Source organism: Erpetoichthys calabaricus, chromosome 7 (genome assembly GCF_900747795.2).
Source record: "Erpetoichthys calabaricus chromosome 7, fErpCal1.3, whole genome shotgun sequence".
Lineage (NCBI taxonomy): Eukaryota > Metazoa > Chordata > Cladistia > Polypteriformes > Polypteridae > Erpetoichthys > Erpetoichthys calabaricus.
In genome coordinates this window covers 159,293,789-159,433,011 of record NC_041400.2, presented here as the reverse complement: position 1 = coordinate 159,433,011, position 139,223 = coordinate 159,293,789, and the positions used below count along the sequence as shown (strand labels likewise).

At 36.6% G+C, this 139,223-nt stretch overlaps 3 protein-coding genes and 1 long non-coding RNA gene across 4 annotated transcripts in view; 2 read left to right on the top strand and 2 right to left on the bottom strand.

The window, feature by feature from the left end:
• The window catches only part of LOC114654815 (molybdopterin synthase catalytic subunit), a 52,890-nt gene extending 51,904 nt beyond the window's left edge, over positions 1 to 986 (bottom strand). Inside the window, exon 1 of the mRNA XM_028805623.2 lies at positions 967 to 986. Within this exon, the coding sequence (XP_028661456.1) occupies positions 967 to 976 (10 nt within the window). The 5' untranslated portion in view covers positions 977 to 986. The remainder of the gene's footprint in view (positions 1 to 966) is intronic.
• On the bottom strand, positions 987 to 13,061 carry LOC114654816 (molybdopterin synthase sulfur carrier subunit). Its single transcript, XM_028805624.2, has 3 exons — positions 12,949 to 13,061; positions 12,434 to 12,555; positions 987 to 1,113 (listed from the first exon to the last, which is right to left on the bottom strand). Exons 1-3 carry the CDS (start codon positions 12,958 to 12,960, stop codon positions 987 to 989), a joined length of 261 nt encoding a protein of 86 aa, XP_028661457.1. The 5' UTR covers positions 12,961 to 13,061.
• A 6,784-nt stretch (positions 13,062 to 19,845) lies between these two features.
• On the top strand, positions 19,846 to 137,187 carry LOC114654175 (sodium channel protein type 3 subunit alpha-like). The gene is made up of 20 exons (XM_051929478.1): positions 19,846 to 19,943; positions 28,145 to 28,230; positions 33,849 to 33,909; positions 35,138 to 35,282; positions 36,753 to 36,941; positions 39,211 to 39,354; positions 45,294 to 45,479; positions 46,968 to 47,135; positions 50,573 to 50,755; positions 54,935 to 55,205; positions 56,716 to 56,834; positions 60,405 to 60,524; positions 61,425 to 61,595; positions 75,065 to 75,181; positions 82,530 to 82,802; positions 88,384 to 88,437; positions 93,220 to 93,357; positions 95,367 to 95,480; positions 99,126 to 99,396; positions 135,935 to 137,187. Exons 1-20 carry the CDS (start codon positions 19,846 to 19,848, stop codon positions 136,948 to 136,950), a joined length of 3,924 nt encoding a protein of 1,307 aa, XP_051785438.1. The 3' UTR covers positions 136,951 to 137,187.
• LOC127528837 (uncharacterized) lies at positions 55,128 to 60,536 on the top strand. The gene is made up of 3 exons (XR_007935438.1): positions 55,128 to 55,205; positions 56,716 to 56,834; positions 60,405 to 60,536. It is a non-coding gene; the product is annotated as an uncharacterized LOC127528837 (long non-coding RNA).
• Positions 137,188 to 139,223: the final 2,036 nt, after the last annotated feature.

Genomic DNA, 139,223 nt, shown 5'->3' with positions numbered 1-139,223 from the left:
TACAATTAAAATGTTTACTTTGAATAATATTTCAAAAGCCTTAAACAGTCACAGTGAGAAATCCTCAATTAAACTATCCATTTTAATGGCCTCCTTAGATCAGTTTAGTTCCCTTTCCATAAAATGCACAGCAACAGAAAATATCAGCTATGTAAGAGCATAAGTAACCCATATGATCAAGCTCTAGGGTCTCTCCGTAAAAGTCTAAACCAGGCACCTTGTTTTGCAACATGTTACAAAGAATACAGACTTGAAAAATAGACAAAATGCAGCCTTATCTCTTTATTGCTCAGGAAGAATGTGTATTAAGAATGTTTAAAAAGAACTGTCTGAATCATAGTTATTTCTTGAAGAACCAGGGTAAATAAGTATGCAAATGAATATTCAACAAATATACAACAATATAAACACACAACATATTAAACTACCACCCAAATAAACAGAATAATGATTTGACTGGCATTTTTAAAATACTGACTTCATGTGAATTATGTTATCATATGGAAATGTACACAGTAGCCTACACACTTACAAAGAAGAAGACAGCAATGTCATTGTGAAAGAAGGTAATATTTAAATATATGTGTTGACTAGGACTATTGTTTTGATTGCTTTGTGGTTAATCCTAGTAGCATTACAAAATGTACTTTGTATACTTGTAAATAACCGTAACCTACATCTATCATTGTTTTCAATAAAACAATAAATAATTCATTTTACAGGTTTATTATTATTTTGTGCCTAACCTATAAAATTATTTATTTATTTATTTATTTTTATTTTTTTTGAAGAGTACCATGGCTCCCTATAACAAACAAAATCATGCCGCAAGGCATAGAAGAAAAAAAGTTTCACGTCAACCTTCAACTGAATCTGCGGATCTTGCAAAAATTAGGGAGTCAATTCGGCATTACAACTTAAAGCCACCTTCCCCAAAAATGGGCTTTGAGGAAAAACTTGACATACCTGTATACATCTGTGCGGATTTAGCCACCGCTGATAGGAGGGATAACAGCGACCTCGTCACCTGGCTGGAGGAACAACAACTGATCTCCGAGAGTGACGTATTCCTGACGGACAGCCAAGACAACCTGGTCCAGTATGGCAGCAAGTCTGGAGGGATGGTAAGAGATTAGATAACATAAGGGGGAGGAACCAGTAATTCAGATTTCTAGAAATATAATAATTAACATTGTGCATCATAATATTGCTCTGTTTCAGGCACTGGTCAGGTCTTAAACTGACAAACAAACAGTATTACTTCTAGAGATGTGTTTTATTCATGAACAACATGAAACAGTATGCAAAATAGGTATATAATAGAATCAAAACAATGTTTCACAGAGTTAAGGAGAAAAATATAAAAATATGTAAGTAACCCATACTTAATCTTAACTGTAAATAAGCTTTGAATCATTATGGGGTGGCACTATGGTAGTGCTGCCACTGGATACTCCCTGCAGGGAGTTTGCATATTCTCCCTATGGCCAGGTTCTCTAGTTTCCTCCCACAGTTGCTTGTTCCCAGACAATGTTAGGAATTGTATTGTTTTATTTAACATCTTTTATAACTACATTTAATATTACTATACATTTTTGTTCACTACAGATGATCATTTAACAGGCAAAGCTACTATTTCTATAAATGATGATCAGGACCCAAGCAAGGACTATCAGCATCGTAACACAAAAGAATAAAAACAAAAAGGGCTAACAAATGCAGTGGTCTTGTTCATTGGTTCCCAACCTGTGGTCCAAAGCACATTGTCAGATGGTCTAAGGCTGTTTAATCAAATTGGTATTAAAGGAGCACTCCACCCAACAATATTTTTAAAAATGTATGTTCTGGCAGCTGTGAAAAATTTTTTATCTCATGTTTTTCTGGGGAAATTACATATTGAATGTTCAAATTCATCGAGGCCCTGTGGTGACAATGGCAAACAATAAGTAAAACTTCCATTGGGGAAGAAAAAAAAAAATCACATAAATCATGTTGCATAATCCATAAGTCCAACATGTATTCTATCAGGAACTCATAATATTTTAGCAAAAAAATGCACATATTTTAAAAATTTAGAATGGATAACAATTGCAATAAATGGCCTTATGGCTTATAGCAGTGTTTCTTAAACTATGGGGTGCTGCCCAGGAAAAAATGAGGACTGAAAACAATAGTCATCAAAAGACATCCCCAGGGAAGCTCACCGATCAGAGTGTTTTGAGTCAGGCTCTGATGGAGTGCTCCATTCAGCTCCGGTTGCAAAGCTATTGCTTCTGAACCAGAGACGGCGAGTTTACAGCTCACCACCAGCAGGTCACCACAGTGCAAATCTTCAAACTGAGATGCTTTGCGTTGTGAGTTACAGTGGAAAGCCTTTATGTAATATTTTTCGTCTTAAGGTTTTCAGACATATTACTGTTTGTCTAACTGCTCTAAGTAGGGTGCGTTTATTCTAGTATGTGGTCCGTCAAGGTTCCCTCTGGCTTGGAATGAAGTATCATGCATCTCTATATAGTAACTTAATACAGGATGATTTAATGTGCCATATAAGGACACATTTGTATTAAATTAACATGTTATCAGCTATATGCTACATATTCTTTTGTATGTTCATACTGTATAAATCCTTTGTCTAACAAAGGATTGTCAGCACAACTGTTATTACAATGCAAGTGTGATACCTTGTATTATGTGCTCCAAAGGCATCTTTGTTAAATAAATTTCTAACACTTACACAATGCTAGAGTCTGAAGTACCTTTAATTCAAAGAGTATTGAAGTGGACCAGGGATTAGATTTTTTTCCCATCAAAGTTCATAGTAATTCAGTTGTGATGACCCTTCACAAACATGTCTACAAGATTGTGTTTAAGGCTTTCTGTTCTCCAACGCCTATATTCAGCCTGTCTTGCTGTCACAAATGCTGTCCACCCACACTCCATCACGCACTGCACGTCACTGGAGATGTAGAACCTTTGCGGTGACAGGGTGCATGCAACTAGCAGTAGATGAGTTACCACAGAATTACAGGTAAAGGAGTTAAAGATGACTGGATCTGGCAGGATTATTTCTTTGAATAATAAAGAAAAAATAGTTTTCATACATCTTGCCCACATTAACCAATGCAGAAGTCCGGTACTGGCAGCAAAATTGTATGCTGAATACAATTTAGCAACCACGGAAAACTGGTCAGTGACTCATCATGTCTTCACTGGTGTAGTATAAATCTCAAACAGAAGTGAATAGAAGTTTTAAATTAAGTTTACTATGCTTCCCATAGTACTATTTTAAAGGGGTTCAAAAAAAATCTCATTCTACTGGTAGTGCAAAGGACATGTTTATAGTGCCATTGAGAACTGTAAGAACCCCAGATAATATCACAAAGGGTGACACACACTTTATTAAGAGCAGAATATTTAACAATTCAGCACAATGTCAGTCAGTAGGAATAAAAATGTTAAACTAGACTTTATTTATCCTGTAACTCGCAAAATTAAATTTGTTAATAATAATTCAGCTAAGCAACTCAACTTTTTACAGGGTTTAATGAATTGTTAAATTAAGTCCATCCATCCATCCATTTGCCAACCCGCTGAATCCGAACACAGGGTCACGGGGGTCTGCTGGAGCCAATCCCAGCCAACACAGGGCACAAGGCAGGAAACAATCCTGGGCAGGGTGCCAACCCACCGCAGGACACACACAAACACACCCACACACCAAGCACACACTAGGGCCAATTTAGAATCGCCAATCCACCTAACCTGCATGTCTTTGGACTGTGGGAGGAAACCGGAGCGCCCGGAGGAAACCCACGCAGACACGGGGAGAACATGCAAACTCCACACAGGGAGGACCCGGGAAGCGAACCCGGGTCCCCAGATCTCCCAACTGCGAGGCAGCAGCGCTACCCACTGCGCCACCGTGCCGCCCCTAAATTAAGTCTGGGATGCTTATTTAAAAAAAATGTACTACTAACAGTGAAGCTCCATTGAAAAACATTATTAAAAAAATAAATAAAAAGCCATTTAAACAAGTAAATAAATTGAATCAATTAATTAATATTACTGCTTTATTTCTTATCCAACGCCATGAATCAAGCAGCTAAATTATGTAACCATTCATACTGTCCTTTCAAAAATGTACACATCTTCGAGTTGCATTTGTTATAAAGAATGTATTTTTCTCAGCTTTTATAAAGCTTAGTTCTAAACATCTACACTGGCAGTAACATACCTCAGGAATCTACTCCCAGTTTTGAATAATAATTATTGTTTCATTAACATTGTTTGCTTTCCACTTATAGTAATGTTCTTGTGAGACTAAAGAAAGAAAATCATTACCTATTTTTTATTATATGACAACTGTTATTTGTTTATGTACGGCTGTGCTGTCATCATGGTAGTAATCTTCCTTTTGGGCCCCAGTGTGGTACTGATTTTATTATTTGGGTCCTTAGATTAAAAAAGTTTTAGAACCCTTTGTAGCTTAGTTGTATGTGATTGAGCTGTGCTACTTATTGTGGAATGTTTTAGCAATAAGTATTTGTTTGATACTGCTATTTTTTAAAAGCATCTGTTTAAAATGAGTAAGCAGGTTGAATTATTATTACTTTTGAATTACTTGTAATTACAGTACCTCCTTCCTTTTTACTCAAACTGTGTGTGAAACTACATTTTCTACTCTTAGTGCTACAAAAACAAAACACAAAAACACTGTTTGCAAGTAGAACCAGCTTTCTCTTTGGCTTTTACAAAGCCTAATATTGAAAACCTTCTTAATAAAAAAGTTTTCTCTGAGAAAGTCTATTTACAGCTTAAAATGTTAGTAACATTGTCAAAGTGTCTTAACATCTATCTCCAAGTTCATTACCAAATGCCCTAACCAGAAGCCGTGGATTACTGCAGAGGAGGGTGCACTACTGAGGGCCCAGGACTCCAGTTTTAGAGAAGATAACAAGGTGGCCCTGAGAACAGCGACAAATTATCCCAGGCCATCAGACAGCAAAGCATGCACATTCCCAGAGAATCTGCAGCCACTACGAAAGCAGTGGTGACTTACATCACATTTGGCCGGGCATCCAGGCTATCATTAACTGCAGGATAACAACACTGGCCTGTGACACTGATGCCTACGCATGATTTGAGGCACAGAACGACGTGGCGGTGAGCAAGACTACCCCCTGTCCCAATGTGAGGAAAACTCTATGCAGAGTAAACCCACAGAAGGCTGGCAGGATGCTTAGAGAATGCACAGACCTGTAGGTGGGTTGTCCTCAGTGATATCTTCAACATCTCCCTGAGCTACGCCACTGTTCCAACATGCTCCAAGACTACTACCATCATTCCTGCACCACAGAAGTCTTCAGTGTCCTGCCTCAACGATTATCGTTCTATTGCACTCACACCCATCATCATGAAGTGCTTCAAGAGGCTAGTCATGAGGCACATCAAGACCCTGCTACCCCTTCACTGGACCCCTTGCAGTTTGCATTCTGCCCAAACCGTTCAATGGATGATGCCATTGCCACCACCTTCCAATTGTCCCCCTCACACCTCGACAAGAAGGACACATGTGTGTGAATGCTGTTCATAGACTTTAGTTTAGCATTCAACACAGTCATTCCTCAGCACCTGATGGAAAAGCTAAGCCTGCTGGGCCTGAACACAAACCTCTGCACTTAGATCCTTGACTACCCAACTGAGAGACCTTAGTCAAGATTAAAAACAGCATCACATGCATACACCACCACACTGAACACTGGTGCTCCACAGGGCTGTGCGCTTAATCCACTTCTGTTCACTTTACTGATTCAAAACTATTTAGCAATGCACAGCTCAAACCACATCATCAAGTCAGCTGATGACACGACTGTGGTGGTCCTGATCAGCAAGAACGATGAGCCAGCATAGCAAGAGGAGGTGCAGCGATTAATAGATTGGTACAAAGCCAACAACCTGTCTCTGAACGTTGACAAAACGAAGGAGATGGTTGTTAACTTCAGATGAACTAGAAGCAACCACTCTCCGCTGTACAGAGATGGCTCAAGCGTGGAGATTAGTGCTGGGCAGTATGACCAAAATTCTGTATCACGGTATTTTTCAAAATTATACCGGTTTCATAGTATTTGACTGTATTTTTTTCCCATGCATGAGTGGATGTTAACCACATTTCCCACTGCAATTACTGCAGTAGACTGGCTAAGAATAACCTATTCCACTGTCATGATAATTGGACATTGTACAAAAAAAAAATATTTTAATGTGCAGACAAGTATTAATACAGGTTTGCATGGCTCCATAAAGTGATAGTTTTCAAGGGGGTGACACTAATGAAGAGAAGGAATCACATTCCATGACAGATGCAGTCAAAATATAGAGTCTTTTTATTGAACAAATTTTGCAAACAACTTAAACTAAAATTTTTAACAACATATTTTCAACCATCCAAAGAGGCATTTAGACGTAGTAAAATATCCAAAGGTGCTTGTCAAAAGTTGTATTACACTGAACATGTCTTAGAAAAGGAATAAATAGTAAATACTGTTTGTAAACCAACTACACTTTCTGTTAATGTTAACAATCTCTGTCCACTGACATGTTAAAGTGACTTTTTAAACAACTTTACCTAATAAATAATAACAATAAAATAAATAACTTCCAGTAATAATAATATTACTTCAACACTTCAAGCCCAGGTGCATTACACAGTATTCACCAAATAAAAATAAAATAAAACAAGTGCAACTTGGTGATGACATCTTTACCAACTGAACCATCATTTAGGCAAATTGCATTAATATGGACCTTGCTTCAAGCTAAGCTATATACATAAATAATAAAACTGCAACTTGCATTTATAATGCTATGTGTGGTACAGCCCTATGGAATCATATTAAGGCCCCAGTGAAGGAAAAAAAAAACAACTATATGTCGAGAATAAAGTCGACATGTTGACTTTATTCTCGCCGTTTATGTTGAGATTAAAGTCGACATTTCCTTTTTATTCTCATAGTTTATTTTATAATTAAAGTAGAATGTCGGAAACTAAACTTCATCCTAAAATCAATGTTTAATTTACTAGATTTTCTCAAACCCCATCATAAGTTAATGTAGCACATTAAATGCTTTGTGTTGTGTTCCCCAACCCAGTTGTTAATCACTACGCGCTTCTTAAACTGACTTCCTCCGCACTAAGAGGAGGCGCCAGCAGCGATCAGCGCACAGAATCCATTCACTTCATGATATTCCTGCTCTCTGAAAATTTAGAATGCTAAGATACAGTATATACTTGATATCATTTTCAGGATGAAATGCATTAAAGCAGGTATTAAACATGCACGGTAGTAAGGCGGTAGTGCTGCTCCCTCGCAGTAAGGGGTCCCCAGGTGTATGCTCAGTGTTGAGAACTTTATGGCAGGTGTGACGAGGCTCCAAAAAACTGGATGTATGAATGGGTATTGCACAGGTTTAACTTAAATATTGTGTAAATGTTGGGTTTGTGATCTGGTGGTCGGAGACACAAACACAGAATTCAACTGATACTTTTCTGAGCGGGCTTTCTTTATTGCATGCGTGCTGTCTGTCTGACATACCAAACCCTCAGCTCCTATCCTTCCTTTTTCTTTCTCCACCTAACCAATCACCACGCGATAAACGTCTTTGTGAAATTAAAAAGTTATAAACTTAGCCCACAGAGTGTTCAGAACATAAAAAAAAATCTTCGTTATACATGTTTAATTATGCCATCCATTCAGGGTTGCGCTCATCCCAGCAAGCATTGTGTGCGAGGAAGGAGCAAATCCTGAATGCCAGCACATCGCAGGGTGAATAGATAGATAGATTCTTTATTAATCCCAAGGGGAATACGAGCAAAGCATAGACTAGCAGGGTCAATATAGCATAACAAAACCCCACATCCTACATGACCTTGAAAGGAAACTGAAGCACGCCGAGTAAACCCACCAGAAAAACATGCAAATTCAAGGCAGGGTAATAATAATAATAACAATAATTCATTACATTTATATAGCGCTTTTCTCAGTACTCAAAGCGCTATCCACACAGGGAGAAACTGGGAAGTGAACCCACAATCTTCCACAGTCTCCTTATACCCGAGACCCCCTTGCTGCGAGGCAGCAGTGCAACCTCCACGCCACCATGCCCCCACATGATTAATACATGCTTTAATGCATTTCATCATGAAAACTATATCAAGTATTTATCTTAGCATTCTAAATGTTCAGGGAGCAGGAATATCAATGAAGTGAATGTATTCCGTGCGGCGATCGCTGGCGGCGCCTCCTCAGTACAAGAGGAAGTCAGTTTAAGAAGCACATACTGATTTAACATGGCTTGGGGAACACTTAACACAAAGCATTTAATGTGCTATACAACTTATGATGGGGTTTGAGAAAATCTAGTAAATTAAATATTCATTTTACAATGAAGTTTAGTTTACGATGTTCTACTTTAATGACAAATTATGAGAATAAAGTCAACATGTTGACTTTAATCTTGACATAAATGACGAGAATAAAGTAGAAATGTCAAGAATAAAGTCAACATGTCATCACACTATTACACAATACCCAGGTACATTACACTGTATTGAAAAAAAAATAAAACAAGTACAACTTGGCTTGCAGTATTACCCAGTAGTATAGAAACAGCATTCACACATTTCCACATCCGACCTTTTAAAACCAAAGTATCTCCAGGCAACGGACGTGACTCCTTTTTTTCGGCAAAAGTTCTTCTGTGTCATCATGTTCAACTTTATCGTCAGCTACAGTTTCAGTTTCAGAATGTTTGTGGTGTTATAGGTCCACAGCTCTTCAAGCAAAGGCCAGTTTGTTTAAAATAAATAATCACCGCGCTCGCGGCTTAGGAGGGGGCGTGGTGGCTGTAGTGAGCCGCAGGACGATCTGCGGTGTGGGCGTTTCTCACCTAAGTGCACAGGTGAGAGACTGCCCACATCCGTGATTGTTCCTGTGGCTAATGTGCTGCAGCTGCTATGTCCCTCGGCATAAAGGGAAGCGCGAGCCGGTTAGAAGGGAAAAAGTGAAAGAAAGAAAGAAAGACGGAGGTTACGGAAGGAAGGAAGCATGCAAGGAAGGGAGAGAGAGCGAGTGCGCCGGTGCCAGTGAGTGAGTGAGCGAGCGTGTACAGGCTCGCAGCAGCTGAGTAGGCAACCTGGGTGTTAGGCCGACACCCCGGGCGTAGTAGTTGTTGTCGCTCCCGCAGAGTTTTGTATGAAGGACGGGAGTGACTGGAAGGCGGATGATTCTCCACGGATGGCCGCGGGAGTCAGGACTTGGGAATGTGGTGTCCTCCATGTGAGAGCCTTGGCCGTTGGAGGAATTCCCAGGTCACTGTCGGGGGGAGCTGACCGGAGCCAAGGATCGGAAAGGTGACTGACAGTAACAGTAGTAGGCAGAAGGTCAGCTGCATTAAGAGCATCTCGCCTGTTGCAGGGCCCACATGGGAGAAGCAGGTGAGATGCTAACGCTATCAGAAAAGGAAAATCGGGCATGTCATTTGTTGTTTTTTTTTTTAAGACTGCTTCCTGAAGTGCGTTTTAACCTCGTTTTAAAGGAATGTTGTTTTGTATTTTAACCTCCACACGTTTCTTTTAATGGATTATTTATTTAATGAAGACTTTTGAATGCAGTGCTGCACTTTACTTTGAACACTGTGTTGTTTTTGTTGTCTTTTGAATAAAAGCACTTTTGCACATTTGTTACATCATCCCCTTGTTCATTGTTATTGCCTCACTGTCTAGCTCATCAGTGACATTACCGACGGTGTTGGGTTCAAGGGCTCCCAAACAGCCGATGGGAGCATGGAGCTGAACCCGCATTGTCACAATGTTCTCTGTCCATTTTCACAGCGCAATACCTACACTACCGCATGTACTCCATTGCATGCCTATTTAGCGGTGTAGCAGTGACAAATAGCACCCGTGAACAGTTTCCTGCTGCGCCACGTTCCAAACGTTGTTTAGGCAATTTAAACCTGTGTTGCGGTATAAGAAAAATCCATATCATAGCAAAAATAAAAAATGGTTTTCGGTATGAACCGGTATACTGCCCAGCACTAGTGGAGATTGTCAACAGCATCAGAGTTCTTGGTGTTCACCTGGTGGAGAACCTCACTTGGTCTCTCAACATCAGCTCCATAGCCAAGAAAGCCCAGTAATGTCTCTACTTGCGATGAAGGCTGAGGAAAGACCACCACTCACCCTCACCACTTTCTACAAAGGGACAACTGACAGAATCCTGAGCAGCTGCATCACTGTCTGGTTGGGGAATTGCACTGTCCTGGATCACAAGACGCTGCAGCACATAGTGAGGACAGCTGAGAAGAACTTCAGAATCTCTTTTCCCTCCTTCACGGACATGCACACCACACACTGCATCCGTAAAGCCATCCTCATTGTGGAGGACCCAACACATCCCTCACATAAACTATACAAATTCCTGCCATCTGGAAAAAGTACCGAAGCATTCAGGCCTTCACTACCAGAATGTGTAATGGTTTCTTCCCTCAAGCCATAAGACTTCTAAACCTTCAGGAACTAGACCAATAACACACCTACACCTTCCAACTCAACTAGATCATCTTTATATATAATCTTCATTCACTGCCTTATGTGGTGTTCCTGCTGTGTTCAGTAGAGGGCAGTAGTGATGGAGGAGGAGAGGGGGAGGATCGTTGGATTAGGTTGGAGTGTGGTGATTAAAGAGGATTGAACTAAAGGAGACTACGTGCTGTTTGTACTGGCTGAATACACAACACCTTGGTTGTTACTTTTGTTTACAAACACTGTCGATACCACTCTTTGTGTTTAGATCTGGCATCGACACCTGCTTCGTTGTCGAGACTGTGGTTTTTTGTGTTTCTATCGACCGTCGTTGGCAGCACTTCGTCCAAATCGAATGTTCACCCACTTCTTGGAGTCGGCAGTCAGAGTATATAAGTCGGACACACTTCTGTGATTTTCCATCAGTCGGCGTTTGGAGTTCAAGAAAGAAGCATTGGTTCTTCCTTACTCTTTGGATTGCCACAAAGCAACCTGCGAGATTGGAGAAAGGTTGAGAACAGATCATGAGAGGAAACGACAGCATCATGAAAACGAGACGGACTGTGAACGGAGAGATGCAGAAATGCTCCTCCACCACCACATAATTACTATTCGGACAGTGATTCCGAGTAGGCCGTTCCTATCGAATCAATGTCCAAGGGTTTTGTTTTGTAATTTTGTTTCCCTTATAAAAAATCATAATGCTATGCAACGAAGGGCCCAGTTCATGACTGGCAGCCGCGTTTAAACAGGGAGCCCTTCACAGACAACTTTAACACGCGCAACGTAGTTGGGCACACATGGCTAGTGTCTTTAAATTTATTATTATATTTATTTTTATACTGTTAACCTCTGCCTACTTCCAGTGCAGTGTCATGTTTACATATGTTCCTTGTATTAAGATATTGTCACATTTTTGGCTCAACCTGCACTGTTTTCGTTTGTATTACTGCCTTGACTTTGTACTGTCCTGCAATATCTGCACATGATTGCACACAGACACTTTACATTGTAATGCATAGTTTTTTTCTGTAGTCCTCCGTTCTATGTAGCACCATCATTTCACTATGTACTGTACTAACTATATATTTGAAATAACGATTAAAGCTACTTGACTTGATAACCATAGCAATCACTGAAAACTTGCTCCTTTCGTAGCCAGTCACATTGCTGTACAGCCCCCAAAAGGTTTGTCATCTCTGGATGGCTCGTGCATACTGCACATCATACCACAAAAACATGTGACTGCTAATGCCACCTGAGATATGCCAAGATGACAACACAGGTGTCTCTGACTCTGCCCTACAGGACATCAATGCAAAGCAATTCAAAGAGATTTGGATGTTTGTTCTAACTGGAATATAATAATAATAATAATAATTCATTACAAAGAGGCTCATATGTAGCGCAACATTGACAATTACTTGGCAAAATTATATTTTTTCGCCTCTCTTCAATTAGCAGAGGTTACTTGTTCCCACTCATGGTTTTTTCTTTTATTGGTGACTCCCACAGAGAGACCAGCAAAAATAATGTTTTGCAGTCTACATTTACCTCAGCAATACCTGTAGTTCAGGTTCACTGAGGCATCATTTCCTCTTTTCTCCGGTGGTTTGTTGTAAAGACATCATTCAGGGACAAAGCCAAGTACAGTACAAACTGAAAGCACAGTTGTCATTAAAACTATTTATCATTACTGTACTACCTTCAACAGAGTGTGAAAGCAGAAATACGAACAATAAAACGACATAAATACCTGATTGCTACAAAGAAACAATCCAGTTAATATGCTTTGTAGTACAACCATTTTCAGTTTAAACAAATTGATCATTTAATATTTGGAGGACTTGCCTGGGATGTCTGGTGACCAATTCTTCCCAAAGCTGCAATGATTTTATTTCACGAGGAACTGAAATGGTCTCTGACCTCACGCCTGCCAAATCTGCACTTTTGGCAAAATACAGTACTGAAACCTGCATCAAAAAATAGAGGAATTTTCAGTAATTCAACTCTGGACCTTTGTGTGTAAAAAAAGCATTACAGTACACTGTATTTGTAGTATACACAACACACTGTATATAGCATTTAATGTCTGACACTCGCAGCGTAGTGAGCTTTAAACATTGTGTCAAAATATAAATGCTTTCTTCAAGAACGAATGTATTATATTTTAAACAAGCAAACTGCACACTTCTGCACATACATTTCAACTAACTAACTGTAGTCGATTAAAAGCACGCGCCGGTCAGCCAGCCAGGTTAAAAATATTTAAGTTGCATTCATATGATATGCAAACGCTTAACAAACAATTTCATGCAAAATGCAATGCACATGTCGACATTAATGTCTACGCCAAGAGTGTTTACCTCGATATTCATTAATAAAGTTCAGTTATTTAAATGCAGCAGAAAAATAACCCCCTGTCGTCTCTTAAGCTTCTCTCCAGGAGGTTCACGGTACTGACTGCACTTGCGCGCACACTTGCCCGTCTTCTACGCTTCCGCTGTTCGCTAGTGACGTCATCAACTACGCAGAGGCTTTCTGTGGAGCGCTCACAAGCCCTGGTATCTGCGGTCTATTGGCATTGGGATAGCGAAGGGGAACAAGAAATTAGAATTCTTAGGCTGGCATTTCAGTCTCAGAGTGTTTTCAGTGTTTGCTCAGAGTGTGTTAGTATTTTCATCAATATAACAAGCAAAGGGGCGTCACTGCGCGTTGAACAGGAGATCGAGTTGCATGTTTTAACAATGAAGTCAATGAACCCAGTGACCTTTCAGGCAGGGTTGTTTGTTTTAAGTGTATACAACAGAGGTGAACAAACTGGATTTGGAACTGATGAAGAGCTACCGACGTTAAAGCCAGCGAGTAAAGAAGCACATCGAAGGCACACAGTATCTATGTACTGATGGAGTAGAAGATTAGAAAGATGCAAACGGCAGGCTACTTCAGTTCAGCAATAGCCCAGCTAAGCCAGAGTAGACCGGGGCAATTCTAATCAATAGGCTGGCTTTGAAAATGCTGAACCCAAGTTGTAGACAGTAGACCTTCATAGTTGCTCGTTCCATAATGTAGGTATAAAGGAGGTAGGAAAAAGGTTTTAACCACATAAATATTATGTAGAATTAACCTTTTAATTACACATAAATGTTAGGATTTGTGTTGTACACAATTTTCTTTGTGGTCTTATTCTGCATCCAACTAATCCATCCATTATCCAACCCACTATATCCTAACTACAAGGTCATGGGGGTCTGCTGGAGCCAATCCCAGCCAACACAGGGTGCAAGGCAGGAAAAAAACCCTGGGCAGGGTGCCAGCCCACCGCAGGGCGCATACACACACACCCACATACCAAGCACGCACAAGGGACAATTTAGAATATGCACCTAACCTGCATGTCTTTGGACTGTGGGAGGAAACCGGAGTACCCGGAGGAAACCCACACAGACATGGGGAGAACATGCAAACTCCACGCAGGGAGGACCCAGGAAGCAAACCCGGGTCTCCTAACTGTGAGGTAGCAGCGCTACCCACTGCGCCACCGTGCCGCCCACATCCAACTAATCATTTTCTATATTTGCTTTGTCCAATTCAGGCATCAATGGTCCTATCTCAGCACTATATGGCAGAAACCAACAATGTAAAATGTGTCATATCAGTCCATCACAAGCAACAAGCATAGCCCTGTAATTACACTGGGTCAGTTTCACTATTTTACCTAACCTGGGCATTTTTGTAATGTAGCCGGAAAATTAGAATACCTGTAGAAAAATAAAAACATGCATACATAAAGAGAATGTGGAAACTTCACACAGGCAATTGATAGGCTTGGAATGCAACCCCAGGCTCATGGGGTCAGGATTCAGTAGAAAAGCATGCAGTGCTTCTTCTTCTCTATACAATGTATGTTTTATATACAGGTAATACTGTGTGGTTTACAGAGTTGGGTAATATCATCTCATCAACAAACAAGGAGTCTGGGTCGTTAACTCCAGTATGTTTTCATATCAAAAACCCAATGGTAATCTATTGTATAAAACACTCCACAGATTGTTTTCAGATTGGGGGAAAAGTTCCTTTCTCTGGCAATCTAAGACACTGGTAGAGGAGTTGCAACTAGTTGGCAGTCTTTAGTGTTCAAATCTAGGTTAGCATTGTGGATTAGTGTATTCCTCATAGTCAGTTTTATGACTGCCATAACCATTGGTATAATCAATAAACAAAGTTTACTTGGTTAGCTGCCTATTCACTGCTCTTTATTAAACTGTACAGTTGTCTGCAGTTCTGTTGTCTGCCACTGGCCACAGTTACTGGGTTTCATGTGTTGCTGCTGCTCAGGAGATTTGTTTTAGAAAAACAATGAATAAAGAACCTGGCTCATTTCCTTTTATATTTTTTCTTAAATAACTTCTTTACAGTGCTATAATTTAATTTTAAAGACTGTCAGATTGAACAATAGCAGCTTGTATCACACTCAGAATCACTACTCAGCTTCTGACCTTTTGAATGACAGAAGACTTTTGTATACTATGGCACGTTAAATAAAGTCGCCTGAGGCAATGTACATTTTTGTTCCCCTTAACCCCCTTCCTTATATTTATCCTTACTTGGCATGAATCAATGCACTTGCAATATTCATTGCAACACAGGTTTCATATGATAATACTCCCATGGTACAGTTCATCCTCAGAACAATGTGCACACAATAAATAAATATTATTTTTGGAAAGTGTGAAAAAAATTAAAAGGATTAGCTTAAAATCAATAAAACACATAAAATCTACAAATACATTAAAGAAATACAATTATATAAATTCTTCACCACTTCTGTTTGACCCAAAATATATTTTTATTGAGTTTTGCAATTATGAAATTGAATGCAAAATGAAACTCAGCTGTCACTCATTCCTCATGCTTACCTAAATATCTTGGCAGTCCTGCAAGCTAAAGGGTGCCTACCCTTTCTAACTAAACACACATGTTGGCAAAGTGTCACTGACATCTTGATAATGTTCCAGAAATTATGAAAATTTTACAAAGTGACAGTCAATATGCACAATACGATATGTATAAAATCAGAGAAATGAATGCTAGTATCAGTAACTGACATGTAACTTCTTATACATGCGCCATTTTGAGGAGTGTGAATTGCAGTAATGAGATATTTGAAACTTTTAAAATGAAAATCCATCCATTATCCAACCTGCTATATCATAACTACAGAGTCATGGGGGTCTGCTGGAGCCAATCCCAGCGTGCAAGGCAGGAAACAAACCCCGGGCAGGGTGCCAGCCCACTGCAGGGCGCATACACACACACCCACATACCAAGCACGCACAAGGGACAATTTAGAATCACCAATGCACCTAACCTGCATGTCTTTGGATTGTGGGAGGAAACCGGAGTACCCGGAGGAAACCCACGCAGACACGGGGAGAACATGCAAACTCCACGCAGGGAGGACCCGGGAAGCAAACCCGGGTCTCCTGACTGTGAGGCAGCAGTGCTACCACTGCGCCACCCTAATATGAAAATATTTCTTATAATTATATGCTGTATATACAATATAAATATGTATTATATATATCTTACAGTATAAAAATTAGTTACTGGATATGTATGTACAGTATGTCAATGTCAATTTATTTATATAGCACATTTAAAACAACATAGGAATGCTGTGGCCACATATATCTGTGAATGGCTCATACTTGCCTGTCATTTTTTGTATTATTACTTTGTAATGTAAAAAAATACTTTTGTATGAAAATGCAGCTGTGACAAAAGTGTTGCCTTTCACCTTGCCCCACATGCAAACCCTCCAGTGGTCATTATAATGGGCGTTTTTGGTCACTCATCATTCAACAGTATTTCATATTTTAAGCAATCGTAGAAGAAGAGAACAGTGTTTTTTTATAATACTTTATATGAAGAGAATGACAATATTCACAAAAGCTAGTAAAAACAAACAATAGTTTATGACAATTCCATTCAGTTTCTTACAATAATGATATAGTAAGTTTTGAAATCTTCATTATCACCACAAATTTAAATAGAGATTAAGTATAATTTCCTGTGTTTACCCAGGTTAGCTGGTTGTTCCTGAAATCTTTCTCTTCCACTCTATCCTCCTTTAGCATCCTTTGGTTTGAGAACCATTCTCTTGATATCTCTTGACAGCACCCACAACCACGTCTTCTTTGGCTTTCCTCTAGGCCTCATCTCCTGCACTTCCAACTTGGTATACCACTTTAACCATTCATGCTCTACTTAACTTCCACAAGCCCAAACCACCTTAGTCCTTTTTCCCTCAGCACAACATCCATTTGTCTTCATCTTACTGCATACCATTCCTTAGATATATCTATTCATTTTCATCTAATTTCTTTCCAGTTTTGCTTCATATGCTGCCTTTTTTAGCCACATTTCATTCCTATAGAGCATACTATTCCTCACACAGCTTTCGTAAATTATTTTATTCAATGACAGAGAGGCTTTTTTAGAAGTCAGAATGGGAAACAGTTCCCAGATTTTCTTACCTTCACCTCTCACATCGCTATCACTGCTGTGCTAGTACCTTCATCTTCACTCAAGTAACAGAACGTCTCTGCTTTTACTCCAAAAAATGCACCTAGGCCAATAGATTTTAGCATTGGAGGAGCACCACCTTAATGCTTGTAGGTAAAGTCTATCTACCCATTCCCCTGTTTCTGAACAAGGCGCTGGCTCTTTTTAATGCTGGGTGATCATTTTACATGTTTTTTTTTCTCCAGCTTATATCCTTTCTATATATGCATTTTAGTTTCCAAAGATATTGCTTTCTATTTTTGGGACATACTGTATTAATGGTATTTTTTTGTTTTAAAATAACTGCAATACACATGAAATAAGTAAGCACTCAAGTATAATAAGTTTATGTTCTAAGTTATCTCAACAACAGACAATGACTTTATGTAGAGAGGTTACATAATGGCTTTTACAACATTCTAGCAGACAGGTACTTGAACTTGTGAATGCTCCATAGTATATTTAATGCTGAATTTGATATACTGGAGCTTCATTTTCAAAGGATTCATGAACTAAGCTGTTACAGTAATAACTAAATACGTTTATTAGATCTGTTTGTTCCATTACAGAGTCATGAGGAGCTGTAGCCTGTCTGAATTACATCATCAAAGCAAGAATAAAAACAACAAGTTGAATGAGAATCAATAGGAAATGTAGTGAGATTTAGGTTCCAAAGAATAATAGCATTACAATTATTTTATCTGGTTTTAGAAAACAAAATCACTTTTAAGTTTGTATTAGTTATTTTTAGCAAAATCCAACAGAATTCATTTATTTTATCATCCCACCTTTAAAATATGATAACATTCATACTTTTTCCCCAGCTTTTACATATTTTTAAATACATGTTTTTATTCTTGTTGACACACTACTCTGTGCTTTGTTTTTTTCACTTTAAGTTGCTTTTATTCCTAACACACAGAATATTCTGCATGTTTCTGCATATACTGTAATTCAGCATAGTGCTTTATTAAGTGTCACATATTCAGTGTCACTATAGTCATGTTTCTATGTTATAATAACAATGATAACCTAGTTTAATTAGGAGGTTTAAGCCTATTACATAGTATTGGTGTGTATCTGTACAAATTAGTTACTGTGTATTTTTATTTAAATTCTTTTTTTTCCTCTAGACTTACTGCATCATCTCAAAAAGGTTCAAGGATATGTATATGTATCGGTTTAGTCTTAGCAAGTCCCTCTTTCTGCTGCCATACAGTCATCCAGTAAAGAAATATGCTGTTCTAACAATGACTCATCAATATCCTTTTAAATCTTTTTTTTAATAAAAATATTAGCAACCTTAATGGTAATGTCCATTTTTGTCTGTTTTAGTGTGATTTTCTATTACAGTTTATGTGTAATGTAAAATGCAATGAACTCCTAATGTTTTTGCAAGATTTGTCATTGAATATTAGTGAAGTGAACCAGGACAAAATATATACATATATAGTATAAGCAACAAACTTCTTAACTAGAATATCTAGTTTATTATATAAAATATTTGTTGAGAAGTATGTTTGTCTGGTGACACCGTAGCTTGTGTACTGGTTTCATATCTGTAGACTATAAACTCCTGAGTTCAAATTATATCCTAATCACCATCTATATGAAGATTGCAGACTTTTCCTATGCTGCATTTTGTTTGGGTAGTCTAATTTTCCTCCCACTTCCCAAGACCATGTTTCCCAGGTTAACTGACAAATTTGAGGTTTTATTTGGTAGATAAATGAGTGTATACTCCAATAAACTTAAGACATTTGAAGGGATGATTCTTATCTTGTGCCGCTTTTTGCTTTGGTAAGTCATTGAGACACCGTAAAAAGCTAGCACAGAGAATGGCTGGGGTTATAATTTCTTGCACTACTTTTCTAAATGTTTCTACTTTAATTGACCTGTTATCTTTCTCTTATAACTTAATTAAAACCAGTGTGACTTACTAAAAATAGTAATATATGATTTTCCAATTCATCCATTTTCCAATCTGCTCACTGGATTGTAGTGAACTGGAACCTATACATTAGTAAAATGTGCAAGGCATCAGCCATGGAAGGGGTGCTAGTACATATCAAAACAAAATTGTGCCATCACTTACTTATGTCAGTGTCATCAATTCAGAGTCATCAGTTAACCAAATATGAAAGTATTAGGGAAGCAGAATGAAAAACATAGTACAACAAACACAAACTGTTATGAAGCAGCAGTTGACACTTTGTTTAATAAGAACTAACCTATTAAATGAAAGAGAAAATCCTCTTTATTACTGTTTTCAGTCAGTCATTTTTATTGTGTTTGTACTTAGGAACCAAATGTTAAATTACATGTTACATATTTCTTAATTATGTACATTATTTATTCTAGTAGTGCAAAGTCTTTGACAACACATAATCCAATATATATGAACAAGTCAGTCTCATGCATGTGTACATTTTCTTGAATGAAAGACTAATTCCTTGACAAGTGTAACAGCTTTTGATTCTATCATTATTTTTTCAATTTTTATTAATATGTTACTTCTGGCAATGAACAGAAACTTTCTTGTAGCCGAGTAAGTATAATTTATATTTTATTTTCTCATTATCAAACATAACACAAATGACTAATCATTTTGTTCAAGTTAGGAAAAAATATACCTTAAAATAACAAATATTTTTATATTTTCCAGTTATATTTTTACAGTAATTTACTCAGTAGAAATGACCATTAAGATACTGGCTCGAGGATTTGTATTTCATCGTTTTTCATATTTGAGAAATGCATGGAACTGGTTGGATTTTACAGTTATCGTACTTGCGTAAGTAACTTTATGGCATAAGAATACTAAAAGCGTTATAAATATTCAACTAGTTTTTTTTACTAATTTTTATATAAGCATGCTCTACATTATGTTTAACTCTAGCCTGAATAAGTAAAATCAGTCCCAATGGACTATAGTAGTAGCAAATTAAAATTAAAACCACTGTCAGTGCCTGTTTTTTTTATTGCCAGTAATTAAAACTAGTGCAAAACCAGATTATTTGCTTATATACAGTATGGTTCAGTTACAGCACATGGACAAGTATGAAATGAATTGGAAACCTCAGTTAAGTCTGCAGTTTTTGCGTTTTAGTGCAGATTAATTATCATGAACAGAAGCAATAAGTGTGTTTCTAAAAGTGAGCTCACACGTGAGAATGACTGTCTTTTAATTGTTCAGAAGAGGAGTACAATGTTATTTATTGTACCATCAACAGAAAATGAGCCAGAGTTTAGATACTCTGTGTCAGTGAACAATAGCAAAATGGACAAGATGATTGCATTAACACAATTTAATACCTGTATAAATCAATGTAACTCTAACTTTAATCTTTATATATTTATTAGTAGGGTGTTGTAGTGTGTTGGCCATTATGGAGGCAAAGAGAAGTCAAGCAAAATGACAACTTTTATTGGCTAATTGAACTGATTAAAATGTGCAAGCTTTTGAAACAAGAAGAACGGGCCTCAATTGCCTTGAAAGCTTGCACATTGTAATTGGTTCAGTTAGCCAATAAAAGGTGTAATTTTGCTTGACTTCTCATTGCATGGTTATGTATTAAAAGTAAAAAACAAAAGGTTAAAAAAAAGCAATAAGGTTAAAAAAAAAGCAATAAAACTTTTAACTACTGTTAAAACACATTACTTAAAGTTGGCTCATTGATTTTAAATTGTCTCTTTAAAGATATGATGTTATTTTATTATGATTTATTTATTTTAATTGTATTCTTAAATGTTGCTCTTTTATATTACTGTTTTTTTATGCTTTGTGAGGTAATCTTGAGTGTCATGAAAGGCACCATCAGATAAAAAGTATTATTATTAAAGCTTATTATAGAAAAGTTCATATTCATACAAGAACCGGCAGCTTGAACATATCACTAGAGTTTTGAGATGATGGCAGATTAAATTTGCTGTTGTGCTGAGACATTATGTTTGAGGCTGGATTGCCATATCCATGCAGCCTACATGTCCTACTCATATTCATTTAAGCTTTTGTTCTACAGTTTTCTTCAACGGTCCCATGGTATGTTTTCAAATTATTTGGTGTCTGTAAATTGCCCCAGTGTTTGTGTAAGGTTGCACATGTTTACACTGTGTGATAGGATAGTGAGCCACAATGAGACTTTTATTTATAATAATGACACTTATTTTAGGTCATTTGATTTCATATGAATGAAATATATGCTGCCAAAGGAGAATAAAAGGAGATGTGCTCTATTAATGGGTATAACATTTCTCTGCACACTAGAGTAAATTGCTGTAACAGAGTAAAAACAAAGCTCAATTCAGTCTATTTATTACAGTGCCATTCTGATTTGCATGTTCACAGAACAGCACACTTTAAACATATGGCTAGTGGAAAGCTCAAGATCATTTTTACCAAGCAAAAATGAAATGCAATATGTGCTTATACAGGACATAAAGCTGCAAGTTGTTTTTATATGTTTGGCTTTCAAAGCTTTAAAACTTGCAGGGGTCCATGGTCATTAGAAACAGGCAAGTATTTATTAGTCTATCTGAATCAGGTCAAACTGATACCAAACTTTTAAATCTGTATTCTATGGTGAATTATAGACTAGGTTAGTCCTTAATACTTTTCTTACAGTAGATTTCACCTAACAAGAAACCTAATCCCTCCAAAACAGTTGTTCATAGAGCTGTGGGGAAATATGTTGATATGAAAAAAAGAATAATACATTGATTGATGTTAATAAATGGCATTAATTAAAAAACTATTTGGTAAGGCTCACACTTTATTTTCCTTACTTTTCTCTGTAGAAGGAGTCTCTGGCTGTTAGACTTATATCAAGTAAACTGAAATATACTCATTTTAACATACAAGATAATAAAATTTATTGATAACCACAAGGATTACAGAAATGTGATAAATGCATACATACAGAATCAACGTGGAAGTCAGGATTCAAGACAGATGAGCCAGACAACCATTTAACACACAACAAGCTGGCAGTTTATTGGCTATTTAGAGTTCTAATGTAGCATGGCACAGGTAAACAGTTTTATGATACCAGGCCCTAAAAGATGATGTCTGATGTGGGTCACTGAGGATTCTGTTGTGGGTTCAAGTATGGGATTCTTCCTGTGTTGCAGTGCACTATTGTTTTTTGCTGAATGGTCCTTTGTGCGTGGTATGGTGTGATGTTTCCTCCCTTAGCTCATTGTTAGGCTGTTTGCTGTGTTCTCTGCAACTTCACAGGAAAAAGTATTAATGCATTCTGTCACAAAAGTATAGGGGTTGAATACTCCTGCTTAAAGTAATGCTGTTGTCAGACTGGACTAAATCACTCGCACAGAGGTTGACTTGGAAGAGTGGATCTTAGAGTTAGCTCAGGGTGTTCAGTTCCAAGGCTTCATTCAGAGTATTTTCCGAACCAAAGAAACTTTGTAAGTTGTTTTGCTCCACAGATTGTGGGAGGCTTTTGACTCCAAAGAATGTGAATTGTCATCTTACAGCTCCTCAAAAAAGACAGAAGAGATAAATGCACCTAGTTTTGAGGAGGAGATGGTATCCTCCGGTGACTAAATCATGGTCCCTTCCAGTTACAGATCCAGTGCCTGCTTATAGGTTCATTATTTTGTTCATCACATCCAACCAAGATTTACTGCATGGGTGCAAGCCTTAAATGAATGTCCTTTCAGGACCTCTCTATCCAAAGGAGTCTCTACAGAGGTGTCAGCTCAACTCTAATTTGCATACCTTTGTAAAGTTAATAAATACAAATTGCAGAAAAAGAGTGAAAAATAAGTCATTTATTTTCATTCTAAACCCTCTTAATCCATTGTAAGAATCATGAGAACCTGGAGTCTATCATAAAATGCTGGAATGGTGTTAATCATTTAATTTAAAAGCAAAAATGTTGGTCCTTGTTATTACAATATAAGTAACCAATATTGCATCATGTAATGCTTCATTGCTATCGAAGATAATAACAACATAAGAAATTTAACAAACAAGAGGAGACCCTTTTTTCCATCAAGCTTGTTTGTTTACCTAATAGCTAAGGTATTCTAGTATCTCATCCAGATACTTCTTAAGTTTTGTCAAGGTCTGCGTTTCAACTGCATGACTAGCTAGTTTGTTCCAAATTGCCACAACTCTTTGCATAAAGAAGTGCTTCCAAGCTTCAGTCTTAAATTAACTTACCCCGATTTCCACAGGTATCTTCCAAGTACACTCTTAGCCATTTAGCTGAAAGAGTTCTGCTGGATCAAGTTTATTAATGGCTTTCAGAATTTTAAAGACCTGCATTAGATCCCCATGCAGTCTCTTCTTGTCAAGACTAAACTAGTTTAATTCCCTAAGCCTGTCAGAGTAGGATATGTACTTAAGTCCTGGGATGCACCAGTTACTTTCCTCTAAAGAGCTTGCAATGTGTTTTTTTGTAGTGTGGTGACCAGAACTGCACACATTATTCCTGATACCATCTCACTAGTGCATTATACCATTTGAGTTTAATGTCATTTAGTTTGCTACAATTACATTTTTATGATATAACCTAACATTTTGACTTTTTAAACAGTTATTTACATTGGTTTCACAATGAAATTGTTATGTTAACTTAAACCCCTACATCTTTTTCAGAGGTTATTGTCTGAACATAGTAGGACAGTCAGTGGGTCTACATGCACTGAGAAAACCAGGATAAGGTTTGTCAGCAGCCATACCACATGTACTTCAGAACAGGTCATCTACCTGAAGCTAAGCATGTTTGGGCCTGGCCAGTACTTGGATGGGAGACCAACTTGGAAAAGCCTGATATGCTTCTGGAAGAGGTGTTGGTGATACCAGAGGGCACTTACACTGAGGTCTGAATACAGGGACACTGTGCTGTAAAAATGGCACTGTTCTTTGAATTAGACATTTGGTCATTAAAGATAACTGGGCATCCTTCGTAAAGAGTAGGGTGTATCCTGATGTCCTGGCTAAATTGACCTCCATGGCCTAGTCATTCTGGCCCCCTGTCTCTATTTGGTTAACTATCTCTCACTCCTTCACCACCTAACATCTAATATGTGGTGAGCATACTGGTGCAATAATGGCTGCTGTCACGTTATCCAGGTGGATGCTTCACATTAGTGGTGGCCGAAGTGGCTCCCCATTCACTGTGTAAAGTGCTTTGAGTAGTGAGAAAAGCACTATATAAATGTAAAGAATTATTGTTATTATAAGGTGAGCATCCCAGTTAAGGTATAAACCTGATTTCTTAAAAACCTCAGATTATATGCTGCTGGAGTTCTCCTTTGGCACAATGCTCTGGTGTCATTAAACTGTGGAGAAAAAGAGCTAAACATCATCATCAGCCACCATAAATCCAAAACCAAGCATGAAGCCTTTAGACATTTTCTGGGTTTTTATCCAGAACAGGGGTCTCATGCATAACAGCGTGTGTAGAATTCACACTAAAACATGGCGTAAGGACAAAAGCGTAAATGTGAGTACAGTGATCCCTCGCTATATCGCGCTTCGCCTTTCGCGGCTTCACTTTATCGCGGATTTTATATGTAAGCATATTTAAATATATATCGCAGATTTTTTGCTGGTTCGCGGATTTCTGAGGACAATGGGTCTTTTAATTTCTGGTACATGCTTCCTCAGTTGGTTTGCCCAGTTGATTTCATACAAGGGACGCTATTGGCAGATGGCTGAGAAGCTACCCACCTTACTTTTCTCTGTCTCTCTTGCGCTGACTTTCTCTGATCTTGACGTAGGGGGTGTGAGCAGGGGGGCTGTTCGCACACCTAGACGATACGGACACTCGTCTAAAAATGCTGAAAGATTATCTTCACGTTGCTACCTTCTGTGTGCAGCTGCTTCGTGAAGCGACATGTTGCACGGTGCTTTGCATACTTAAAAGCTCAAAGGGCACGTATTGATTTTTCAGTTTGTTTTTCTCTGTCTCTCTCTCTCTCTCTTTCTCCCTGCTCCTGACGGAAGGGGTGTGAGCTGCCGCCTTCAACAGCTTTGTACCGGTGGTGCTTCGCATACTTAAAAGCCAAACAGCCCTATTGATTTGTTTGCTTTTCTCTCTGTTTCTGACAGTCTGTGCTCCTGACGCGCACTCCTTTGAAGAGGAAGATATGTTTGCATTCTTTTAATTGTGAGACAGAACTGTCATCTCTGTCTTGTCATGGAGCACAGTTTAAACTTTTGAAAAAGAGACAAATGTTTGTTTGCAGTGTTTGAATAACGTTCCTGTCTCTCTACAACCTCCTGTGTTTCTGCGCAAATCTGTGACCCAAGCATGACAATATAAAAATAACCATATAAACATATGGTTTCTACTTCACGGATTTTCTTATTTCGCAGGTGGCTCTGGAACGCAACCCCCGCGATGGAGGAGGGATTACTGTATGCACAAAAAAATCCAGATGCACTAATCTGTGTGTTCGCCAGCTTCCTTGTTCTTCCGCTCCATTAATCCTAGTCCGCGTGAAAAGTAACGCACGTGCACGCACCTGCTGTCCCGTCCTGTCTCCTCCCAGAATTACGCCTCTTTGAATCTGTAAATCAATATAAATAGCCCTTACGCTCAGCATTCTGTAAAAAGACAATGGCAAAAGCACAGAGGGAAATAGAAGAATTTCAGCGAATACCAAGTGGAGGCAAGGAAAAAGCACTATTTGTTGGTTTAAACAGTGGTATAAACAACAAAAGGAAGTTGATCGAGTGACATAGAGTGTCGGAGAAACTCGAAAGCTCAAGTTCACAAAGTCGCACAATGCCCGAAATAAAAAAAAAGTTGTCAGATATCAAAGTCGCCGTGAAAGGGCGATTTGTAGCCCACCATCTGAGTGCCATATAAAAGCTTATTAGGGTACAGAGAAAAGAAAAAAATTGGGACACAGTGAGAAAAAAGCTCGAAATGTCAACTTTAATCTTTAAATTTCCATTTCCAATTTTTATGATGTAGTTTATTTTGTCATTAAAGTAGAACATCGTAAACTTCATCTTTAAATTGTTTAATTTACTAGTTTCTCAAATTCCATTGTAACTAAAGTAGCAAATTAAATGCTTTGTTTTGTATGTGTTCTTCTGTGTGCTCTATGTGTGTGAATCACTATGTGCTTCTTAAATGGGCTTTCTCTTCCTCCGACTGGACACAGAATCCATTACATTTCGTGATATTACAGCTCTCTGAATAAATTAAATACTGAGATGTATACTTGATATCATTTTCATGATGATAAGAATTAAAGCATGTTGTTAAACATGGGAACACGGTGGCGCAGTGATAGTGACGAACTGGCGCCCTGTCCAAAGACTGCCTCACGCAAGATGATTGTGGCGCCATACGCGGCCTTCGATGATAAATAATTTATTGCAGCAGTACTGTCTCTTTCAAACGTACTAACCCCCAATTCCTGTCCTTCCTTTTCTTTCTCCAAGTAACCAGTCACCACACAATCAGGTCTGTAATAGATGTTAAGCCATCTGTAAGCTTAGAGCGCAGATTCTTCAAAACTTTTAAGGAACATTGAAATATCTTCGTAGTACATGTTTAATTATTCTATCTCTCTATCCTTCCAGTGTCGCGCCAGCCCCAGCAAGAATACAATGTGAGGCAGGAACAATCCCTGAACTAGCTAGCGCTGCGACACCGTGTCCTCACATGTTTAATTATTAACAATATAGATTATTTAAATGATGTTAACATTTTATCTGTATAATGTAATAAACATATTTTGCTGCATTTCATTTTCCTCATCATATGTAAATACACGCTTTATAATGTCACTCAGGTTGTGCAATATTATAACTGTATCGCAAATTTACAGTGAAATAATTGTACTAATAAGTACAAACAGTTCTACAAGGAGCACTTGATGGACTGATTGAGTGCGTTTATAGTTCTTGGGATGAAACTGTTTCTGAACCGTGATGTCCCTACAGGAAAGGCTCTGAAGCATTTGCCGTTTGAGAGCAGTTCAATAGAATGTGCGCATTTCTGAGGCAGCGTGTGTTTGATGCTGTATACCGATAATTCTCTTTCCGATCAGCTGCTGTACAGCTGTGATTCCACACTCAGATACAGTGGGATAAATAGTCTGAGTGGTGAATTGAGAGGAACAACGCCAAAGCAGCTATGGTATTTGGAATAGTTTGGCCATTCCGTGGACCATTATATTGTTACAGGTTAATTACAATCAGATGCCTTAAACTAATAAAAAATATGCGGTTAATTTCAGTGTATTTGATAAAGCCGCATCAGGGATGTGGATCTAAAAAAGAAAGGGAAACCACACTGAAACAAAAGCACTGCTTTGATGCTGGGTTCCTTTGAGTCAGTTTGCAAAACCGAGTGTAGAACTTGCGTACGTAAGGGATTGAGCTAGCGTGAAAATGTGCCTGGCTTTACGGCAAGTTTAGGTTTTATACATCGTGATTTAAGCATGGAAATGGGAGGACGCAACATTTTTCTGTGTACGCACTGTTTATACATGAGGCCCCAGGTCACTGTGTGTGTAGGCTGTGCATATTTCTGTTGTGTCTGCTTGACAGTTTTCTAAAAATCTTCCTCCCATGTCCCAAAAATGGTGTCTGTTTGGTCCACTGGTAACTCTAAATTGGCACAGTGTGTATGTACATGCAGGAATGTGATTAACTAGCAGTTTGAACCTGATGCCTCTGTGATAGGGTATGTCTCCCCATAGATGGGAGGTTAAATTGAGTACAGTAGATATAGAAAATAAATAGATAGGCAAAATTGTATATAAGTGAGCCAGATTTTGTAGTCATTTTCGATTTTGTGTAGCTTCTGTTTAAATATTTCCACTTAAAAACAGCAATTTGATATTGTCAACATATTATACAAAATATCAAAAATATCATTTTCAGGGGATTTTTCATTTTGAATTTAATGAATGTTGTGAAATATCAAAACTTCTAAAAATATTACTGCTATTGTGAAGATGTTATTCCAGTGGTTTCCGCCATAAATTTATGTTTCTCTTCAGTTACCTGACACTGGCATTTCCTTTCATTCCTGGACTGTCAGCTCTAAGAGCTTTTCGTGCCCTAAAGATGATATCACTTCTACCAGGTAAGTACAGTTAACAATTAAAGTTCAGGTGTTTAGTCTTCAAAAATTTGTTCTTAGTATACATTGGTGAAATGTGTTATTGGTGTATTATTTATTTTGTATGATGCCATTTACAATAAATGCCTTTATTTTGCTATAATGTATATATCTAAGTTAGACACAGCAGATCCTAGATACTGCACCCATATAAATAATTAAAGATAGAAATAAGGTCCCATGTATTGTAGATTTCTACAGTCTTATTTACATTGTTAATAGCCCTAACTTAATTGTACACATGTTAGACATTTTATTGATTTGTCCTTTCCACAGTCAGTTCATCAAATATTGTAGTGTAATAAAAATAAATAGTTAAATAGTTTGTCAATATTCTTCCCTCTATACTTAATAATAGTTGAATTTATTATAGGTATGCATATTCTTCTATTTGGATTTAGTATATAACTCAGGGATGAATGAACCCAGGACCATCTTAACGCATGGGCACGCTGGGCAGTTGCTCGGGTGATCCACGAGCATAGGGGCCCCATGCTAATCTATGTATATTGTGACTTGCTGAGTGGTTGTGTAGGTAGGGATTCCAGTGCACTGTTTTGCCCGGGAGCCTATAATGCTGTTAAGACAGCCCTGAGTGAACCATGGCTTTGCCATGAGTTTGGCGAAATCACAGAAATGTTCAAGAAGTTTGCCAAACTCCACAACATGCATTGAAGTCAATGGGGAAGGCTAACGGAACTAGTTCTGAGTAGATTATAATTGTGCAATGATGTTTTAATTGTCTCTGAGGGCTATGGAAGTGCCTTCCAACTATGCTGGACCAATCAGTAAGTAAACAAAATATAGACCACTGACCATGACATGAAGTTGGGGTTTCGAGTGAGCCATGCAAATAAATCAAATAAGGCATCTCAGGAAGATCAGGGGCTGGATGTAAATGATTGGAGCTTAAGCCCCTGATATGACACCACTGACTAGAACATCTTTTTTGTTTCCTTTGAATCTGTGAAGATGCTTTGCAAATTTTCTTCCATCAAGAAGAAAGAAACATGCTGTAAACAGTAACAAATCTTTCATTATTATTTTACAGGGTGTCCTGTGTTTTATGATGAGGGAGGGCTCCTTTAAAACATTTTTTGAGATTGTAGTTTGCAACATGGCTAATTACACATGCAAATTAGCCATTCATTAATTACTGCAATGTTAGTGCACATGGCTAAGCCAGCACACAGGGATTAGTGTTATATATATGGTGGCAATATTCATTATGGTCATCTAACGTACTCCCCAAATGAAAATACTGCAAGTTTTATTAATTTATTATTTTGTTTATAAAGGCATGCAGGATGGAAATCCGCCTAAAGTACTGATAGGGTTGTGACATTACGCATGCATTAAGCAGAACAGCAAAAATCTTATTTTAAACATGTGTGAAAGTTATGCACATGGCTGCTACACCCCTGTGATATCATGTTGGCCTCACCAAGCATCATGGGGAAAAGGTTTGCCTAAGCCAGTCACATGGCAAATTTAAAGGAAAATATTTAACAAACAAGGTCAGTGGTGAACACAGCATATTCACTGTAAAATATGCTCTGGTGAATTTTCCCGATCAGCATTATATATAATTTATAATTCTTGGCAGCCCAAGTAAACAACAGGAAATAGTAATTTCTGTAATATAATTATTATTTTTTTGCATGTTACTAATTTACTTTATAGATTGTATAACATTATAGTACAAATCATATAACCGTATGTCTTATTTCAATAAAGTCTAGCTTCCCCTAACCTACCTTTAGAGTGCCTGAAATCAGAAGATTTATGAGTGGTCACTAAGTAAACTGAGGCCTCCTAAAAGTCAACAGATGTTCAGAATGTTTAGGTTGTTAAGGAGAGCATTACTAAATGTCTGTCAATTTCTAAAGTTTTTTTTTTGTTATCAATTTTCTTGTACAGGAATTAATATTTTTTCTAATTTTAAGTAAAATAGGACATCCTTTTCCCACTTTGTAAAGGTAGGTGGATTTAAGATAACAGTGTGTTATTTTATTCAAGTGGACCCTTACCTCAACAGTAAGCAGGGCTGGTTCTACCATATAGAGAAACCAGGTGGTCGCCTAGGGTGTCAAAGGTTTTGGGGGCGTAGCAATTTGTCAATCCACTATATACTGGTACCAACATTCGCTCTGGGCGGCACGGTGGCGCAGTGGTAGCACTGCTGCCTCACTGTAAGGAGGCCTGGGTTTACTTCCCGGGTCCTCCCTGCGTGGAGTTTGCATGTGTAATCGCTGTAAGGGGAACAGTGGTGGTATCATTTATTTCATTTATTTTCATCCATCCATCCATCCATTTTCCAACCCGCTGAATCCGAACACAGGGTCACGGGGGTCTGCTGGAGCCAATCCCAGCCAGCACAGGGCACAAGGCACGAACCAATCCTGGGCAGGGTGCCAACCCACCGCAGGACACACACAAACACACCCACACACCAAGCACACACTAGGGCCAATTTAGAATCGCCAATCCACCTAACCTGCATGTCTTTGGACTGTGGGAGGAAACCGGAGCGCCCGGAGGAAACCCACACAGACACGGGGAGAACATGCAAACTCCATGCAGGGAGGACCCGGGAAGCGAACCCGGGTCCCCAGGTCTTCCAACTGCAAGGCAGCAGCGCTACCCACTGCGCCACCGTGCCGCCCATTTATTTTCATTACATTCTTTATTTGTTGTTTGATTACCGGATTGCTTTGTTTTTGTCTCTGTTTGTGAGTGCGTGAGGGTCGGGTCAAGGCTGGATGCGTCTCTGGAATCTCCACCATAAAAATAAATAAATTGCCGTCTTCTCTACGGTGTGAATCTTAGCGGCACCGGACCGCTAAGTTATTCATTTCTTCTTGCTGCTGATTGACTGTGATGCATCTCCATCTGAGTGTTCTTGTTTTTTCTGTTTTGTTCCTCCTAACCCTTAAACTGCTACAACCAGCTATAGTCGTTTCTCAGTGCCATTTGCGAGCATGTAGGTGCTGACTTAAAAGCCTGAACAGCACCTGTCTTTTTTGGCTGATTGCTTTGTTTCTCTCTCCTCCCCCAGACATCTTCTGCTCCTGATGGGAGTTGTTCTCCCCTATGATGTTTGTCTATTCTTTAATCGATAACTAACTGCAAACTGAGCTCGTTTTACTTCTGAAAGAGACATGTTTGTTTGTTTGAAGTGTTTGAATAAAGTTCCTGTCTCTACAATCTCCTGTGTTTCTGTGCAATTCTGTGACCCAAGCGTGACACACTGCAGCCTCACTGTCTCTGGGATTGCGTCAGCGTTTACCTCTGTGTGTTTGCGTGCTGCCAGTTCAAGCGCAGTTGGCTCTGTAATTTACTTAATTTCTTCCATGGCGTCAGTTGAACTTTGTACATATTGTTCCAGTAGTTTTTTAAATAGTTTTTACAGTTCATTAGCAGTGTGTAAAATGATCAGTGTTGCAGTAATTGTGATGCTCTTTGCATGGAAAAAAATGTGTTCTATTACAATTTCACTTTTTCTTTGTGAATTGTGACATTTACTTAAAGTGCAGCAAAAAAGTATTTGGCGTCCAGGGATGCATTAACCCCCAAGTATATGGCAGTTTAAGGGTTAAACCCCCAAGATGCCGTCGAAACGCCCTGCACTTTCTAAGGATTCTGGCAATGAAAACGCGCTTGCATGAACTACAGTATATATTGCGGTAACATCGGTATTTTACATTCTAGCACTGCAGGAGACACAGCAGTACAGTATACAGGTTTACCTTTAAATTCTTTTTTTTAGGTAATGTATTAAGCTGAGTTTGAATTTAAATTAAAGTGTTTTGGGGGAATATTTAGGGTTTAAACTATAAAAATAGGCATTTTTTTAACCACATCCAAAATTCACGGTTTTTCACAATTTGTGGGTGCTCTAGGAACATAACCCCCGTGTATTTTGTGGGTGTACTGTATGTATAGCAATTGTCTTCAAGACTATGTGGTTTGGGTACAACATTTTCACCTTCACTTAGGGCAGGAAAAAAGCTTGAGATAGCCCTGACAGTAAGATACCCCAATAGACTGTTCCTTAAAAATTATGCCCTACTTACAGAAGGTGTCATCCCAACTATTAAAGGGTTGGAATTACTATGAGTACAAAACTCAAACAGTAGTTATGGAAGAGTTTTTATTCCAGAAGTGTCTGAGTGTGGGACAATCCCAAAACATTTGGCCCAGTGAGACAGGTACCTACTGAGTACATTTTGGATAATCAATGTATGCAATATAAAGATTTAATTTAAATTAAGCCATTCTATGCATAAATTGATGGAGAATATATTTTATTTTTGTGACATTATAATTGAAAGCTTCTCAAATTACAGCGCCTTATATTATTTGGTTTAACAGTATAGATTCTACTGTAGATGCTGAAGGTCTTTTGTGGAAAGTCAGCTAGGTTTCTTTTAGCAAAGTCTCTAACTTGCATGTAGTAAAAAAATGTGTTGATGTAAGGCTATATTTCTGGCTTTCCTGTAATAAAACAAATCAAATATTAATATGTTGCAGGGGTCTATCATCTTTGCTGTGATCTTCATTAATGAAGTGCAATTTGTATAGGCATACAATTCAAAACATTGTTACCTCTTTTTGCCGGAATGCTTTCAAAATTTGTTAATCAATTGGCTTAATATAAACCAAATATTGATTATGTTAAAGACTTTTAAAAGTCAAATAAACAGTCCAGCACTGAAAACGAATATGTGATCAAAAATAGTCTCAAGATTTAGTTATTTGATTTTGCATATGCATTATCTTAAGTAAACCATTAATATTATTATTAATGTTATTATCCCTAGGTCTGAGGACGATCATCAGTGCTATTTTCAAATCTGCCAAACTTATGATGGAGGTCCTTTTGCTAATGTTATTTGTACTTCTGGTCATTACACTCTTTGGAATACAGATATTCAAAGGTGTTCTGAGACGCAAGTGTGTGCGAAATCTGGATCCTGATGTCAATGTAACATATGAACAGTGGAGCAGCTTTGTACAAAACAAATGTAATTATTTCCTACTTCTTAATATGCATTTATAAGCTGTAGCAATAAAAATAAATTTATTTCTCCTTTGTTCTTTCCAAAATATGGTTGACAACAAAAGCAAGCAAACATCCTCAATTGTTGATACATCAAACAGAGATATGTCTTTTTTTCTATTTTGATATTCCTGAGACAATTCATTTAGGTAACAACATTGTAAAGCGCCATGGGCTGTCTCCTAATTTTTTGCTTTTACAGAATATATTTAGCATGTGATTGTAGATTCAAGCCCATGGTCCACGGTGCAAGCAGTGGATTGCCAAGGCAGACCAAATCACTTAAAATATTTTAATTTTAATGTGATCAGCAAAATAAAAATGAATGAGTTTATTTTGGAAACGCTTAAAACAAGATGAACAACTTAACTGGCTCAAGGACTACTGCATTTAAACCCTATTTTTTACAAGACGTGTGCTTCAATATACAAACATATTTGACTGGAATTATACTGTTCTCTACTGAAATTTTCTAAGAAAATATGATAATGAGTAATGTAATGACCTTTTCATTTTTTAGCCAACTGGTTAGTACAAGATGACATAGACATTAATGTATGTGGAAATGCAAGCAGCACAGGGTGAGTTCTTCCATTTTTTTCCCTCTAGTTATAAACTGTGCAGAAGGAGAAGCAAAAATCTAATGTTGCTACATGAACTTAAAATCCATATGAGTGACTGAAAATCAGGAATCTTTTCATATTAATTTATACTTAAGAGTATATATATTTTATTTTTTTTTTAAATTATTTAATTGTGGATTTCAAAATATAAGCATGAATTGAAGCAACAGCTGGCACCATTTGTTGAAAACATGCATAGATCAGACATCCTGTACATGAATTTTTGAATCTCCATCCATCCACTATCTGAATCCATTTATTAAAATACCAAGTTTTGAGGAGCAGCACTGGACACAAAGCAAGATCCAGCCTTAGACAGAATGTTAAAACATCACAGGGCACACCAGGAGAATTTAGATGTCAATAAATATTTGACATTAACAAATTCAGGGCAGGACCTAGCTCTGAAAAGGGTAGCAGAGTGCCTAGAGGAAGCTCATACAAACTTGGAGACAGCCTACAAACAACACAGTGGAAGTGACAAGGATGGGAGATAGACAGCTAAGAAATGCACCATGTAGGAGGACCTCATTTTGTAGTATGTGAGGGGTCCGATGCTGCCATCCAGTGGTCTTTTACTCCTATATATTACAAAGCATCATGTGTTAAATGTAGATTATACAAATTAAAACACACAAACATATTAATTTTTATTGCATCTTCAAATGCTTAATTAAACCATATGTTTGTACAGCATTTGAATATTTTTTACAAACCACATCTTTCCAAAAAAACATACAAGTTAGTTTATTTGGCAATTAAAGATTGGACTAGTGTGCCTTTAGGCGTATGCAAGATGCATCCCTGAGATGAACTAGTGCCCTGCCCAGGTCTGTTTCCTGCCTGGCGCTCAGTGCTGCCAGCTTATGCACTGACTTTCATGACTCTGAATAAGACTGAGCAGGTTTAAAAATGTCATGACATATTGTAGCATGTCTCATCTTCCCACAATGCAAAAGATAAATGGCTGTCAGAGGATACATTCTGCCATCTGGTGGTTTTTGGTGGTATTACACAAATGTTACTATTATTCTGGTAAAAATTCCAAAAATTGATATGTAGAATTTAGTATTGTGATTGAAAAGGAAAGCATACGATACAGATATGTACAAGATAATTACTGTATTGACATTCACTGATTCATAGTAGAGTATGGCTTTTACTAATTGTCGTGATTTTTCATTAGGAGGTGTCCTGCCAATTACACCTGCCTTTCAGATGTGGGTCTCAACCCAAACAGTGGGTTTACATCATATGATCATTTTGGATGGGGTTTTGTTACATCTTTTCAGCTTCTCACACTTGATCGCTGGGAAAATTGTTATCATCTGGTAAGAAATTAAGTAAAAAAAAAAAATCAATATCTATCCATCCATCATCCCATTTTCTCTCATTTTCTCAACTCATAACCTGTGATATATTTTTGTCTTGTTATTAAGTTATTAATTAGTATTGAGGATTACATAAGTCAGGGGAGGCTTCACAATGTTTGAAAGACCATTCGAGACATTCGTGTAAACCAGTAGGTTTTACATTGACTGATGGCCATTCCCCTGGCAGGCAGAATTTCTGTCTTATATGTTTCGAAGGAAACTTTCTAAATAAATGTTGAACTGACAGCTGATCTGTCTACTCTGCATCTCATATTTGTGTTTATATAGTCTTTAGCTGAAAGGAGCGTAACCTGTTCTAATCAGAAGGATGTTCCTGATGAGGCCACAAGATTTTAAGCTGATGTGTTATTTTAATCAAAAATACTGTTAATGAAAACATAAATGACCACTATGTGCAATAACCAAGCTAGTCTATATTCAGAAAGTGCTGTAATTTGAGGCAAATATTCATTAGAGGGCTAGAGTTGTAAGGATATTTTCCATTATATGAACATTCTGTACATTTAGCATGTTTGCCCTGGAAAGCATGTTAAATATTTCCAGTTTAGGGAGAAATCAGTGTACTACTGTATGTAATGCATTGGCTCGTTCAAAAAACGCACGTGTCCAGTGAAAAATACAAAACTACTTTTTATTGCACATATTCTTGGCATTAGTATGAAAGACAGTTTGTCTTACCACTCATACAGGAATTAAGTTAAAGCATTTTTGTTTCTTCCCACATCACAAAACATTTACACAGTATGTTTCATTTCCTGGTTAAAGTAAATTGACTTTGTGTGTGAGTGTAATATCGGTTTGCTCTATCTTCTTATCGAGGATTGGATTCCTACCTTTTTCTCACAGCTGCATTGGTAGGCTCCATCAACCAACAACTCTAGAAATGAATCAACTTATTTCAGCAAGTGGATGAATTAATGATTTCATAAGATTGATTTTTTAAAATCTGGATACACTTAGTATTTCTAAGACTGCATACTATAACACATTGTATGTGCAGATTTTGATCATTTTTATTTTGTATATATTTTTGCTTGCAAGCTGTATTTCACTTACATTTTTAATCCTACCATTTGTTTTATTTAGCAAAAACACTTCTACACTTTTACAGAACTCGTTTAATCTATGTTTCTAATGATGAGCACCTGGCAGAAGTCAGTCCCCTGGATGGATCAACAGTCTATGGCAGGAAATGCTCACATACACACCCACACTCAGCAGGTCAAATCAGAGTCTTCAGTTAGCTTAACACACTTGCCTTTGGGGTGTTACAAAAATAATAATAATAATATTGTTGTTTATGTAAACAATTATTATGATAAAGTTTCAAAGTAACATGTATCCAGATGATTAATATATGTATTTTGTGACATTAACTAGAAGTTATTGTTATTTTTTTTATTTCAGATTCTTCGAAGCAGTGGACTTTATTATGTTTTCTTTTTTACTGTGATAGTCATGTTTGCTTCTTATTATATTGTAAATCTGGTGTTGGCTGTGGTGGCATCTTCTTATGAAAAGGAATTCAAGAGGAAAGAAAAAATTAAAAAAGAGCAAGAGGAAATTTTAGAACTGAGAAGACGAAAAGAAAAAATGGTAAACAATAATCTTTACTTTTGTAAAGTTAAACATCCATGTCTCTTTTACTTTTTACTTATCAAAAGCAAACTTAGCTAAAAGGAACATTAGATTCCATGACATTCCGGGACCCTTATGACATGGAGCTTTACAGCAGTGTACTCATGAACTTTGTAGGTGTATGTGACCTGTGTTACTGTATTTATAAGTGCACATGTAGAAAAGAGTTTTAGTCAGCTTACCTGGAAGCCAATGTATTAATTTAATGTCTAAAGTCAAATTATGATACTTCCAGCTTCTATTCAGATTTCCTACTCTTGCGTTTAGAAATAATAAATAATCTATGAATGAATAAGCAAGCATTACAATACTTAGTTCTGTTTGATTTTAATAAATCAACTGCCATTTTTCTACATATTAAAATGTCACTTTTATAATATCCCTAGTTTAGATAATGTAGAAATGTGATCACTAAGGTTTAAATTAGTATGATTTGTCTAAAGTATAGTTCAAGACAATTTTGAATTGTGAGTACTTCCTTGTTATTTGCTGGTTTACTACATATTAAAAGAATTAAAAGATTTATAGACACATAATTTTCATTCATCCACTATTTTACCTCACGAAAGCTCTTGTTTAATGATGTAATGGTATCATGCAAAGTTAATGTTATTCTGAATTACATGTTCTAATGGCAATATGTAAATAGAAAAGAAATTGATCCCAGTTCTATATCCAAGGGACTTACTATTTAACTGTATACAAAAATGAAGTACTACTATCATCAGATTTCCTCACATAGTGAAAGTGATTTAATAGATACGAAGTAAATCATTTGTCAAGTTAACTAAAGTCTCACGTCTTTGTAGTAAAATGTTGTGGTTAAAAATATCAAAAGCAAAACTTAAATCTAATTTTAAAGACTCAAGTTATATTTATTGTTCAAGGGTAAGGCATTTTAAAAGGACGCCAGACAAAACTGAGACTAAACATAATAATGTTACATCACCCTGAATGCTTTGCTTTCCTTAGTATTTGAGACTACCCAACCCTAGCACAAGATTTCAGATTGAATGATATGTAAACCATGGCCGTCTGCTCAACTATAAGGAAAGGCAGAAGAGTGTATCGAGGACACTCTCCACCAGAAGTAAAAAAGAAGGGATTAATGAATGAGAGAAATAAACTAAGCTCTCTGTGTTCTATTAGCTTACAGTTTTTTCCCCTAATACTGAAATATCCCCTTCTCAAACCTTTCACATTCCCAGTATTTCTCAGTCTCTTGGCACTGTGGATGTGACACTGACATCTTAATGATTTTGGCATGTTTTATTTCAGAGGATATTATAATGTACAACACAACAAGAAACAAGATAAGGCAAAAGCCAGAACACAAAATCTGTTTTTTTTTTTCAGACATGATTTGAGTAGCAAGAATACAAATTATTTTAAAATTTTTCAAAGTAACTTAAAAGTTGAACCTGAACTGTATATTTGCTGAAATTCAATTTGACAAAAATTTCCCTGGGCAAATCTTTTGGAAATGTTCAAAGAACCAACAGAATGTCAGTGCAAAATAAAATACTGTAATTTTATCATTAGCCTTTCCAGGGCCGCTGCTGGCCAAATGGGTGCCCTAAGCAGAAATTTACTTTTGTGCCCCCTCCCCCAAATATTACGGAAGTAAAAATAAAATAATAAAAAAAACACCTAAACTATAGAGGCCAAAATAGAACTTTATTCAAATAAGGTGTGCTTAGCCTACTCTGCGTTCACAGTAAAATGCAATATATACGCTTATATTTTTGTTTATTTGTATATGTATATTATTAATATTAATTTATTATTATAATATATAAAAACGATTTTTTTGAGCAGCTGGGATGGTGCCCCCTGGGAGTTGGTGCCCTACGCAGACTGCGTACTCTGCGTATAGGGAGCGGCGGTACTGAGCCTTTCTTGCCAGAGCATAGCAATAAAAAACATAAGACCCTTTTGGTTGTGTGCACCATCTTTAAGCACTCCCTGATTATAGTACAGTGTACTATGCTGGTTTCAAGATGGATGAGTGGTTATTTACACATTTTTACAATTTTCACACCTATGTTGATGAGAAGTGGCAAAGACACCTTTTAGTTTACTGTCAAAACTGTAATCACAATAGCTTTAACAGGAAATGTTGTGCTTTTCGAATTAAAGGACAAATAGTTTTGCCTTTACTGTCATTTATAACTAAGAATATATACATTTTAATTATTTTGTTAAAAATGTGTTTTTTGCTTGGCAGAAAAAGAAAAACAACACCCTTAATCCAAAAGAACGATTCCGTCAATATGGACGTCAGATGACTAGAGGATTTTCAATGGAATCTGTTCTTACATGGGCAACTGAGCTTTCTCATTATAGTGCAGGTAAACAACTGAGAAATATAGTATTGTGTAATTTTTACATGATAGCTTTACATTATGATCTAATAGAGTATAATAGTGAAAAAAATTATCCATGCACAGTTTGGCTTACAATGTATTATGTGGCACCAAATCCTCTTTGAAAGTTGATTTTGCTGCGGTGGGTTGGCACCCTGCCCGGGATTGGTTCCTGCCTTGTGCCCTGTGTTGGCTGGGATTGGCTCCAGCAGACCCCCGTGACCCTGTGTTCGGATTCAGTGGGTTGGAAAATGGATGGATGGATGGAAGTTCCTTTTAGGTTTACTAAGATTTTACTATAAACACAATAATAACCCTCAGTGCTACAATAAAGTAAGTAGCAAATCAGCAAAAGAGTTTTCTGAATTTCAGAATTCCTAAACATCTGAAAAAGCACAACAAAATACAAATCATTAAAATACAGTAATTCCTTCCAGGACTTGACACTATAAAGATTAGTTGATCAGTATGGATCTGCTTTCTGAATAACGGCAATCTTGCCTGGGTCAAATATGATTAACAAATATGCAGAAAGATGTTAATGCCATTGTTGGTGTTATGACTAATAGTTACCTACAGAATTCATGAAATACATAATTGGCAACTGAATTTGGAATGGCAGCAATGTTACAGAATGATTATAAGCATCATTTCAATGGAATCTGTTCTTACATGGGCAACTGAGCTTTCTCATTATAGTGCAGGTAAACAACTGAGAAATATAGTATTGTGTAATTTTTACATGATAGCTTTACATTATGATCTAATACAGTATAATAGTGAAAAAAATTATCCATGCACAGTTTGGCTTACAATGTATTATGTGGGGCGGCACGGTGGCGCAGTGGGTAGCGCTGCTGCCTCGCAGTTCGGTGACCTGAGGATCTGGGTTCGCTTCCCGGGTCCTCCCTGCGTGGAGTTTGCATGTTCTCCCCGTGTCTGCGTGGGTTTCCTCCGGGCGCTCCGGTTTCCTCCCACAGTCCAAAGACATGCAGGTTAGGTGGATTGGCGATTCTAAATTGGCCCTAGTGTGTGCTTGGTGTGTTTGTGTGTGTCCTGCGGTGGGTTGGCACCCTGCCCGGGATTGGTTCCTGCCTTGTGCCCTGTGTTGGCTGGGATTGGCTCCAGCAGACCCCCGTGACCCTGTGTTCGGATTCAGCGGGTTAGATAATGGATGGATGGATGGAAGTTGATTTTGTAAGTCAGTCAACTCTAATTTCCTTTTTTAGATTGAAAATACAAAACAAGCATAACATATATATTGTGCATTACAGTACAAAATCATTGAAAGCCCATAACATAAGATTGTCAAACCCACTTTAATTCAATTCAAGGTTACAAAGGGCCAGAGCCTATTCCAGCAGCACTAGTGTCATAGTTAGTTATTTTACAGTACACCAAAAATACATTTTTTTGGCAAATTGCTTTGTTTTTTTATTTCCAGTATTTCCATATTCAAGTAAATCTTCATATTTTTTTTATGTTTAATGATGTCAATAGCATCCGATCTTTACATTAAATAAAGTGATTTTATTAGTAGGAACGTGTGCTACAATGGATAGGCACCCCATCTAGTACGAGCCCCTGATGAAAGCTATTAGGTCTGATTCCTTTTCCTTGTAAGCTTGTAAAGAAAAAAATAGGTTCTGAAATTAATAAAATAATTAATTAATTTTTTTGCACTTTTTTGAACTTTTTTTTTTTTTTTTTTTTGCACTTTTTTGAACTTCCAATGCACTTTATATAGCACACCATTTTGGATTTTATTGTGAGTGCTAAAATTAATGAATAGCCGTATTTCTTTCAGATGACGAAGAACAAACTGAAAAAAATCCAAAATTTTTGGAGACTTTGAAAACCAGACTCCATGAAAAGCTCTGCTCTTGGACATGTTGTGCACCCTACTTGAAGATGCAGGAAAAATTGAAGAAAATAATGACACATTCACTATGTGAAGGATGTATTATATGTTGCATCTTTCTCAATACCATCCTGCTGGCAATTGATTACTACAAAGCTCCTTATTCTAATTTCCTGAATCAAGGAAACACGGTATGTTTGTTATTATTATTATTATTATACATTTTTTAGCAATGCTTATTTTCTGTATTATTAGCAAAAAGGAACAGCATACCTGTTCCAGCTATGTCTTAAGGGAGTGCCCAAGTAATAGCTTTTTAAAGATAAAAATCAACATTCATATCATTTTACATGAAAATGTTTTTATGCCAATTGAATAAATGCAAATATCAGATAGTGAACAAATATACAATATACTTGTATACATATGAAACATGATTTATATTCTGTGCCAGATATACAGAAACTTGGTACTGCCTAGGAAATGGAAGTTAAAGTTAATCAGAGTTCTACTTTGTTTCGTATTTTATATGACGATAAAAATAAATCAGAATGTAAGTCAGCTATCACTATATAATGGTTACAGTGATATTTATAATGGTATATGCTAAGCAAACCTTGCAGTCCCGACCAGGGGGTTTAAACAAAATGGATAAAAGGCTGGGCTTATGCAGTGTAAATTCTTTAACATACTATAAATAAACAACATTTAAAATTTTTTTTTTTAAATATATACTTTTTGTTATTAATTACTCCCCCTTCTAGTATAGTGACCTTTGTGTGATGCTCCAATGCCTAAGTAAACCTCAGAGGTATGTTATCTGGAAATATACAGTCCTATTAGGGTTACTCGTGCCAAATTGGTCTAAGAAGGTAGATCAGACAAATAACCATTCATAAACAATCTCACAGCTGCTCCAGGTTAATCAAAAAGAATCTAACTTGGGAAAAAATTAAAAAGGACCCTTTCCTAATGCCAGACCTGGGAATGGAGTTTGCTGGAATCTACTTATTGCTTGGGTGACCCATGTAGTCCAGTTGAGCCCAACTTAAAAAATGTGTCGAGCTTCCACTTGGGATCAACTTTTTCAAGACACAATGTGAGGGTTGGGTTCAGTGCTGGTTGGTGACAGGCAAGATTGAAACTGATCCAGGGATGCTAGAGCATGGCAATGAGGACATAGAGTGTATCATCTGTGGTGGTATGGGAAGTGGAACTCATGCAGGAGGTTGAAAAATACTAGCTAGATATACATAAACTCATCCTTAAGTACAACATTTGTTTTAAAACCACTTTTTTTGAGAAAGAGTGCTTTTTCTTGTTCTTTCACCCCTGGAGTTTGTGAAGATACAAAGTTTTGGTGGGGTGCTGTATACTAACAGTTTTCTTTTTTCATATGTATCTCATTGTTTTTTTTACTGTATTATTATTATTATTATTTAACATTTTATAGGAAAATAAGTTTATGGAGGAGTTGCATATTCAATCTAATTGTACCATACAATGACAATAAATTAATTCAATTCAGTTCAATAGAAGAGAGTGCAATGGATATGACTGGCTTCTAAGTTGATTTAGATTTTCAAGAGCTATCCTCTTGGAGCTTTGCACTGCTAGAATACTAGGACATTTCAGATTGACTTCAAGTTTTATTGTTTGATTATAAGGCCTTGCTTGGTGTCACCCCATAATACATCTGCGATCTCCTTCATCCCCTATCAGGAACAAGAGTTTTGAGGTCATCTGCTCAATTACTCTTTGTAATTCCTAGCTAAAGTTTAAGGGTAACAGGACTTTTTCAATTATTGCTCCAAGACTTCGGAATGATCTGCCACTCCATATCAGATCTTCTCTTTCTATTGAGGTTTTTAAGACTTGGTTAAAAACCCCACTTTTTCTCTTCTGCCTTTTATGGTGGGTGAGGTCCTCGGGAGTGGGAGAATAGATATTCAGTAGTTTTTACCACCTGTTTTATTAACCTAGTTGTTTTATAGTAGCCTTATTTATTTCTTTGGTACATCTTGTGCTTTATAAATAAATGATTGATTGATTGATTGATTGATATCATCTTTATGATGAAATGCATTCAAGTATATATATATTACATTTTACAAATAAATTACATTCTTTTAAATAATGTATACTGTTAATAATTAAACATGTGGGGGCATGTTGGCGCAGTGGTAGCAATGAGTTGGCACCCCATCCTGGGATTGTTCCTGCCTTGCGCTTTACACTTGCTGGAACTGGCACTCCCTTGATGGATGGATGGATGGATGGATGGAATAATTAGACATGTATAACGAAGATTTTTGTTTTCCTTACAGGTTTAGAAGAATCAGCATTCTAAGCTTGCAGCTGATTTTTCATTTATTACATATGCTTATTGTGCAGTTATTGGTTACGTGAAAAAAGAAAACAGAAGGATAGGAATTCGGGGTTAGTAGGTTTAGACAGACACAGTACTGCTGTAACAAATTATTCCATCCAGGGTAACATACGTCACAGCAGGCATCTGTGCCACTGTGCTCCCACATGTTTAATACATGCTTTAATGCATTTCTTCATGAAGATGATATCATGTATACATCTTAGTATTCTAAAATGTTACTTAGAGCTGTAATATCACAAATGTAATGTATTCTGTGTGGCAATCACTGCCTGTATGCTCCTGTTGGCGTAAGAGAAAGCCCGTTTAAGAAGCATGTAGCAATTGGGTCGTGGATCACATAAAATATGAAGCATTTAACATGCTACTGTAGTTATGATGGAATTTGAAAACCTCTAGTAAATTAAACATCGATTTTAAGATGAAGCTCACAAAGTTCTACTTTAATAACGAAATAAAATAAAAGACTAAAGTGGAAATTTTGAGATTAAAGTCGACATTTTGACTTTAATTTTGACATTGACCTTTTTTTCTTCACTGTATTCCTATTTTTTCTTTTCTGTAGCCCTAATATGTTCACTCAGATACTTGTCTTTTCACGTCAACTTTGACATATGAGCACATCTTTTTAGAAATTCTTCTGTTTTACACATGCTTTTACCATTGTCTTTTGACAGAACACTGAATGGAAGGGGTTGTTTATATTTTTTTTGCATATTTAAATGTGTAAAATTCTGGGAGGATTCAGGGTGGGGCTGTAGGCACACGCATGCACATTAAAATTCACGTTGATTGGGATTTATAATGGGGAAGTGCATGGAACTTAGCTTACACACAGTTTTATGCATCTGAATTTTTTTGTGCGAACACACATTTCTGTTTTTGTCCATATGCCATGTTTTAATGCAAATTCTACTCACAGCATTATACATAAGGCTGTTTCTGCCTCCTCAGTTTTTGCCATCCCCTCAAGTTTAGTGTCATCTGTGAATTTCAAAAGTTTATTAACTATACCAGAAACAATGTTATTAATATAAATCTGAAAAAGTAATGGTCCAAGGACAGACCCCTAAGGGACTGCACTGATGAAGGACCTTGCTCCATGTAGAGCACTCTCCTTTTATTTGCAGTGCCAGGTATTTTGGCCATAATATATAAAGTTGAAGGTGTATTTCTGAAGTTGTATGACAAATCCACTGTATTGAATTTGTTTCCACCAATTTTTTTCATGGATTCCCCATTTGTGTAGGGGAACACCACAGGCTATGTTTCATTCTAAAATCTTTCTCCTTTAGGAAACCTTATTTAAAGACTGCCCATATGCTTTATTAGGGAGGTGTCACTACGAGGCATTTTTAAGAGTTAGCATTGGTATGCAAATTTCTTCCCCACGGTGAGTTTAATGAGTGAAATTTTAGTTTGGAGCCAAAATTTTCCCGTTAGGAAGTTTATTTAATGACTGTGCCTGTACCTTATTACTTCCTGGGCTGTGCAAGGTACCCTAGTTAGTAGATACACACACTTTATATTTTCACTACAGATTCTTTACAGCTGCAACCATTAGGAAATTTGACTGCCATGCTTTCTGCATTGCATATTTCTAAAAATATTTGTATTACCTATTGTGTCTCAATATGTACTTTTTGTACTGAATATGTACTTTTTGTCTGTTTTTATGTTTCTTTGAAATGCAGGTGCTGACAGCAATTTTTGCCATTGAAGCTTTCTTGAAGATTCTGGCATTTAACCTGTTGCCCTACCTAAGCAATGGATGGAATGCCTTTGACTTCATTATTGTTATGCTTAGCTTCGTGGACTGGGGGCTTACTGCTGCAAATTTCAAATCATTTGATATCAGTGTCATACGATCCTTCAGGATGGTAATGCTTTCTAAGTTACTCCAACAGAAATATAAATGTACTGGACTGATAATTACTGACTACAACGTCAGGGGTCTCTATTTTTTATTTTCTGAAATGAATTTTCATAACAGCTGAGAACAGTACCTTGCCTCAGTTGCTGTTCTTGACTGTGAGCTGACAGGAGATATGGAACATGAACACTTCTTCTTTGCTGTCTTATATGTAATGTTAGTAATTCCTTTTGCCTTGCTGTACTCTGGCACTCTATATTCATCTTCCTTCCTTGTTTCTTCTAAAAAAAACTTGCACAGTTAACCGGAGCATTTCATGCTACCTCCTCTCACATAGTGTAATAAAATGCCTTCCTTATCTTACAAAGCCTGACAGCTTCTGTGTCTGTTACTCTGTCTTCATATAAGTCTGCGGACATTGGGCCATTGGTTACAACTAGAAAGCTTGTTTCTGTATCAAAAATGGCTGCTAAGAAAAACTGATTATTTGCTGTGGAGAAAGTGACTTTTAGATATAACAGCACCTAAATAAGGCAAAGATATTTTTTTACATTTCACTACTGTCATATTATATGACTGATTTGACCGCCTTGAAGAGGAACATCATACAGCCAGTAGGTCCAAAAAAGATTTCTATTCTAGTATCGAAAGAGCTATAGGTTTTGTACTATAGAAATAGCTATCTTTCAAAATAGCTTTCAGTTTCCAAACCAGTGGGTGATTGCAGTAGTTGGGAGATTATATCTTTCTTAATTAAAATTACACCAGTCTTGGAAATTAAACAGTTTCCATATGTCAGGGTTAAAAAAGAGGCAAGGATACCTGGTGGAGATGCAGGAAAAAGCATCCATTGAAGATGCAGGAAGGACAGTGGAGAGTGCACATACCCCAACCCGGTAACTGTTGGTTAAAAATAGGCCAGCGACCTGGCAAGGTTGCCAGAGACTGTTAAAGGGAGACCTTCCCAGGAGTTTTGTCAGGTTAGGCCTGACCTGGAGGTAATTCAGGGGAGACTGGAAGTGACCTTGAAAGCAGTCTGGGTATAAAAGAGGACAGTGGCCATTGCTTCAGTGAAGCTGAAATTGGGGGGAGTGTGGTGTAAGGGTTCATTTGGCAGGAGCAAGGAGAGAACAAGAGGTGTAAGAAGGGAGAAAGTTAGACAATGTAGACAGGGGAAGATGTAAAGGGTCTTTTTATTTTTGCTTTACTGCCTCATTTTGTTCCGTTTTGCCTCCAAAGTTTTGTAACCTTCTTTATTCTGTTGTAATAAAGCCTTTGTTCCCTTATAGTTTTAGTTTATTTGCCATTCTTTGGGTTTGGTTTGTCCAAAATAACACGCTATCTAAGCATATATATATTACATTATTTAATCACTTATTATGAAATATTGCTATGCATAATTTTATTGTTAGTATGTGTCAGCATCATCAGTTATGTTTATAAATGATTTATAAATGATAGACATTAATATCACTTTATGTTCTTTTTATTACAGCTTAGAGTCTTCAAACTTGCAAAAAGTTGGAAGACTCTTAATGTTCTTATCACAGTTATATTTGCATCTCTGAAGGAAATGGGAAACCTAACAGTGATAGTTGTCATTGTGATTTATATTTTTGCTGTGATAGGAATGCAGTTGGTTGGTAAAGATTACTTAAATAAGGTACAGTAAACCAGATTTTTTTTTAATCTGTGTTCTTTTAAAATATAAAATAGATATCTATATCTGTAGTGCTTGTCAAGCTGTTTGGGCATATAGGGTGACAAATTATAATAGGTGCATTACCAAAATGTCATTTTAAACAAATCAGACATTTTCTTTTAATACGACTAATTAGAACCTCTTTGTAGCATGGTAACATATCACAATTTTAATACATTTCTTATTTTAAGTTGTTTCTAGTAATATTTTTTATTCTTAGAGAAGGTGAAAACTTAGAGAAATGTTTCTGTTAGAACATTAGAACAATCTAGATGAGAACAGGCCATTCAGTCCAACAAAGCTCGCCAGTTCTATCCACTTATTTCTTCCAAAAAAACATCAAGTCAAGTTTTGAAAGTCCCTAAAGTCTTAAGTTTTTACAAGACAGTGTACCTAAATTAATAAAAAGAAAACAACTTTAAAGATTAATAGGATAGCTTTTTAAAAACATCCATGAATAAAAAGAAAATAACTTTGAAAATAAATAGGTTAGCTTCTTAAAAACATCCATAAAAATAAAACATTATACTGATGTGTTTCTGTCCTGCTTACAAATATTTTAAAATCACTACATAAATAGACTGAGCTCTGCAAAGATGTTTCATCACCATTTACAGACCTTTACATGGTTAATTGATAGCCAACTATTGATAATTGAAACCACCCAAAATTCCTTTAATAAAGAACCTTTAATAAAGAAGCCTTTGCCCCCTGCTTGCTTCGCTTGCAAACCCCTGGGCCTGTATGCTATGCGCTAGCCTCTTTGCAGTCCTGTCGCTCGTGTATGAGGATGCGGTTGTACAATTTAAACAGATTTTTATTTTCATGGGAATTGTTACATATGCATAATAGAACTATTTTACATTACAGCGAGTAATTAACCATATTAAAAAAGAGTAAAACGTAATAATTTGAAAGTAAATTATGTTACATGTTGCGTTAGAGTTATTTGTTGATAATATGATTTTGTTCTGTTTGGCTTTGAAATTAACACACAAGTACATTTTAAACTTACACTTTTACTGTAAAACAATTTTTGAATTAAATTTTCGTCAATATCGCTTTGAATTTTGATTCTGTGTTTGAACTTTCATCGTGACAATACAACGTATAACTGACTGTGATTGAATTTCGTTTCTTTCTCTCTATTAAATAAAACGACTTTTTCGAATGTTTGGCTCTTGGATTTGTTAATTGTCTTTGCAAAAGCTATTCTAATGGGAAACTGTTAACGTTTTAATACAAATGGCATATCAAGATCTCCTTTGTTGTATAATGTTATCCGCAGAAGATGTACTACATTACCTTTTTTGGATACATCCCTCTTTCTACAGTAATTCGTGCAGTGGAAGACCGGATGGTATTAACAGGTGTAGTTATTCTTCGGGATATTGTAAGTTGATGTTTTCATCTTATGCATGATCACCACCAACTGTTTCAGCATTGTCTATTGATATGCATTTAACCAATTTGCCGTGTAACTGATCTACATTTTTGGCGTTAATTCATTTGACTTCATCGTGTCTCGCTGCTAGGATTGCCCGTGTACTTATTTCTTCTGTTGATAACCCTTTGGGATGAAATTTTTCAATAGGATTTGGACATAATACGTCTTCTTTAATTGGAAACTTAAAGTGAGGAAAACATTAAAATTTATAAGAGCTGAGAGAGCAGAAAATGTGTCTGTCAAAAGCATTCACATGAATGAGAGGTGAGATTACTGTGTTTGTTGCAAATGATTGAGAGGAGGGCATGACTTGGAAAAATCTCATGGCCAAGATCTCAACTCGCGGGACTTGAAAAAATCTTCCAAAAAGTCTCATCTCGTCTTCCAAAAAGTTTCGTCTCGTCGCAAAATTATTTTATTATAATAGAGAGATTTATGTGATTGCTGTTTTTATATACGTGAAAATGAAACATTTAACATGCGTAATAAATATTTTGAATATTCAGTACCTTTATGAAAAAATAAATGGTACATTAAACAACTTAATTTCTTTGTAGAGTCTCATATTGTCATTTTCTTTTAATTAGTCCTCTGTACAGATTCTGTTTTTCCACTCTTATATTTATTAACATATCAATAGTGCTGTTGGGAAAATTGTGGAATCCTGAGACCTTAAATTAGATTAAGCGGGTTTGAGAATGTAGGCATTTTTTCTTAAATAATGCTCATTTATTTTTTTTAGAAATCTTTCCAAGTGTATATTTCTTAAGGGTCATGCTTCATTCCTTTGATTATGAAAAACTGTAAATTTGAACATTGTATTTCACTGATGTCTTTGATTTGTTCTGGCAATGTACAGGAGTTTAAATTATTGAATTTTTTATATTTTTTATTTTAAACATGTCTATACAAAGTGAGTTAACTCATGCAGATGATATTAAAAATGATTGATGGTTATTACTCTGTATGTGTCATTCACACACATTATAATGCTTTTTCTTCACTAAAGCAATACATTTTCATTGTTGAACTCAACAATTCATATTTTCTTTCTGCAACTTGTTACAGCAAGTTTAATTTCTCAATTTTCCTGAGCCAGACTAATCAAGAAAAGGTCATAATCTGTGTACCTTAGAAGAACTGTAGGAAAGTATTGAGCCTCTTTGCAGAAAAGACTGAAATAGAGAATGCTTGTGGCACTCAAGAGAGTGAATATTGTATTGATTTTTTTTTGCTTTTTTTCTATATTCTTTCTTTTTTTGCTTCCAATTTCTGTATGTTTTTGGTGAATGAATCATGCATTAGGAATGAGGACTTTTTGACTAGTCCTCATACTTTACATACAATCACATAACATAACATTCTAAGGCCCACTTATTCCAATTGAGATCAATGGAGCGGCATTGCGTTTGAGGCTCAGGCTTCTACTGCTGTTTTCAACTTAGTCGTTGAAGAGAATCCAAATTGATTTGCTTCTCTAAATAAATCTTCTACAATTGTTTCTGAAGCTCAGAATTTTTAATTGTCCATTTTGCAGCAAACACAACACATCATTTTTAACTGAATAATGACTCATTAAATTGTATCACTCCATCACTTAATTTATCCACATCAAAAATTAAACAATCTGAAAAGTTCTAGGACACAAAATGAATTGATATTTTAGTAGACAATTAGTTAGTTGGTTAAAAATGATAGCTTGTTCTACTTTGCTTAATTACATTAAGTTTGAGTTAGTTGATTATGAAAATTCAATTAGAGATGAATGGTGTAACAGGAAGGGAATTTTGCGAAAATCTTGGTTGCCCCTGTAGTTCTTTAAATATTGTAGACCCTTGAGAAAAAAATTTACAACTGTTTTCAAGTGTGCTTTTAATAGACTTGTGTATGTATCATTTCATTTGGTAAAGCCTGATATTTACTACATTTTTTTTACAATGTGCTAATGTAGGCTGCCTTTCCTGATAATCAAGTCCCTCGTTGGAATTTTACGAGTTTCTACAAATCATTCCTGATGGTTTTTCGAGTTATTTGTGGCGAGTGGGTAGAGCCCCTTTATGACTGTATGCGTTGTTCAAGGATATACTTTTGTATTCCTCTTTTCTTTGCCACTTACATCATAGGAAACTTTCTTGTAAGTATGTTTATATTGTTTTTTCGGGAAATGTAATACTTTTTATGTTATTAATTTTTAAAGTACTAAAAGAATAAAATAAACATCTATATAAACCATAATATCATGTGTATTAATGAATAAGTTATATATTTTTGAAATCAGTGTTTTTGCACTGCTGTGTCATACATTCAATATCCCCAGACCCTTGTACTGTTACGTTAAACTGTATTCATAAATTTTAAAAAAGTCTCCTTCAGTGGCTTTTAATTGCAGCCAGTGTGACACCCAAAAACACATGAAACAACAGTCTTAAAACTCACTTAATATGTCCACTTTAAAACATAAAGATTTTAGAAAACATGCCTTTCATATGTTAGAGATATGTTTATGAAGTTGGAAAGAATTTTTATAACAGATTCTTCATACTGTCTTTTGTAGAGGGGTGGGTATGTGCATGTTGTCTTCTTCTTTTTGGATGACCAAGTCTTAAACCACTCAGCCATTTTGGTGCAGAGGCACTATCCCTCACCTCTGTCACTCTGCCTTTGCTATGGAGATGTCCTGTGCATTCACAAAAAGTGTGTTCCCCTGAGCTTCACACCAACCCTGCTTCCTATTTCTCACAGCTGTCCTTGCAGTAGTAAGACAAAGTGCAATATGTTTGTAGTGCAGGACACAAGCTGAGTGCTATTAACGGGACATATGCAACATTGGCAACATAAGCACTTCATGCTTTACAGAAGAACCACAAGTAAAAAGCAAAAAAGTAAAGATATGAATAATAATGTAGTGAATTGTGGTACCAGTACATGTGGCTCATAAAGATTTTATCACTTGCTGCCCTGACAAGGATCAATAGGAATCTGTGTCAGTTAGCAAGTCGAGCAAAGTGAAAGAGAAGGCAAGAAGCACACAGGCAGAAAACAGACTTGTTTTAGTATTTTAGAGGTATCCCATGGCAGAGATAAGGTACTGTTTATTTCAATCAGAATACTAAGCCAGTCACACACAGTATCAAGTCAGGGTCTGTACAATCTGTCTACTGTTTTCTCCTTAACTGATGTAGCAATATTTTAATAAAAGTGGTCTGAATATTTTATAATAACACTCCATTGTTTGAGGTATTAATTATCAAAATCAATAGCCACGATAAGACAGAGACTAATTATGGACACAAAGTGCTGGCTGCCATATTGACAAGGCTCTTTGAAGTGGGAATTTTAAATCATTGTGATAAAACAAAAATCAGAATTATGACATTTATTTTTCATTTGCTTTAATGAGAAAGTCTTACCATTAGACAGTCAGGGATCTCAGGTTTAAGAGTGAATGGGACAAAATCAGATACAAAATGATACTTTCAAGGCACCAGAGAAGCGTTTAGAAAAACTACTCCAAGTACACATGTAGATCAAAGTGCAGAGCAGTAGGATGAAAAAAAGAAGAAAAAAAGTTGCATTGTCAAGGGGTCTGACTGTTACTAATGAACATTACAAGCTAGCCATTCAAAATTACGAAAAGACTGATAATGGAAGTGAAGTGCAAAAGCAGATCAGTAAAATACTGCCAGTTTGCATTGCATGTCTGGAGTAACTCAAAGCCAAGTACTTTTATAATTGAATGCCAGCTTTTGCCTTTGAATAAGACCTTCTTTAAATAAATTTGAATTGTATTTGAACAGCAACATTCAGTCTGACTGCCCTAGTTCATTTGAATGTACTCTGGTGGATTCTGCTTGTTATGTGAGTATTGTATTTCTTTCGTTTTAATCTCAGGTTTTCTCAACATATGTTAGTATGTTTATTGGATTATTTGATCAGATTTCACTTTGGGAATTGTTAGCTTTGGATTATCTTTTAGCCAAGTTTTTGTTTTTTTGTTTATTTTTTGTTCATGTTAAGTTTTTTATTTCTTCAAACAATTCCTCATTTTATAAAGATTGTTCATTTCCTTGCTCTGTACAAGCCAGGGGTTGGTAGTGATCCTCTCCCTAGTGGGATATTTTCAGTGTATTTTTGAACTTTGAGTGACAAGCACTATAGTCATCCACTCGCCCAAAATAGGCAAAAGATGTGTAAGGCCTCCATGAATAGCTATTGAAGCAGAGCAGAATTCCCAAATGCTTGTTAAGAAAGGGTGCACCCAAAGGCAGTGTGAGCTCTCAATCTACTGGCTGGCTTTTTCCTACACCATGCCAAAATATGCTTTGCTTTAAAGTTCAAGAAATATACCTGATAGTTCTAAAACAATCATATATAAGCTTTGCAAGTGGGATAACCATGATCTCCAGCTTGCAGAAAGTGCTCCATAGGAATCTTTATAAAATAGAGAATTTATTTAAAAAAATTTGAAATGCAAAAAAATGAGGCAACAAGAATTGGCCAACAAGACAATCCTAACAAACAAATCCAAAAATATTATCCAGAAATCAGAATTACAAAATCAGAAACAAAAGAGTTAGAAAAACAGTAAATACAAAGCAAATAGCAAAACGGAAAAAAATCACCAACCACCAAGCACATACAATGCACCACGGAGGGACTGCAATTCCCATGAGCCTTTATAGTGCTAGGGCAGTCCCTCAATGGAGATTGACAGGTGGTCCCTCCTGTTGGGGAACCACCCACAAAACACAAGGGACAATGCAGAAAGCAACTCTGGCTTATACATAAAAAGCGCATTTTATCCTGGTGTAGGCCAAAGCCAACCACTCAAGTGTAAGCTAGGTTGCCTTTCTGTGCACCTTTTCTAGAGCTGTGAGGTGGGAGTTATGCTTGCTTCTCTGGCAGTTTTTCAAGGAATCACATTGCTTTGGCTATTTCGTGCGAGTAATCCCAACATTTGCAAGATCCTAACTACCATTTTGATTATCTTGAAAATAAGATACTTGTATTTCTACAAGTGACGCAGTGGTAGTGCTGCTGCCTCGCAGTAAGGAGTAAGGAGACCTGGGTTTGCTTCCCGGGTCCTCCCTGTGTGGAGTTTGCATGTTCTCCCAGTGTCTGCATGGGTTTCCTCCGGGTGCTCTGGTTTATTCCCACAGTCCAAAGACATGCAGGCTAGGTGCATTGACGATCTTACATTGTCCCTAGTGTGTGGGCGGGCTGACGTCCTACCCGGGATTTGTTCCTGCCTTGCGCCCTGTGTTGGCTGGGATTGGCTCCAGCAGATCCCCATGACCCTGTCTTAGGATATAGCAGGTTGGAAAATGGATGGATGGATGTATTTCTACCACACTTTTTAAAATACAGTTTGAGAATTCTTGCATAGAAGGTTCTCACCAGTCATAACAGATTATCTGCCTTCAGTCACTTCTTACTGTACTTTAATTTTGGAAAATGTGAGAACTCCCTATCATGAACACAAATGGTGGTCTTGTGCTGTAAAATGGATTTGTTGACAGAAGGTGGCATTCTTTGTTCTTAGGCATTATTTTACTTTTTCCACAAATACCAAACCGATTGCCAAATATCCAGAACCTTGTCATATTTACAAGCTCTAAATTCTTCACTTCTCCGATTCCCCAGTTCTCTTTCTTTTTTCTCTGACCTTTGATCTGTTTAAGGTTCTTATCAGTGAATTCTGGATCATACAGGTAAGGTTGAGAAATTAGTCTGTAAATTTCAGCAGTTTTGTAGTTGGATTAACAACGTAGCTTTAATTCACAATGCAGCTTTCCAGGACAATTGAATGCATGATGCAATATTTTTGCCATTAAATGTGACACTGTTCATTAATGCATTTACTGACCTTTCAGAGTGGTAGAAGCCCCTTAAGAATTTTTTTGTGTACTGTAGCATCTTAGTGATAAACTTCTCAAATAAGCCATATCTGCCAAAAGGACTGATCTGATTTAAAAAGTTGTTTTCTCAAGTAAAAATGGCATATTAGAGGTACTATGAGTCGCAGAATTTCTCTTTCACTATATGTAGTACTAGGGTGTTGTACCGTGTTAGCCATTATGAATGTAGAGAAAAGCCAAGCAAAATGACACCTTTTATTGGCTAATCTTTCTAGTTAGCCAATAAAAGGTGTCATTTTGCTTGGCTTCTTTCACTATATAAAATCTTAATGTAGCCTCATATTGACTGAAAATCAATTTGCATGTGCATTAAATCACATAAGTCAAAAGCAGCCATTCAAATGTAAATAAACAAAATCTTAAGGGGTTTCATAATTTTTATTTTCACTTTTTAGGTACTAAATCTGTTTTTGGCTCTGCTACTTAACTTTTTTTCCGGAGATACACTAACGGCAAAAGAAAGCAACAATTCTCCTCCCCTGTCAACACACATTAAAAAGCTTCTAACTGTGATTAAGCTGAAAAGGTTCAGCAAACATCACTCTGCAAAAATTCAACCCAATGAGGCAGTAGAAGGAAGTAATGTCAAGCTGTCACAACTCTTACAACTGCAATCTGGTACAAGTCCAAATGCAAAATCTCAGGGAGAGCAAAATACCAGTACAGGTAATATTTTTTAGAGGTTTTTGATCTTTGCTGTTTTAATAGCATAATTTGTAGGACAGCCACATCTTTTATAATCAGACTAACAAAATAGAAATAGATGTGAACATTGATTTTTTCTTGCTGTTGCTGCAAAATCATTTGTCAGCCACTATCTTTGGCTCACTTTAAATTCCAATACAATATACAGTTTTATTTTCACCTCCCATTAACTCTCTTAGTGGATTTTTTTACAATTATATTTCATCTTGACTAAACACTTTCATCTTTTCTTAACTATATTTGTTATAGGTGCTTATTCCAGCATTATGTTTTTCCTGAACATTAATTTGTAATTGCCTATTGCTGTTTCTAATCTATGCCAGCATGTCAAGTTTTTTTCCTCTGTCTAGATCCTTTACAGTCTTGTACGGGTTCATAAATGGTATCAACGTCACTGCCACAGCAGTTGTGAAAGTGATTTATAGTGGAAAGATTAACCCAAAACAAGAACACAGATAACCCATATCATATTAGATGATGTCCCTAATGATTTTCAGGCACAAACTTCTTCTATAATAATATTAGTGAGTTAGAGCAAGTCACTGCACATTTTCTTGACTTTTAGTCATGTAACGTGACATAGCCAGTGACTCACCTTGACAAAAGTTAGAATGGTTTGATTATGTCTTTAGTCATAGGGGTGGTTTCTGTGTATGAGAGCTGACAAACAATGAATGCTCACCCAGAAGTATAATGTAAATAATGTAGCAATGAGAAATAAAGAGTATGAGTGTTTTGGAACTCACAAAAAGTAGAAATGTTTGTCTGCATAAGGACTCGTGTTTTACATACCATGACAGAATGGAAAAAGGATGTGACTGAAACTGAACTCCTTTTACCTTTAAGCCTTTCACACTGGCCCTCTGTATGTCAGGCAGCACATTATTGTTTTTCAAAGAAAGGGATGAGCTTCCAACAATTGTAAATTGCAGGAAAGTCATCACACACAGTCTCATTTGACATGCCTGGCAACTTCTGGTTGTGTTAAATTAACATGATCCAGTGACAATATCAGCAATGGCAGCCATCACGTCTCACATCCCTTCTGACTAGAAGTCAAGTAATGCAACATCGGCATTATAGATGAAGCCACTGATGCAGGATAGTGCGCCATACTGCAGCAGAAATTCCAAAGTGCTGATCATATTTTGCCTGCAGAGTCAGCAGAAAGAGTTTTATAACATTATGTTTAAGGATTGCATTATTAATCAAAAAATGATAGATATAATAAACTTATGAAAAATTTAAAGTAAAAAAAAACTCACATCTTTCAGAATGCATAAATATATTTTCATACATAGAATAAATGCCGTAATATATTAGTCCGAAAGATAAAAGTTGTTTATTTAGGTAAGTGAAGTACATTTGAGTAAGTTCTTTTAATGTCATTATTTTGCTTTATTAAAAAAATCTTAATTGTTAATCATTGTTAAATTCACTTGTAATGTATCTTTTGTGATATCTTTGTTAGGAATTACTTGTGTTGACCAAAACCCTAAGGCTCAAGTTGCAAGTGTACCATCTCAAAATGAAATCCCCACAGTTAGCGCTCACTGCAGAAGATATGAAAATGGATCGGCTGTTATTGTGGTATTGTATCCTTACAAATCAAGAGGTCATTTTTGTTCATGTATTTTTATTTTAAGGCAAATTGACTCAAAAGGCAGTAGTAAATGAGAATGTCTACTGCTTTCTCATTTGAAATAGTTCCAGGCAGAGTCTGAAATATCAGGCTTTAATTAGGAAACAGAAACGTCGGGGTTTGTCGGGGGGGTTTTGGTATCACAAATGGAACACAAATTAACAAAGTAAATGACATAACCAAACAAATCTGCTCCCACATCGGTACCTTTCTATTCAAGTTCTCACCCTTATTTTCATCTTTCTAAAGTGCCAACAAATGCTTAGCCATTCTCTTCTCCTATCCCTGTTGTTGTCTCTGTAAAGTCTGGGCTTCCCTTTCTCCTACCAGCTAGCCTTGTATAACAAACCTTTAATCTCTAAATTCACCAGCCCTTAAGCAGGTAGCCTTTACTTTCCATGTTTGCGTTACTTCTAGACAAAGTCCCTGATTGATTTCTGATTCACACAGGGCTGCTATCTCATAGTGGCATTTACAAGAAACTGTTACACTTAGCATCATATAGCGTTGGTAATTTGGAGGTGAGGGGCATTAGCACTAATCTCTGCACCACTCAGTTAAATATCTTCTAGCTATAAACTATTTATTTATTATTTTAGTTATTTGACAAGATAATCTAATTAAATCCAAATGATTAAATATTTGAAATGTCTGAAACATGTTTAATATGTGCTGTCTATGGTATTCTGTATATATATATATACTGTATACAGTATATATCTTATATATAAACATCTACACATGGAAGTATGTGTGTTTGTCCAGCCTGAAAGTGAGAGGTGAAGTTGGGGTAAGGGCTCCACCTCCGAGGAAACAGAAAACCAGCTTAGCCGCTACTAACAGAAGCGAGGCCAGCACATCAGCAAAACAGTATCCCTTTTACTTTTCCTCCCGCCACTAATGCAGAAATTAAGCAAGCACATCGGCAAAACAAATCCTCCTAGGAGAGAGATGCCCAGAGTAGTTCCTTTCAATGACCTGACATCTTTTCAATCATTTCAATTTTTTTTCTGACAATTTCAATAGTTTTGAGGACAATTATATATATAATTGTTTTATATTCAAATCTCCTTCCTTGATTAATGTTTTTTATCATGAAATTTTGAAATTTTCTGTTAAATCTAGCAATTTTTTTAAAAAGAGAGCCTCACACTGTTGATACAGTATATTGTCACCTTGTATGTTTTTTCAGAAAGTTTCTTAAGTACAAGTTAAAGAGTAGATGGAATATGTTACTACCCAGTTCTGTTTTGTGTTTTTCTGTGTTGTCTTTTATCATCTGAAAACCCTGAAATTCTAAATGTGAGTAGTTGTTGTTTCAATCCAAGCAGTTTGATTTGAATAGACTTTCCTGGGCAATGAGTGACTGCATAATTTACTTAATGTTTATATATTTTTTAGCTGCCTTTTTCACTATATTACAAATGCTATATGTGATCAATGATCTAATGCCATTTGAGGTACATTTGTTAATATAGGGGCTTAGTGTAACAGTAGATAGTATGCGGTCACACACATTCATGTGCACTAGTCAGCACCCTTGTCTAAGCTAATATTACAGCTGATTGAATATACTGGCAACTAAGCACGATTGTACAGTAAGTATGTTATGCACAAAGACAAGTGTTGTGGAATTCAAAACTAAGCTAATTATTTTCTCATTTTCTTTTAGTTCTAGTTTTAAGACATTTTTGTTTCTATTTTAGCTTTAAAAGAATTGCTATTTCTATCACTCAAAGCATTTTAGCTGCTCTTGCCTTTAACAGGTAATTTTGTTATAAATAGCAAGTCAATTCAAATCAACTGGCTTTATTGTCATACCATCCATACACCGTACTGTAGCATACAATGTCACAAAATAATATTTCCCAGGACTGCAGCATATATAGAAAACTAGGACAAGTGCAAGACAAGTAAAGAACTGTACTATACTATACTATACTATACTATACTATACTATACTATACTATACTATACTATATATAGATAATAAATAATTTAATAATGTGTAATAGAATAGATAGTAATAAACAGTAATAAATAACAATAACTAATAATAAACCCAACAGTAGTAACAAATGTAACAAATGTACTGCATATACTGTAAATAAGCTACATGGCAGACACTCTGAGGGTAGGGGGTGGCACAGAGTTGAGAGTCTGGACAGCCAAGTGTTAAAAGCATTTGCAGAACCTGGCAGAACTGGTCTGGATAGTATAAAACCTTCTACCGGGTGAAAATGGTTTGGGGGAGTGGGGTGCGAGTGGTGCTCCACAATGCTGTAGGCTTTATAGATGCAATACATGATAAAGATGCTTTAATGGAGAGCTGACAGGACCCAGTGACCTGAAGGGAACACATTTTTCTTCAATGGATGAAGTGAAGACAAAAACAGCAAGCCTGTTAAAGAGCTTTACATCAATGGAAGATACGTATGGAGCAGTGTAGAGATCGGGATTGGGAGTACATAGAAGGTGACAATGTTTAGAATGCTGTAATTCATCAATACATCTATTTTTTTTACCAATCTGCTTATTTTTGTGTCTCACCTCGTATGCTACTATTCTAATGCCCTCTCTGTCACTGTTACAACTTTGAATTGGGCATTTTGCAACTGTTTCACTGCAAATTGAATCCAACAAATACATGTACATGGTCGATAGTCAATATAGTTACATTTCTGAAATTAGAGAAAAGCAAAACTACTGTGTGTTTAAAAATAGTCTTAAAAAAGATATGAATTATCTACTTAGGATCACAAAGGGCATGAGGACTGCTGGCCATGTTGTTCAAGTTATAACAATGAAATGGCGCCTAACTCTTCTAAAGCTTTTTGAATCTTGTACAGAGGATACATAAACACTGAATCTTTATGGTCTTGTTAAATAACTGGAAACAAGCAATTCCTTGCATGACATACAGGTGTTATGCTGTTTCTTCTTCTCTCACAGTACAGGGACATATGCATTTCAAAGTTTATTTAATTTTAGTATATAGGGTATGTTTAGTTCAGATTCATTGCTTTAGACATAAACTGAATCAAATGGGACTGGCCAGTTATCATAAAAATTGTTCTTATATTGTAAAATCACTCTTGTCTGACAACCTTACACATAACTCGTTAAATGGCTAAAATAGTACTAGATAAAAAGAATGATTTAAGAATTATTTGGAAATCTAAAGAAATCTAAAGAATTAAAATATCATTCATTCATTCTTTTTTTGTCAACTCATTAATTTATTGATTTCTTCTTTCATTCTTACAAACATATAATTTCTGTAAAATATTAACAACATATGACTCAAACCTTTTTTTGGTTGCTTTTGTCAGTAATGCTCTTAGAATACTGCAATTAATGTGTAATTATAGTGCTTGAAATGCATGACTTAAAAATAAATACACTGAAGCAGGACAGTGGCCAACACATCACAGAATAAGCACTGTATAGAATGCTGATGTTGATCTTTTTGCCTTACTATTTGTTTCTTGGACGACTAATTGTTTTATTCCTTTCAGCCTGAAACATTGGAGGAAGCTCACATAGAACCTGAAATAGAAATTGTCCATTCTGCTATTGGAAAAGGCCCAATAAACACTGGCAAAAAAATACCAGAAAATGCAAAAGTGGAGCATAACGTGAGTCAAGAACAAGGAAACCAAGAAAAAGAAAAAGAAGGCACTGGAAAGATGAAACCATGCTGTCCAAGCATTTTCTCTAAGATGTGTGTCTGTCTTAGTTCAAGTACTGATGCAGCAGCAGGCCAAATATTTAACTCATTGAGGGCAATGGTGTATAAATTGGTGAATAACACAATCTTTGATGGGATCGTTTTGTTTGTCATTCTTGTAAGCACAGTCACACTGGTGAGTGTAATTGAGGATCTAATAACTATCTGGGTCTAGAGGGAAGTGATGTTCAAGTTGGGTCACATAATTTGAATGAATTGTTTTGTTGAAATGTGTTTAAATTTATTTAAAATATTTTAAACCTTCTACAGCTAGATAATTTGTATATAATAATGAGACAAATGAAACAGAATCCAAAATGCTTTTAACTCATAAAGAATGTTTAATATATCCTTTTATTAGAGGTTTGAGCTGTTGGATTGTACATTCACACCAATGACTTATTTCATTGATAGGAAACATTTGTTTGAGAGAATCACATTCTATATCTTGTACCAACCCTTGTGAACAATACAATGTCTACCTCACAATTGTAATCATAAAAATATAAGAATATTTTACAATTTCTGAGCTCAGATGACCACCTGTAAGATTAGGAGAGAGCATCTGAAAAAGGGAAAGCAACAGAAAACATTAGAAACTATGGGAGTATGTACAGCTTATATAATAGATAGATAGATAGATAGATAGATAGATAGATAGATAGATAGATAGATAGATAGATAGATAGATAGATAGATAGATAGATAGATAGATAGATAGATTGCAATTTAACATATCTTTTTCCTTAATGTATGACATTATTGTTGTTTTCTTAAATTTTGTTTTAATTTAATTATTTATTTTTAGGCCTTAGATGACAAATACACACACAACAATGCAAAGATTCAAGAAATATTGCAATACCTTGACTACTTTTACACCGCCTTCTTCAATCTGGAAATGCTTCTGAAACTAATTGGGCTTGGAGCAGTTCAGTATTTCACTAATGTATGGACACTCTTGGATTTTCTTCTGGTTGTGGTATGTGATGCTCATAATCATTCTGTAACATTGCTGCCATTCCAAATTCAGTTGCCAATTATGTATTTCATGAATTCTGTAGGTAACTATTAGCCATAACACCAACAATGGCATTAACATCTTTCTGCATATTTGTTAATCATATTTGACCCAGGCAAGATTGCCGTTATTCAGAAAGCAGATCCATACTGATCAACTAATCTTTATAGTGTCAAGTCCTGGAAGGAATTACTGTATTTTAATGATTTGTATTTTGTTGTGCTTTTTCAGATGTTTAGGAATTCTGAAATTCAGAAAACTCTTTTGCTGATTTGCTACTTACTTTATTGTAGCACTGAGGGTTATTATTGTGTTTATAGTAAAATCTTAGTAAACCTAAAAGGAACTTCCATCCATCCATCCATTTTCCAACCCACTGAATCCGAACACAGGGTCACGGGGGTCTGCTGGAGCCAATCCCAGCCAACACAGGGCACAAGGCAGGAACCAATCCCGGGCAGGGTGCCAATCCACCGCAGGACTAAAAGGAACTTGTGATATCAATCACACACTGATCTATCAACGTAACCTAAAATGTCCCCTTCTTCCTGCCAGTGCTGTCACCTCATAGCTTCAGATTCTTAGTTTCAAATCATAGTGCAGGCATCATCTGCCGAGAGTCAGCATGTTTTCCTGGTTTTCTGTAGGCACTCCTGTTTCCAGCTGTTTCCTAACAGCATTACAGGTTAAGTAGACTGGACTAACAAATCTCAGTTGCCAGAGTATTGGTATGTTTAAGTCAATTAAGGTCAAATGGTGGCTCTTCTACATCACAAATATACAAACAGTATTCCCACTCAGTGTCCTAGAAATAAGCAGTTTGTAAAAATATATAAAGACCATAAAAACATTTTGTTCTCATGTCAATATATTAAAAAGTCCAGGACAAGCTTGGGGTTGGTACTAGTTGTCTCTTTTTTAATTTATCTGGCTAGCCTGAATATGAAAAAACTATTGTGTTTCCTTATATTATGGAAAATCAGCTCAGCTCTTTTGTAAAAGTTTACATTAATACAGGTGTTGCACATTCTTATGATTCATTTTGTCAACCCTGATGTACCAAGCTGGCTTCCCTTGGTTGGAAATCCTTTTACAGCTGCTACTGTATGTACACAATTACAAAAAATTAATTTGGAATCAGCTTCCCTTCTTTGGATTTTTCCGAGAGAGTAGTATATGAATGTCACGAGTTTACAGAACAGCAGATGGATCCATTCACCATTAGTTTTCCATTGGCAACACCTCACATGTGTTTGTAGATTTGAGGATACATGCCTATTAAATAACTTAAACCAAATCCACTGAGTTAATGGAACCATACTATACAAACAATCAGAAATAAATTAATTGAACTAAAATATGGAGAAAAATAAGCTAAAAGAAGTGGAACAATTCCCTTTACACTGTAAAGAAATGGAAAACTTTGAGTAACATTTTACAGCTTGAGAAGAAACAGCTCAGACACAATTTTAGGGAGGAAGACTGGGTGAGAAAAGCAGTTTATCAGGACAACAAAAAACAAATAGGGATCCAAAAGCAAAGTTATTAAATAAAACTGTATAAAAGAAAGGACAATATATATGGATGTCAAGTGAAGGGTCAGTGGAAATATGAACAGTAGATGCTTTAAACCTACCACAGGAGAGAGCAGCAATGAAAATTTCATATAACAGAGCATCTTAGGGACCAAAGGAACAGGGGCAGATAATAAAATAGAGCTAAACATGTCATAGTACATATATGTTTTTATTTATCATATTCTTGTTTGCTTTGTGAAATGTCTAATAATGGTGATCATCACAGACAATATAATAGCAAATTTTTATTGATTAATGATTAAGCAACTTAATCACTACATTTTTCTATTTTATCAACCTGTCTTTTTCACTTAAAACATTTTTTATTTGACCATATGATTAGGGAATTGATTATAATTAAACTTTAAAAAGCTGTGTATTGGTGAATGGTGGGTCCCAGGCATGTTTCTTACTACTTCATTGTGCGTTGTTTCTCTTAAGCTGTTAAAAAAGAAATGATTGTCGTTGAACAGACATGCATGCTCTTTAGTAAGCTTTTTGTTTTGACCCTGTTTATCAGAATCAGGTTACAGTACTGTGAAATAAGAGTTTAAAAGCCAATTTGTGTTACTATAAGGAGAATTTGCTTACGCGGACTAAGAACAGAAACAAAGAAGCAAAGAAAGTTTACTTACTTTAAGTTCTCTGCGCTGGATTATTTTTCTCCAATGATTTTCATCTCCAGTGCTGCTGCCTAATGGATCCAACTTGCTGAGTTTGAAACTCGTGGCTGGTTGCTGTCTGTGTGGAGTTTACATGTTCTCCTGTATGTGCATGGATATTTTTCTCTCTGTAGCCCTGACGTGTATGTTTGGTTAATCCAAAATTCTGAATTGACCATGTGATTGCATGCATAAGAAGGCCTTGTGATAGACTGACACCCTGTCTAAGGTTGGTTCCTGATGCTGCCAAGTCAGGCTTCACTGAGATGGATCAATTGGCTTGGAGATGTTTTGTTATTTAGTGTTTTATTGATACATTCCTCATCTTCATCTCTCATGGGTATGCAAGGTAGGAACCAACCCCATGTAGAATGCCAGAGCTTTAGTGGATGCTCTTGGATTTATGCCTACATTCTTCCATATGAGGCATGTTAAAACCACCAAATAACATGCATTCCTTGCAAATGGTGGTAATAGGAGTATCCCCAGAATGGAAATATAGACATTTGGAGAACATACAGGAAAAGGCAGGTGTCATGAACATTAATCAGAACATAACGAAAAGGACTGAGGCCTCCAAAAGGTGCCACAAATGCAGGCCAGATTCTGCACTGTCCTGTCCAAAACAGCTTCACTCCCCTTCCCCAGGCCTCTCAACCCCAACACCCACCCCCAAATACTGGGTGCAGGCATGTGTAATAAATCAATTGGGAAATTGTTTTTTTAAGTTCAAAATTTCTTAAATGTCCCCAAATATCCTTAGATGACTCTTAAGTGAGGGAAAATTATGTCTTGATGAGACAAATCAAAATGAAGAGAAAAAAAAAACCAAAAATGGTCAAAAGAGAAAAAAGGCTGTGCCTAAAAGGAAAACTAAAACAATAAAACACAGTATGTGAAGAAAATCCAGAGACTGAGGAGAAATAATCAGAAAAAAACCCCAGTAAATCTGAGGGAAAAACAATACTCACATGAGATACTCCTAATACTCCATGCACAACTACCTGAGATCATCTTACAATACAATACAATACAATGTATTTTTGTATAGCCCAAAGTCACACAAGGAGTGCCTCAATGGGCATAAACAGGTCCTGTTTTTTGACAGCTCCTCAGCCTTGACTGTCTAAGAAGACAAAAAAACCTCCACAAAATAAACCCTTGCAGGGAAAAAATGGAAGAAATCTTAGATAAGGCAATACAGAGAGAGACCCCTTTCCAGATAGGCTGGGCATGAAGTGGGTGTCAAAAAATGGGGTAAATACAATACAATACACAGAACAGAACACAAGCAATCCTCAATACAATACAATAGTATAATGGTAATAGTACAAGTATAGAGAAAAATGCAAGAGTAGATTATATCACATAATAGGATTCCGATTTGTTCAGAGTCCTGGAGACCTCGGCCATAAAGCTGCCTCTCCCCACTGGCCATTCCACAGCTGAGTCAGTGCTGGGCCAGCCAATGTGATGAATGGACCCTTCTACCCAATGATTCCAGGGCTCCTCTATCATACATGATTTTTCCTTAGGCAGGCAAACAACTTGTGTGGAAGAACCCCTCACCGAGAAGATAGGAATAGTTCAAACATTAAGATTTTTATTCAGTCACAGATGAGTACATGGATTCTACGTTGCAAGGCAGAAGAGCAAAGTTCCATGTTTCGATTGGCTTTTTATAATTTCTTCTTCCTCCCCCGTCCTCTTACTTAATCATCAAGCATAATATCGTTTACTTAAGCATTTTATTATATTACGCTAATGGGCCATCTGTTCTTTTTTTTTTTACTTGTCAGATTAACCCTAAAGAAAGAAAGTTCATCTTTCCTGTGTCAAATAGATGCGTTCCTAAAGAAACTGGAAATTGTCCTAGGTCAGCTTATGGCAGATGCCTATATGAATAACCTGCTGTTACAACAAAACAGCTTTGTCAGTTATTAACCCTAAGTAGCTTGCAAGCAGTTAATTTTTCTTTCACACTTGAAATTAGGGCAGTGGCACCAAATGCCACATTTGAGTACAGAGAAGAGAAACAGAATATGTGAGAATTAGTAACAAATTATTACTATTATATTACTTATGTTTTAGTACTAATGACTAACAACAGAGATGCAGTATGCACAGTTAATCAGCAGCTCTAGTCTGGGTATGCTAAACTGAAGTAGTGAGTCTTCAGCCGGGATTTGAAAGCTGAGACTGAAGAGGCACCTCTTATAGTAGCAGGCAGACCATTCCACAGCTTTGGGGCCCTGTAACTAAAAGCTCGACCTCCCACTGTTATTTTGTGAATACTTGGAATCATAAGCAGACCAGCATGAATCATATGACTCAGGCGCCGCCGCGAATGGCAGCCTTTCCAGCAGCTCCGTGTACAACTTTATCTTTCTACCTTTTTATCTATTTTATATATTTAACTGATCACTCCTACCACTTTCTTGTATGTGGACTCGTTCCCTGGACACTTTTTACTACTTTTTACTATATTGTGAATATTTCCCCTTGGGATTAATAAAGTATCTATCTATCTATCTATCTATCTATCTATCTATCTATCTATCTATCTATCTATCTATCTATCTATCTATCTATCTATCTATCTATCTATCTATCTATCTATCTATCTATATTCAGATCTTAATGTGCACTCTGGTTTGTAAGTCATGATAAGTTCACATGAGTAAGGCAGTCCTTGGCCATTTAAGGCTTTATATGTTAAAAGTAGGATTTTGAAATCTACCCTATATACTTAATCGGGAGCCAGTATAAGGATTTAAGAACTGGAGTTATGTGTTTGTACCTTCTTCTTCTTGTAATAATACTTACAGCAGAATTTCCAGGAATAACTGAAAGCTGTATAAAGAACAATTTGAAGATCCAGTGAACACCGCATTGCAGTAGTCAATCCTACTAGAAATAAATGCATGAATTAATTTCTCACTATCCCACACCTTAATTTCCCAACATTTTTAAGATGGAAGAAACATGTTTTGGACAATTTTGTAATGTGCACTCTAATTGACATGTTAGAGTCAAAGATAATGCCTAGTTTGCGGGGTGATTCAGTAAAACTAATGGTGATTCCAATTGAGTTAAATAATGACAAAACAGTGTTAATAATAATTAATCTTTCTGTTTTAGCAGTGTCTAAAGACAAGTAGTTCTCATCCGCCCAGTCCTTTAATTCACTAACACATCTAATTAAAGACAACAACAGAGAAACTTCATTTGGTCTAAAAGAAAGGCATAACTGGGTGTTATCTGCATAAAAGTAAAAATTAATATTATATTTTCTTATGATAGATCCCAGTGGAAGCATGTACAGTGAAAATAGTAAAGGTCTGATGGCCACTCCAATTGAGTAACCTGGGAGGTGGAGTGGCTGAAGAGCGTTAGTGCCGTTTCTGCACTATGACCAGTGCAGAGGCCATACTGGAATTTTTCAAAGAAATTGTGTTGTGTAAGGTGTGACTGAAGCTAAATGGTGACTACTTTTTCATTTATTTTAGAAAGAAAGGGTAAATTTGACATGGGTCTATAGCTATCAATTATTTGTGGGTCTACTGTAGGTCTGACATTTTAAGTAATGGTTTGATGACTGACACTTTTAGTGCATCAGTTACAGTGTCATGCAATCATGAGATATTACTAATACTAAGAACAGTTGTCTCACTCCATGTGTACGCACATTTCTGCTCAGTTTTTTGCAAACAGGCGGCACTCAATGTCAAGCATTGCTACTGTTTCTGTGTTATTTTCCTTTCTTTTATAGATTCACTTACAGTAAGCATTCACTTACTTTATTAAATACACTGAAATTGATTGAATATTGTTTACAAATTAAAGGCAATTGATTATAATTATTCTGTAACAATATAATAGTACACAGCATAGCCAAGCTATTCCAACTACCATGACTCCTTTAGCATTGTTAGAAGATATCGTAAATGGAAGAATTAGAAGAGAGCACGTATTTACAGATGATGATGACTAGCTTCTCAGTCGATTTAAATTTCCAAGAGATATCCTCTTGGAGCTTTGTGCTGTTGGAATAGTAAGATGTATACTTGATATAATTTTCATGATTTTAAAATTTTCAGAGTGCTGTAATATCATAAATGTAATGTATTCTGTGTAGCAAACAATGCCAGTATGTTCCTGTTGGTGTAAGAGAAAACCTATTTAAGAAGCACATAGCGATTAATGACTGTGTTAGGGAACACTTAAAACACAAAGCATTGTGCTACTTTAGTTAAGATGGGGTTTGAGAAACTCAAGTAAATTAAGCTTTGATTTTAAGATTACGTTTACAAAGTTGAACTTTAATGACAAAATAAACTATGAGATTAAAGTGGAAATTTCGAGATTAAAGTCGACTTTTATCTCGACATAGACCTTTTTTTTTTAGACGGTGGTCTGCGACTCACCTTTTCAAGGTGACTTTGATATCTGACCACTTTTTTTTTATTTCGGGCACTGTTTCTGAATTTGAACTTTTGAGTGCCTTTCCCATGCTGTGCTGCTTTATCTATTTCGTTTTTTTGTTTATACCACTGCAAATACTACATTTTCCTTGTACACTTCACTGAGCAGAACCGCCATTTCACGTTTGCTGAAATTCTTCTTTTTATACATGCTTTTCCCATTGTCTTTTAACAAAATATTTGAACGGAAGGGGCAATTTATATAGATTTGCATATTCAAATAGGTGTTATTCTGGGAGGAGTCGGGTTGGGGCTGTTGGGCTGTTGATTGGGATTTATAAAGGGGCAAAATGCATGGAACTTTTCTTATGCACAGTTTTAAGCATCTGAATTTTTTTGTGTGTACTCACACTTCCAGGTTTGTCTGTATACCATGTGTTAGTGTGAAATCTATACATGGCATTATACGTGAGGCCCCAGGTCTTTGGGACTTTGAGGTGGCTGTGCTATCCACCACATTTTTATAAATTAAATGAAACACCTTTTGCTTTTTCCAATTTGAACAATGTCTGTAAAGGAAATCAAGTCAAGACAGGCTTGGCTCCTTCATTTTGAATACAGTGAACCATTTCTATGGTATTCAGATTTTTATATTACTATATACTGTAGTTGTTTCCTGTTCATTAGTTTTCATTACAACTGAATAATTCTATTAAAAAGAATTTTACTTTACTTCAACTTTTGAAATAATTATGTGCTATATGAAACAACAACAAAATAGCATTCTCCCTTCAAGCTATACAGATGGTTACACCATTCTGAGTTAGGCCCCGCTGACTGCTAAAACACATATAGAGACTTGATTCCTGTGGGGAAACACTTCACAGAATCTATGAAGTATTAAGCTATGTGAATCAACAAAGTGGCTGTCTAATGATGTAATACATTAATTGAAACAAAAGCTGACAGTCTACTTTCATCTCAAATCAAACAATCTTTAATAAAGTATACAGAGCCACATTACCCCACACTTCTGTATTCTCTCATGAGATAAGAATCACGTTCATCATTAGTCAAGTCAGTTGTGGAAGATTTTAAACATTGTAAATGACTCTTTAATGCTGAAAACAGTACAGACTAAAACAAATGGTTAAACAGAACACCCACAGGATAAGCAAGTACAGATTTTGATCTTCCTATTTTCTTTTGGTACTATAGCCCTTGGAAAACAAAAATCTATTATCTTGATATAACTACTAGTAATTGAGGAACACCAGTGCTCAGGACAATTGTAGAAACCATAATATCTGTATTTGTGAGGGTCAGCTTTTACATTTTTCCCCTTATGAGTACGAATGTGATAATGTCAGCACGTACTAATTATGATGAACCTCAACACATGACCACAATGCATTTACTCTACAATATGTATGGTTGTTTGATTTTGCAGCACACTGTTATATAAAAATCCTCTTCGTGCTTAATTTTCTTTAGTATGAAAACAGTAGATATCCATATGCGTTCCACAATTTGCAGTTAGTTAACATAAGTTTATTTGAAGTAAAAGAATAATGAAAACTAAACAGTGATTATGGTAAAATATGTTTTGCCTTACAGTGGTACAGTAGTTAGCACTGATGCACACAGCCCTAGGGTGCAGCTCTCAGCCCAGCCACTGTCTATATGGTGTGGTGTGCATTTCTTTAAATATTGCAGTTTTGTTCCACATGACTAAGGTTTGCATGTTTAGTCTGCAGGTGAAGATTAAAGCTTAATGTTTACTTATTTAGTTTATTGGAGGTTTTAAACTGGCTGATTATCAGTGAGTGTGCACATAAGAGTCTCGTGTGATGAACAGACATCCTAGCCACTACAAGCTAGATGTAGAGCTGATGGTTCCTTTGTCGTTTGTATTTTATTGCTAATAATGGGTAGTTTAAAACAATGAATACAGCTGTTTAAGACTAAAATAAGCAATTAAAGGTTCAAAATCTTAACAAGTGAGACAACCAAATGAAGCAGAGAAATGTCACTTGTGCAATAAGTGCATCATCAGCAATGAATGATTTCTCAAGAAGCAATTGGGTTGGAACAAAAACCTGAGCCCACTGTGGTCTTCCAGGACCGATGTTGCTCAGCCCTTATTTAAAGGGTCTGATTCTTAAATAGCAAATAAATTAAATGAAGTTAATTAGTAGCAAAAACTTGTCATTAATTACGAAAATAGAATGAAAACAAGGTAGTCACTGTGGCTCTCCAGGATCAAGGTTGGCCTTGCCTGCTATACAGTATACTATCATCACTGCTTGTGGCTCTCCAGATTAAGAAAGTGCAGAACATGGATGGATGAATGGATATACTGTATTACTGTTTGTATCAAAAACAAAGTTACATTTACAAAACACACTGAAATTAAATATAACATGTAATTTTAATAGTTGGTGAACTGCTTTTTCGTAGTGGTAGGGAATGTGACCTTAATAATAATATCTTCAGTCACATCACAAAATGTGAACATTGAACAGGACAGGAAAACACCAATAAACAATTGGATCACTGCTGTGTGTACAGTCTCTAATCCTACAATTTGGAAGGCATAGAAATGTACACAATTAAAGCATTTTTTTAGATGTTAGAATTCCAACTGTTTGTAAAATTAGAAATTCTGTGTTTTCTAATGATGTATAATATAACAGAATGTAATTTTACTTTATAAGTGTGTTTCCATCTAGCATGTAAACAAATTCAATATCTGAACACAGTAAAACACTACTTTTCAGAATAAATTGTCCCTGGAAGCCATATGCTTCTTCTCATCTCCACTACCCACAGACAGAAAGTGACAGGCTTCAGCATGCCTTTTCTGTATGGCCTCATCAATCCTTCTGTACTGCAGCAGAAATTAGATGAGGACTGACATAAAAAGAAGAATTCATATAAACATGGAGCACACACACATAAACAGTTTGAAGTTGGACAAATGTAATCGTATACAGTTGAAAGTGTTTGAAACAAAAGTCCTATAATATTTATGTCTTAACATGACTTCAAGAAGCACTTCACTTATTAGTAAAGTGTTTAAAATAAATTTAACGGTAGTTACCAGCAAACAGTACGGTCAAAAACTACCTAGTGAGTAATATGAAGATGACCGATGTCATATAAACAGGCAGCCTAATGCACTATGTATTTTTCTAATAAAGTCATGACATCAGTCTTCTCTGTTTTAAAGGAATCATGGTATACTAGCTGTGCTACCTGTCTAAGACATATTAAAATCTATGTAATCATTGCATACCTCAGCATTAACATTTGTAGTACAACATGCAATGTATATGACTTTGTTATATGCCATTTGGCATGGGATTCTTAAAAGCAGTGTTGTTTGTGATGCGCCGTCTATTAGAATGACAGACATAGCAACCTGACAGACACACAGACACCTAGTCCTTTTATTAAGATGGATAGGCAGAGGAAAAAATGCAAAAACAAGCACTATTGTAGTAACAAGCACTATTGGTTCCAAACCCCTAAATACCAAAACAAACAAGCCTCATATTATTTGTATAGCACCATTTTTTCTGTAGTGGCACTACTTTTGCATATATGCTCTAGCTACCAGGAGCATTGAAAGTGGATAAGTGGACTATATAATGAACAAATATTTTTATTCTCTTTTTGAACTTTTTTTATTATGTAAGGTCCAATGGTGACTCAGTTTTCCCCCTTTTATACTCTTTATTTTGTAAGACCTTAATAAAATGTCTAAAATACCATACACTTACCACTCTTTGATCAGGTACTTTAGCACTTCCTCCCCTCTTCTCTTCTATATTTACAATATAACCTCAGGAAATTATAGAGAGTAACGAACCAGGCGGGTGGCACGGTGGCGCAGTGGGTAGCGCTGCTGCCTCGCAGTTGGGAGACCTGGGGACCTGGGTTCACTTCCCGGGTCCTCCCTGCGTGGAGTTTGCATGTTCTCCCTGTGGGTTTCCTCCGGGTGCTCCGGTACCCTCCCACAGTCCAAAGACATGCAGGTTAGGTGGATTGGCGATTCTAAATTGGCCCTAGTGTGTGTGTGTGTCCTGTGGTGGGTTGGCACCCTGCCCAGGATTGATTCCTGCCTTGTGCCCTGTGTTGGCTGGGATTGGCTCCAGTGTGACCCTGTGTTCGGATTCAGCGGGTTGGAAAATGGATGGATGGAACCATGCAGGAGTTAAGTTACACATTTAATTATGTATTATTGATAAAAATAACCAAAAATATTAAGGAAGCAGAATACTATGTGAATATTAGCAAACCATACTCTTACAGCCTAAGTAGAAGTGCATCTTGCGGCCATAGGTGGCTATCGGCTTATCGTCAGTCTGGCTTACTTTGCTACCTCATGGCTTTTGCATGGAGTATTGAAACAGGCCACATGCCTGTTAGTATGGCTTCCAAGACAGCGTTGTCTTCATCATGGTCTCCTCTTCATGGCCAGATGGTGAGAGAGAGAGAGAGTTAAAGACAAGCTAACCAACTTTGTACCATTTTTACCACTGAACTCAAATCAATGGGCCATTATAGTACAGAATGGCTTCTGTTTCAAAACCAATCATAAACAGCCATACTTTAGACCTAAGGTTCCCAACGGGGGCAGTACTGCCCACCGGTGGGCGCTGAAGAAATCTAAGGTGGCATTTCTGGTCCAAGACATATTAAGGGGGCGTTGAGGACCAGCCGCCACCCCCTTGGGCAATACTCGCAAGAACGCACTGAAAAATGTGATTAATACTAAAAATCAATGAACGCATGTTTGAACCAATTATTCTAAATGTCCATTAAGAAAGACCCATCCGTATTAAATAGTAGGTATTGGTACATTATATTTACAAGTTTGCACAAGTCATGCATTCTCAGATCATGCAAGTCTTTACGAGATTAACGCACGTGTAGAGGACCGAATCTAAGCAGGTTCATTGAACATTACTATAAATACGTGAGAAGTTTTTTTTATCAATACCAGATTGTTTCGGAATTCCTTCAGAGCAAATGTAAACCTAAAATTACAGTGCGGTACCTACAGATCACATTCAAAGGAAAACTTATGTGGACCTGCTTATTAAAAACTAGGGGGCTTTGCCCGCTGCTCGCTTCACTTGCCAACCCCCGGCCTGTGCTATACGCCAGCCACTTCGTTTCTCTGCCGTGTGGATTTCACTTTCACCAAACAACAAATCTTTTAATTTTCGTGGATAGGTCTCTTCATTGGGAAGAAACACTACTTTTCCCTGATGGTGACATGAATTAGATGATCTACAAGTCTCCCATCATCATATTTAGCCAAAAGAGGATTTAGTATGGTCAACAATCTATTAACAATGAAAAGAAACAGATTGTCAATAGTGGATTGCGGCGATTTAAGATTGCTGATGACAAAAATGGCACCAAACATTGCAAAATTTGTATCATCACACCAAGCTCAGCCCTCTCACTAATAATATTATATAAATTTTTTTAACAATGTATATTTTTAATCATACTTTGAGCAATACACCAATGTTGTTAATATCTTCTAATAAAATAATTTAAAAAATGTGTCCTTGTTTTTCAATATATAGTATAGTATAGTTCACCCAAGGGGGGCGCTATCGAATCACTCTTTGAAAATGTGGGCTCTGACCCAAAAAAGGTTGGGAACCTATGCTTTAGACCAATAGAATTCATTTTCCTGTCCCTTCCTGACTAATTGTCAATGAAAGTGCTCAAGTGCAACTTGTCTCCCAGTTGCTATGTTTAGTCAGTTTATGGCCTTAATAATAATAATTCTTTGCATTTATATAGCGCTTTTCTCATTACTCAAAGCGCTCAGCAATTGCAGGTTAAGGGCCTTGCTGAAGGGCCCAACAGAGCAGAGTACTTTTTGGCATTTACGGGATTCGAACCGGCAACCTTCCGATTGCCAGGGCATATCCCTAGCCTCAGAGCCACCACTCTGTGCGGTGGATGGCTTATAGGCTCTAGTCCAAACACAGTCACCCTTGCCAAAGTGGTCTGATGCTCCAACCCCCTCACCATAAATTCCTCATCCTGAGGGGGTGGCAGGGGAATTGGGTGGGGTGGACTTTGGTTGGTTACGTAAACAACAAAGCACTGCTGTTCTCATCAATGAAGTGAAACATGCCTCCTGAAACACTATCTGCTATTTCATTGCTTTTTCTAGTTTACAAATAAAGACACACAAAATATTTATCAGCTTATATGCTTTAAATCAGTTCAGCACAAAACTTGATTTCAGGCTTGATTAGCTTCCAAAATAAACAGCAAAAAAAAAACATACAGCAGGTTATTAGTGAAATCCATTTTAGGGTAATTACTGTAGCTGGATCATGGCTCCAGTTGTAAGTCTCTGTTAGCCAGGCTTTACAAGATCAGGTATGATAAAGCTGTTATAGGTTCACCTCAGAAAAGTCCCCATGGATCATAGCATATCCTTTAGACCAAAGCGCTAAAGAGAAAAAACGTCCATCTGAAGATGAGATCTGAGTTCATTATTCATCTAGTCCCAGCACTGAGAGCTTTGCAAGAACACTTAAAAAGTGAGTACTGCATTAATGAGAAAAATGTATGGGAGACCAATAAATAAACAAAACGCATGGAAACACTAGAAACACTATCTGAGTTAATTTTTTTTTCCTGTTCTTGATTTTGTCTTTTTTTTCCCTCTTTTGTACCAATTTAATTTTTCTTTTATTTCTCCTGTCACATTTCTCCTACAGAATGGGTGGTTAAGTTTGCTAAGCAGTAACATAAAGGCCTTCAGTTCACTGAGATCACTGAGAACTCTGCGAGCCTTGAGACCTCTGAGAGCTATTTCCCGTTGGGAAGGAATGAGAGTAAGTCTTCATTTTTCCTATTATTTCACAAGTTAATACAGTGAGAAGGAGAGCAACGGACGTGGGGATGAAAGGGTCATAATAATGATAGGCCACCTGGTTCTGTCTTGTCAGCTATTCCTGAAATCACAACTATCTAACACTGACATCGTGTGGTCCTTATTATACTAGAAATATGCCCAAAACATGTTTCTTTCAATAGTATCACTTATCCTAAATAGCCACTCATTTACAGAACTGATCTCTGATAAGTGGTGCTGTTTCAATGTTCCTGGCCTCTTTGACCAAAACACAGCATTCAGCTGAATCAATTTCAAATTATAAACTATAAATTAAATTATATTGTACACCATACAAACACTAAGCAAAAAAGATACATTTCACCACTTTTGAAGTCTGCCGTCCACAGTAGGCCTGACATTTGCAAGTTAAAGACTTTTGATATTGGTTGCAACACCCAAATTAAAAAACAAAAAACAGGAATTAGATTTATTTTAGTCCTGCTTCTAATGGGCTTCCTGGAATAAGAACTGTAGCCTGATAGGTAAACAATTGGGTACATTCCTGCCACGTTTTGATTGATGTAGCTCTTTGAGAAGTGATTGGTGCCACCAGACATCTGCTTAAAAGAACAGATGAAAAATAACATACTGTAACCTTAATTTTATTCTACTGCTACTTTTGTAGTATTGAACGATATGTGGATTATGGACCATGTTTCAAACAGACTGTTCTGGGTACATTATATACATTTACTGACCCCCTCACATACACAACAAAAATTACAAACTTTGTTTTCTCTGTAGCTATGACACACAGTTCAAAAATAGAATATATTAAAAAATGTCACATGCTGAAAAGCTCTGATTCCAAAGGTGAAAAAATCTAGACAGAAACAAACTAAGATTGTGTGTTTACTTGCGATCGCTGTGATAACCAGAAGATGGCAGTATAATCTAAAGCATCATAAAATTAAATGTATGCTGTATATAATACTGTAGATAGATAGATAGATAGATAGATAGATAGATAGATAGATAGATAGATAGATAGATAGATAGATAGGGATGTTAATCATATTTTGAATTAAGGGAATGGATTAAAGCCTACTAAGATAAATGGCCTGTTTCATTAAATGTTCTTTTTTTTTGCAAGCACGTTTACCTTTTGTATTTAATTATATCTGAAAGAAAATTTTAAATAAAAATGTTTTAAATGTCCTCACTTCACTGTTGGCCTTGGTGATTCTAATATTTATATTGTTACACCCAGGTGGCTGGTCTCTAGTGATTTATGAAGCTCACTGGGTATCCTAGAGTTATTTTGCATGCCTTTGGCCCCACATATGAATATGGTTATATTTTAGACCTTGCCATTACTAATGACGCCTTTGCTGATATTTTCAGCTGATGCATTTTAGTATAGTACTGTTGACTATGTTATTACTCCAATCTTTTCTTATAGAAAACACACTAGCTATGTTCTCTGTCCTGTCAGTCACTATGATATTCTGTAAGTTGAAAAGTTTGCCAACCTTTACAACCACATTTTTTTTAGGATGGACATAACAGTTTTGCTTTTGAAAGCACACACACTGTTGTTCATCTCCATGATTCACTGAATGGCATTAAGCCCTAAAATGAAATTGGACCTCAGGTTAGAAGTCTGTTGGAAAATGTATTATTTAGCAGCAGTGTATTAGCAATCTGTCTCTTCTGCACTCAGAGTGAACAGATCCAGATGTAAATAATAAGATTCTTGCAGCTGTTTTCATCTCAATTACATGGTCAACCCCAGTCGGTCAGCTTCAATGGATTTTTCTACTAACATCTGCAATCATTTTCTTTACTAATTCCAAACAAAAAATAATATGATCAAGCAGCAAGAAAATTCTTCAGCTATTGTCCATCTCTTTGAAAGTGCTCTTTTTCATGACTCTATGGAGGTTATTGAGATTGAATCATTTGCATTGTCCATTCATCCATTATCCAACCCGCTATATCCTAACTACAGGGTCACGGGGGTCTGCTGGAGCCAATCCCAGCCAACACAGGGTGCAAGGCAGGAAACAAACCCCAGGCAGGGTGCCAGCCCACTGCAGACACGGGGAGAACATGCAAACTCCACGCGGGCCTAACTGCGAGGCAGCAGTGCTACCCACTGCGCCACCGTGCCGCCCCATTTGCATTGTGTGTTAGATAAATTCTTTTACCAGTTCTTTGCTTCTCAGCCATTACTGCTATCATAACTGTTTTCTAGTAAAGTATCTATATTCTCTCCTGAAAAAGGAAAGCCTGAAGTTATGACTAATTATAATTCTATTTACTAAAGCCTTTTATGTCTAAATATCTCAGAACAATTACTGTCCTATAGCTGCAAGCCTATATTGACTTTAACAAGTTATGTGAAGTCTTCCAGCCATGTTGTACCTAGGCTTCATTAGATGATGGGCGTACATTAATGACTTTATGATGGCAGCAGATTCTGGGCCTGCAGGCCTCCTCATATGTCTTGATTTGAAAGCTGTTTGTGACACTGTTGATCATGGTATCATAAACAAATGCCTGAAAGACATTAAAATCTGTGGTGATGTAAGTGAGGGAAAACTTCTTATATCAATATTTGCAATTCACCTTCCGTTACATGTCATAGCGTGCTTTCATTATCTGCCTATTGTGAGGGAAATGTATATGCTATAAAAAGGAAACACAACAAAATGAAAGAGTACTCCACCTTGGTGACCTCCGTATAATATGAAAGAATGCAAAAAATATGCAACACGCAATAATTTGTGGAGACATCTTTCCAGATGTGAGTTCATAACAGAACTGAGAACAAGATGGCCAGCTCCCGAGTTATAAAAGCAGGAAGGGGTGAATGTCAGCAGTGGACATCATTAGGCTTTAGTTCACAATGCCAACCCATGGCTCGAGGAGTAATTACCATCACCAGAGTCCTTAATGCCCATGCATGTGATAAGCTACTTGGGGTTTGCCTGGCTTAGAGTTTGGACACAGAAATGCTTGAATATGTTGGGCCACTAGTGAGAGTTCTAGGTAAATGACAACTGGGATACCAAGGTCAATTTCTGACCTCTGAAATTTTTGCGGGTTTTTTACCTAGAGGTACAGCATTCCCCTAAATCATAATCAACTGCTTTGTGAAAGTTTGTGTATACACAAAGTCTTTTAATAGCTTTTTCATCTTAGGAGCTACAAAGAATGCTGAATTTTTGTGATTACATAGACAAAGTCTGGGGTGATTTTTAATTTCCACCACCAGCGCTATTACCTGATCATCTCTGTGTGCACTTCGAGCACATCTCTAGCCATCCTGTGGAACAGAGCAGGGCTAGATGTTTGAGCATGGCGATACGCACTTTCACAGTTGGTGCTGTGCTCACGTTCTGTGGTTCAGTCAACTTGACAGATGTCTTGATCAGGTTTCTTCTTATGTTATCTTGAGCATTGTGCTTCCAAAATGAAGCTAAATGACTTGGAAAAGCCTAAGAAATAGTGAAAGACCATTTGAAAGTGCAACTTAAAGTGATTAACCAAAGGTAAACTGCTTTTTAAGCATTATTAGGAATTGTTTTGATGACTACTTTTGATTCTACTAAAACAAAAATGGGATAGTTTTTTTGAGGCCAGGAACTCATAATTTTTTTTTTTTCATTTAAATTAATAACTATGTCTTTGCAGTGTGAAAATTCTCCTTATGATGGGTTTTCAGGAATGGATTACCTTTGCAAAATGCAGGGAGCCTGTAGTTTACAGTGTCATCCCTAACTTTGGGCACCCTTGTTTAAAATGTCTGTTACTGTGAATAGTTAAGTAAGCAAAAGATGAACTGATGACCAAAAGGCATAAAGTTAAAGATTTTGTGCAAGGTTAGTGTATGGTTTTTGTTTTGTACAATTGTGCAGTGAAAAAAGGAAAGGAGCCACATGCAAAAGTTTGGGCACCCCAAGATATTTGAGGTCTTAGATAACTTTTACCAAGGCCTCAGACCTAATGGCTTGTTCACAGTCATTGTAAGGAAACCCCAAGTGATGCAAATTGAAAAGCTGTATAAATTGTCTGACTCCTCAAGCCTTGTCTCAACAGTCAGTAGCCATGGGCTCCTCTAAGCAGCTGCCTAGCACTCTGAAAAATAAAGTAATTGATGCTCACAAAGCAGAAGAGGGCTACAGGAAGATAGCAAAGCTTTTTCAGGTAGCTGTTTCCTCAATTCATAATGTTATTAAGAAAGGGTGCTTAATGGGATTGGCAGAGGTCAATTTTGAGATCTGGACGGCCAAGAAAACTTTCTGAAAGAACTGCTTGTTGAATTGCTGGAAAAGGCAAATAAAAAACTTTCAGGAAGATTTAGCAGACTCTGGAGTGGTGGTGCACTGTTCTACTGTGCAGCAGCACCTGAACGAATATGACCTTCATCGTAGAGTCAGCAGAAGAAAACCTTTCCTGCTTCCTAGTCACAACATTCTGTGCCTGAAGCTTGCAAATGAACATTTAAACAAGCCTGATGCATTTTGGAAACAAGTCCTGTGCACTGATGAAGTCGAAATAGAACTTTTTGGCCACAATGTGCAAAGGTTTTTTTTGGAGAAAAATGGTGCTGAATTCCAAGAAAAGATGTCTCCAACTATTAAACATGGGGCTGGATCAATCATGCTTTGTGCTTGTGTTGCAGCCAGTGGCACAGGGAACATGTCATTGGTAGAGGGAAGAATGGATTGAAATAAATACCAGAAAACTCTTTAAGCAAAAGTTGAAGTTAAAAAGAGGATGGGTCCTACAACAACATAATGATAACGATCTGAAACACAACTCAGAATTTACAGTGGAATTCATAAGATGTGTAAGCTGACGGTTTTGTCATGGGCCTCACAGTCCCCTAACCCAGCGTTTCTCAACCTTTAAGTATTTGCGACCCGAGTTTTCATAACAGTTTTAATCGCACCCCCACCTAACGTTTTTTGAAAGGAGCCCACTAATACCAATTTGTTCTTTTTAATTAATGATATTTAATAGATGCATATTTTATTATACCTTACTTAACTTTTATCAACATTTATCTAACTCTATATTTATTTTTCTAGTATCAGAATGTAGTTTAAGTTAATTTGTTTTGGTTTCAATAGATGTATTTTTCATATTTTCGATTCTTGTTTTCTTTTTTTCACATCTTTGCGCCCCCCTTTTTGTTACTTCGCGCCCGCCTAGGGGGGCCCGCCCCACAGTTTGAGAACCACTGCCCTAACCCATCATTAAAAATCTGTGGATACATCTCAAAAGGGAAGTGAATCCAAGAATCTTGCAGGATTAGAAGCTTTTTGTAAGAACGAATGGCTAAAAATACCCCAAGTAAGAAATAAAAGACACTTAGCTGGCTACAAAAAGTGTTTACAAGCTGCAAAATTTGCCAAAAAGGGTGTTACTAAGTACTGACTTTTGCTTCAGGCCCTTTTCATTTTTTTAGATTTTGTACCTGTAGGCTCTTTGACAAAAATATAAATGTAATCTTGCTTAAAATATTAAATATATGTGTCATCTTTAACTGAATGCCCTTTGGTGATCAGTTCATCTTCTGCTCATTTAACTATTCACAGTAACAGACATTTTAAGCAATGATGCCCAGACTTTTGCGTGCCACTGTATAGTTGGGTTTGAGCTCAAAGGAGAGAACATCAAAAGGAAACAGCAGGAAGAAAACAGAGAAAAGGCACTATAAGTAGCCAAGTGGAGTAGCCTCCATTCAAGACATATAACCTGTGGGACCCATCTGTAGTAGGCTATAAGACTTTGTTTATTCTGATTATTTTGTTTGCCTTTTTATGGTATATCCTATCACCCTGTGCATTTTTGTTATTTTATTTGTAAAGTAAACTTTTTCCATTTTATGTGTATCAGCCTCCTTATTGTTATGTAAGTTTGAGGATTGCTCCAGACCAACACCAAGTGGTCGCAGTGGTTATAAACCTTTGGGTCTACATTGACTCTACACTGTTATTTCAGGAACATATTGTTTGCATTTTCAAAATCTCATTCTGTTACCACAAGAACATATCAGGCAGTCCCTTTATGCCCAAATATAAAGCAGGCAAGTTGGTACCTCCTTTCATATCATCTTGACTTGACTACCATATATATACTGTATATATGACTACCATATATATTTGCATTTAAGTTCTCCCGTTGATAAGTCAGGGTTTGATTTTACCGTATAATCTCCGGTATTTTATAATGTCAGTCGCATAAGTTGAATGCGGAAAACTCACTCTATTGATCCAAGAGATTATGATATGCTAACGCCCACCTGAGAGAGTAAACACGGAGCACACTGCCTTCTTTTTCTATGTATTGTACCTACGTGACCACACGGTAATACCCAAACTATTTCAAAGCAACATTTGCACTGTTTTGTGCTTTTTTTGTATCTCACACCCTCATACACCTTTATCGTCCCTTATCTATGATGGAGCATTCAATCAGAAGATAATATAAAGCTGGTTTTAAATTAAATGTCATTGAGGTAGCGAAAGAAATTGGTAACTGCGTTGCTGCAACAAAGTTCGATGTATCTGAGAAACTGGTGTGAGATTGGAGGAAGCAAGAAGATGTAAAAAAAAAAAATTAAGTGTCATATTTTTAAATGGGTGTATAAGTCTGGTCTGATTTTATGATCGATTTTTCAGGTTTGAAGACCCATCTTATACACGAGTATAAATGGTATTCTTTATTTGCTGCTACCTCAGTGAAGACAACTAAGAGGCTAAAATTCATCCAAAACAGTGTTGTTTGTGCTCTTGCAAATACATGTAAATTTAATTATATCTCTTCAGTTTTGTTGTTGTCTGTCGTCAATATAAGGAGTAAGTTGTTTCAAAATTATTTTTCTAGTTTAGAAATGTATTTATAAATTGTTCATACTGTCCTTCCATAGGTTCCAGTAGATCTGGATCAAAAAACTCTTTGCTGCTTATACACAAAGATACCTACAACGGAAGATCATGCCTTTGCTCTTTCAGTCCCCACTTGTGGAACAAGGTTTCTGAATCTGTTATGGTTTCTGCAACAGTGGGAGCTTTAAATACTTATGATTGTTGTGGTGCACTTGGCAAAGCACAATGATTAATACTTTTTTTTTCAACAATACAGTGTGAGATGTCATCTTAATCCTGTTTTTATTTTATTACGCTGTGTCATATGTTTCTTATTAGATCTTGATAAATTTATTTTATTTCAACTTGATAACTATTTCCATTTGATTTGCACTTAACACACATATAAATCACATGAACATTTAAAATGCAAAACTGTAAACATGTTTGTCCTTTTGTGTTTAGCTTGTTGTGAATGCCCTGATAAGATCAATACCATCCATATCCAATGTAATGCTTGTGTGCCTGGTCTTCTGGCTTATCTTTGGAATTGTCGGAGTTCAGATCTATGGTGGGAAATTCTACCAATGTGTGGACAGGAATGGACAACGCTTATCAGTTGACATTGTTAACAACGTTACAGAATGCCAAGCGAATTCAGACAAAGGCTTCAAATGGGTGAATACAGAGATTAATTTTGACAACATCATGTCTGCTTACTTAGCTCTCTTGCAAGTGGTAAGTGTTTTGAATACATTTCTATAAGTAAGTTAGAAACTAAGAGCAATAAAGTTATGAAAATAAACTACCAGTTATGCATTCAAATCCTTGCCAATAAGTATTGTTTGTATGGAACTTTCATCACTACTGTAGAGTGCACTTGTGATTGTTAAACTTAAACTCTGGTAACTGTGATTAATGATTTGAAATGGAGTAGCTCTTCCTCAATGGCTGTGGCCCTGACTTTCATTTATATTATGTGCTAGTAGGATTCTGTAAATGTTTTTTTTTGAGTTTTGAGAAGAGTCTTTGTTTTTCCTTAAATGTTGTAAAAGTTTTTTCCTTAATATTAAAATTTAATTTTCTAAAATGCATTTTTTACATCAAATTACTGAAAAGTCAAGAGTGTTACTTGCATTATATAAACATGTTTATGTCAACTTACAATAAATACGTACTGCATTTCCAACCCTAACATGGTATATATTAATATAGTTTAAATAAATGTTTTTACTAGAAACTGATTAACTATTGTTGAATGTGATTGAGATTTAAACAGTTGTGTTTGAAAAATTACTTTTTTATGCTATATATTAAATCCTTCCAGTAAATTACATTTTTAAAAGTGTCGTTAGATTTGCTTTGGTCTTACTGGAGTAGTTGTTGGCAGCCGTCAATTAATTTATATTTTATGAAGCGCCACCTCAAAGTGCTGCATAAGTGTAATGTAATTATTTTCAGGTCTCTGAGGCATGTTATGTCACTCACTCAGTCACATATTAAAATGGTGCTGCAAGCTGATACAGGAACATTTAGTTCACAAAGCAGTTAATTTGCCACATGCTCTTAAGCAGTATTTGGATTAATGCTTCTGATCACAGACAGATAGATAGATAGATAGATAGATAGATAGATAGATAGATAGATAGATAGATAGATAGATAGATAGATCTTTATTTGTCCCTAGGGAGAAATTTGGCTTTTTCCAGTAGCTCTTTAAATAAATAACTACATAAACAGGTAGAACAGGGGTGTCAAACTCCGGGCCAGGAGTGCTGCAGTGCCTGTAGGTTTTCGTTCTCACCCTTTTCCTAATCAGTGTCCAGTTTTCACTGCTAATTAACTTCTTTTCCCTTCATTTTAATAGCTTTGTTTTTAAGGATTAGGTCCTCTGAATGTATTCCTTTCTTCATTAAATGCAGCCAAACAGAAATGAGATGTGAAACGAGTCAACAGATGACCAGCTAAACTGGAATTTCAGACTCCAACCAATTACACTCCAACTAAACTTTTAATGAGAAGCTGATTCTTGTTGTTAATTAAACCCGTTATTTAATTCCATGGCTTGTTGTTTCTCTCATTCTGCCATAGCAGACATTTCCTAAACTGTTGATTTTTCTGTTTTTTCTAAGAACATCATCAAAATGTTTTGGTGACTGGAGAGATCAGCCTTACTGAGACCATCACCTTTCTTAATTTTCATATTTTGTTTGATGGGCACAGGTGAGCTGGTCATGTGGCAGCTTGTTTTGTGTCTCATTATTGTTTGGCTGCTAATTAAGGAAAAGAGACAACTAAGGGGCCTGAGTCAAGTTAATTAAAACTAAGGCAAAAGAAGTTAATTATCCGCCAAAACTGGTCACTAATTAAGAAGATGGTTAGAATCTATCTTAATGTGTTATTAGGCTATATACTCATAAAGATCCCAGTCTTATTATCATACTGCTACTATCAAACTGCTGTTATATTGTGATGACCATGATACGACGATATATAACCTGACTAACAACCCACTGAATAGTTTTCTTTTCTATAGCCACTTTATCCAGTCCATAATCACAGGGAGTCAGAATTTATCATAGTAGCTGCAAGCACTGGGCACGTGGACACCTGGCCATGGAAGGCCAAACATGTGCGCACTTCCTTTATATCATTCTGATTTACTCAAAAAGCATAGTCACAGTACAGAAATGTATGTGAAATAAGGAAAAACATTCAAACTAGATGCGAAAAAGCTGTTGCTGAAATAGAAAAATCAAACATTGGCAACTGAAAATCTGTAAAGTCGGTAAAAAAATCATTAATCAATAAAGCATTAAAGAGTAACACTATGCGCAAGGTATAAGAAGTGAAAAGTCAATTGAGTACCCTTTTTTGAGAATTACTATGCACTGTAAATGTATTAGAGAAGCATACAAGTCACACATTTTCTACCTTAGAATTTGTAATCTATTCCAGCCATCTTATTTGTATTTTTAGGAATACTTCTATTTTATGAACGTGATGTCTGTTTTTACTTCTCATTAGGAACCTGGGTAGGACTTCGGTGTTTTCCATTTTTTCATACAGTATGTTTCCTACCACAGTGAGCATTTACTACAGTTATCAGTCTTTTATTTTGACCCTACATGAAGTTTTCACTCAAAATTCAGCCCAGTGTGGTGTTGTTGTTCAACGCTTGCCCTCTTTCGAAAGGTTGACAGTGAGTGGGGCCTGTCTCCATGCCTCATGGTTTTTTGTCACCTGGACCACTTTGTTGATTCTTATCCTGGTCCAGTCAGAAATATCCTCGGTCCATCTTCTCCTCTGTTGCCATCTGCTGCGCTTGCCTTGTGTACACCCCTGAATGATGTCTTTCTTCATACAGCTAGCTTTCCTTGTAATGTGCCCAAAGTAGCCAAGTTTTAACTTTTTTATTTAATGAAGTATTTTAGCTGCTCAAGAACCCATCTGTTAGTATGGTGTTCATTCCATGATACTCAGAGCATCAGCCACATGTTCTGTGTTCTTTGTGTCTGCCTTCATGAGGGTCCATCCTTTGCATCCATATAATGCAATTGACCAGATAAGTGCTTTACCCAGCCTGACCTTTGAACTGTTTGAACTGTTAAGTATATATACACTTCTCCTGGTTGTTTTCAGTGATGTCATTGTTAACCAACCCATTACTAGGCGCCTTTTCATTTTCTGACTACTGTACATCCTCCATCCTCTTCCATCCTCACAAAACATGGCTCCCAAATAAATGAAGTCTGAAACCTGTTCCACTGTCTGTCCACCAATCTTAATCACTGTCTGTCATCTTAATCTTTTTGACATTAATTTGTAGATCCATGTGTCTGCTGGCCTCATTAAGTTTATTAACCAAGCTCTTGTAGATCTTCTGCGTTTTACAAATATTTTGCATCATGTGCAACTTTGCCTTACCTCTCTGTGTATTCTGAACCAGTCACTGACTTCTGTTCCAATTCTGATGCATGATTGCTGGATTGCTGCTTCTTGCACAGTTTGCTAATCTAATCTATAATGTGTGCTGGAAATCCCATATCTTTATATAGAAGACGCTACCGTGGCTGTTCGTTTGTCTGTCCAGGATTTTAAATCACCTGTAGCTTGCAAACCGTTTGACCTATTGACCTGAAATTTGGTACACATATTCTACATGAAGTCTACTACCCACTTTCGAGGGTGATGATTGACCTCCAAGGTTATTCCTCTTTTTATTTTTATTTTATTTTATTGTAGAATCAACTCTTGGCAGCAGCCAGCAGGGCAGCCATGCCGCATGCGTACAGGCGCCGTTCTCATCCCTACCACCTTCGCTGTCACTTCTCCTACCTCTTCATATCTTAACTCATTCTTGAGGCAGATTGAAGATTTAATTAAGTGCCAGCTTAAGTGTAAAATGAAAGAAAACATACTAAGTAATTGCAACACAAAACTGACTTAATCAGTTTTAATGTGAAAAAATGAAGATGAAAGAAGAGAAGAAGCGGGCTGCTAGAGTGGAGAAAAGAAGAGCTGCTCAGGAAGCAGCAAGCGCATCAACCTCTGAGCAAATAAATGCTAAACATACAGAGAAAGAGGATGAAAACTATGAATGCTCAAGTGAAGTGTATTCACAGCACGTTATCGTGCAGTGCGCCGTTACTAGTTGTACATAATGATCCATATCTGATCATGCTAATAAGAGTCAAAGGCCTTTGTATAATCAATAAAGCAAAGGTTCAATGTTTGGTTGAGTTCTCTTGGCCTTCACAGTTATTATCCTGAGGCTGACTATGTGATCTCTACAACAACAACAACATTTATTTATACAGCACATTTTCATACAAATGATATAGCTCAAAGTGCTTTACAAGATAAAGAAAGAAAAGTTAATAAAATATAAAAATAAGATTAAGCAATACTAAATAACAAAGAATAAAGTACGGGCAGGGCTTCCAAGTCCACGAGACCACCCAGCCCCCACTGGGTATTCTAACATATCAGTCCTCATGGTTTTCAGGCTTCACGTGGAAGAATTAGATGATGACAGTCATGTGGACATCTGGCTTTCACTCCATCAATGTAGGGACTGCATGTTGCCTTGATCAGGTGGTGGTGGCGCAGATCGGCACCACAGAAAACCAGAAAAAGAACAGCAGAGAAAGTAGGGGTTAGTCCGGATTGTGGAGCCATGATAAAAACGATAATTCAATGCAAATACAGTATATCAGGGTTACATTAAAATGTAGCTATGAGAAAGCCATAAGAGGATTTTACTGGCTTGAGAGACCAGGGTGATAGTCCTGTAGCTGGAACACTCTTTCCTTTCTCCAGGAATGGGATAGATACTGATGGGGTGTAGTCTGTAGGCCATTTGCTGGTATCCCATACATCAGCACATATCTGGTGCATGATGCTTATCATTATGTCACCTCCTTCCTTGAAGAGCTATTCTGGTATATTGCCAGGCCCAGGTGCGTCTTGGCTGCTTAATTTTGACATTGCTGCTGCAATTTCTGACTTCAGTGGTGGGGGCACCTTTCTGTTTGCACCAAACCTTTGGCCAGGTTACCTCCTCTGCATATAGGTCCTCACAGTATTTGATCCACCTGCTTGTAACCTCAGCCTTTTCTGCGAGAAGCTTCACTTTTTTGTCTTTAATATTTTACAATTTTGCTAGAAAATTTCCATGTAGCTTCTTGACTGTTGTAAACAACTTCCATATATTTCCATATATGGCAGCTATCTCAAGAGATTCATACTTCCCCAATGTAGTCCCTGTATGTATTTATGTATTTATTTTACACTTTAATATTATTGATTACAAGATTGTATTAAAGATAAAGAGAGTCTGTCTTGATTTCAGCCTTTACTTCAAGAAAGCAGAGATTTCAGTAACCAAATGGAAACTTTTGATATTATATGTATATTATCTGATCATCCATTCTTCTTTTAATTCATTCATTACTGAATTCTCAAATATACCTTAGCAGTTTATAATACCCAAACATTATTTTAATTAATTTTGGCTCACAGAGACTTTGTCGTTAACAGCTGCTGTCTATGACAGGCCTTATTTTTCTCTTGCTCGTTTTTGGAGCATGTTCGTTCTTTTTTGGTGTACTTTGTTTTCAGCACTTCATTTTATATTCTTCACTGATGCTGCTGCCTTTATATCTTAAATGTCTTCTGCCTGAAACTTTTGAAATTTCTTTAAAACTGTTAATATCATCAGGATGTATAGGATAGCTAGTAAATAAATCTTCAAGTCATTTGCTAAGGACAGACCAATTTTTTGAGTAATTCATTACTGTATGTTCATGTTTTACAGTCAACATTTGAAGGATGGATGGAAATTATGGCTAGTGCAGCAGATGCAAGAGGAGTAAGTATTTTTTTAACTTATGTTGTATTAGTCACTTAAAAATCTTTTAATTTATATTAAAAAAAGAAAACCCAAGCAAGAATTACACACTGTAGGTTTGAAAGACAGGAGTGGAAGAAAGTCTAATGTAGTTTAATCTTTTTAACAGACTTAGAGATAAACAAGTTTCCAAACTCTTAAAGGAGATATTATACCAATTATGAATCATAATGTAAGTACCTTCAGAGAATAAAATAAAGTGTGCTTACAAAACATTTCACGTACAGGTATATCATTTAATATACGTACAGTTATGCAGAATTACAGTTTTGATACTTTGTCATCTTCATCTAAAGCTATGAGTTTTGCAACACCATTCATGTGCGTTTTCTTTTATTTTGAAACTAGGGGGTTCTCCTCTGCTCGCTTCGCTCGCCAGCCACTTCGCGTCTCTGCCACTCACATTGTGAAGAGGGTGGTTGAACGCACCCCAAGGAGACACATTCACTCATAGTTTATTATATTAAAAACAGAATATGAATCTGAAAATCTAACAACATCACATTCTGAAAAGAATGATACCAAACATATATATGTAGGTTTTAAAATAAGCCCGATTTAAAGCGTGACAAAAAACGTGACATAAAAACGTCACAGTTGCACTTTTAGTCTTAGGATTTTATACATATAGAGTAGATTAGTTAATCTTAATACAACTTACTACTCTCCATCACCATATGATTCAATTATTTGTTAAATTGATTATTCATGACGTTTTGTTTTGGTCTTTTGTCTTACTTTTTACTTCTGATTTTCCCATCCCTATTTTTTTCAACAATTTTTACAATCTGATATTTGTTTTTTACACACAACCCATTTTATTATTGATTATTCATAAATTTTATCATGATTCTAGTTATTCCATCACATAGCCATTTTGAGTCATTCTTTTTCTAGAGGCACAACCATTTTGAATGTTTATAAGCACAGATGCTACCATTTTCTGTGTCTGGTCACTATGGTACTGTATAGTTGCTATGCTCTTATTAACCCAAATTAACTCTTAAAATGAAAGGGGCCAAAAGCTTCTTCAGAGTGATGTCCTAGGGGAATCATTTTTGGTTCCCAAAAGAAACATGAATGCTCAAGAAAGACACTTATTTTGATCCATCACAGGTTCCAAAAATAATTATGATCAGATGATAACAGATATGTGAAGCACTAATGCATACAATCAGACAGGCTAAGTTCAGATTTTCTTGATCTTTTAGTATTCTGCTAAGTAGCCTACTATAATTAAATATTGTAGGTTTGTTCATATTAGAAACCTTTTGCAGGCCCAAAGAACCAATCTAATGTGCAAAGAGCCCTTTCCCAGAATTAAATGGTTCTTTGTCAAACAATAGACCTACAAGGAATCACAAAACCCAGTACAGAGCCAAAAAGAAGTAATTACTTTTAAGAAGATAGGCATGCAATGCTTGTGCTATGTGACATCATTGCAGTCATAATACTGTATATACTGTACATTAAACAGTGTCTAACCTTTTATGAATTAAACTAAAGACTTCTGCTTTAGCAAACAAATAATTAGGGAATGAACTTTGGTTACAACTTGGTTTTGTTTTGACAGTCATTTTGACTTTGCTTTTTGAACGTTGGTTATGTATTTTAAATAGTGCTTTGACCTTGGCATATAAACTTTATAATTCTTTTGGAAATCAATTAAAGAAAGACTTTATTCAATCTTTGCCACTCATTTAAAAAACAATGTTTGTTTGACAGGATTCATGCAGGTTTTATCCACAGTACTTGTCAAATACATCTTTGCCGTTCACTTTTAGCATTATTTATATAATCAACAAGCAGAACGTTTCCATCCTTCTGTGGTTTTGTGTTCTTTTGTCATCCAATGCACCATATTAATGCTTAAAATAAATAATGCTTTTATATAGTTTCAATAAAAATATTCTCTCTGACCTTAATTACATTCCCACCTCTGACTTTCCACCTGATGACTCAGGTGCCGCCGAGAGTGGCAGCCTTTTCAGCAGCTCTTGTGAATTTCCCCTTGGGATTAATAAAGTATCTATCTATCTATCTATCTATCTATCTATCTATCTATCTATCTATCTATCTATCTATCTATCTATCTATCTATCTATCTATCTATCTATCTATCTATCTATCTGATGGTGTGGAGGAAAGTATTTTAATTTTAGACAAATATATGTCTGATAATTACTTCTTATACACCATTTCTTATTTAGAGGGTGATATATTATTGACATGTTACTGCCAATGCCCACTACATTACTACTCTCTCAACGCTCTCTTTCTAACCAATAATTCAGATAAAACTGAATTTGTGGCAGAATCAGCTCTGTGAGTTGCCTCTGCCTCTAAAAATGTTTTTGACAGTGGCCTTTTGTCATACTTTTCAGGAGAAAACAATAATTGTACATTTCTGTTTGTTTTGCTAAAGCAGATCAGTCCTAAGATTTTCAAATTCAGTTTTGTCCTCATTTATATTGGAGTACTGCCTTCAACTAATCTCCAGCTGGAAAATCATCCATTAAGGGATGTGAACTCGCATGTCATTTCTTAAACCTCATTGTTCACCACATCTTCCATTTATCTTTGAAGGGTAACAGCAACTACATATCCATCATCTGAGGCTTATTTCAAATTAGATGTTCTCAGTATTTAAAACAGACTTGTTACTCTGATTAACCACTACTTTGCTAGATAATTACATGTCCATCTCAAGCTTGACTTTGTTTTATTTTTGTTTGCCCCTTTCTTTCTTTTGGTTCTGCCTTTTTTGACTTTTCTGCCTAAATCTTTACCTTCTCCATACTGAAACTTCAAGATTAAAATATAGATTTGTCATGTAGACTGATGTTTACTCAATTATGTTGATCCCTTTTGTAAGTTGTTTTCAGTGACGTGTGGTGAGGTTCATGGCTGGTGAGGCACTGACTCCTTCACAGTCAGATTTACAAATATATGAACCCAAAAGAGTAGCTTATTCACTATTCATATGGCAGCATGCACATTGACTACTGTTTATGTTTCATATCTCATCAGCATTCTTTACACACACATAGGTAAGGCACAGATTTGGCTAAGAAAGAACGTTACATTTATAAATGCGAGAAAGAGCAGAGAGAGCGCATTTTCTCCTCACCCTCCATGTGTTCTAAATTTGCCTTTGCAATTCCAAAATTCATACTCATTCAATACAAATGAAAGTATTAAGTGATGTACAAAAAAAAACGGATTTTAATTTTGACCTTAATTGAAATATTTGGTTGTTTTTAAAAGTTTTCAATTCTGATGCTTTAATCAATTTTAATACAGACTGTTCAACAAAAGGATAGCAAGAAAAACAAAAGAATATTTTATTTAAGATCAAAATTTAGTTTTCAAATATTGGATTGTTTGTTTCTTAGTCTGATCCCATTTTTATAAAATTGAAAACTGTGTATGGTCTTACCTTTAGTTGTAAATGAAGTCCATGTGCCTATCCTTCTCCACGAACATCTCTGTCAATTTCTTGTAAAAGTCCCTCCTTATTTTCCTTTAGTTTTAAAAATCTTATTCTTTCATTTGGGCAGTCAGTCGGAACAAAATATAAAAATAAACGGACCGCTACAGTGCACTTGACTTTCTGATATTGCTAACTTATTGGTGCCCAGAGCCTCTGCGTAGAAGAACAGCAGCAACAAGCACCTGTTGGGCTCACATGCTCCCCCTTTGGTGCGGCACAGTACTGTCTGCCTCACCTTGAGCCTTTTCACTGCAGTTTTATGTACAATCAACAAGAATAAATCACATAATGCCACACACATTCATTAAAGATATTAGTCAGACTGTGGAAAGTCAGGGTGTATAATAAACGTGTCTGCAAACATTATATTGGTGACATACAGAGAGACAGCAACAGGCACGCGCCAATTGCATGCATCAACCCACTGTGTGAGGAACATCGCAGTCCTAGATGAGGTGAGGCTCGTTGCTACCGCACCTCGCGTTTCTCCCCTGTATTTCAACAGGAAATGTGCCAGTTCAGCGATTTTGACTATAAAAATGAAAATGATCAAAGTTATTGTAATCATCCAGAAAACAAAATTATAGCACAACAACAACAACATTTATTTATATAGCACATTTTCATACAAATAATGCAGCTCAAAGTGCTTTACATGATGAAGAAAGAGAAAAAAGACAAAATAAATAAAAATTAAAATACGGGAACACTAATTAACATAGAAAAAAAGTAAGGTCCGATGGCCAGGGAGGACAGAAAAAACAAAAAAAAACTCCACATGGCTGGAGAAAAAAAAATATAGCACAGACCAGTGGAAAATTTTATTTTATGTTGTCATTATTAGTTTTTTTACTTTTCATGATGACAGGACACGTCCCTGGTTGTTTTGGATAAAAGTACAGCATAACATAAATCTAAATGTTACTGTAAATAATGATCAGATAATGATTGGATCACAAATCACAAAGTTTTTCCCATTGGAACTAATCCTTGACTAGATGTCTGACCAGCACTGCACACATTCCTGGGCACTCACAGTAGCAATTCAGAGTCACCAAGTAGGCTGATAGGGACATCTTTGGGATGTGGTAGGAAATCAGAGAACATGAAGAAAAGCCACACAAAGACGGGGACGTTTTTGTAATGTCCAGGTCGTTTCATAAGTGCATCATTATTATGCTGTCTATGACTACTAGTGGAGTGAAAATGAATATAATAACAAATATGTGTATTCTGTTTTTTTTCCAAAGATTGACCTCCAGCCACAAACAGATGCAAATGTCTACAGTCTTTTATATTTTGTTGCCTTTATTATTGTTGGAACATTTTTCACGTTAAATTTATTCATTGGAGTGATTATTGATAACTTCAACACCGTTCATAAAAAGGTAAGATTTAAAAAGGTAAGATTAGGTAAGCACTCTTCTTTTATATATTTTTCACAGAAAGAGAAAGTAGCAACAGTGATTGTATCATTTTTATTATTCTTAACATATAAGCCTATTTTAATTGTTTAATTTAGATAACAGTGACATGTTAATGGTGGGACAGTGATAACACTGCAGGTGTTGCTGCCTCACAGATCCAACATCCTTGGTTTGAATTCCTCACCCGTTTGTTGTCTGTGTGTCATCTGCATGTTATCCTTGTGTCTGCATGGGTTTCTCTTCAGGTTTTTGGTTTTCTGTCCACATGAAAAAGGACACACATGTTAGTCTAACTGGTGCCCCCCTCTTTGTGTGTTCATGAGAGTGTGTGCCTTGTGAGGAGTGGGCACCCCATCCAGTGCTGGCTTCTGCCTTGTGCCCAATGCTGTGAGGATGTGTTTCAGCACACCATAACTCTTGGAATGATAGCTTCTAAGAATGTAAAGTTCCATTATAAAATGTTAAATTACTTCAGTTATACAATGGTCCTGAATATCTATATATTCTATAATTAAATTATTTACTGGTGCTTACAATACAATTGAAAAAAACAAAGTTTACCAATGATAAATTAATTAATGATTCTTTAAAAGAATAGAGGCAAATTAAAATTCTGAAATAAACTGTATTCTACATTAATTTTATTTCTGGAAAAGCAAATAAATGTTATCCAAATCCTAAATATTTTCTAATATGTATTTAACAAATAAGAACATGAGAAATTTTACAAATGGGAGATGACCTTTCATGCCATCAAGCGTGGTTGTTTAGCTAATAGCTAAGCTGCCCCAAACAAAATTATGCCAACTTTAAACCAATAAATAATTAGAAGAAAACCTTTAAATATGTAAAACAGGCATGCTGAAATTTTTGGGTCTTGTCAGTGGTGATACCTTATAGCACAAGAAGTTGTCCACCATTGGTTTTATATTTGATGTATGTCTCATTTCCTGCTATCGATTATTTCATACCAAAGTTGGTGGCATTGGTTAGTCTTTATTTTTCCCTTTCTACTACTGCGCATCCAGGAAGGGATAAATAGTATCTGTAACTAAGTAAAAAAAGGCAATAAAGATTAATATTGTATGTAAAACTGTTCACAAGTATATGGATATGTCACTTTTTGCTCTGTTTTTGACACTAATAAAAAATACCAATAAAATAAACAGTAACTGCCTCTTCAGACTTAACTCACTTAAAGAATAAAACTTTTGTTTCCTGCTCTTCTGAAATTGTCTTTCTTCAGACATCTACCTTGCTTTCATACAGTGTCTTCATGTTCATATTCATCTTTAGTCACTTGATTGCCTCTTGATATTTTTAGATACAGTAAATTACCTAATAAAGTTTATCTAATCTAATCTAATCTACTGGAGTTAACTTGCAGAGCTGAGAGCTGATGCCATCTGTGCCCAATGCACCCAAGGTTGACAGACTTCCCACATTACTTGTGAATAATGTATATATCAATGTATTACATTCACAGTGTATTTATGATTTAGGAATTTCCATGAGTGGTCCTAATGTAGAATAAATATCTATAACTATTTCTTGCCATTACATTCTTTAAGTGGTGACTCCTACTCTAGATCAGTGCCAGTTTTTTTACTTTTCTAAGCACACCTATTAAGGATGTGAAATGATTTAACTAAATAGAAGCTATGTGCAATTTCTTTAATGTTAATTTGCAATAATAAAACCTTGGAAACTCTAAAAACTGCAATCCTCCAAAGACTACATACAGCAAATATAGGATCCATACTGCCCTGTGAAGACTTCTTACTTTGGTGTTACTTTTACTTAAGCTTCATTCTATGCCTTAAACTCCATAGTATCAACAACCTACCAATTGTTTAATAAATAAATACATAAATAAATAAATAAAATTGTTTAATATATACATGTTATAATGTTTTGCATTTTTTAGAGTTATTTAATTTTAATTCTTGATCATTTTCTTTGTTTTGTAGTCTAGAAAAGAAGGAGCACTGGTCATGCTTCTTACTGAAGATCAAAGATATTTATACGATGCATTAAAAAGACTCTCTAAAGTTAAGCCAATAAAACAAATCCCTCCACCTACAGTAAGTTATATAAAATTTAGAACATATGAACAATTATAATGTTAATTCTTTGTTGTTCTGCATCCACTGTTATCATCCATACTTACTTTAACCTACAGTAAATTGATTCTACTCCATAGTTTAAAAATGAAATAAAGGGGTTATGAACATCTGGACATACTGCAATAGTTTAATACCATTTTAAATAACATTTGTTAAATCTGTGCTATTCTGTTTTCAGAACACACAGACTTATTCAGCTTTTCTGATATTATATTTAAATGTGTCATGTTTGTGTCTGGTGTGTGGACTGTATCTGTAAAAGTTGATAATAAACTATTGTGCCTGTATTCATCAAGCATCTCAGAATTATTCCTAGGAATTGGACTAAAAATCTGATGAGGATAAGAATTTGTCCTACCCCAGAGTAGACCATGACCAGTTATTGTGAAGTGTCCTACACCAAGCCACAACAAGGAGTAAGAGTTCATATTTGAGAATGAATGACGTCACAATTTTATGGCACCCGGGCCACTAAATGGCAGTCTTGATGATGTTTTGTAGTTTTCTACTTTATACTAAAGCTGAGGCTTCACCACAAAGATAATAATAATAATAATAATAATAATAATAATAATAATAATAATAATAATAATTAAAGAACTAGGAGAAAAAGCAGAAGATGAAAAACATAATAAGGTATGAAATTGCACATGATTGTTGCCACTTCACAGCAACATCAAGAATAATATTATTACGAACACTGAGTTAGAAAGACCAAGACATCCACAACGAATGGGAGTAAGGCCTGATCACGGACACATTTATTTAACAAGCAGTGATCGACAGCTGTACTTTAAGAATAATGGCCTTTCTGCTATTATGGCCTTAGAAAACACCTCGTAAAGTAAAAGTTACTGAAACTAGCCATGGCTATTCTGGCACTGTTTCTGAAGTCATATTCACTATTCCACTCTTCCCATTCATATTCCAGAATTGCATGCCATGCCTCTATCAATAATCCTCTCTTATCTTCCACATGGCTCTATTTATCCAGTGCCCTGGGAGTATCTGCTTGCCTTCTTGAACCTTCCCGGGCTTGTAAAGTTTGCATCCAAGACCACCTGTGTTTTGATACTGTGATATCACTTGCGATTCAGATATGTGTGCTCATCCACACTTGGGGCAATGATCTTTATGTGTATGCTGATTTGCATGGATGCAGCTTTCTTCAACATTACAGTAGTACTAGGGTGTTGTACCGTGTTAGCCATTATGAATGTAGAGAAAAGCCAAGCAAAATGACACCTTTTATTGGCTAACTAAAAAGATTACAATATGCAAGCTTTCGAGGCAACTCATCTTGCCTGAAGAAGGGGCCTGAGTTGCCTCGAAAGCTTGCATATTGTAATCTTTTTAGTTAGCCAATAAAAGGTGTCATTTTGCTTGGCTTTTCTCTACATTCAACATTACAGTAATCTCTCGCTATATCGCGCTTCGACTTTCGCTGCTTCACTCTATCGCAGATTTTATATGTAAGCATATTTAAATATATATCGCGGATTTTTCGCTGGTTCGTGAGTTTCAGTGAACAATGGGTCTTTTAATTTCTGGTACATGCTTCCTCAGTTGGTTTGCTCAGTTGATTTCATACAAGGGACGCTATTGGCAGATGGCTGAGAAGCTACCCAATCAGAGCACGTATTATGTATTAAATAAAACTACTCAAATATATTGTGAGCACCCCTAGAGGATACGACCGCTCCTTAAAAAATGCTGATAGGTTACCTTCCCATTGCTCCCTTCCTTGCTGGGCTTACTTGTGGCTGCTTTGTCAAGCGATATGCTTCCTGCACGGTGCTTCGCATACTTAAAAGATCAAACAGCACCTATTAATTTTTGATTGTTTGCTTTTCTCTCTCTCTCACTCTTGCTCTGACATTCTCTGCTCCTGATGGAGGGGGTGTGAGCAGGGGGGCTGTTCGCACACTGGCCTAGAGGATACGAACGCTCGTCTAAAAATGCTGAAAGACTACCTTCACATTGCTCCCTTCCTTGCTGGGCTTCCTTGCAGCTGCTTTGTCAAGCGATATACTTCCTGCATGGTGCTTCGCATACTTAAAAGATCAAACAGCACGTATTGATTTTCGATTGTTTGCTTTTATCTCTCTCTCTCTCTTGCTCTGACATTCTCTGCTCCTGACGCGCACTCCTTCGAAGAGGAAGATATTTTTGCATTCTTTTAATTGTGAGACGGAACTGTCATCTCTGTCTTGTCATGGAGCACATTTAAACTTTTGAAAAAGAGATACATGTTTGTTTGCAGTGTTTGAATAAAGTTCCTGTCTCTCTACAACCTCCTGTGTTTCTGTGCAAATCTGTGACCCAAGCATGACAATATAAAAATAACCATATAAACATATGGTTTCTATTTCGTGGATTTTCACCTTTCGTGGGGGGTTCTGGAACGCAACCCCCGCGGTCGAGGAGGGATTACTGTACTTCACATGGTGTGGTAGGGAAATGTAAAGACTGGCATATTATATGCCATTTTTTAGGGACATTCAAAGTTTTGTGCAAAATTTGAGAAATGTTCGGTTCTAACATATCCATGTAATTGCTACTGCAAATCTGCATTTACCCTGTGGACAAAAAAATAGTGTTATAAACACTTATTTTGGCTATAAGTGCATGGCTTCTTCATGTAGATAGGTTGATCACATGACATTTGAGATTTGTTACGAATATTATTCCATCTCTGTTAAATCGATATCTTTTTACAAGGGTCCTCTGGCAGCTCACAAGGTTTTCCTAAATCTTGGTAAAGTTTGGTGTATTTTCCTAAGAGTAAGACTAAATTTGCATCACTCTGAGATTCTTGAGCCAGTTAGGACTGTTTGCCTACTCTGAGACGTCTGATAAATACAGGCACTGGTTTATAATAACAAAGACTGGGTGGTGCTTGAAAAAGTAGCCCACAAATCATGGAGTACATGCTTACATGACTATTATAAAATATCTGTCTGTTGTGATAATGACTACAGTGACTTTTGAGGACTTCCATACAACCCATAATATCAGAAATAGTCTCTGAGGTATGGATGTTTGTGTTTCTTGGTATTGGTGTATTGCTCACAGAACCACTAGTATGACGTTTCTTCACCATTTGCTGAATAATGTATTAGACAGGAACACTTTCAATTGGACAAAGTTCAATGAAACCCTCATTTGTCAATTTGGAAGTGCTTGTATCAGCATACAGTTCCACAATCAAAATACATGGTTCAGATGAAAATTGTATGTCTTCTCTCCAGCACATGCACAGATTACAAAACTAACAAAACAAAGTGTGCATGGGAACTTTCATTTGCTTCATCTGACTCAATTAGATTCTACTGAAATATGGATGGGAACCTTTTTCCTGCGCCATCATGCACTTCCCAACACTGGTGCTTTCTGCTTACTCCATAATTAAACCCTTTCATGGTGCAAAGGATTGACACTTCTGCAAAGTACCTAACAGAAATGGAATCATAATCAGTCCTTTAGCATCATAAGCCCTTATTATTTCAGTAGTATTACATTATGCCTTAAGTGAATGCACATGTTTTGAAATGCATTATTAAGAATATAGTTGTAAAATGGTTTGATGTTCTTCTTTTGCAGAACATATTTTTCTTATTCTTCTACAAAGTGGTTAATCACAGGTACTTTGAACCTGCCACCATTATTTTAATTGTTTCAAATATGCTTTTCATGACCAGTGACCACTACGAGCAAACAGAAGTATACTCTTATGTTCAAAATGTCATAAACGTGCTGTTCACAGCATTATTTTCTGTTGAAGCTGTACTCAAAATCCTAGGACTGCGACTATACTATTTTACCCAAGCCTGGAATATCTTTGATATTTTGGTCATCATTACATCTATTATAGGTAAGACAATTTGCTTTCAGTATTGTTTTAGACAATTTTTTTTATTTTTAAATTTGCTTATAGCTGTATGCAGATTTAAACATGAAACTGGAACAGTTCTGACAGTGAAAAGTGGAGAATGATTCAAATGTTTGTATTGTTTATTTAAATACCTTAAATAATTTTAGGCAAGCATAAAGGAAAAACAGGTAGGTAGTGAAATTTTCTAGCTATAGTGCTGTCTTTACAAACAGGTTATTGAGTTGTGATCCTACCTGGTAAAACACAGAAAAGGTTACCTAATGTATACATGCTATGTTGTTGATCTCAAGGATACAGTGTACTCTGTGCAAATATAGTTCTGCTATTGGCTTCAAGGAGTTTAGATATTACCTGAAAAGAAGCATCATAAAATAAACTGTAATGAAAGATCCATTCAAATATTTATTTTTACAGTAAGGCCGAAAAAACATCATGCTCTGCTTTCAGACAGATTTATCTCTTCTGTATCACATTCCTCTCCTTGCATTCACCTGCTCTTTCTTAATCTGATTTCACTATTGCGGTTGCTGATCTCATCACCAGAACATGTCATATTACACAACTAGAATTTGCAGGGTATGTCAAATTAGACAGCTCTGCCTCCACTTTACAGCACAGTTTCATATTTCCAAAGTAATGCACGCTTACCACTTTTTCTGACAGCCAATAACATGTTGCGTAACAGAGACTTTACAGGTATGGGGAGTTCAGATGCAGTCTTGGCCCTCTATTTTTCTTTTTTTTTTCATTCTGTTATAGTACTTAAAACATGCAACATCAGACTCTCTTCTGTTTCTCAGATCCATATCACCCATGTTCCTTATTTGTTGTAGCTGAATTATGTGCATGGTGTCGAGCATGTTGTAGACTGATTGGACTGAGTTGCTGGGTATGTCAAAGTATACAACTGTTAATCATGGGAGCATGTGGCAACTGCCTCCTATTTGCTAAGATTATATAAATTAAGTCTGCAGTTAAAAATCGCTGGAAAAGTCATGTAATGTGACACTGCCTTTACTCCTGTTCACTCATACCTTCCAATCAAATCTCCTCAAATGAAATCTGTTATATCTGCCGTTTGGATCAACAGTCTGCCTGACACATATTTTTCTTATATTTATAGTTGGCTGTAAAGTAGTGTTTCAAGGCAATTAAACAAAGATTATCACTGATGCAGCCAGGCCAGGGGAAGGTTATTTTCAGTACTGGGGGAGGAAGCACAATTCTTAGTGTAGTCTTAATGTGTGGAGTGATGATGTAAGCTGTGACTACACAAGACTGAGTGGCATGAGCTAATCCACAAGGTACCTGCTGCATTCTCAATTAAGCAAGACTATACAAGACTGATAGGGAAACTACAACGGTGCATAAGTACTGTACCAATAGAGAGCTAGTAAGCAAGTGTATTATCCAATCAGTTAAAAAGAAAAAAACCTTTAATGAAAGATAATTTCTAAATAAAGTTTATAAAAAGGCTGAGCGAACTTATACAAGTCAAGTTTGTGATCATGACAGAATGTGCCTCCGACCTTCATGCTTGGGACAACACCTTCCACTTTCCTCAGTAGACGTGGATGACCTTTTCAGAAGCTATTAGAATCAGCCTGAGCTGTTAGCCACAGTCTTCCCTTTGATTATGATAACTCAGAACTGATTCATTCATGGGTAGATCAACTTTCTGATAGTTATCCAGCAATGGATTGTATTTATTCTATTGGTCTCATTTAATTTCCAATTATCAATCTTAGCAATGTAAGAAGTATTGTTAAAAAGCACTACAGGACAAAAGCATTAAGACTGGATAAAGGCTATAGAATTGTCACGGAGGAATTCCTTTATATTTATCAAAAATAAGTTTGTTACCTTCCTCATGCCAGTATACTAACAGTTTCAACTAACTTGTTTTTTTAATACATAACATTAGCTTGTTCTGTATTGACAGATGTCAGTATATAGTAATATAGAATAAAGAAGGTAAATTAGCTGTAATCTTATAAAATAACTGCATTTGATATGTGAACATTTATCTTCATGTTGTTTTCAAATGCTTTTTCATGTTTGTTGTTTGTGAGTTATTAAGTTCCTGCCTTGAAACCTGTAGACGTACAGGATTTAAGTTCCTGGTTCAGATTTTTAGTCAAAAAATTAATCATAATGCAGTTATGTTAAGTTGGGTATGCTGGAGCAGCTGGCATTGCACAGTCATATTCCACGGAGTGAACCTTTTGGCCTTTTTTCCCATCAGTGCAGGCTCACACATATTAATTATCTCAGAGACGAGCATTTGCCCTTTCAAAAGCCAATTTTTGTGTCAGTTCTTCCACGTAAAAAGTCACAGCATCAGTCTTAGGGCAGCATGTAAACTTTATCTGCTCATCAGATTTGAAGTTCTACAAATGTAAGTGCTGCCATGGCGTATGTGGTCCTTCATCTCATGCAATTGCTTGGATCCATTTTCTTCTATTTGTTTTATCAGCGGAAAAGCTATTGAAGCTCAGGCAAGGATGTTGTTGTTTAGAATTTAAACACAGAGGGACACTACAGAAGCTCGTGTATCATGATTTTTCCATTGTTTACGAGAACCAAAAGAGAGTTTACCTGTGGACGACACCTCCTGGAAGAAAAAATATGGAAGTGTGAAAAGTGATAATTGCAAGTGTTTGCTGTTCTCAGTAAAGACCTGCCTACCATCTTTGGTGTCATATCATTTATCTGTGGGGGAGCTGGGGTAGGAGAAAGGTCAGCCATCATGGGGATTGAAAGATTAGGGTTCAAGCACTCCATGCGCATTACTGGAGCGAACCAAGACCAGGATCTTGCAGGAAGTGGCAGAGATAAAAGATTATTTGTATTTGTATTTGTAAATCTGGTAACTGGTAAAACTGTTGTGGATGTAGGACATGTAAAGAGATTGAAAAATAATATGTGATGTTTAACTGTATCAAAGGTTGAGGAGAATTACAGATGCTAAAGCCTTCTACATCACTGGAAAGGAGTCACTGGAGATCTTTTATGACTCCTAACAATGTTTGTCTTAGTGCTTAAAGCCAAAAAGGTTATGTATTGCCATGCAGCATTGTAACTTGGACAAACAAAAAGACATATAATCCCCATTAATGCAGGAGAAAATGAAAAGTCCAAAACAAGAGGATTAAGCAAACTGAAATGAGTCTTCCAGCCCAGTATTGGCACTACATTGATGTGCTTGTATTGGCGTTTGTAGGTAAAATTACAATGACATCTTGTCATCCTCTTCATTTATCTTGGCTGGGACATAATAGTTGGTTTCAAAAGAGAGTAGATTTGATGTAACAGGAAACAGAAACTGTTACAATAAGCAGTGTAACTCTCTCTAGTCTTCTAGAGTTCTATTAAATCAGTCTCCATAAGACATTTACTATGCCCTCCAGTTTAAGAGTAGACAATTGTTAATGAAACTGTAATTATCAAGGAAAACTAAACCCAACCCAGGTTTAATGAAAATTTCTGTGAGAGAAGCAGTTTTCTATGGATGATGGATAAACCCAGTGGTAGGTGACATACTGTACTTACAAAATAAGAAATTAAAGCCGAGCTATCACTTAAACATGGTTTAATAAAACTGATACAACAGGGCCAAGCTGTCAGGAAGAGGAACTACATTTTTTGTTTACTGCAGTATCGTGCACAGGGAGAGTAAAGCTTGTGAGAGGGGATAATGAAGAAAAAACAGGAAGTACTAAGTAGAGAGGTTTGAGAGAAATGCTAGATAATTCTACTGATGCATTTGCATTGATATGTAATAAGAAGAATGAATTACAATACTCTATAAGGGTTAGATGTAGCTGTCATGTGAGGACTGTGGCTACATATAGTTGTCATAAAGAGTTTTAAACATTTTACAGTCTTCAAGAGAGCTATAATGAGTGACCAATGTTAATATAATTTCTGTATTGAAGAAAGTGGTCAGGGTATGCTAACTGGAAGACTGCAACATCAGTTTGTTTTCCTGGTTATTTTGCATGATTTTTGCCTGATTCACACGTCGACATTTTGTCCGCTGGTAATGTTTAATGTGAATTTCCCCTTGGGATTAATAAAGTATCTATCTATCTATCTATCTATCTATCTATCTATCTATCTATCTATCTATCTATCTATCTATCTATCTATCTATCTATCTATCTATCTATCTATCTATCTATCTATCTATCTGTTTCACTGTCTTCATGCCATCTGTCTGAATTTGCTTTTCAATATTCCTAATAATGACTTTCATGTCTCCTTGCTATCACATGTCCTGCATAATCCACTTAAATTTAGAGGACTACAAAAGAAGATGGACAGGTACAGAAAGTGGTATGAAGAATAGACCTGGAGTAGCACAAACAGAAGCAGAAAAAGAAACAGGGTTGACTTAATGATATTAGGAAAATAAATATGTATTGGGTTAGGAGGTGTGAAGTTGAAACTATATTGAATGTTCAGAGATGTTGTACTTTGTAATTCACATACTATTGTATTACCAAAATTAGTAAAACTACTCAAATCTACCATCTGCCCATAGCATTATATGGGACATAAATATGTATATAGTGTAAATTTAAAATAATTAATTACAGGGAGAAACTGCAAAGTCTAAATGTTTTAGCCATGATTATGTATTTTGAAGTTAAAATACAGGTTTATAGCAGGGCACATAGAATAGGCACATGTGAGCACTAAACAGATCAATGGTATTCAATGGCTTTGCAAGGTAACAAAAAGCACTATATTAGTATTGTGTTTAGGTATTCTTGTTCCAAATCAAGTTAAGTGACTTATTCTCATACCATCCATACACAGTATTGCAGCATACAGTTCTCCAAGCTGCGATACAACAGATATATAATATAGGACGAGTGTAAGATAAGTAAAAAACTATGCAATATTATACCATAAAAAATAATAGAGAAATAAATAAATAATAGGTAATGAATAGATACTAATAAATAGAAATATATACAATAGTAACTAGCTGTGTGTGGTCTTCAGGACATAAACCAACCCGAAGACTCCCTAGCAGTTTTACTATATTAGTGAATTTGCAGAGGCGTCAGCTAAGTTGGCCGGGACAGGTCTTATCTTATCCGAGACGGACATGTAGTCGAGTTTAGCTGTGGCACAAATTGAGAGGGACTGGCTGAAACCTGTCTCAGGCAAAATATAGTAGCTTGTTGTATGAACGTACGATGTGCATGTACCACAAAGCTGAGTTTGTCTGCTTGGAATGAATGAGAAGCGAGGTGCATGCAAGCATTTAAAAAATTTAAAAGTGCAAGCATTGGCCATCTCACCAACTGCAAGTCAAACTTGTATAAGCTTCTACATCTTCTGTAAAATTCACACCAACTTCCATGACTATGATTGAGAGTGAGGAGAGCAGACTGCTCCATACACACACACACACACACACACACACACACACACACACACACACACGTCTTTCGTAGTGAGAAGTAAGGTGCATGTAAGCACCAAAAAAATTTAAAAGTGCATGCATAGTCCATCTAGTGGCTATGGTTGAGTGTGAGCAGACTGGACTGCTCCATACACACACACACACGCACACACACACGCATGCACACACACACAGGTATTTTGTTTATATACTGTATGGTCTAACGAACAAATAAATATTAACAGCAACTTATAGCAAAACAAGAGCAATAACAAATGTAATGCGTATAAATAAACTTCTAGGAGTACATCTGATGGCGAGGTAGCATAGAGTTCAGAGTGTCAGACAGCCAAGGGGTAGAAGCTGTTGCAGGACCTAGTGAAACTGAATTGGATGTTATGGTACCTTGTGCCAAATAAGAGTGGAGCAAAGAGACCATGGGAAGGATGGGAGCGGTCCTCCACAATGCTAAAATCTTTACTGATGCACCGCTTGATAAAGGTGAATTTAACGGAGGTGGTAGGTAGGCTTGCCTTCCTCAGTTATTGAAGGAAGTGGAGGCACTGCTGTGTTTTATTAGCTATGGAGGTGGTTTTAATTCGCCAAGTAAGGACGACTGCCAGATGTACACAAAGGAATCTGGAGTTCTCTACCAATTCCACCACCAAGCCCTCAATAAGCAGTGGGATGTGGACAGCAAGGGCTTTTCTGAAGACAACAATCATCTCATTCATCTTGTCCACATTAAGAGACAGATTCTCCATTCCGTAAACTGGAATAAGTCCAAAAAGTGTAAATAGTCACTGAAATTAGAAGAAAAAAAGGACCAGGTAAAGATTTTCAGAATTGATAGTCAGAAATGTGCCAAGGTCAATAAGCTGGAAACTGACCAAAGCCATATTCTTTGTTTTCCAAAAAAATTACAAAACAGGCAAAATGACAAAAAACAGGCAAAAGCCCCAACTCCATAACCAAATTGTTTTGCTAGCTACAGTAAATGCACGGATTAATGTTATTGTATCCAAAGTCTTGTATGCCATTGGTAGCCCACCACCATCCTAAATACCCAAAGCACAGATGTCACATTAGAACAATCTAGACGAGGACAGGCGATTCAGCCCAGCAAAGCTCGCCAGTGCTATCCACTTAAATCTGAAATAACATCAAGCCGAGTTTAGGAGGTCCCTAAAGTCCTATTGTCTACCACGTTACTTGGGAGGTTATTCCATGTGTCTATGGGTCTCTGTGAAAAGAAAAGCTTCCTAATGTTTGTGCAAAAGTTTCCAACTCTGTCCCCATGTTCTTGATGAAAACATTATAAAATAACAGTCTCGATCCACTGTACTAATTCCCGTCATAATTTTAAACACTTCAATCAGTCATGTGCCTTTACTCATAACAGTAAGATTATAAATATGACAATAAAAATTATAATAATCTTACATTTTTAAAATTAAGTTACACATAAAAATATTTACAGAAACAAAATCCCGATACTCAAAAAACCCTAAATCATAACAAGTTTGCATTCCCTGAAGAGTCACTTTCCATTTATTGTCTGTGATTTTAAATTTAATGTTTATTTTTTTATTATTTTTATTTGCCTCTGAAAAGTCTCTGCATTCCTGATTTATGATGTTACCTTGAAGGCCAAGACACTCTGTTCTTTGACTGCCTTTTCTTGGTAATATTAATATGGCCTTCAAATTCTTTTCTAGGTGACTCCCATCTCCAACTTTTGCAGGTCCTACCAGCTAGTAGCATGCCATTTAATGAATATTGTAAGATATTTTTACTTGGCTCATACAGTACACATTTTATAATTTAAGAATACAATATAGTTTTCTTTCATTATTCTCAAACCATGGACCATATTATTGTCATAAACATAACATTCTCAGACCTCCTTAATCCAGTTCAGGGTCACAGGGTGCCATAGTTTATCGGGGCTACACCAGCCACAAGACAAGAAACAGTGCTGAAAAGGGCACTGGTCTGTGGTGGGGTCCACTCCTACACACACTCATACTAGCACTCACATTGGGCTAATTTGGAATGGACAATTAACTTAATAGTACCAGGGAGAAAACCCACACAAGCATATGGAGATCATGCAAACTTCACACAAACAAGGCATACAACAAAATGGCAGAAAGTGAATCCATGAGACAGCAGCACTAATAAATGTGCCAGTATATGGCAACGCATGTGTATATTCAAAGAGTACATTCAAATATAAGTCATTTTAGAAGTGAAAATAAGTTGTTTACTGGCAAGGTATAAATCAGTTATAGATGGGTTTTATGCTATATTCTCTTCTTCTTTCTTCCTAGTATTGACCTCTGGGGCCAAATTGTATGTATAGGACACCCCCAAGTCAGCCTAATAGAATGAGTGTCACCTTAGAGAGTGGCTATTGCTTATCAAAAGTTTATACGTACAAAACCTATTAGTATTTTACTTATTATTTTAAACTTGATCACCAAGGAAAAAAGTGTACCCACATGCTAGAAGATAAAATGCTGAAAAGCACTTCATCCACAACTAGCATTATTCCTTCTTTCTCGATTAATTTTCTTTTCTGAGTGCAAACGGAAGAGTGTCAGACAACAACAAGTCAGTGATTTTCTGCAATAAACACACTGACACCTCTTCTTCCTCCTCTGAGAATCAATTTCTGCTTTAGGTAGTAATTTTTCCTTAAAAGATTTCTCTGTCGTTCTGGCATCCTTGTTACAGCTGAGGCAGGTGTGTGTATTTTGTTGTAAAACATGATGACTGTGCGTCTTGATGTAGGATTAAATTTCTAAAGTATTAAGCGGCTTAATGTATTAAGTTTGCTCCGTTACTTTTCCTCTGAATTCAAATGTGCCCTAGTTAGACATATTGTTGCCTGATTATTAACTCCACACTTAGATCTATTACAGTTCACTACAAGATTTCCACTCCAGCAATGGATTCAGAATTGCAATAATTTGGCACGTCTACTTGAAGCGTTTAATCCACAATATGTACCACAGTACATAATATAATGAATTAAAAAATACTTTTAAAGCCAAATTATTTTAGTTTATTTACATTCTTTTCTTCTTTGTAACTGAAGGCTTAGGTTTTGCATTATGTAAGTCAATTTATAAATAGTTAACCGTTTTAAATAATGTGCAAGAGAGGAGGCATTCTCAGGCCATCCTTAAGGCCAGAAAAGTTTTCAAGGATACCAAGCTTATAAACAGGGTGTCTTTATTAATAAAAAATAGGATATAATAAAGAAGATTAACAAAAGAAACAACAAAGTACAAAATAAATTAATTTAAAATTACAAACCTGATGGCTCTCTGAGCCTGCCTTAGCATTTCTTGAATCCTTCTCTGGCTCACAAGGTGCCTGCACAGGAACACAGACTGCTCCTCTTACAATTGTCAGTATCAGCCTTGGGTGTCCCAGCAGTCACACGCTTAAAAGCTTAGACCTAGGACTACATATACAATAGCATGCCTTTCTGCTGCCACCTAATAGAACTGAGGACCCTTATAGAATGATCACACACTGCCACCTTTTTATTTCCGTGCTGCTGGAATTATAACTTCTATAGCCCCTTCAAAAGCATACTTTTTACTGTCCCCTCGATATGTTCCATTTATTTTTAATGGCCGACATCTGCCTATAATAGCAACCCCTAACCCAGACTCTACCTCAGTAAGCAGTGTGTGTTGTGATCAAGAGTATTATAGAGTATGCAGTTATGTAACATCAGTTACAATCAAGTAACTCAGTAATGAAAGGTTTGCGGAATGATATCTGCAAAAGATAATCTATAAAAAATTCTTTGATGAGGATGAATCAGTCAACTAATATTTAACTTTGATTTAGTTTCTCATTGATATATGAGCACATGCACATATATCACATGGAAAAGAAAAAATTATACTCCACCCAAAATTGTTATATTTTTTAATGATAATTATCCCATTTAGTTTGTAGTGATGGCCGAAAAAAAATTTGATCTTATGTTTACATGAAGATCTGAAATAAATTTTTTTTAATATGATATGGGTCCCCAATGGCAAACACTGGACAACATCAAACAGGGTGAGTGTTCAGTGCTGACAGGAAAAGAGGCCATGATCATGAGAGTAGAAAAGGCAGAGATAGAGATGGAGGTGGGAAAAGGTTTACTGCTTGTGCTATTTTTGTGATGTGGGTAAGGTATGCTACTCTGCGGACAAGGGTTCCAGACCAGTTCAGGTAACCCAGTGTTGCAGCATGGGTTTAGTTATTGTTTGTTTATTTTGGTCCCACGTGTATTTTTTATCATGTGTACACCTCACTTTGTGGGTATTTCTTCAAACAAGCACATTGTCTTGATAGATTTGGTGTCAATGACATTATCCTGGGTTTAGAGGGTCTCTATGAGAAAGACCCACCAACCCATTTACACACTAGGAGCTAACAACACTATAAAAGATGTCTTCAGTGGGTAAATGTGCTAGCTAGGATGATAGAGTTAAAATGTAAAATGAGCAGTGTGTATTACTTAATTTATTTACCACGTTATTTGTATGTGTCATTACTGCAGAAAAATTCCATTTTGTGCAGGCAGCAGTGCACTAAATAAACTCACAATCATTCTCCAAACATTTCTAAACATATCCTTTTATAACTGGCAATTATTAAATTTCTAGTGCTACATTCTTCAGTCCCTTAATCCTGTTACAAGTTCAGCATATCTTCTGTGGTCTTCCACCTACACATTGTTTCCACTAACATACTACTGTAATCATGCAGCAACATAAAAGTGGAAACAAAGGACAGAACATGTCTCAAAATAAACAAAACGCCTGATCAAAACGTAACTGGACAGCCTCACAAATAGGCCCGACCCCAAAACGTAATAGGCAGGCTTCAAGGCCTGCACAGGCCCAAAATGGAGATCAGACTGTAAAGTTTCCAAATTCCAGTGGAGAGCGGTGTAAAACTACAAACAAAACCCCGGGCCAAGTAAAAACAAAGCAAGTTCACTACATTTAAAGATTTTTATTAGAGTTTCAAAAAGGGTCACAACAAATACAAAACAATCAAAAATAGTTTTTCATCCACATAAGCTGTTATAGTTGTTTACTTTGAAAGGTGAGTTTTGAAATAAAATTGATTTGTTCAGTTATAAATATTTCAGTAGTAATTTGATCATTCCTTCATCACAGTTGTTCAATTCACAAATGCAGATGATTCAGGAAAAAAATTCAGACCCCATCACTTTCTGCACACTGCATTGTGTGGTAGATTTAATTTTCAATTGGTAAATTTGCCATTTTTCCCCATCAACTTAACTCTAATAATCCACAATGATAAAGTGAAAACTTGTTTTCAGAAAGGTTTACAAATGTATCAAAAATCAAACACCATATTTCTGTAAATATTCAGACCCTTTGCTTTGACACTCCAATTTGTGATCAGGTACATCCTGTTTACTTTAATTCTCTTTGACCTGTGTTTAGAACTTGATTGGGATCCACCTGTGGCAAACTGAATTGATTGGAAATCGTTCAGAAAGCCACACACTTGCGTATATAGAAGGTCCCACAATTCACACTGCATGTCAGGACAAAACCAAGCCATGAAGTCCAAGGAACTCTCTGTAGACCTCTTAGATCAAATTGTGGGGAGGCATAGTTCAGGGCAAGGGTATACAAGAATTTCTTAAAGCTTTGAGTGTTCCCAGGAGCACAGTGGCCTTAGTAATTGTGAAAAGGAAGATTTTTGGAACCACCAGAACTCCTTCCTAGAGTTGGACATGTGGCCAAATTTAGTTTTTGGTCAAGAAGGGCCAAGAATCCAATAATCACTTTAACAGAGCTTCAGGGGGTGCTTCTCAGCAACAAGGAAAGGAAGACTGGTCAGAATTGAGGAAATGATGAATGCAGACAAATACAGAAAAGTTCCTGAAGAAAACCTGATCCAGAGTGCATGGGGACCTCCGACTGGGGTGATGATTCACCATTCAGCATAACAATGACCCAAAGCATACATCCAAGGCAATGCTAGAATGACTTTGGAACAAGTCACTGACTGTTTGAGTGGCCCAGTCAAAGCCTAGACTTAAACCCCATAGAACATCTGTGAAGAGACCTGAAGATGGCAGTTTACAGACGCTTCCCATCCAATCTAATGAAGTCTGGAAGGATCTTCTAGGAAGAATGGGATAAACTGCCCAAATCCAGGTGTACACAGTTTGTAGAGTCTAACCCAAGAAGACTCATAGCTGTAATTGCTGCCAAATGGGCTTCTACAAAGTACTGAATTAAGGATCTGAATACTTATATCCATGAGAGGTTTCAGTTTTTCATTTTTAATACATTTGCAAACCTTTCTGAAAACATGTTTTTACTTTGCCATTATGGGTTATTGAGTGTAGATTGATGGACAAAAATGGCAAATTTATCAATTTAAAATAAACCTGACAACACAATAAAGTTTGCAAAAAGTGAAGGAGTCTGAATACTTTCTGAATCCACCATATATACAGTATATTACATGGTAGTAGCAATAACCAAAAAGGCTAGAACCAGCCCTGGATGGGATGACAGTCTATTTCAAGACATACACACACACACTGTCATACTCACTAAGATTGGGTCATTTGTAGTTAGCTTAATATGCACATCTTTTTGATAAGAGTACAAATTGGGTACCTAGTAAAAACAAGTACAACCTAAAGAAAAATCTACAGACTCCACACAGACTAACTGGGCTAAGAATCAAGGTCACATCTTGGGGCTTAGAGGCAGGAGCACCAAACCCTTTGCCCCTTTGCCACCCTTCATTTCAATGTGCACAGCCACTCTTGCTCTCACTCAGTTCAGAGTCCCAGTGCAGGAGCCAAAACAGAATCCAAATACTCTGTGGCAACAGCACTCTGTGCAGCTTATCACTGGTTATGTAACTAATTGGGATCACATCTGATAATAATTAGCCTCGGTTGTTACATCACATTGTTTTCATTGATTTCACCTGCTTGCTTTTAAAAATATTGCATATCTAATATAGGTAATTTTAAATTAAATGTAACTAAGTAAACCTTTACAGTTTGAACTCACCAATAGATGTCACTCAAACACAGCAATTATTTGACATTCTTTTTCTTTTGAAGCAGTTTTGTTATTAGTTTCGTAATCTTGTCTATACACCAAGAAGATTAGAAGAGTTCCTGTAAAAGTAAATTCATTTTATTATGAAGCTGCTCTGAATTTATTTGTATTTCAGTAAAATTCTTCTGTGATACTGGACATTAATCTTAATCATTAATTTTTCTCCACAAGATATGAATGTGTGTGAAACACAGATAAGTTGAAGTAAGTTCAAGAATGTTTTCTTCCATTTTAATACCTGTGACACTTTTAGGGCAAAAAACAAAGAACAAAACTTTGAAGTTTTAATATTTAAATGAACAATTTATGCTAAAGTAATGAGGGGATCTGATCTAGTGTACCCTCTGTAATATAGACAGAAAAGACACCCCTTCATCGCACACTTTGGTAGAATGAGCCTGTAGCTAAAAGTACTCCAAGAGAGCACCTGCTGGAGGAGATTGAGGGAATTTTTCATGATGGCATCCAATTTTACCATTATTCTCTTTTCCACAATAGCTTCTGGTGTGTCTAGGGTTCACTCTGTGATGGAGCAGGCTCATAAGTTTGTTCAGGCATTGTGCTTCTTTTGATATCCACAGGAGACTGCAGCTTAGAACATTGGCTGCTATGGACTGGTAGAACATTTCCAGCAGTTTGCTGCATACATTAAAAGACCTGAGTGTCCTTAGCAAGTACAGTCTGCTCCGGCCCTTCTTGTACAGTGCCACAGTGTTGTCAGCTCAACCCAGTTTGTTGTTTAAATAAAAGTTATTTGTTCATACTTTTTACCTTTAGTAATAATCCTATTCCTTATATTAGCATATTGAATTAAACACATGCTGCAAATAAATTAATTTCAAAACCCTGTGAATAAAGCACTGTAATAATCAATTCTATACAGGATTTATCTTTCTGTGTTCTGCACAGACATCTACATTTTCTGATGTTTTTGAGCATTGAATACTGCAGTTTGAATACACTAAAGGGAAGATCAGTTTCAAAGAGAATGCTTGAACTTTCTGCTGATTTAGCAAAACTAATATTTAAGACCTTTGAGTTAAAAGGCAGGCTTCAGACCTACCCAGGCACAAAAATGGGGTAAAAGCTTTTGACAAACAAATATCAAAAAGGTCTACAAATGGGGAAAAGGAAATCATGAAAAACCTTTCAGCCATAAAAACAACACTAAGATCCTTTAATATTTAATTATTTATTGAAATAATTCATAGGAATTCCAGACAAAATAGATGCAGAAGCAAAAAAAAAAAAAAAACAATTAATCCAAATAGGTTTGCCAAAAGATAAGCATGAAGCAAACAAATCCAAAGACAGAATCAGAGACAGCACCGTAATTGAAATGCAAGGAGCAATCCAAAAACAAAAAAAAGTACAAATCAAGAGTCAGGAACAATCCCAATGCTGAGGCCGGTAGGTAACAGCAGCTTCTCTATATATACTGCTGAGGGTAGTCCCCCGTCTACATCATAGGTTGGCCCCGCCTCCTTAGGTTCCACATAAAGAGGACAGGGCAGTAAACAAAAATGACTAATACAATATTAACATAATACAAAACTGCAGAATATGTAATTAATTCATGACACAGAATTCAATAAAAAACAATATCAAAATAATATCAAAAAACAACAAAAAATAAACACATTTGAACCAGGGATACAACTCTGGCTGAACCTTGACAAATGATGGGAAGCACGGCTATTGTATATTTTTATTCTTAACATTAGAATTCTTAAAACATTAGAAATTTTGTGACAAGAACAGACCATTCATGATTCAGGCACCGCCGAGAGTGGCAGCCTTTTCAGCAGCTCCGTGTACGACTTTATTTTTTGTGAATTTCCCCTTGGGATTAATAAAGTATCTATCTATCTATCTATCTATCTATCTATCTATCTATCTATCTATCTATCTATCTATCTATCTATCTATCTATCTATCTATCTATCTATCTATCTATCTATCTATCTATCTATCTATCAGCTCAACGAGCTTGTCCATCCTATTTATCTGAAATGTCCAAAATAACATCACGTTGAGATGTGAGGGTCCCTAAAGTCATACTGTCCACTAGACTACTTGGTAATTTAGTCTATGTGTCTATGATTCTTTGCATGAAGAAAAGCTTTCTAACATTTGTGACAAATCTTCCCTTGTTATTTCCAACAGTGTCATTGTGTTCTTGTTGCAGACCTTATTTTAAAGTAACAACTGAAATCTGCTGTACTAATTCCATTTATAATTTTCAATACTTCAGTCATGTCACCTCTTATCTCCTTTTGCTTAAACTAAAAAGGTTCAACTCCTTCAATCTCTCCTCTATAACTCCTACCTCTTAATACCGGAAATTAGCCTAGTTGCTCTTCTCTTGACTTAATCTGGTTCTGCTATGTCTTTATTGTAATATGTCTACCAAGACTGAACACAGTACTCCAGGCAGACCTTCACTAGTGTGTAATAAAACTTAAGCATAACCTTCTTTTACTTGTACTCCAAGCACTGAATTACATTATCTACATTCATATTAGCTTTCTCGATCACTTCTGTACACTGCCTGGATTTAGACAGTGATGAGGCCACTGTATCCACTAGGTCCTTTTCATAAGGTGTTCTGTCAAGTTTTAGTCATCCCATTTTGTATTTAAATTTAACGTTTTTACTTCCTACCTGTAATACCTTATATTTACTTATATTAAATTTCATCTTCCAAAAATCTGTCCAAGCCCGTAACAATTGAGCTAATTTCACATTATCTGCCCTTCCACCAAGTTTGGTGTCATCTGCAAACATAACTTGCTTGTTAATTATATTCTTATCCAGATAATTTATGTATATTAAAAACAGCAGCAGCCCCAGCACCGATTCCTGAAGAGTATCACTTTTAACATCACTTAATTCTGTAAAGGTTCTCCTTACCCTTACCCTTTGCTTCCTGTTTTTAGCCAATTTTGTATCCATCTATAGACTGTGCCCTGAATTTCCACTTCTTTAAATTTGATCACTAACCTTTCATGTGGTATCTTATCAAAAGCCTTCTGAAATGATGCTAAATAAGATCATATGCATTTCTCTGATTGTATACTTTTGTTGCTTCCTTACAGAATTCTGGCATATTAGTGAAACATGACCCTCCTTGACGGAACCCATGCTGACTGCTCTAGACATGTGCTACTCATAGGGTGGCCCCACCCCCTTAGGTTTCACATAAAGAAGACAGGGCAGTAATTTTCCTTAATAATTCCTTCCATTAATTTACCTTAGATGCATGTTAAGCTTACTCCCTATCATCAATAAAGGACATTTTTCAGACACCTTGTCTGTGTAGAGCCTCCACCATTGTGGAAGACATACTGTTTCATCTCCTTCCATTAGGTAGTAGAACATACTGCAGCATAAGGACCATCACATCCAGGTCATATAACAGCTTTTTTCCCCAAGCTGTCAGATTTCTTAACTCTTACATGGGTTATTCCCCTAATTATGTACTGTCACTTTACACTCTGCACTTGACTATGAATATTGAGCATTGTTCGAGCTGCATAGTCCTGTGTCTTTTGGTTTGCTACATTGTATTGTTGTACTGGTCTTGGTAATGTTATGGTGTATGTTAAATGTATGTTGTTTTGTCTATGCACTGGGGACTGTAAGGAACAAAATTGCATTCAGCCTTATACTATGCATGTAGATGAATGACAAGTTGAGTTGAGTTGAGCTGAGTGTATAGTTGCTTGGATCAGGCTGGTAACCCTTTGAATACAATGGGATCACATATGCTATCCTACAGTCTTTAGGAATTTCTCCAGTTTGGAGAAGTTGGCAAATAAATTTGAGTTGTCATCTCTTCGTATGTATGTATGTATGTATGTATGTATGTATGTATGTATGTATGTATGTATGTATGTATGTATGTATGTATGTATGTATGTATGTATGTATGGATTTGTATATGTTCCTTCAAGAATCGAGACCAACACCATGGGGTAGGCAGCTATCTCAGGGTGCAAGGTAGGAACAAACCATAGAGAAGGTGTCAGTCCTTTGCAGCAGTCAAAAACAGACGTACATATTTCCATGAAAACTGAAGGATAACTCAAATCTGATATCATCCTGTTGAGCATTAAATCCCTCCTTGCTAACTTTAAAGGGGATCAGTTGACCGTAAATGACAGTGGAACTGGGGTGGCTCAGGGACGGCCACAATCCTAACAGATGTGATCAAGGAGAATCCATATTGATACCGCAGATTCTTCTCATCCCCATCAGATTACCACTTCCACTTCAAAGAGTTCCAATTCCCTTTGAGACTTTGTTTGTCAGCAGACAAACTGCTTCTCTCATAGGCAACTCTATGTCACTTGGTCAGAGGACCGTAAAATAGACTTTACAGCAACATTTTAAAAATGGCAGGAAGCAGAGCTAGTCAGCATTAAAAGGTAACCTAAATGTTTTTTTGTTCTGTAATGTTTGCATGTTTTGTCATCTGCCACCTCTTTTGAGGTGTGTGTGGGTATTTGGGGCTAGCATTAGGCTTGAGATAAAAGAATGTTGTTTTTAAGGATCATGTGTTCCCTGCAAAATACTGGCTCCAACTATGTGAGTCAGAGAGTCGTATCTTTAGAACTCTGTGGGACTGAAAGTCCCAGATGAATTTCAGTTAGCTATTGGGAAAACTGCACAAACTTCAGGCCATTTTTACAAAGCTGTTCCAGAGTGGCTACTGGAGTCTCGAATTTATTAGCCATTGTTGGACAGAAATGTGTGCCTGTGATTACTCAGAGAGACAGACAGATAAATGATCACGTTATATGTGCCCACAAACCCATTCTATTGACCAAGAATACACAGGTATATCTGTGTGCTGTTTTTAATATTAAAATGTGCACGTTGCCTTTCACTTCAGCTAAGCAAAGTAAATTTAATAGCTAAGCTCTTAAAATAAGTTACATTCCTGAAACTATTCTTGTACTCCCAGCAAAGCTTTTTATTGATTGATTTTTCCTCTGTGTTTTAAACAAAATGATACTAAATTTATTATACATTGCATCATGGTGACCACCTTGTGTGCCTTCACCCTTTTTCAGCCATATGCAACAATTTTTTCCAAGTATTGGACTGATCAATTAATGTTAGTTAAATGACCATTTTGGCAAAAAAAATCAGTTTATTTCAATCAGCAGACAGTTGCAATTCATTTTAAGCTCCTTCACTAATTCCTACTCCCTGACTAGATTCATGTTATCATGGAAACAGCAGTTATTCACATTTTAAACCAGATGGTTCTGTAATGATGGGCAGCTTTCCAGTTGCACTAGAGAGCCTAATCCCTGGCTTTCCTGCATCATAGTGGCTTGTTCAAACACAGATTCCCTGGTGTGTTTTAAATAATGTGGACCTTGATCTGTCACTCTGGAACACAAGGGAAAGCTTTTTAACAATACCTTGATTTATTCAGTGATCAAGTGAAGTAGAGCAAGGTTAAACCCGCTTTTTGCTGAATCACAGCAGAATAATAAGGTGTGCTAAATATTATAGATGACATACAAAAACATTGCAAATTAAATAACAATCAATTCTAGATTATCCGTTGGCAGGCTGAACAGTGTGCAGAAAAGCAATATATTGTAAGCCTTTTAGGAATTGAAAACCTGCTATTAAGAGCCCTAAAAGAAAGTATTTAATGAAAAATTTCCATAGGCACACCATCAGAAGACACAAGTTAAATCTCTACAGGGAGACGGACAGATAAGAACTGCTGGACACACCTTATTACGAATATATTGCATTTAGTCAAAAAGTGAGTCGCCTATTGCAGCAGACTCATTTGAATATTTGAGCGTTTCTTAAAGTTCGAAACATAGCGCCTTTACAGTGGCAAATGTGTTGTTTAAAACTTAAGAGTTTCTATCTCTTATACACTGTTGCTTATGGCAATGAACCAGAAAAAACAAAGACATCAACAATCAATCGCACACCCACATACCTCCCCTCTGCAAAGCAGACATTTTTCCATTTCTATGCTGCCAATAAGTTGTTTAAAAGGCTTTACAAATATTGTTCAGTTAACGGGATTGCTAATTCTGACATAGCACCTTATGTTACATCATGTCTCATGAGCCAACATTGCGTTCAATAAAAAAGGATTAGGAGAACAATAAACAGCATTCACACCCACAAATACAAAAATCTGAGTCTGATTAATTTTCATTAATAGGAGACACATTATTGAATTATTACAATCCCCTTTGCTTCCAGACCCCTGTCATAAAAACCATGACTACCCCACTATAGTCTTAAATAAATGGGTAGGAGGATGTGTGCCTGTTTTCTGTTTGAACGATTGTCTAATCTTTGTACACAAGACAAGAATGTTTCGAATGTGGAGCTTGTTTACAAAAATATAGCCTTCAGTTATAATTACTGGCTTTCTTTGGCTGATTTTCATCATTCTTTTTGTATTGCATTGTGACATATGTCTTGTTTTCTGTTTTACTTTTTTCATTTAAGGAAATAATAATAATAATAATAATAATAATAATAATAATAATAATAATAATAATAGGGCGGCACGGTGGCACAGTGGGTAGCGCTGCTGCCTCGCAGTTGGGAGACCTGGGGACCTGGGTTCGCTTCCCGGGTCCTCCCTGCGTGGAGTTTGCATGTTCTTCCCGTGTCTGCGTGGGTTTCCTCCGGGCGCTCCGGTTTCCTCCCACAGTCCAAAGACATGCAGGTTGGGTGGATTGGCGATTCTAAATTGGCCCTAGTGTGTGCTTGGTGTGTGGGTGTGTTTGTGTGTGTGTCCTGTGGTGGGTTGGCACCCTGCCCGGGATTGGTTCCTGCCTTGTGCCCTGTGTAGGCTGGTATTGGCTCCAGCAGACCCCCGTGACCCTGTGTTCGGATTCAGCGGGTTGGAAAATGGATGGATGGATAATAATAATAATAATAGATTTTATTTATATAGCGCCTTTCCCATGCTCAAGGCACTTACAGAATATAAGAAGAATGGCAGGGTATACAGTACATAGCATTGTACAAACCAGATAAATAAATAAAGAAGATTATGACAATGAATTCAGAGAATAAAAAGCCTAGCAGACAACATAATTGATGGTCTAGCACACACACACAGGTTACATGAGCATCTTGACAGAGAAGTAAACTGAGAGAAGGGTAATAAAGTCAAGTAGAGCTAAAAGCCTTCCTGAACAAATGAGTTTTGAGTTGTTTTTTAAAAGAATTCATGGCGTCAGCTGATCTAATTAATTTTGGTAGGTCATTCCAGAGTCTGGGCGCTATACAGCTGAAGGCCCTGTCACCCATGGAGTGTAGATTAGTGTGGGGTACAACAATAATAATTGGTAAAGTTTTTCAGTGGTGTAACTGCATTTATACCAAGTTACCAAAGTTCTGCAGCTTTAAGTTTGCTTCATAGGACAGTTCTGGCACTAGTGTGACATGTTTTCAAATAATTCCACAGACCAAATATCTTTGTTTTAAAAGTGTTACTAAAATTTCAAATCAAAACAATTCACACAAAAATACAGAAAAAATTGGTATCAAAGAAAAGAAAGGTTCTTGTTTAAAGAAAGTTCTGTTTAAGGCTTACTTATCTTAATTCATGTTTCTGTGAGTTTGGTCATACAGTCATACTTTGAAATGTTCATATTAAAAACAGTCAGAAAACTGTATGCCAGTGTGCCATTTGCAATCTTGTTCAACAGTCCATGCTAGCAATGAGACTATTTCCAAATTAGCTCAATGAACGCCCTGTTTTACAGATAAAGCAAAGAAAGTTGTATTTCATATTAACTTACAGGGGGTAAAAGATTAGGCCATATTCTAAGTAAATATAAAAACCTGATATTCTGTTATTGAAATGAAGCATTTCTAAACATTCTAAGTTTGGCTCTTACAAATAGTATGCAACTCTCTTCAATGCTCTAGGTAGTGCTTTGGACAGGAGAGGGCTATCAGTACACACATATACACTTTATTTATCTTGATTTAATTCTTATTGGTTAACTATTTCTCTTCATAGGTATCTCTCATAACTTGGAAATTTGGACTTGAAATACTTTGATTTAATGTAAGAAGAATTTAATCTCCTCTATGAGCTGTGCATAAGAACGTATGAAATGTGACAAACGAGACGAGACCATTCAGTCCATCAGGCCTGTTTGTTTAGCTAATAGCTCTGCTGTCTCAATCCAGATAGCCCTTAAAGGTTGTCTAGGTTTCTGCTTCAACTATATGTCCAGAACTGCACACAATGCTCCAGATGTCCTCTCACTAATGCATCATACAGTCTGAAGATAACCTCCCTCAGTTTACAGTCAACTGTTTTTACAGTATAATCTAACATTTTATTTGCCATTTTAATCGCTTCTGCACATTGCCTTGGTGATGAAAGTGCTGTCAGTATAAACCCTTAAGTTCTTTTCTGAGTTTTCTCTTTTAGGACAGTGACTCCCACCTTGTATTTTACCCATGTGTGGCACTTTGCACTTTTCTACATTAAATTAAAGTGTCTGCCCAGTTCTGAAGCATGTCCAGGACTTTTTAAATTGTTTTTGCTGCTTCCTCGCTGCCTGGTTTTCCTCCAATTTTAGTGTCATCTGTGAATTTCACAAGTTTACTAACTACAGCAGAATCAATGTCATTAATGTAAATCAGGTAAAGTAACAGTCTAAGTACAGACCCCTGAACGAATACCCTGATGACCTCACTCCACATGGAGCATTCTCCTCTAATATTTTTACTCTTTGTCTACTGTCAGTTAACCAATTTGTGATGCAGATTTGTAGGTTAACTCTGATGCTTACAGTTTCTACTTTCTACTTTCAGAATTAATCTTTGGTGTGGGACTGTATCAAAGGCTTTTTGGAAGTCTAAATGCTGTACATTATATATTATTCTTTTTTGTCAACTATTCCAGTTGCCTGTTCAAAAAAGATTGTTTTGGAAAGATCTTCCCCTCATAAACCCATTCAGGCTGTCATTTAGCATATTACTTTCATAAAGAGATTTTTAAAATTTATTTCTTATTATATTTTCCATAATTTTGCATGGTAAAGAAGTAAGACTTATTGGTCTGTAATTACCATGAGCCATTTTGTCTCCCTTCTTGAAGACTGAATTAACATTTGTAACTTTCAAGTCCTAAAGGTACTTCTCCTGTCTCAAATGACAGCTGAAATATGCCTAAATGACATCTTCCATTTCTTTCAATACAATAGTTAAAATTCCGTCAGGCGCAGGAGTTTTATTAGTCTTCAATGTATCAAGGACTTGACGTACATCTCACTCTTCTGTTTTAAAATCTATGAGCTGAGAGCCTGGTATTACCTCTGTTCACTTTTTGTTTGTTGAATGAAAACATATTTAGGTGAAATATTTGTTCAGTTCATTTGCTATTTCCTCCTCATTTTCAATGATTTGCTTTTTCCTTCTCATTTTCAGTAATTAACGATGAGATGTAGAGTTCCATGTAGTGGTATGTACTGCCCGGCCAGGCTTATGTTTCTATTACCCTGATCTCAATTCCTGTGATTAGTCCCATGTTGAAGATTTTAATGGCATCTCACCAAAGTTTTGTTTGATGTGATGGTACTCACTAAATTCTTTTCTGAAGCATTCATCATTACAGCTGCTGCTTTTCATAAGGACAAGCAAGATGTTTTGTTATAGGTTGTATAGGTTGTTTGTATTCTGTACGATTCTGTATCGTGTGATTGATTTATTTTCATTGGGGTAAGATACTGATTATAGATTTGTAAAATATATTATGTTTATTAGCATTTCTAAACTGACCCCATGTACATGCCTACATGAATGAGCCTTTCATTGGACAGGCACCCTGTGCAGGGATCCTTCCTGCCTTGAACCCAGGATAGGTTCAACCTTCCTTGTGTCCTTGGATTGAATTTAGAAGGTTATATTAATTATCACTTATATCAACACCAATTCAAATATCATGTGGTTTTAAAATGAGAACGGAGACCCCCAAGAGCACAAGGAATAAAAGAGAGCACCTAATCTAGAGCCCAAAGAAACAGTACTTCCTAGTCCTGCTGTTAGTACTCTGTACACCTAACAACAATTAGGAGCACCTGCTACAGATTAAGGAGACAACTTCATCAATGTTTAAAATCAAATGTTATTAAAGCACATTGGGGTCACAGGTTATTAAAGCACATATTTGACATTTATGCTTAACTAACAGTTTTCTGATTCTATCAACTCCAGTAGGGATAATAAGAAATGTCAGCTGAATTAAATACCAGTGTTAAATGTACTATAAATGTGCATTTAAACTTAGTTAATACAAAGGCAGTCAAGATATGATAAATGGCTACAATTAACATTGTTAGTTTTTTGTGATAAAATTATCAACTTTACAGTATTTTACTGTACTAGCCAACCTGTATTGATAGGTGAACACTTCCTGAAAGACACAGTTGTCCAAATGGGGTGGGTTTGAGGATACGACTGTAAGTGAATGCAAAGATGGAACTGTGGAGAGAGGGTGGGGAAGCGGGCCCGAGAGGTTTCGGATCCTAACCGTCCAATGACGTGTCGGCACAACCGGTAACGATCCTTCTGCAGATTCACCTACGGAACCCGTGTTAGGACATTTACATCCTCTAGATAGGCAAGTTTGATTGTCAGACGCCCATTCCACCCCGCCATTCTAGTCTGCCGATTTCTTAAGTCATCTCTTAGTCATCGTTCAGTACGCACTGCCTGCTCATGTGTCCGCCCCCAACTCGTCTGTGTACAGTCCACATGCACTTGTGAGTCACGTTGACTGTTCATTTTCCACACACCGCCTCAGTCGCATGCACCTGTGAGCCACGTTCGGGCCGGGTGAGGTTTCCCGTGTTGAGTCCAATTAAGCCACAGGCTCCACACCTGGTGGTGCCCTTCTGTCAATTCCTTTCAGTTTCAGCTTTGCAACCATACTCCCCCCGGAACCCAAAGACTTTGCTTACCCAGTTGGGTCATGGGAATAACGCTGCCGGATCGCCAGTCGGCATCGTGTATGGTCGGAATTAAGACGGTATGTGATCTTCTTCGAACCTCCGACTTTCGTTCTTGATTAATGAACACATTCTTGGCAAATGCTTTCGCTCTCGCGCCATGGTTGGCTGTTTAGTGAATTGTTGGTGGGCAGGGCTCTGTGAGTTGGCGGGCGTGGCTGTCTTGCGTGCATCTTGCTTGCCATGGACTTAGTGAATTTTATATATATAGATACTGTATATATAGATGGATTTCAAAATATATTTTTGAAGAAGAATGTATTAAAGTTGCATGATCAGATATGTTGTTAATCTCGAGTCTAAATCTGACTCCACAATGTACATTATTGACACTTTATCCAAAGCCACTTGCAATGTCACACATCTGTAACCTCCTTAGTGTTATGTTTTCTCTGGAAAAATGAACAAGAATGTTGATGAGTTACTTTAGTGTGTCATAACTCATGGTAATATTCATGATGTTTTGAAGTATGATGTTTCATTCACTAGATGGCTGCAGAGAACTGTCCCAAGAGTTATTTGGGCTTAACACTGTAAAACAGATCATTGCAGGTCACCCCGAGTCTGACTCGAGCTTAACTCTACTTACACAACATAACACCAAGGAGGTTAACAGGACCCTTACAGATGAATTAGAAGCATAACATGGAGAACATATTATTGAATGTTATTTTTATTGTTTTTCTTTATATTTACATATCCGTATTGGTGTGTGTCGATGTAGTAGTTTTTGGTTTGCTTGTGCTATTGGATGTAATTTTACTGTAGTCATTACGGAAGATGTAGTTTTATAAGCACCTTATAAACTAGAGCTGTTTTAGGATTATTCTTTACATTTTTTTTAATTCTGACCTTGCATGCTTTAACTCTTTTTAATTTTGCTTGCGCATCATGCAGAAAGTACCAGCTACAGTTGTCATGTCTGTCTGACCGTCTGTATGAAAAAACTCCCAATTCATTTTGCTCAAATATTGCACACATATTCAGATATCTCAATTACAGTACACCTTACACATTTTTGAAATTTAATAAAATTCACAGTAAAAAGCACTTACAAATTTGTGAACTTATCTATCTTAACCATCTTATAGAAGTCATATTTCAGAATTCATGAGCACAATACACCAGTCTGCCACATGGCATATTCACACCTATATCAATGCTCACACAAATATCAATGGCCATTTAAATAATGGTTGTTAGCTCAACAGCATCTCTTTAAACTATGGAGTCAGTGTGAATTCAGGAAGAACTTGTGAATTCCATGTATGTGGCACCCCAGTCAGCAGCAGAAGCAGAGTCAAAGTCATTTCATGTGCCAATACTACTTACTACAGTGTCACGCCACTCACTTTTGTTAGTTTTTTTTTTAATCTGATTCACCTAAATGATCCAGTAAATAAGCCATAAGCATTTCAATAATACAAATCATATTCACAATGCACATCCACCATTACCTAAGAAATAAAGAAAGCTAGTGACAGTATACAAATTATTAAAAGAACGTACAATTTGTGCCTGTCATATGAATCAGCAACTAACCAACTGAATCATTACGTGGCTATTTTATTTTGGCAAACACATTTTTATTTAGGAACAGTCTTATTTTAGTGTTTTGTCTCAAGTGAGCATAATTATTTAGTAAATTAGTGCACCTTTGGTTGCATTTTTCTGTTTTTTGGGTGTTCTGGCAGGCTGCCATGTCTTCCTGCTTAAGGCAAAATTTTATTGTGCTGGAGAGAAAGCGTATTAAAATTGCTGGATAATTCCATGCCAGTCACTGAAAATAAATAAATAAATAAAAAGAAAAAGCGGTATGAAACTGTGCAAATGCATAAAAGGTAGTCGACCAAAAAAACATTCTCACAAATTTCATGAGAACAAGCCATGCAGTGCAACAAGCTTACTATTCCTGCTCACGTAATTTCTCAGAGGTAATATCTAGATTTGAAGGTCTTTGAAAGTCTTGCACTACTTGATAATTTATTCATTAAGTTTATGTGTCTTTCCTCATAGCCCATACTTGTCACAAGCAAGGGACAAGCTAAATTATACACACAGTCAAACAGAAAATGTTCTAAACTTGTATTTCTTTGAAGTTTACACTGTGAAGAAGCCGATAACTTGACAGCAATAGAAGGAGCTGCCAAAGAGATAGTTTATTCAGAAATTATTCAGAAATTTAGAAGAAGAGCTTCCTGAAATCACCTGAAATCTAATCCATGACCAGACAACATTTATCGTAGAGTGCTTAAAGAGGTGTGTGAGTATGTATATAAATCACTGATGTTTTTTGAATTCACTGCAAATGGGAAAAACTGCAAAAGATTGGAAGCTTGAAATATATTATTCCATTATGTAAAAAATAAACAAATAAGTATATAGATATATATTGATAAACATTTAGCATGTGATCAGATGAGGGATGTCGTATTTCACTAATATGCTGGAATTTTATTAAAACATACATCCAGTGAGATATAGGCATGGACAAATTTGTTGGTACTCGCTCATTGAAAAAGTGCTGTGTACCTTCTAAAAAGAGATACTGTCTGTGTGCGTGTGGTGGTGTGTGTGATTGTGTGTATGCATGTCCAGTCCTTCCAAGCAATGTGATTGATCAGTTTGGCCTTGGTCTGTTTGGTCAGTTTCGCATCAGTTCTTTCATCAAACTAGTCGAAACAGAAAGCAGCAGGCAAGAAAAATTGACATACATGAGGATACCGCGGAAAGGCATAGAAGGAACACTGAGAGTCACATTTAAACACAAAAAGTATTTGCAAGAATTTAAATGATGTTTTCACAGCTGGTAATAGTGGCTCATCTTCTATTGGTGGTGGTCAAAAGTGGACAGGAGTCAAGCATTGCAAATCAAAGAGTCAGAGACTGAGAAGCAGGCTTTACGGAGTGTAATTGAGAAAGGAAGCACCAGCCACGAATGGCATGGGACAAATGATGATGTTACACTTAAGGCAAGAGATATCAAATATTTTTGTTAATTTATTCTATTACCTATCCGCAACAGGTAACATAGTAGTAATCTATAGTCATGTCAGTCATTACAGAGGGACCTGGGCAGAATACAGGCTTGGACACATTTGTAGTAGACAAAACGTGTTGTCAGTAAATGTAAAGTATGAAGTAAAATTGTTAGATCTGAATACAGAGTTGGAGTGTCTGCAGTGTCTTCTGGTACTCATGCACCCCTGTGTCTCAAAAGAGTCCTGAAATGTTTGGATGACTTTTCTACCTCTATGAATTCAAGGAAAATATTCTTCTACTAAAATAAATGTGACTTTTTATTATATATTTCCTTACACTACTTTTGAACTTCTCATTTTTTTTACACTTATGAGACTTTAGGTTTGAAATCACATAATAAATTGAAAACACTTCTCAGCAGTCTAGCATGAGTAATTTTGGGTAGATATTTAAGTGACTATAGCACCATAACAATCATATTTGATACATCTTAAGTGTATATCAGCTTTATCACTTTTAATTTGGCAAGTCCAAGAGGAAAACCTTTCAATTCAGCACCAAGATTGCTGTAAAAATGTTTGGCATCAATCCTCAAGGAGAGAATAGGAAAACCACAAAAGGAAGTAAGGAAAGGCAGGTGCAGCTGATTATGAAATATCTGCCCACACAAGTCACACCCTGGCTATTAGGTAATACTGTCAAGTTTCGCCCAAGCACAGCACCCTTTTTCAGGCATTTCATTTTACATTCTTTCATCTAACAAATAAAAATACAGTTCAGATCGATTATTGTTTATTCTAGAAATATACTCTTTTGAGAAAATAAATTCATTCCTACTGTCAGAACACCACAAGTTGGGATATCTTGTTTGAACTGTGGGTATTGTCTGAGGTCTGTCAGATTGGAACATTACATTCCTCCTCCAGCCCAGGCATGAATGCAGAATAAAGCAAGTAAAAGAATGTGCTGCCAGTCTAATGTTTTTCAAGACTATTTGCTGTTTTCATTTAATTGATAGACCATAACATTTTCTGCCTATTTTATCAGCATTTTCTTTCTATTCTATTATTTTATTTTCAAAAAAAACAGAACATTACAATGACCTACTATTAAATCAAACATATAAAAGTTCAAATTCATATACTGAGTCATTTACTTCAAAGTGCATATAGGGAAAATATGGGAAAAACAGAAAACAAAATTCAACTGCCACCCAAGAGAAAGAGAAAAAGAAGAGACAAACAAACATAAAACCTAATCTTTTAAATATGATAGAACAATTAATAATATCAGACATCCAGCACAAGCCCAGCAAATATATTCTAAATGAATATGTTTGAATCCATGCCATGTTTTAAAAAAGAAGTTTGGACATATCCTCTGAAAGAGCATTAGATTTTTTTCTTTTTTGAGGTAATATAAAGCATTGTTTACCCACTGACTTATAGAAGGTGGGTTGGGATTCTTTCAGCTGTCTAGATAAGTCTGCATGCTAGTAGTGTGTGATGCCATCCAGACGTACACCAAATATCAGACTGTCCCAGTGGTGTGCAAGGATTTTTGTCCAAAATGTCTGGCCTAGTGATGCTGGAGCCAGGTGGTGAGATACTGTAAATGTGATCAATAAAAGACCTTTAATTGAGTTATGGAATGCCTGGTGCAGACAGAACTGGAGTGTATTCTATATACAGTATTACTGAGTTCTGCTCCTTTTCCCTTTCCCATTATTCCTTAGGACCTTTGAAGGGTAGATTTTTAAACCTGTTTTAATATATTGTTGCAATTGTGTCTGAGTCTTCTTCAAGACTTACCAGTATGGCCTCTGGGATGGACATGGGTGTGAGATGTGAAAAGTTTGGCAGGTTTCTTTTAACAAAATTTCTAATTTGCATAAAGGATAAAGTGTGTAGCTGGAAAGTTAAATTTGGAGCGGAATTGTTTATAAGATGCAAAAATGTTGTCTTTATAAAGATTTCAAAGTGTCTTAATTCCATAAGTTAAACACAGTAGGTCTGAGAGAGAGAGAGGTTAGGAGCACACACTGATACAGCGCATTGTCGTACCCACCACATGACAAACCAACTCAGGATCCCAGATTAGGACCCAAGTGCAGCCATGCAGTGGGTGACACCTCAGCACCACATTAGTTCAGATGGAGTGGAACAGTGTGAGAACGTGGAAAAAGATGATTAACATGTACAGGAGCAACAGATAAGAGCTCCTCTATCTTGAAAGGTGGCCTTGCGTTGGTCCCATAGTATAAGTAACTGGTGGACGACTAGATTGCTGGTAAATTGATGATAGTTAGTACTAAGTGAAGCACAGAGAAGGTCATGCAAAGACAATTTAGAGCAGAATTTGTTTCCCATTGCAAACCAGGAGGGTGTGAATTAATGAATTTCTGCTAATTCCCAAGATTGTATTGTGTGTATATTTGCTGCCCAGTAGTAAAACTGAGAGTTAGGTAGTGACATTCAACCTTCTTCTTTAGATCTTTGTAGAGTTGCCTTTTGAAAGCGTAGCCATTTCAAATTCCAGATGAACAATGTGATAATTGAGTCTTATTTCTTAAAGAATGATTTGTTGATGTATATAGGGATATTCTGCAATAGACAGAGCAGCTGATGGTGGATGTTCATTTTGACATTAATTATTCTCCCTGCTAATGTGACATAGATGGTGGACCATCTGTTAACATCTTGTTTGATTTTATCCATAGCCCTTCCAAATTTGCATTGGAAAAGATCTTTATGTTAGAATTTATAAAATAAATACTTTTATCAAACACTAACAATGGCTTCCTTGTAAATGATTTCAATACGGCCATCCTCACAAGAGCCTACATCCTTTGATTCTTGTTTTGTCCTGGTGTTTTGTTAGCCTGATATTTCTGTGTTTTGGGCTTTGACCTGTGCATTCCCTGACTAAATTTTTGACTCACGTTTATCATCTTCTGGTTATCTTCTATTCTTTCCACGATCATCTTTCGCTTCCCTGTGTCTCATAACAAAATGTTTAAAAAAGCAGGAAAAGCCAAATGATCAAAAGACCAAAGTAATCTTGCAAAAATGGAGATTCACGCTGAGAGCTGAGCAACAAAGATTGGTAAAATTAAATAATGCCACAGCATAGAGCAGAGACAATCAAGAGGCATGTACTGTACATGACTTTCAGGTTACAGCTCTAAACACATAATTATAGGTAAAACGATCAGGGCAAGTTGCAAGTAATTCAGAAATGCGAAAAAAGAGAGTGGGGGTACATTATAAGCTTTACAAAAAATAAAAGCACAACAAAACAAAGACACAATTCTTACATAAACCACTTGTTAAACTGCAAGCAGTTGTCTGCTGAGCTATGAAAAAAACACCACCTGGTCAAATGAGTCACCCTTCACTGTGTGCTTGACACAAGGATGAGTCTACGTATGACGTAAACCAAAACATTTCTCTCCTGATAGACGTCAGTTCTTCTGGTATGACATTACCCCCATCCATAGGGCCCAAGAGCACCACAGCAATGTAATTCATGTATTATGCCTGTTTCAGTCACCCTTTCTGAAACATTCTTGTCTACTGTGTGTGTGTTTGGGTGGGGTGGGCGTTGATTTAATCCAGCATACTAAAAGAAGGAATTCCTGTTGCAGTTAATACAAATAAAGCCAAACAGGGACACCCTGTCTATAATAGAATGTGCATCCATAGTAGCAGCAATATTATTGTCTCTAATGCAGTTCTATACACTTTGTTTTCCAAAACGTTTGTGTCTGAAGTTTAGTGTGTAATATAACCTGGGCTTGGCAAGTCTGTTTAACTTATATCAATGTAAAGAAATTGTTGATTACCTCTATGAATGTTGCCATTAATAAAGCAAACCTGCGCGCCGGATCTTACCTCTATAAAGTTCCTACACTCATAAATGTGTAGGTTTCGTTAAGTGCAATATGCCATATAGTGCAACAAGGTTCAGCAGTCATACCTTTGCTGATAAAAGCAATTCTAGATTCTTAGCCTGCAAAAGCTTCTTTCTTGTCTCAGTTATACATTATATTCTTCTATCCATTTTCAGTCATGTGGAGTTGATGACTATTCTAGCTACACTGGCTGCATGCATGATGGGAAGCAACTCTGTATAGCATACTAGTTCAAAAGAAAGTACCCTCATGAATACACTCTAAATACTAATAATGGACAAGTTTAGAGTTGACAGTGTTATTTGATATTGAAGGAAAACTAGCATACCTGGAGGAATACACACAGACACGGGGCAATCAGTCCAGGCTGGAACCAAGACGCTAGAACTGTGAGGAAGCACTGCTGACCAGTGCACCACCATATATAGATGTAGTTAGCAATTGCTATCTCTCATATATATATATATATATATATATATATATATATATATATATATATATATATATATATATATATATATATAAAATTTGGTATACCAGAAAAAAACCCCAATATTTATAGTTACACTATCGAAAAGTTAAGTCACTTGTTTAGAGTCAAACTGTGAGTTAAAAGTGGGACAATACCTACAAACGTATGATTTTTAACATCTAATACCCTAACTAGTAGGCCCCAATGCATTCTCTGCTTTTGTGTTTAAACAATGTCTAGATCTTCAACCATCACACACAGCAGGCACACACATACCTGCTGAGAAAATTAGTAGGACCACTATACTAATAATGGGTCAGCTCTTCATCTGCTCTCAAAACAGCTTCATTTCTTTGTGGCACAGATTCCACAAAATGATGGAAACAGTCCTTTGAGATTCCAGGCCATGTTGATGTGATTGCGTCACACAATTTATGCAAATTTATCAGCAGTACATTCATGCTATAAATCTTCTGTTTTGCCATATCACAAAGTTGTCTATTGGATTCAGATCTGATGACTGGGATGACTGGGAAAACCTCTGAAGAACACCAAACTCATTGTCATGCTCATGTTTGAGATGACCTTTCCTTTGAGGCATGGTGCATTATCATGCTAATAGTAGCTATTAGAAGATGGATAAATTGTGGTCAGGATTAGATGATCATGGTCGGCAACAATACTCAAATAGGCTATGGCATTCAAGTGATGACTGATAGGTATTAATGAGCCCAATGTGTGTCAAGAACACATTCCCCACACCATTACTCCACCACCACCAGCCTGGACTGTTGACACAAGGCGCCAAATTCTGACCCTACAATCTGTGTGCCTCAGTAGAAATCGAGATTCATCAGACCAGGCTATGTTTTCCCAATCTTCAACTGTCCAGTTTTGGTGACAGTAGTGTGCCTACTGCAGCCTTACATTTCTGTTTTTGGCTGTGCAGGAGTGGAACCCAACATGGTGTTCTGCTGTCATTGTTCATCCACCTCTGAGATACTTCACTGCTCACCACAGTTGTGCAGAGTGGTTGTCTGAGTTACCATAGCCTTTCAATCAGCTTGAATTAGTCTGGCCATTTTCCTGTGATCTCTGTTATCAACAAGGCGTTTCTGTCTGCAGAACTGTTGCTCACTGTTTTTTATTTTTTTGACCATTTTGAGTAAACTCTAGAGAAAGTTGTGTATGAGAATTCCAGGAAATGAGCAGTTACAGAAATACAGTAGTTAAACCAGCCCATCTGACACGAAAAATCATGCTGCAGTTGAAATCACTGAGATCACATTTTTTCCCCTTTCTGATGTTTGATGTGAACTTTAACTGAAGCTCCTGAGCTGTGTGTCTGCATGATTTTAGACACTGCACTGCTGCCACGTGATTGGCTGATTAGATAATTGCATGGATAAGCAGGTGTACAGGAGTACCTAATACTCTGTTCAGTATGTGTATAGCACACTTATTATGAATAGTCTGATGAGGATTTTTTCACGTATTAAAATGCTTATATTTTAAACTTTTCACCACCCTTTTGAATGCACTACAAAAAGCTGTTATCCAAATGTAGCTGTTACTTTGTGTGATTTAACTGTATAATTTGTTTTTGCTTAGTTCCCATTCAACAAGGTATAATATAGCAGTACCTTAAAGTCATGCAAAAGTTACCAAATACTCGCTAAAGTCTTACAACAAGCTTAAATACTTAAATAGAGAGCTGATTTACTGGATTTATTGGATGATGTCAAATACATTTCAACAAGTAGTGTACTCTTTTGTCACTGAATCCTACTTCTATCCTAATCCATCTTTATTACAAATGTTCTGTCTGCCACCTGCAATATCTGTTATGAACTGGGGTTTATTTGAGGGTACTACAATAAGTGCTACACTTATTTTGTACATTATAGTTCATTTTGTGGCGGCACGGTGGTGCAGTGGGTAGCGCTGCTGCCTCACAGTTAGGAGACCTGGGTTCGCTTCCTTGGTCCTCCCTGCGTGGAGTTTGCATGTTCTCCCCGTGTCTGCGTGGGTTTCCTCCGGGTGCTCCAGTTTCCTCCCACAGTCCAAAGACATGCAGGTTAGGTGTATTGGCGATTCTAAATTGTGCTTGGTGTGTGTGTGTGTGTGTGTGCGCGCGCCCTGCGGTGGACTGCTGCCCTGCCCGAGGTTTGTTTCCTGCCTTGCGCCCTGTGTTGGCTGGGATTGACTCCAGCAGACCCCCGTGACCCTGTAGTTAAGATATAGCAGGTTGGATAATGGATGGATGGATAGTTCATTTTGCAGGTGTCTTTATTTGTTTTATCATCGTCAACGATACTTTGGGATGTTCCTTATGGAGGCACACATATTGTCAGTAAACGGCTCTTGTTGCTATCCTGTGACCATTGGAAGTTGCAATTGCTGTGTCAACCCTGCTACTCTATTTAAACTGGTAGTGTGCTAAACATGACGTCCAAGATTTTGAATTGTGTCAAAAACTTTTGTTTACAGTTTAGCCTTTCTCAAATGCATTTAGGAAGTTGGGACTTTGCATGGGTTTTTCAACTGTTGTCATGATGATCTGGATTTAGTTTTTTGATTTATTTCTGCTGTCTTTCCCTTGACTTCTAACAGTGACAGAGGTTGGGGTTTCAGAGGTCAAGGAATTTAATGGTCTGGTCTGTTCTTTGATTTAGAATGTTTTTGAAGACATTCATTTTGATCTTACTAAGAAGCCATTTTGTTTTTAATACCAGTTCGGCCATTGAGTGTAACTACTGTGACAGTAGGTCAGCATCATACATTCCTTTATTGTTCAAGTGTTTGACTAATTCATAACTTAAAACTCTAGCGTCATCATTGTTAAAAATCTCTCTGTGTATGAATTGCTTAAGTTCTTTGACTTTGAATTACATCTTACATTTTGACTTACCGTATATACTTGCGGATAAGTTCTCCCGCGGATAAGTCGGGGCTTGATTTTATTGTATAATTTCTGGTATTTTATAATGTTGGTCTTATAAGTCGAATGCGGAAAACTCACACTATTGGTCCAAGAGATTATGATATGCTAACACCCACCTGAGAGAGTAACCACAGAGCACACTGCCTTTTTTTTCTATGTATTGTGCCTGCGTGACCACACAGTAATACCTGCACTATTCCAAAGCAACATTTGCACTGATTTGTGCTTTTTGTATCTCACCCTCATACACCTTTATCATAAGAGCACCTCTTATCTACAATGGAGCATTCGATCAGAAGAAAATGTGAAGCTGGTTTTAAATTAAACGTCGTTGAAGTAGCAAAAGAAATTGGTAACTGCGCTGCTGCAACAAAATTCGATACGTCTGAGAAACTGAAGTGAGATTGGAGGAGGCAAGAAGATGTAAAAAAAAAAAAATTAAGTGTCGCATTTTTGAACAGGCGTATAAGTCGAGATCTGATTTTATGATCGACTTATACGTGAGTATATACAGTAGTTTAAATTATTCTCCTTTACAACACTCCATCTCCCAGTTTATGATTTTTATTTCACATCCTGACAATTGTTTATTCAAATCTCATCCTTCTGGTTTCGACCTTGGCTTGTTGTTACCGTTACATTCTGTCTGCTTATTCTGCCCTCTGCAGTTATTACATCTTCAAGTCTTGTTTGCATATTAGCTGTTGGCATTTCAATATCATAATCTTGATCCTTGCCTGTACATGGCGATCATTATGTTCTTCTAGTCCACCTTTTCATTGGCAATTTCTGTCTTTTTCAGGAAAATAGCTAAGCAAATTACTTTCTATATAAAAAATTAATTTCTGCAGAAGGGTTTAAAAAATCACACATATATTTATTTACACATAATTATAGTAGAATGCCACCAAAGCAACTTATTAGGTCTACAGTATATAATACGATGAACATCAATTGGGAATTTATGAAGATATAAATCAGAAATGAGTGATTCAGTTCTGCATCATGACTGTTAAAACTAAACAAAAAACTAAACAAATGCTTGCATTTAATATGCATAGTGCTTAATGTACAGAAATCTAATGCTGCAAGTTGCAAAAAAAATGGTGTCCCGGGTTGCTCGATTAGCAAGAGCTTCACAAAGAGAAAGACCCTGAGTGGTACCGGACAGGCAAGGACAGTTTTAAAAGAAATGAAGAAAGACACGGGTGCTCTAAAAGAACCATGGAAAGTAAGAAAGGCTGTGTCAAGCGTACAGCCTCTCCGTGCTAGCAGGTGTTAGCAGAGAAATCTCATATGACGCAGCCATTGGATGTACATCACGTGGTGCTGTTGCCTATAGTAAAAGAAGGAAAGAGCACAGCCTTGATTCTCAAAAAACAACAACCTCAGGAGTGGAGATTCTCAAAGCACCACTTGATGCTATTGTGAGTGAAACGGCCAGTCATTTTCTAGATTTGGCCAGGAGGTGTCACCCTTCGGGTGTATAGCCTGTTTCCTGGCACAAAGTAACTGAGTGTAGAATTGGGATTTAAGTTGGAATCTTCACTGGTGGGTAGAAGAAATCTGAGGAGAGAGAAAATAGTCAGGTGTGACTTTTTGTGATTTTGGAAAGGTGATGCCTGACCTAAGAAATACGACCAAAAACATGCATTGAGAGGGCCAGTTGGCCATTTTACTATCTTGCTGCCTTTTCTTTAATACTCCACATTCTTCCCCGAATCATCCATCCTTCTTGCTTGGTTTAATAAAACCATATTTGGACAAGTTGCTGGTGTTCATTGTGGGTGGAGAGACATGTAGGTGCCCTCTTGTAGGTGAGAGATAAGTGGATCTTTTATGTGCATATAATTAATTGCTATTCAAAAGTGAATATGCAGTGGCTTGACTTGTATATAAATGAAAAGTTAGATTCCCCTTATTAAGCGTTCTGTTTATTCTTTATTTATAACTAAACAACTCTGTTTGAAAACTAAACATTATTTTTAAAGGTCTTTTACAATGCGTTCCTTGATTGGAGTGTTTTTATAAACAAACCTCAAACTATTTGAAAGCAATTAATATTTCATCTATATGGCAAAACCTGGCATCAAGATTAAATTAGCAAGATGTGGGTGAATCATGAAAGGTTCGTCTAATCTTTCTAATAGCTAGGATGCTGCTACAGCTTGTCAAACCCTTTTAAAAAAATTAGTGTTCATTTTTTTTTATTATTATTATTTTCATTGACAACTGAGTCTTTTTTCTCACTTTAAATCCATTGACTGAGAATCATGCATAGTATGCATTACCTGGTTAGATTTAAGATTAGACCGTTCACATACTGTCATAACTATGGTGTGTTTTTTACTTATTTGTGCTACTTTCTGCCAATATTCAATGCAAATTTTAATAAATCATCATTGCAAAATTGTTTCATTTAACATGTATTTTAAAATACCTAATTTGCTGTAAATATTTCAATCTAATATTTGTAACTAACTAATTCAATGTATGGTACGTTTTTAATGCCATACATTTTGCAGTGACTAAATTGCTCGACACATAAACCAGTTTTACACAACATTTGGATGCATTTGAATATCTAAACATTTATCTTTTTATTTTAGGAAATTTACTGGATAGTGTGGCCACCCAGATTGGCTTCTCTCCAACCATGCTGCGTGTTCTGAGATTGGCCCGGCTTGGAAGACTGCTCAGACTTGTCAGGTCCTTGAAGGGAATTCGGAGACTGATTTTCACCCTGATTATTTCAGTTCCTGCTCTCTTCAACATCGGGATTCTACTCTTTCTGGTAATGTTTATTTACTCGATACTGGGCATGAATCTATTTCGAGATCTGCCGAGAAATGGATCCATAAATGAAATTGTGAACTTTGAAACTTTTGCAAACAGCATGCTGCTTCTATTCCGTCTGACTACTGCCGCAGGGTGGAATGATGTACTCCAGCAGCTTCTCGTTAGCAATGTGCAACCAAATATTGTGTGCATTTTATTCATGTCATCGTACATATTAATTTCTTTTATTGTGATTGTTAATATGTATGTGGCTGTCATTCTTGAGAACTTCAATCAAGCCCAAGAACAGGAGATGGCTGGTGTCACAGATGATGACATTGACATGTTCTATGAGGTGTGGAGTAAATATGACCCTTTTGCTTCACAGTTCATTCTCTATGAACAGCTGTCTGATTTCCTTGATGATCTTAAGCCTCCCATGAGAATACCAAAACCAAACGCAGTCAAACTTGCAGCCCTGAACCTCCCTGTAACCAATGGAAATAAGCTGCACTGCCTAGATATACTGAGAGCGATGTGTTGTGTCATCGTAGGCAACGTGAAGGAGACAGACCCCTTAAAAGAGCTGCAAGGGAATATTGTTGAAAGGATGCAAAAGAAATTTCCAATCCGCAACACAATGCAGACTGTAACTACGACCTTAATGATTCGTAAGGAGGTCAAGGCAGCTATGACAATTCAGAAAGCCTTCAGAAGATGGCGGAAAAGGCAACGGCTTAAATTGGAAAACATGCGTGCAGAAAAGAAATCTGTGCACTCAGTGCACTCGAGTTCAACAAGTTCATCGTCAAGTCGGCCATCTTCACCTGATGACATTTCACTCTAAAACTGAAAGGTGGTCTGAATCATAAGAAGAATGTATAAATTAGGAACTGAATATTTACATTTGGTGGAAATTCAGAACATTCCTGGAATCAAAATGTATTTTTATAAATGATCAGTTTCAGGCAGAGATTCGTTTCATCAGACTTAATAGGTAAATTTGCACAAATTGATCCTTTCTACATACCAGCTGTCAATTTTAACAATCTCTTGCAATAAAGTAATATTTCTGTTTGTTCTGTTTTTTTCATATCTGGCATATTATGTTGCTGGTAATTTGCTTAATATTCAACAATATTAAAATTATTTTTTTATTTGTGGTCTAAAAATAAATAATTATCTGATCGTTTTTCTGTTCATTGCATATATTTTATATACTGACCATTCATGTTACATACATGTTTATTTCTTAACTTTGCAATAATTATTAGAACATTTAAAAGTGAGAGCTATAATAGAGTAATAAAAGAAGGGAAACTAACACTAGGAAATAAAATTCAATAGGATTCGTTCCGCAGATTTGTTAACAGCTTGAGCAATTGGATGATTTAGCATTCATAAGCTGAACTCAGCAAAGCACCACCTATGTCACCAGAGTCACTTGCAAGAAACGTCTTCGGAGAAAGGCTTCAAGAAAGCTGCAGCTTTGTTTTTCTGTAATAAACGGGAAAGATGGGTCACGTCCCTGATAATTATGTCTGCAGCAAGGCACAAAACAGACGCGGTTTCCTGGCCTAAATCACAGATGAAAATCAATATGGCTTCCCAGTGGTGTTTTGGCTTTTTTGTGAGGTACGTGTAGGAGGTGTTGAGAAAAAGGCTTGAGCTCATCCTAATTACAAATAAGTGCTAAAGCAAGCAAATGCAGAGGCACTGAAGTAAGTGTTTAAAAATAGGGATGAAAGTATGCGTTTGTTTAATTAACCTTGATGTAATAATATTTTATCAAATATAAGACACTTGTCACAAAAACATGAAACTGTGAAACCTTGGGATATGCAGCATAAGTGTGTGCAAACGATTTAATGTTGCAGAGAATTCTGCTTTAAAAAGTCTGAGCAGCATGTCATTTGCAATTAACATGTAAAGCTTCTTCTTCTTCTGAAGCTTTTTTCACTTGCAGGTGGGGTTGCTATATTTGACCAGCCCCCTCCTCCCTTAGATCTCCCTTCACACAAGCCATCCACTTGCTCTTCTTCTTCATCCCGACACCTCCTTATCCTTGATTCTTCTGCCCGCATTGTTTCCTTCTCTTCTCGTGATATGCCCGTACCCCTTTAACCTTCTTTCCTTGTATTTCTTTTACTGTACTTCAGATTCTTTCATTCCTGATCTTATCAAGCTTTGTCGCTCCACACTTTCATCTCAACATCCACATTTCGGTATCATTCAGTTTCCTCTTATGCACTTTTTTACCTGCCCCGGTTTCTGACCCATACAACAAGGCAGATTTGACATCTCTTTGCGGGCAGCCATACCACATGCTCTTAAGAACAGGTAATCCATCTGAAGCTAATCATGTTTGGGCCCAGCCAGTACTTGGATGGGACACATAACCTGGGTTACTGTTGGAAGAGGTGTTGGTGAGGCCAGCAGAGGACACATACCCGGTGGTCTGAATGTAGACCCCAATGCCCCAGTGCAGTAATGGGGACATTGTTCTGTAAAAAACTGGTGCCATCCTTTGGATGAGACGTAAAATCGAGGTCCTGACTCTCAGTGGTCATAATAGATTCCTGGACATCCTTTGTAAAGAGTAGGATATATCCCAATGTCCTGGCTAAATTCCCGTCCACGGCTTAGTCATTCTGGCCACCCAATTGGCTAACTATCCACCTGGCAGCTAATCAAAATGGCTGCCGTCACATCATCCAGATCATAGTTGAAGTGGCTCCCCATTTGAGTAGTGAAAAAACCACTATATAAATGTAAATTGTAAAGACTTATTATTTATACTCTTACACTAAGTTTTCGGTCACATAGCACTCATGATACCTCTGTCTGATTTTTTGCAACCTGACTACATTCTATAGTTTATTTTTAAACTTAGCTTTCCATCTTCTGTTGTTGTTGATCTGAGATATTTGAAGTTTTGCACCTTTGTAAGCTTTTCTCCCTGGAGGTTAACTTCTCCATCTTGTTTTTGTCCCTTAAATCTTAGATATTCTGTCTTTTCCCTACAGATCTTAAGGCCCCTGTCCTCCATAGCTGTGCTCCATTGCTGCAGTTTCCTTTCTACAATATTCTTGGTGGTGCCACCTTGCACAATGTCATCTT

Coding starts and splice junctions, on each gene's coding strand:
- LOC114654816 (XM_028805624.2), bottom strand. Junction 1,114..12,433: donor TTGGTCACCAGACATCCCAG/GCAAGTCCTCCA, acceptor CCATCCCTCCAG/ACTTGCTGCCATACTGGACC.
- LOC114654175 (XM_051929478.1), top strand. CDS start 19,846: ATGACCATTAAGATACTGGCTCGAGGATTTGTATTTCATCGTTTTTCA. Junction 36,942..39,210: donor GAAGACGAAAAGAAAAAATG/GTAAACAATAAT, acceptor TTTGCTTGGCAG/AAAAAGAAAAACAACACCCT. Junction 55,206..56,715: donor AGAGCAAAATACCAGTACAG/GTAATATTTTTT, acceptor TATCTTTGTTAG/GAATTACTTGTGTTGACCAA.